Consider the following 137,201-nt stretch of genomic DNA (forward strand, 5'->3'; position numbering starts at 1 on the left):
TCGCGTCGTGCCACGTGTACTCCTACTGCGCTGTGTTGAACCACGAGCTACGACGCTGCAACGACGTGCTCAACGAGCTACTTCGTTCATCCACTTATTGTACGCACATAAGCCATCACGTGCCAGCTTCTCTGCATGCAACTAGCCTAAACAAGATGCTAGTAATTGACACACCTTCATGCAAGACTCCCAACTATACATGCAAGCCTGCATATCGACGTGCCGTCATCCCATTCCGTGCTCCTTCCCGGTGGCGAGGCAGTTCGGGTGGTGGTCGATCGTCGCCCACGGCGTACATCTTTCGTCGTCAGCGTGCTACAGCCAGCCCGACTGGCCGTGCATCTCTGTAGCCTGGCCTCCATCTCGGGTCCCGCACTTATTTTTTGCTCTTTGCTGGGGTAGATCTACATGGGGCTGGGGGCCCCCAGCTACCCAAAAGCTCCATTGAAATCAAAGAAAGGAAGATGGGGAGAAGAGAGGAAAAGAAGAAGAAAAGAAGAAAGAAGAGGTAGAGATGAAGGATGAGGAAGAAGCAAACCTCCCTGTGAAACTTGCCTCTTATACGTATCATTTCCGACCTTCTTGTATATATTAAAGTAACAAAGCTAAAACACATCCCAAAAACATTATCAATATGACAAATTTTTAGTCAAAACAAGCTCAACACTCCGAAGAGAGGAAAATAGCTCAAAACGTGACCAAGAGGGCCATATATGCCCGAAGAACTAGCTCGGCACTCTTCTGAAAACATCAGCGTGGCAGCTTGTGCCGTTCTTCCTGCACCCAACAACGCCAATGCTTCTCAGTCAGTTGGCACGAGAGCACCAAACAAAATCTTGATTCTCATTACAAAGTGCAGCCAGCACACCTATTTCCCCTTAGCTGGTAAAGGCTCATCATTCAGTCAGGGCTTTCCTATCATCAGAAGAAGAAGTTGGCAATCTACTAATCAGGCCATGTTTAGTTTCCAAAATCCCAACTTTAGCACTATGCAAAAAGAAGATTTCCCATCACATCAAACTTGCGGTACATGCATGAAGTACTGAATGTAGATAAAATAAAAAACTAATTGCACAGTTTTGTTGTACTTTGCGAGACGAATCTTTTGAGCCTAATTAGTCAATATTTGGATAATAATTCACAAATACAAACGAAACGCTACAGTGTTGCTACAGTAATTTTGGTTGTCCAAAGTTGGGCAACTTGCCCAAGTTTTCGACAAGATGGTCGGCGATCAGATTTTTCTTTTGAGCTGTACAACGCGCCGGCTAGAGCCAATAAGACATCTCTGTGGTCGATGCAACTACAAGATTGACGTCATAATGACCTTATATATGTGGACAAATCTTACGTGCAGAACAGTACTCTCGCTCCCCAAAAACGCATCAAGCCAGCCACACACACATGAAATTTGGTATTTCCGTCCGAATTCTGATCAAAACGTTTGATCAAATTTGTGTTTTTTTCGAATTCCAATGCATGGGCATTTTTTCCCTTGCTGCAGATACGTGATTTTTTTTTCCTCTTCCCCTTTCTTGTTGGGTTGTATATATGCATGAGGGGAGGGAAACTTGTTCGCCAAAAGAAAAGGAGAAAAAACAAAGCCTCTGCTTCCTAACTCTTGTTCTTGACTCCGGTTAGAGTGAAAGGGACGTCCTCTCTTGAGGGGTGCAGCCATTGGTGGCGGTGGCGCGCCGCTGTGGTAGTGGAGGTAATTAAAGCATACAAATATGCAATGCTTGGACTTGGAGTGGAACTGCTCGACGATGGCCTGAACAAAAATGATTGAAAATACTTACCTGATATAATAATGAACTAGTAAATGATGGAGAAAAAAGTCAAACATCGTGAAACTGATGTTCTTCATAGCAAAAAAAAAAAAAATCGAGGGATAACAAAATCATTGGCACTTGTAAAATGAGGGGGAAATGCTTGAACATATTTACCTGATATCGGCAAATTGACAAAGTGATCGAGTTAGCACAAGAACCTAAAATTTGGAGAACCAAAAATCAGTTAACAAGAATTTATGAACTTTCTCAAACATCGAAAATGATTCAAGAACAAATAGTCACATTCAAAAGTTCATCACAGGTGAACATATCTGCCTCATAACAAAGAGCAACAACTCATTTCCAAGAAAAGCAAAAGACAGAAACAATAAAAGGGAATCCTTCAAAGAACTGATGTATACAATCAGACAAGGCGCAATACCCTCAATCAGTTCAAAAAATTCAGAAACGGAAACAAAGCTACAAAAGAATCTAAATTACGTCATATGCAGAAAAAGAATTGATCGAAATTGTTTGTTGTAAGATTGTCAGAACAAATGCTTAGGTAAGCATTTCGACTGGCGGAGAGAAAAGCATAATTTACTCGAGAGGGTTTATGAATTCCGTTTTTTTTATAAAAAAACACGCTTAGGGTTCTGGAGAAGACAACGACGAAGTGGTCCAGAAAAGAAGAGATGGGCCAGAATGAAAACGGAAGGACTCGCGTGGGCTCCAAAAGTCTCCTGTTTTGCTCATGTCACAACCGAAATCTCCCCCCTCGCGTTGGGCCTAGCCACGCGCAGACTCTTTCGGCCCGTACGTCACGCATGGCCCAAGTTTGAAACAAAACTTGGCCTGCGTGGGCAGGCTGTGGCCTGTGTGGTGCCACGTGTCACGGATCGGTGCACTTGTCGTGTCAGCAGCGTATGTTGTGTGTGTGTGCAAAAAATCAAAAACCAAAAGCAGGCCAGGCGGGCCAGCCCACTCGCTCGGCCCAAAACCTTTTCCTGTCCACCCGCTCACCGATAAGGCGATAGGCTAGCAGCGGCGCCGTCGGCCGTCGTCGCGCTCGCGCACTCCCTGCCGCTGATCCGTCTCCCTCCTTCGCCGGCAGCCCGTTCTTCTTCCACTCCGGCGAGCTCTCCCGGGGCCCCTCTGCATCAATTGGACAAGGTAAAGCACACCCCCAATCATACTCCCCTGATTGTAATCCAAAATTGTTTGGGTTATGGTTATGGATTTTCTAGATGTTTTATATGGACGGAAGTAATAGTATCTTCCAAGTCGATGTCAGGTCATATAATCAAGTCATATTGAAATGGGATTTGGTCTTGTAGGTGCACCGCCATCTCGAGTCCCGGATACACCATGAGCAATCTGACAGTGTTTCAAACCTCGAATACTTTTAAAGTGTGCCTGCATATATAGCTAATAATGATATTGTGAACATTTTTCTAAGGAAGAAAGACAAATGTTATGACTAAACATCTTCTTGCATCTGTTCTAAAAAAAGAAAGGAAAATGCAAGTTATCTTGCATTGCTGGGTACTGTAGGTCGGTGATTTTTTTTAACCATTATAACATCAATGGTTCGTGAACAAATTCGTGCAGGTTATGGTACTTTTCTTGTGAGAATATTTCATTGGCCAGTGATGCCGTTCTGATATTGGCCAGCACTCCTAAACGAGGTTAAGGTTGTCACCTTCACCTGCAAGAGTGAGGAGATAGCAATGGCGCACGCGGAAGCCGGAGGATCTCTACCAGTGCCAAACGTGCAGGCACTTGCACAAACTTACAACAGATCAGATGATCAAATCCCTGAAAGATACATCAGGGTGGACGAGGCCACTGAGGAGGTTATCGTTGATCACGGTACCTCTTCTGCAATTCCAATCATCGATGTCAACAAGTTGCTGGATCCACAGTCATCCAAAGAGGAGTGTGCGAAGCTTGGATCTGCCTGTAAGCAGTGGGGCTTCTTTCAGGTAAGGTGAAGCTCTTGCTTTTCATTTACAAAGTAAATTAAACATATGGAAATCCATACTAGAAATCCTGTAGCTGCACACCAAAGATCAGAGCTATGTTCAAGCTGTTGAGTTTGCTACTGCTTCTTGGAGTTGGTTTAATCTCACAAAATATCAATATTGATAACTATAAGTTAGTGGTGAATAGCTAGTTTTCATCTCAACATTTTTGTGCAAACACGCAAAAACTTGCACATGGAAAGAAGGTAAAAAAAAACTTTTGGTCTGCACATGTTGAAACCACAGGTCATTAACCATGGTCTACCAAATGAAGTGATCAGCAACTTCAGGAACGATATGACTGAATTCTTCAAACAACCGCTAGAAGCAAAGAAGGTGTACTCGATGATACCAGGCAATCTTCAAGGATATGGCCAGCACTTTGTTGTTTCCGAGAACCAAAAACTAGACTGGGCAGACTTGTTCTGTCTCGTGCTCCGTCCAGTAGATTCAAGGGACATGAAGTTCTGGCCAAGTCACCCTCCATCTTTTAGGTTTGCATGAACTCACAAAACTACTATTTTACTTCATGAGGCTTTTTTAAATATTACACGTCATTATGTCTTTTTAACTGCATCCTTGCATGATAATTCATGGCAGGAACTCCATAGATAGGTACTCTTCCGAGGCAGCAAAGCTAGTATCTTGCTTGTTGAAGTTCCTGGCCATGGACATGGGTGTTGAGCCAGAGTCTTTCCTGGAGATATTCAGAGGCCAGCCTCAAAGAATGCGGATGACCTACTACCCTCCATGCAGGCAGGCTGACAAGGTGGTAGGCCTGTCACCGCACACTGATAGAATGGGACTGACGCTACTACTCCAAGCAAATGATGTTCAAGGGCTGCAGATCCGAAAGGATGGCAAGTGGGTCGCAGTAAACGCCCTTGATGGAGCGTTCATCATCAACGTCGGAGACACACTTGAGGTAAGCATATATGCCTAGTATCTGCATCCTGGTTGTGTGAGCATTGAAGTTGTTTAGTGTGTGTTCCATCGATGCTAGTAAACTGTTTAATGATGCTGAATGTTAAGTGTTTGTTTACTCATGAAGTCATGATTGTCTGTTGATCACTTGCAGATTCTAAGCAATGGTAGATACAAAAGCATTGAGCACAGGGCCATGGTGCACCCAACCAGGGACCGCATCTCAGCAGCAGTGTTCCACGCAGTATGCCGAGATGCGACGGTGGGCCCTCTGCCGGAGCTAGTGAAAAACGACGGTGAGGCGCGGTATAAATCAATGAGCTACATGGAGTTTGTGAAGGGCTTCTTCGCGGCAAAACTCGGTGGGAGGGGTCACGTCGAGAGCTTGAAGAATTCATAATTGGCTATGAAGCAGCGGAGATGGATAATGCTTGATCAGTATATATATGTCTAGCCTGCATGAGGTCTTTTCTGGTGTTTTATGTTGCTCTGTGCTGTCTGCTTTCAGCCTGATCTTCTTGGGTACTTGTATCCCCCGAACTTCTTTTGTTATTAGAGTTTGGGTTTTTATCTTGCACATAATGTATATATGGTGTCTGTTCTAATTTCCCTTTTCAGAAAGGAAAAAAGGGGTCAAAATATAGCCGGTGTCATAGTCATACTTTGTTGAAAGAGTTATAAATATTGTCGCCTGTTGTAAATTGATTCCTGCTGCAATCATGGAGCATAGTGTGAAGATGCTGCCATTCAACCCTCACAAGTCACAATGACTGCCTGTGGATTTCTCTGCTGTCCTCCTCGCGGTGAAGGTAGAAGAGCACCTAGACGTCCCGCTCGAGGAGTATTTCAAGAACCACAACGGCCTCGGCACCTTCGCGCGCATCGACATTGTCCATGTGCACACCTGGGCGGCACTGACTTGAACTCGGACTCGGATGGTTCTGGGCCTCCTTCGCCAGGCCCAGACAACCCCGTGGGTGGTGACCACGCTCCGGGCCACGACGTCGCGGGTGGCCAGGCCGCCTTTGGCGACCCGCTTGCTCCTGCTCCCGGCCCGGTCCTACTTGAAATGACCCGAACTCCTGTTTCAGAGAATTCAAGTCTACGCATCTCCGTGATAGTCTAAAAAGGTTACCACGTGCGAATCCCTATCTCAAATAGTATAAATCCATACTAATATATAAATCCAGAGTAGTAATAGAGTAACAATATCATAAATATCGAGTACAACACTTCAGCTCATGCCGGTACAAGTCCGTTAGGACTGAATCATGAAAGGTAAAACATCTACGCAGCGGAAACATGTAGCGTGGCGAACAACATCTCCAGAGGCGACTTGAGCGAGGGACCATTCCTAGTCTTCCCATCCGTCATTGTTGAAGTCGTAGTCGGGCTCCAACCCTGAAAAGCCACCATCTACCCAAGAAGCGGGTAAACCATGTCAACTCCCAAAAGTAGCAATCCAAGGAAACGGGGGAATAATATTGTATGCATGGATCAACCTATATATGGCTGTGGAGGTGTATGCAGCAGCAGCAATCAAGGATGCATCAAAGTAATACCACTCTCCGAGGTCAACACCTTATATCAAGGAAGTCGTCACAAACCACCAGATCCTTCACCCAAGAATCCAGCAACACTAGGCGATGTGAGAGCTCCCTTCCCTCACATTTCAACAGCAAACGCCGGCCTATCTCAAAAAGGGAAGGTAGAAGTATAATAAAGTCTAGTCAGAGTAACAGATCAGAGGACTGTCCATACCAGCGGACACAAACTATAGCTATAGGTTATACACTCTGCAGAGGTTCTACATCTGTACCCGCCCGAATGGAGCCTGAACGGTAGCTAGTCGTCCAGACCCCACCTAACGGCCGGAGCCCCAGTAGGTGGCTAGCACTCTCTTGTTTCCTCGAATCTGGTAGTGTCTTTGACTGCAGGGAACACTGCCACCAGTCGAAGACCTCGAAGCTGTGAAACCTACCCATGCTGGGGTGCAGTTTGGTTGGAGTAGGTCAACGTCTCGAACTCCTTACAATGATCCTCCAATCCGCCTATAGGCTGAGCACTATCCACCACTAGTCTCGGACCGAACCCCGCTCATAACAAAGCGAACGGTAAGTACGTATATAGTCCAAAGAAACATGGTTAAACTGACTCGGTCCTTAGGGGCCGAGAGTGAGCACTTAACTCCACAAAGTATGTGCCGAAACACCTGCAACGTACAAGTATGCCAGCTACTCCTCAGTGTCAAACAAGGTACCCACCACAGGTACAGGGGGTGGAGAGAGACCAAAATGCTCTCTCCTAGCAAGGCATTCCTCGGTACTAACCGCGGCTCAGTCCCGCCAAAATACGTCAAGGGATCACACTCACCCAAGAGACACGCGAGAGTGTACAAGGAATCCCATCCCCAAATCCATGGCATATGCCCATCCATAACTCAAAAGCATGTATATGGATATAAATAGGTGGACTAGCTAGGGTCTGTAGCTAGTCCACAAGTAGGTAACAAGGAAAACAGGATAGACAATTATCAAGGCATGGCCGGAATCATAGGCTATGCAATCAATCATCATCCAAGCATCATAAATAAAGCGCTAGCAACTAAGCATGCATAGGATCTATATGATTGGGAGTGACATATGACATGACACCTTGTACGTTGTTGTTGAGGTCCTCCTCAGAGTAGTCAGGGTCTTGAGAGTCCTCCGGGTCGTAGCTCGGGTCTAAACAAAACAAGATTCGACACAATATAAATTTATCGGCAATACATTTAAGAAAAAACTCCAAGAAAGCTAAATTTATAAGATCCAAATAACACTAAACTAGCTACAAATAGCACAGGCTCGATTTTACGAATTTAATGCAACTAGTTTCATATTTTTCTGAGTTCAAATGAATTATTTATGAATTTTTAAAGATTAAAGGATTTATTTAATTATTAATTAATTTCGAAAATTCATTAATTAGGATGACACGTGTCAGCTTCTGGTTGCGCCACGTGGTAGCATGGGAGGGTGCCATGTGTCACTGACGTCAGCGTTGATCCGGTCAACGATCAACATTGACTTGGTTATCGTTGACCCGGTCAACGACCAACATTGACCGACCAGCGGTCAACTGGGCCCACCATTCAGCCGGTGGGCTCCACTGGTCAGTGGGCCCCATTGTCTATTAGGGGGCCTTTAGAGTGGGTCTGGCCTTGGACACGTCAGCGCCACGTGGCTCCATGTGGCAACCACGTGGTCATCCTAGTCTACATGGCACTGCCACGTGGCCGCACAGGGTTATCTGGGATTCGGTGTGCCGGTCGAATCCCGTGTGCCACGCTCGTGTGGCCGAGCATGTGGCGCGCACGCGATCGGCTAAGGCTCGGAGCGGTGGCGGCGCGATGTCGCGGCGAAGGGCGGCGGTGACCGCGCCCACGATGTCGTGACACGGCGCGACGTCGTGGCGTGGCGCGGATTAGCGCGCGATGAGGCTACGAGCGGCAAAACAGGCACGGTGGCAGGATGCAGCGTGAGCAGGCACAGGCGTAGCGGGGCGGCGGCCCAGCCAAAGGCAAGACCTTTGGCCGCGGCAAGGCAGGCGCGAGGCAGCTGTGCGTGCACGACGCAGGGGAACTCCCTACCCGCGACACGCCCATGGCTGCGCGCAGGGTTCCAGCACCCCGAACCCGCGGCGGCCACATCGACGGCGAGCGAGGGTTGCAACTCGAAGGCCGGTCAGGCAGAGCAACGGGGTGACGGTACGATGGCCGGATAGAGGCGCTAAGGGGAAAGAAGGGGAAAAGAGGGCGGCAGTTCTCACGGTGGGGTAGTGATGTAGAACGTGGCTAGCTTGACGAAGGCTTGCGGACGGTGATGGCGACAGCTCCGGCTCCTCCGCGGCGCTCCGGCGACTGGCGGCTCCACGGCGGCCTCCTCCTCCTCCTCCTTCTTCTCCCTTCTCCTCCTCTCCTCTTCTTCCTTTCCTGCTCTCCTCCTTCTCCTCCTCTTTTCCCCTCTCCTCTCTCGGGTGGCTGGCGATGGCAAGGGGAAAACCCCGGGCGGATTGGGATGGTGAAGAGAGGCTGCTAGGCGGAGCTAGGGCAATGGGACGCAGGGTCACGGGCTGCACGCCATCGATCCTCGACTGGTGAGCTAGAGGATGGTGTGGTGGCCATCCATCGGTGCGGTGCTAGGGTTTGCGGCGCGGGGCGAGGGCAAGGCGGGCATTTCCCCGTGGCGGAAGGCTCGAGAAAGGTGTCATAGGGGCGGTTGTGGTAGCGCGCGCTAGCACGGTGAGCTTGTCCCGTCATCCCCGCAGGCACCGCGCGTGGCGCGAGGAAGAAGAAAGGGGAATAGGGCCGACCAGACCCGCTTGGCGGTGAGGGAGAGATGGGAGTGGGTGCGGTGGTCTAGCGGGCCGACTGGGCTGGTTCGGGAGAGTTAGGTTAGTGGACCAAGCCGGTTGGTTGCGGGCCGGCTTGTTTTGTTTAGATGTTAGGTTAGTTTTAGGTTTGGTTTTTATATTTAGTTTGAATTTTGAATTAGATTCAAAATTCAAGCACCCACATATTTGAGAGTCAAATAAAATCCAAAAAGAGCCAAATCAACTAGCACACAAGTTTTAAATTGATTTGAGATTTATTTATTAGGGAATTTCTAGAAGAGAGTAGAATTTGTCTTTCATTTTCAAATGATCACACAAGGTTTTAAATTTTTGAAATTTCACTCAATTTAATATTTCTAATTTTAGGAATATTGCACTCAATTTAATATATCACAAGGCTCGGCTCTAGAACTCCATGGATTCGCCGCGCAAGGACGACCATGGCAGCTAGGGTCTAGCCTAAGGCATCTCCTAGACAACCTCGAAGACTTGCAGCGGCCCTCAGTTCCCTCTGGTGTGTGTCCTTGGTTTCGTCGAGTTTTGATGGATGGATCCTCGTGCCAACAGAATTTTGGGCATATTTATAGTCCGGAGGACCCGTGGCAGAAATTGGAAGTAAGGGGAGCAAGAAAAGCCCTAGGCCGATCAGCCTGGGGGGCGGGAGGGTTAGGCTGATCGGCCTGGCCTTTCCTTTTATCCTCTCGTGCCCAACTTCGTCGCCAAGTCTCCTCTGATGTTCTGAAAGCTTATTTTTGTATGCGTGTGGGTCTGGCACGTCGATAGTTTCAGGATGAGATTGATATTTGATAACTTTCCAAATCTCCGCTTGATCTTCTTTGATTTCTCTTTGATCCCGAAGTGATACTTGCCATATCTTCACAATCTTAGCCCTTAAGTAATCTTGGAGGAGTGGTGGCTAAAAATGAGCGTCGGAGGAGGTCCGGCTTGGGCTCTTTCTGAGCCTGCTGGCCTTCGTCTTTGACAGGTTCGTTGCTCGTTCGGGGCTTTATCCAAAAATATATGTTTAGGTTCAATTTCCTGAAAAATAGAATGTCCTCTAAAATACAATGCATATGCGAAAACGGGATTATTTCAGGTGCCAAGTGGCAGGTTAGTATAAGAATATGTATGAAAACACCACTTAAATAACACTAAAAGTGTGTCAATAACGAGCGTCAACACTTATACTTACCTCTGTCACTTCACAAGGCACGCATCTCTGATTTTCAGCCTCTGGTGCGCGCGGTGGAACACTACATCCTCGGGTGGTGTGGCCCGGTTCTAAGGCGTACCACCTTGGCTAATGTGCGCCCGTTCTGTTTATGCTATGTGCTCCATCCTACTGCCAAAGGGAACCATTGAAGCCATTGACGTGCCTCGTCGTGCCTTCATCTGGACTGGTGAAGTACACTGTCATGGGTCACAATGCAAAGCTGCTTGGAAACGGTGTGTTGGGACAAGCCTCATGGTGGCCTCGGTGTCAAGAACCTTACCACCCAAAATCATGGCCTCCTGATCAAGTTCTAGGCAAAGCTCCTCCTCCCACCATCCACCAACTGGCAGCGTTGGTTCTTAACCTTGTATGGCACTGTGGCTGGACGTGATCATGGTGACCAGCACCACCTTGACACCGCTGTTTGGACTTCTCTCCGAAGCCTCCTTCCTGAACTCCGCAGCGGCACCAAGGTTCACCTGGGCAACGGCGCCTCCTGCAGTTTTTGGCAAGATCATTGGATTGGGCCCCAACCTCTAGCGGAAATGTTCCCGGTGCTGTTCTCCTACTGCTCGCGCCCTAATATTTCAGTGCAACATGCTAATGCTTCTGGCTCCTGGAACCTCGGCCTCCACACCAGGCTCTCCTCGATGGCAACCATTGAGCACAACCTGCTGCAGACTGCTCTGCTGGGCGTGCAATTGACCTCATCCGTTCCGGATCAGCGCGGCATTGGTCTGGCACTTGCCCTGTTCTCCTCGGCCTCCTTCTATGATTGGGAGATGAACAGCTGCCGGCGGACGCACTCGCCGCTTCCATCTGGCATAACGCAGCCATTCCTCGATGTAAGCAATTTCTGTGGCTCCTACACCGCGATCGCCTTCCGTCTGCGGCTCTCCTCCATCACCGGCACATTGTTGAGTCCTCGCTGTGCGCCTACTGAGGCGAACATGAAGATCAGCACCACATCCTGCTGCAGTGTCCTCCGGCCAAGCTTATATGGTGAGCTATCGGCTGGCCGGCCGCGCCTCACCTCCTCGACTTCCGGGAAATCTGGGCGCTGCCTGCCCTACCAGATGAAACACCGCCGGCGGTGCGGTCCGCCATCATCACCGCCATACTTTGGAACATATGGAAAGCGAGGAACTCTTGGATCTTCGACAGCTCCCTCCACGCCGCCGCCACAACCGTGTGCAACATCGCTGGTGACCTGCGCCTCTGGACATACCGTGTCAAGTCCACCCTGGCCTCTGATTTCCTCCGAATGTGTGGGCTCAACAGCTTCATGTAGCCTAGTCTTTGATCTGCTACTCTCTTGTAATCCTCTTTTCACAAATCCTGTATACAATAACTTCGTATATGAATGAAATTGTTCAGGCCGGCTCCTTGCCTGCTGCACCCCCCTTCAAAATAAATTTTTTGGCGTGCCCTCTGTTCAATCTTCAATGTGACTGGAATTTTCTGTATCAGCACCTGATCATCCTCGTGAGCAATTGTGGACGCCATCCTGTTTATGCTGCAGTACTTGAATGACTAACAGCATCCCTTGAATGGAGTTCTTCTTGATGGAGTTGAAAATTTTGGTGAATACGCCCTGCCCTCTTTCTGGTGAAAATCACTGTGTTTTCCTCCCAAAAATACTCAAAGCGTTGTTTTTAGAACAAAAGGAAAATACTCAAGGCGTTTTATTCCTTTTTCTTGAACTCAAAATCCGGTGATAAGGGGGTTGACCTGCACTGCTGAACCTGGACTTTTGGTGATCTAGTCTGAATCACTGCCAATGTTGCCATGAGAGGCTGCCGGAAACCCAACACACTTGGAAATGATCAGGGAACCATGCATGCTGCCAATCATTGCCCAAGACCAGCTAGTCCGCTGATCTCTCACTCATGGTCATGGCCCAGCACGTGGTCCCATCGCCAAACACGGCAGGTGGCAGGTTTCCATGGAGAGAGATGACATCGGAAACCATCTTCTGCGCATGTGGATGTGGCGCGCTTTGCCTTTCTGCTGTTTCTGTTCACCTTCTTCCCGGACTCGGATCGGCTCTCGAAAGCAAGCGCGGGACGCCACGCCGACGGAAGAATGTTCATGGGCGATGCAATGCCTGCGATCTGCCCCCTGCTTTTTGGGAGATTCTGGTCAGAGCTTCAAGGGTGGCTGCTGCTAGGAACGCAGCGCATGCATGGACTGATCGTGATCAGAATCAGAAGGGATTCTGAGCTGAGGTTGTTGGGTGGGGCTGCCTGAAAAAGGGAAACTGAACTGAGGTAGTGAGGTTACAGTTTCTTCTCTCCATAACTAAAGTTACCACGGTAACAATTTGACTGTTCAATGAGAACAGTGCCCATGGGTAAATTTCTCGCCTCTGTTCCTTTTGAGTCTTGCAGGGGTGCTAAATAGCAAGCTCATGGTCATGGAGCAGCTTGCTTCTTAAAAAAAAAAGATCAATGAGCGCAATTCAAGGGGGTTTCCAACACACAAACACTCACTCACCCCCCAAAAAAAAACTAGCTTGTCAGAAAAAACAGATGAAAGAAAATAGCAGTACAATTTTTTCATGCAGGCACATGGATGGGTTGAGTACAAAATTTTTTTAGAAAAATGAAACTGCAGAATGGTAGCAGTATTAGGCTGTCAGGAACTGGTACGCATGGAAAATGAACCCCCAATTTATCATTGCAATTGTTGACTAATTCCGTCAGCAACTCATGCATGTGTTACCGGTCGCATACTACCAGCTTCCAATCTTTTAAGCTACTACTGCGTGACTAATTTCCTGCCTGGCCCAGACCCTTTCCCTCCTCCAACAATTCTCTGATATTTAAAGCACGCCACACGCATGCTTGCCTGGCTTTCTCAAGTCTCAACCTTGCCATCTACTCAAGATGATAGCATGTTGCATGCTCCCATGCTTGAAAACACGGTCAATTCTTAACCAGCTTTCGTGCCGCTTGACCGGTCGCGTTCACCTTTTCAGTCACCGGGGGTATGCGAAGCTAATGATGCTTGCAGCATGGACACTCCTGAACCCAGGTTAAAAGAAGAACAAAAACTAGGGCAAAGAATTGTAATGGTGAGCTTTACTGTAGCTGTGTGGCCCCCTGGCCCGGCCCTGACAAAGTTTGACTCACCAGCCTGGTAGTTGTGTGCCACAACCCCACAATGCAAAGTTTCCTGTGTGTAGTTTCCTCTTTACTATTATCAGGGACAGAGTTAGATACACTAAGAAAACTCTTTACTAAGATTTTGCTAATGCTGCTTCCTCCAGAAGAACAGCTCATGAATGAAACAAAGCAACATGGGAAGAACAGGATTTGAAATGCTCATGCAGCTTCCACTCACCTTCTCATCACATGCATATCACACAGCGTTCAGCTCGACAGCACCTGAGGCTGGCAGTTGCAAGTCAACTGTGCCAACATCACTTAATGCTAATGGTGCCAGTGTGATTCATGGCCCGGTAGGCCACTAATCTCACTTTCTTATTAGGGTTAGGCGCATGACGTGCCATTTATCTTATGAGACAGGCCTGCACTTTGTTTGTCTGCATTCACCGGTTTCTGAAAGAGTTGGGACTAATTGGGAGTTCAGCTGAAACAGAACAAGATGATCAGACAAATTCTCAACTTATAATGTGTCCTAAATGATGAGTAAGACAAACTTTCTTGATTTGATTATTTCCATCAACAGACAGGAACCAAATGAGGTTTGCAATTTTTGTTTTCAAGTCCACCACTATCTACCTGACAAATCAAAACAACCAATGCTTCTTTTCCTCATGAGTGGCTTCCAAGTTCCTCCAACTCTGCTAAACTCCTAAAGCAAAACACCAAGAACTTCTAAAGCAAAACACCAAGAATTCTGCTGAACTTCTAAAGCAAGCCCATCTTTATCTAGCTGGAAAAATCAACCAAATGCTATTCCTGCAACACATCTTCCTCTTTACAATTTCTTGCTGCTCCGCTTTGCAATCACTACAATAATCAATCTAAGTAACAACGAAAGGAGAGAAGAAATCAAACAAGAAGGGGGAAAAAAATCCAATGCTGTGCATGTTCAACCAACGTGCGAGCCAAATGCAGATCACGAATGGTTTCCCTGACTCCCGTCGGCGACCCAGAGCATCGCCGCCCTCGCCAACGACGGCCGCTCCTCCGCGGGAGCCGGCGCGGCATCGTCGCGGCAGCCTCCTGCCGCCTCCACGTCCCAGCTCGCCTCGGCCCCGCCGCCACGGTGCTTCTTGCAGACGGCGGACATCGCCGGCCACCGGAACGACACCGCGCGCCTCTCCCCGGCCGAATCAGCTGCCCGGCGACCGTCCTCCTCTCTCCTGGCGGCGGGCACCATCCAGATCTTGGACGTGGAGAAGCTGTCCCTGTTCAGGCTCGCGACGGCGCCGCCGCCGCAGCGCCCGGCGGCGGCCTCCGTCACCGCCGTCTCCCACGCGCCCTTCTTGGAGCCACCGAAGTCGCACTCCGACAGCGCGTGGCGGCGGCGCGACCTTGAGCTCGCGGCTCTTCTCTTGGGCGTCGCCTTGATGGCGACGCGGAGCGCGGCGTGCTCGTCCATGACGTACTCGTAGGACCCCATGGACAGGCACCTCCTCTGCCCGAGACTTCCCCTGCCATTGCCATTGCTGCCACTAGTGCCGTCGACTGCCAGGTCCCTGGCACTGGCATTGCCGTCGACGCACCTGAGTTTGCCAAGCTTCACCTCGACGATCTCCTCCGCATCCTTCGGCGCCTCCTCGCGGCCTCGATCATCCGGATCACCGCCGTCTCTGGCGACGGTCTCGGGATGGCTCTCGGAGTCGAGCACGAGCAAGGCCGAGGGGCTGGACCCCGGCGAGCACTCAGCGTCCGCGACGGCGAGGATGCTGCCGCGGCATAGCGGGCAGGTGGAGTGCGAGAGCAGCCAGGTGTCGATGCAGGGGACGTGGAACGCGTGGCCGCACGTCGGCAGCAGGCGGAGCTTGTCGTCGTCGGCGAACTCGCAGAGGCAGACCGCGCAGTCGAACGGGTCGTCCCCGCGGCGGCCGGCGGCGGCGACGGCGCGGTATGGGAAGACGGGGAGCGCGTCGATGAAGGCCTGGTCGACCCCCGCGTCGTGGAGGTGGAACAGCTGCCCGAGCTGGCCCTGGAACGCCGTGGGGCTGCTGCCGTCCCCGACGCCCCCCGCCGCGGCGGCGTCGCCGACCCGGCGCCGGCGCCGGCGCGCCCGCCGCAGCCGCAGGAGGTTCTGCACCAGCAGGTTGAGCAGGCCGATGATGAAGAAGACCATCGCGAGGATCGCGATGAGGAGCACCACCCCCGGGCTCAGCTTCCGCTCGATGCCGCTCGCCACGGACGGTGGCGGCGGGGGCGCAGGAGTAGCAGCGTCCATTCTTTCGCGGCGCGCGCGCCAATTGCTGACACCGTCGCCGCGGCACCGACGACGGCGACTGGGGAGAAGAACGTGGCGTGCTTTGTTATATGGGAGGGAGACGAGGCGACGGTGTGGAGTGTATGTGGGTGCTGGGTGGCCTTTGTTTGGGAGAGCCGGACGGAGAGGGTTGGTGAGGGACAGCGTCACACCGACGGGCGACGGCGATGCAACAAGGGAGAACAGAGTGGCAGAGCGGTGGTGGTGGACCTGATGGTCAAAGCCTGAAAGGGTTTGGGATCCAAGGGAAGCCTGCAGCCGGAATTCCTCAGAAAGGCGCTGCAGGCTGCATGCAGAAGAACTTGCTGCTTGTCGTGATGATGATCGTGCGTGGCTGCAGTCAGTCAGGCTGCCGATTAGTCAGATATAGTCAGGCTGTAAAGCTCTTCTGAACGGGGCACTATATTTGGTAGTGAGCGATCGGCCAGCAGAGACACCCGTCGTGCTCGTACCAGGAGACGAACTGTTTGGTGTGCTATCGCCGTGGCCCTCCAGATCGCCGGCTAATAACATGGGAACAGTGAACGTTAAAGGCTAAGCTGCTTTGAGTGCTGGTGGTAGCCAAGGTTATCAGGATCCGATTTGTATCCAGAAGGTTATCACTTATCAGTAGCGTCATCATCGTTTCATGTGTCACAGCCTATGAAACAATGTGGTTGTTCTACACTCGTGCTGGTGTTTAGTAGTGTCATTTAGCTAGACTAGAACAGTATCGGCAGCAGCAACTGGACAGATTTTGTTGGTCTGACCATTACTTGAGTTCAGTACAGTTACTGGTAGCAGCAGCGAGCGCTACGGACAAACGGTAAAGCCAAATATTTCTCTTCAAATAAAGGGATTCAAACTACGGTAGAAGAGCACCGGAGAGCAGACGTGTTGCCGTACACAACAAACTTCATGAGAACGGAGGAGACTTAGGCCATGTTTGTTTGATTATAATCCACCTAGATTATATAAGCTAGATTATGATCATGGGTATTATATTAAAAGATCATTTTAGGACCACAAATAATCTGAAATAAGTCAGCTTATTTTCATAATCTTTTACCCTACTACCCTTTACCATAATCCAGCTTATATAATTTAGGGGGGAAACAAACAGACCCTTAGGCAACATCACATTTTGGGACCTTACAATGAAAAATAGAGGTATCCAAAGGTAAGAGCGTGCTACGGGTAATTTTCATCTTCATCTGGCAAAGTGACAGTTCAAATTGTACAGTGGTCAATTCAACCATGCCGGACGATTGACATCTCAGAATCCAGATCGAAGGTCGGCGCTGCCTACAATTAGTCCGAGGGAGAGGCCTTTCGTGTTCCTTTAGTCTTTTGACCCTTCGTTAAAGAGTTGAAGTCCTTATAATGTACAAAAGTGGGTGTGTACAATACAACATGATACGCAAAATGTGAACTACATCTACAAACTCCAGGATGACGAGCCGTTTGCGATCAAGAGCACCAGAAAGAAAATTGCAGCTTAGGGACCAAGTTAACTCGGCACAAGTAGTCTTAGCTTTCTGTCGTGCTTTATCATTGAACCTACACTCTCTACAACCAACACAGTCTGCAAAATTGGCAAACAGCAATTTAGGATCTAGATATAGAAAGGAACAGATATGTGGTTTTGGTAAGTCTGAAAAACTGCTATCCTACAACCAATCAGCACTCAACACTAGAATTCCAAAAACTGCCGGAAATCAGCAGGTTACCATACAAGAAGCTGAAAGAAAAGCACAAGCCTCTAATTAACAGACGCACAAGCATCTCAAATCACTTCTATATAAATGTGAGCTTTAGAGGGTAAGACATAAGTTTCCCACATTAGATTTTAAAAGATACTCAAATTTAAAATTGGTTTTGAAGCCAGACCAATTTCGGGCTGAAAACTAAAACATGACCGGCTAGGCTCAGGTTTCAAGCTCCAAAACAGTTTCTACAATCATGCTCAGAAGTCCAGATATTTTAAAGGGGAAGGGGACTACATTTTAGCTTAAGGGCGATGGAATGGCCAGCATGGTCACAAAGGAGGAAATATATAGAGGGGTATTAGGTACCTGCAGGCAAGTATAAGCCAAACCGGTGGCAAAATAGAAATTTGCATTACCAGTGCCCTGAAAAATAACATCGTGTTAGTGATGATATGCTAAGCACAACTTTGCATTACCAGTGCCCAAAAGAATTGACATGTTAAACAAGGGAGATAGGCTGTTATCCAAAAAAAAGTAAGAGAGATAGAGACAAACCCTCCAGATCCACAGATTGTGCATGACAGGGCTAAGGAGGGATACTCCGATATATCCAAAACATAAGAAGAAGGTGAACTGCATCTCTGCAAGATGTGAGGGAACGCATTAACTCAATAGTAATCATTAAAAAACTGTAATGAAATTTTTGCTACCTGCTAATTCGTTGGCAAATAGGCCCAGAAGACCTAGATACAGAGCTGAATCTCCAGCCTTTACAAATCACAGGAAGATACATATTAATGGATTTTAGAAGAACCAGAATGCAAAAATATAAGGACCCCAAGGCACTAAATTTATTACAAATATAATACAAAATAGCAAAAAGTATACTCACCGAGGGATAGGATTTCAACATAGCGACAATTGCTGTGTAAACAAACGCGAGGAAGCACGGCCGGTGCTTCAAACGGATGGCCAATGGCAAGACCATGAAAATAATGTTCATATTGAAGACTGTAAGAAAGAAACTTCTGAAGAAGTCAAAGACTTCAGCAAAGAAGTACCTGCATTAATTCCCAAATGCATGAGACACATGGAAATATGCTTTACTGCTAATCACACATAATCTTGTCATTAACACTCACCATAAAACACCAATATTAGGCGATAGGTCCTTCACAGTAAGAATAAAACCATAGGTCCTGCAGAACCACAGCACAGTAGGTAATTTAGTGACAAATGAAAACCGGCCAATAGGCAACAAAAAGAAACTATTTGCAAGATGAAGCTCATAACCGAAGTTGACATAATATCTTGATAATTCCTAATAGCGCAAAGTAACATTACTAGGATGCAACAGTACACGAATATCTAAAATAGAACCACAGAGCAAAAGTCCTGATCACTTCATTCTTAGACAAACTAGTGAATGAGCTTTCAGATGAATTATATGACTAGTGAAGAAACACATATCACCAAAGAAAAAGAACTAAGCATCTTACTTTTCAAACATCTCATTAAGGCCGTCAACTTTCTTCAGAATTATGCTGCTCAATAACAACACGTAGCCAGACCAGATGAATAGCCAAAATATGAAGTGAAGTACTGTCATCCATGAGAATCGTTGAATTTTCAGGCTAGTTCGCATGTCACTTTTACTGGAACTTGAGCTTTTTAGAAGAAATACTTTTGTTGTTGGAGCATCTGGACCATACCCTAACAAAAGAATGACCTGCCAAGGAGGTAAGAAGCAAACAATGCAGTTTAATGGCAGATATGGTAAAAGTAATTGAACTGAAAAAGAAAAGAATAAAAGGAAATTGTGGTTGTGGCACAAACCGGTACAATTAGAATTGCGGGATAAAGGGAGAGATGTGTGGCCATAACATATCCAAAGGCAGCAAAAGGAGCCAGACCTACAAAGTTAGAAAGATGTCTCAGTATCAAACATGGGATTTTCAGGTTAATCCAACAGTAATATCCTAACTTCCATGCGAATGATGCTAATTGATGCCAAAATAGAAGACCTTGTCAGCGTACCATGTTCAATTTTTAAATGGAAATCAAAACAAAATGCATGGTTAAAATTTGGATTACAGTTTCCAGATTATAAAAATGAAGGGAAACACAAAAATGAATTTCTCTTACGTGAACAGGCTCCATAGATCATTATAACAACCATTAAATTCTCAATTGGTGATGTACATGAACCCACACAAGTGACTATTGCCCAAGGGTTCCACAAATATATGAGAGAAGCAATATCTCCTGCACTTACATTAGCTGCAAGAAACGTATAAATAAGAACAGTAAGTAGCAGTATAGCAGATAGTAAGCAATCACAAGCTGAAAAAATTAGACAATTAAGTATTAAAAGCATGGATTTGTACTTTCCCTTTTGATGCCCATTTCTAGCTTACAACAGTAATTAGCATTCCAGCAAGCAAAGGTCTATTCCCCTTTGATTCAACGGGACAAGCTAACAAATCCATGAATTCTGTAATTTTTTCGCACAAAAAAGGAGCAAGACGAATTCTCTATCTTCCAGAAAACATCAAAATTTGGAAACTAGTCTTTTGGAAAAATAATCTTACATTTTTTCACTTTTGCAGTTTGTAAATTGCAAGTATCAAAATCATATTGATATTGTAAGGAATATTGAGTGGAAAATAAATACAGCAGTGGTGCAACCGTGCAAGCAGAGGACAATATTTGATAAAGCATATTCCAAGAGGAGAGACAGAATTAAAGAAAACAGCATAACTTTAACTAATATGAGTATATGACACACCTGAATTATTTACTGCTTTTGTGAGGTCAAGTGACTTCAAGCTTCTGTTCCGCGACATTTGAAGTATACGCCCAGTTGCTTGAATAAGCATGGCAGCTAGAAAATCTACAGCCACAAAAATCAAACTGTGTCGTGGATTGATGAGTGATATAAACGACATGATTGCTAACTAAACTAAAAAAAATCCAGGGAAGATTTTGGAGGTTTTATTTGTTCTGAACAATTACATGCTAAGACTATAAGGACATAAGGAACAGTACCTACAAGAAAAGGATTATTAAAAAAATGTTAATGTTTGAGAAACAGACATTACTTATTTACCTGCAATAAACATGAGCATTCTTGCCACCAGATCTGTAATGCCATGGAACATAAGGATGTTAACATTTCAAGTGTCAATTAATAAGTTAACAAATGCTGTGAAGGTATAGCAATTGTAGTGGAGACGGTAAAATAACAAGGGGTCAAGTACCTGTTACTAGTTAATGGGCCAAGAACAGACAGCAGCAAAGGGGAACCGTGATACATAGAACCTGAAAGAAAAATAAATCCACATAATAATTATTCCAGTTCATACTACGTTAATAAACACTAAAAATCACAGTTGAAAAATAACGAGTGTAATTGATAAAACCATGTAATGACATCAAGCACATCTGGTGTTAAGCATTATAGGGCAACACTGCTATTTCATTTTATTGGTGGCAGATGCTATGCTACTTCACCATTTATTATCGAATACACCATGCACTAATTCATTCACTACGATAACAAACTCAGTTCAGAATCTAATGCCTAATTCATCCACTAGCGTGTATCCAGTAACACCATTCCTCATCGCTACTTCGTCACTTAAAGAGCAGGGGGCGGAACGTACCAGAGTAGGGCGACATTGACGCTTGCTTCAGCCAATAGCCTTCTGCCACTGCAGTACACAGGAGGTATATGAAAAGTCCAATTACGGCGATGTCACCCAAGGACGCAGGAAGGCTAGGAGGAGGTTGGTGATTGAGGAGGCGCTTACGGCGGCGTAGGGAGGTGAGCGGGGTAGAGACCTCAGGGCGGGAGGCGAGGTGGAGGTCTCCGCTGAAAAGGACCAGGACAAAGCGGAACCCAATGGCCGCAGCAACCATCGGCCAGTAGTACCGGATCGCCATCTCCGCCGCCGGCACCGCAGCTCCGATCTGAGCAAGCAGCCGCCTAGTCTCGTCTCGCTTGTGACCGGAGGAGCCGGAGCAGTTTGTGACAGTGACCCTGTTTTGCTTACGGTTTGGGCTTACCAAGAATTTCCTGGACTGGTCATACCCAGCAGCCTGCAGTAATCAGCCCATTTCATGATTATTTTAGGCCTGGCCCGATTGGTCTGATTTAGCTCACATAGCTTGTAGAAATTTTTCAAACATTTCGTATTGAAAAAATTCTTCGAACATTATACATGCGGACGCCATCTGCACTACAACAAGGGCCCAATTACCTGTTACTAGCTAATGGGCCAAGAACAGACAGCAGCAAAGGGGAGCCGTGATACATAGAACCTGAAAGAAAGAAAAAATCCACATGATAATTATCCCTCCAGTTCACAATACAATAATAAACACTAAAACACCTTGTTAAAAAATAATGAGTGTAATTGATAAAACCATGTAATGACATCAAGCGCATCTGGTGATAAGTAAGCATTATAGGGCAACACTGAGCTATTTCATTTTCTCTGTAACAAATGCAATGCTACTTCATGTCATGGACATACTTTAGATTGACATTTATTATCAAAACACCATGTTCTAATTCATTCACTACAGATAAGAAACTCAGTTCAGAATTTAAAGCTTAATTCATCCACTAGCTTGTTTATCCAGTAGCACCACTCCTTATCGCTACTTCATCACTTGACGAGTTAAGATACAAACGCCAAGTGAAAAATCAGGTCAAGTGAAAAATCAGCAACAGGAGCAAGCAGTGGCGCCGGCATGCACAGTACAGGTTCAATGGACCGGACTGCCCATGCCACCGCCGGCCGCGCCACCCACGAGCCGCCCTCAACCCCGCCATTCGCTAACTGAGGAAGCCGCTCGCCCCCGCCGCCTCACCTCGCCACCCACGATCCGACACCGCCGCCGTGCCTACTGCTGCCGCCAGGCGCTCCTCTAGTCCTCTAAGCCCGCCGGCCATGGCGCCCTCCGCCCGATGACCCCGAACCGGAAACCCTAACCCAGCCACCACCGTGCCTCGATCCGAGAGAGGAATGAGGAGCAGGAGGAGGACCCACCTCGTCGCCGGCCACCCACCAGAGTTGGAGACGAGCACGAATCGTCGTGGGAGAGGAGAGAGAGCTGTTGAGCACGGACGGAGACGGCGCGGCTCTGGCTGTGGAGATCAGTCCGGTAGGGGAGGGAATTTGCGGTGGCGCGACGAGCCGAGCCTGAGCACCTAGAAGCTGAGCCAGCCGAGCCCGAGCCAGACCTGGAGCCCCTGGATTAACCAAGCTGTCCAAGCAGAGCGAGTTGCAGGCTCTGCCGCCGGATGTTCTAAGTGGACAGGTGGCAAAAATCTGGACCAGGGTTGCAAAGGAGAGGGTTCGCATCCCTGCTGCACCCCCGTTCATCCGAAATATCGCACTGCTCACCGAAAAATCTACCTTGTAAACTCAAATTTCATCTGAAATTTTACGAATTTTGCTCATTCGATGGAGGCTGATAAGATGCCGTAAACGAAATTTGAAACCATGCTCTCGACTGGCCATCCAAACCAGCAGGATCTTCACAAAACCCGTGAAGCGTTCCCATGCTGAGACTGTGCAGATTTCACCCTAATTGGCAATTTGCCGGTGTCAGTTAGTTGGCCACCAGAGCCCAGAAGGCTAACATGGATACAGGGAGTTAGGACGCTGGTCCACCGGATGAACTACCAGCACATTTTCCTCATTCCAGTGTCACAAAACTACCAACAGAAAGCACATGAGAAGATCCCAATTGGATAAACCAGATCCACATTAGCTGAGCGAAAGCACAGGTTGAGCAGCATGGCCAAGGTGTCTGCTCATCAACAAAAGGGGCACCTAGTGGACTGTTTTTTTTTAAGAATCAACGGGCGGCTAAGAAAGCCCACCTGAACAATTTCATTTCTTCAATGCCGACTTACAAGATCAGGCATATATCCTCGTTGCCAAGGATGGTGATCAGGATACATAATTGGATAGAAAAAAGGAAGGGAACCACAAAAGATTACAAATCGCAGCACAAACACACCACACCTGATAAAAAACAAAGGGGGCACAAAGGGCCAAGCCAATTCAAGCTCCACAGACGAGCAAGCCCAAGAAGTACCGGGAAGAGCTACCACGCGGTAACCTTGCATACCAGCATGGGGATTGGGCACGAAGACACCTTTGCATACAACCACCAAACACTTTAGGTAGCCCAATTCACAACAAGGGAGGCTGGCAACGGGCGAGGATTAACCTTGACCTAAATCACTCCTCACCACAAGCTGGAAAACCAACTAGTGCTTGCTCCGGAGGTTGGTCATAGTCGCACGCATCAAGCTAAAGCTACACAGGGTGCCAACAAATTCGGCGCACTACAACACGCACCGGGGGGAGGAATCCCTAGAGGGGAGTGCAGCTGAAAATTAGCGGCCAGAGCTAACCAAGCAAATAAGGTGAACACGAGGCAAGAGCTAGCGGTGGTAGAGACATAGTCGAGCTAGGATGGAGATTGTCGGAGGAGAGTGAAGGGCAAACCGTGCGGAGGCAAAACACCTCACCACGCATCGAGCGTGACACTTTCGTTGCATGACAGATGGCACCAATGTCTAGGGCCGTGCAAAGATGAAGCATCTCCCCGCGCACCGAGCACGACGCTTTCACTGCACGACCACTGGGGCCCAAGGACCAAGGCACTACCGACCCTTACCGATGACCGAAGCGCGGCCACGTCCCAACGGACGCAGGGTTGGTCAGAATGGGAGGGCAGCAAGCAGAGGCGTGGCCGAGGTCGCTAAGGGACCACCACCAGCGAGACGTGGTGGTAGGGCAGGGCCGCATCCAGATATGGGACCCGCAATGGAAGTGGCCGTGGGGGCACAAGAGCCCACACACCCCCCATGGCGGGGCACACGCCTACCCTAGCAGCAACTCGGCACCATAGCTGTTGAGGTAAAGCCGGAGCAGCCACCCCGCCGCGCGCAGTCATGGGCGAGGCCAGACAGCAGGGGGAAGGCATGACATCGTGCGCTTGGAGCATGAGAACTCAGGGGAGAGGAAGGCCATGGCGCTATAGAGCCAAGCGCCCAAGCAGCAGCGCCGGCAGTAGCACATGGCGGCGGAATCGTGGGCAGCACCGCCGGGAGAAACAAAAGGAGGAAGGAGAAGGATATTTGGGTGTGGGGGAGAGCTGTTGTGGCTGCAGGAGGCCCGTCGCTGCCGCCACCCATAGCTGCAGCGACGGTGACGAGCGGAGGAGCGCTGGATGAGGAGCCGCTCGGTGTACGGAGGGTTCACCTCCCGTCCGCCTCTGTTGAGATGGGAGGGAGGCCGCTTGCTCTTTCGTAGCAGCTGTCAAAGTTGCATGCAGGGGGTTCTGGTAGGGGGGGTCATTTTGTTTGGTTTGGTCTTTGCATGCTGTTGCAACATGTCATGCGTGCCCAATGGTGCATTGGCGCATGAAAAGTTGTTCAAGGCTAGCTAGATGATTGTGACGATCATCACTTGACATCCGGCCCAAATTTGGATGGGCCATTAGTGCAGGTGCGCATGTTTAGTACCACCTTGCTAGTTTAGCAAGGGTGGAGCCAACTTATAAGCCTTTGTCAACCATCCATAGCACCTTCGGGTTAACCCTTTTACACGAAGCGAGGACGAAAGTGTAAGCAGGGTGCTATGTGTACACGTGCCCGCCCCTCAGAAGGGCTGAGCGGTGCGGCTTTGGAGGACGGGGTGTTACAAATAGTATCAGAGCCAACCCTCGCGGTTGCGCATACGGGTCAGTTTGTGGGCATATGACTCATGGCGCGTGTGGGATATGAATGGGACACACGACATGGCATATGGCACTGGCACTGGATGTATGGTCGTGCGCTAAGAGGGAACGTTCCTAGACATTTGCCCATGTGTGGGTGAGTTGGACCGATGAGGACGTCGGGTTCTTTGAGGGGGTGTGTGTGTGACATCCGACCCAAATTTGGATGGCCCGGTAGTGGCCCATGAGCGTAGGTACGCATGTTTAGTACCACCTTGCTAGTTTAGCAAGGATGGAGCCAACTTATAAGTCTTTGTCAACCATCCATAGCACCTTCGGGTTAACCCTTTTACACGAAGCGAGGACGAAAGTGTAAGCATGGTGCTATGTGTACGCGTGCCCGCCCCTCGAAAGGGCTAGGCGGTGCGGCTTTGGAGGACGGGGTGTTACAATCACGCAGCGTCAGCACACGAAGGCTATGGAATGGCGCCAGTGCAGTGAGCCGATGATGTTCCAAGGTGCACGGATCATGCGCGCTTTTGTTTCTGTTGCGTTGCTGCTGACCTTTGCAGGTAAAACTGGCGTCATGGTCATGACCTGTGTTTGCAACACACACTACTGGAAAACTGAGCATTGGTCCTAAACCTTAGTGCCGGTTGGTTTTTGACCCGGTACTAATGTGAGCATTAGTACTATGTCTAACAGCTAGTTCCCCAGGAACCTCCCGTGACCCCTTTAGTACCGGTTGTAAGCTCCAACCGGTACTAAAGGTCACCCATGAGTACCGGGTGGAATCTCCACCTGGTTCTAAAGGCCCTCGAGCCTTTAGTACCTTTGATACCGGTTAGAGCCCCCAACCGGTACTAACTTCCCTCGTAAAAATCAGACATCTTCTTCCTCCTGCCCAAGCCATTTTCTCCAGCTCAGGCTTCATCCATTCATGGCGAAATAGGGGAGGTGCTGCTGGATTTTTGACCATTTCGTAGGGATTTCACTCATTCAAGTGTTCTAAAGGTTAGAAACTTCATCCTCCCTTGATACATGGTTAGTATACTAAGTTTTATACTTTAGAGCTAGAATAATTTGTGATTTTTAGAATAAGGTACAATGGAGAAATTTTTCATTTAAATGCATGTGTTACTTAGAGCTCATATTTGTGATTTTTAGAATAAGCTACAATTTTTTGGATGCTATGTTTCGTATTAGTCAAAGAAATTGATACGAGGTTAGAGGAATAATTTCATAGTTTAGTCCTTTAAAAATATGAGCTAAATAAATTATGGGAAAAATATAATTTGTTTATATTTTAGTCATTTGCAAATATGAGCGAGATAAATTATGGTACATAGAGGTAATGAGATGAAATAGAGGTACGTAATTAGTCATTTTTAGAATAAGTTACAATGGAAAAATTTTCATTTATATGTTATGTTTGAGCTAAATACATTGTGGGGAAAAAATATAATTTGTTCATAGTTTAGTCATTTGCAAATATGAGCTAAATAAATTTTGGTACACAGAGATGGCTACTACTGCTGGAGGTAGTGGCGATGGTGGGGACGATCGTCGTTTCTCTCGCGGCAAGGGGAAAACCATAGTTAGCCCTCAAGTGTTGATACAATGTAATATTATTCATAAATATGAATGCAGAAGATGTATAATTATATCAAATGTAATATTATAAATAAATAAAACTTATATATATTAGCATATTAGAACTAATACACGTAAAGGAAACAAATATGAAATATTAATATAGAATAAAGAAATAGAAAAGAAACAGAAAAGAAAAAAGACCTTTAGTACCGGTTGTTTATACCAAACGATACTAAGGGGGCGTTTTCTTCCCGTGTCTTATTTTTAGCACGTGTCACATCGAATGTTTAGATACTAATTAGGAGTAGTAAACGTAGACTATTTACAAAACCAATTACATAAGTGGAATCTAAACGGCGAGACGAATCTATTAAGCCTAATTAATCCATCATTAGCAAATATTTACGGTAGCAACACATTGTCAAATCATGAACTAATTAGGCTTAATAGATTCGTCTCGCCGTTTAGATTCGTCTTATGTAATGGGTTTTGTAAATAGTCTACGTTTAATACTCCTAATTAGTATCTAAACATTCGATGTGACGGGTGCTAAAAATAAGTCAGTGGAAGAAAACGGGGCCTAAATTAGCATCGGCCACACGTCGATGTAGCAGTCAATTTAGTACTGGTTGATATAAACAACTAACCCCTTTAGTACCGAAGTAGCAATACCGGTTGCACAACCGGTACTAAAGAGGGGTTAGGAATCGGTACTGAAGGTGCTTTCCCAGCAGGGAGTATGAGCTAGTATGTTACTTCTTTTCTTTCAAAAAAAAAAGTATGTCGCTTCTGCAAATAAGGATTGTGTTTTTGTTCGCTCCGATCCTTTTTAATGGGATTGTTAACTCCCTAATTGTTTAGTTTGCATATGTGTGCATATAGTTCTTCTGTCACTTTTTTGCGAATATACAGGTATTTTACAAAGATGTATGTAAATGTATCAAGTTTTGACAACTAGCAATATGGCCCGTGCTAATAGCGCGGGTAGCTAGCTTTTTATTTGTATTTTTTATTTCAAATAAATGTATGTAAATATTTTTATTTTGTCATGTAGTTGTTTTGTCCTAATGGCATTATCCAAAGTTTTGTGAATGTTTCTTTGATATCATATTCTGCTAAATATTTTTCTTATCATGAACTCTAGAAAAAAAGAAATACCTTATATAGAAATATATTTTTGTTTTGCTTGAAAGCAAAAATATATATAATAGGTATATTATTTTTAACTTTGATTGGCGATGTGCATTTTTGTTTAAGAGTTTTAGTTAGTTATACATCATCCTTAGATTTTTGAAATTAAGCTCTACGTAAACGGTTCAGTGTACACCATGAGTTTGAGTTTGAACTAAAACCTCGATGGGCATTGGCACTGATGGATGCATCCTCTTTAGTTTTAATCATATCTAAATCTCCATTCTTTTCTTTGTTATGCAATCTCCATTTGCTACAGCCATGCATGCATGATCTCCTTGTCTTATGGATGTTGCACATTTCCCTCGAAACGAACCGGAGTCAACATATTCATTATTGCGAACATAAGATACAACCCGGAAACTCCTTTTGTATTCACCCCTTCTCTCCTGCTTCTACTCCCAAGAAGTTGTGCCCGCTACAATGCAGTCATCGAGGACACGTCCGAGATGGTGCTTGTGGTTCCATCTCTTCGAACATTACATGAAGGTTGATATTGACGGGCGAGCATGTCAAACATCATCTTCGAGTTGCTTTGTTTAGATCACATCGTCACTCCTTGACCACATGCATCGTCGTTCTTCTCTCCTAAATTTTTAGCTCCCATGCGTCCACTAATCAAAATGTTAAACAGCAAGACATCACCATCTCGCTGCTTATCATCATCATCGGTGGTGATCGCCATGCCTCGACGTCAGCTATGATGTTAGGTCATGACCTGGCGACGAAGACAGGATCGCGTTGCGGCATTGGCATGGTTGTATAACCAAGTTGTCATTATTATCATGCCTCAAACCCCCATACGGTGGTTATCGTTGCACTCTCCAAGTTGACCGCTCTGCATCGCTTTTCAAATTAAAATCCCTTCTTAGCACTACTGGCTACTACTCTTCTCTATTGCCTTCTAATTGTGTTTGTTATTCTCCGTATTCTGCTATCGAGCTATGATTTTTTATGACCAGCCCACGGTTATTTACCATGGTCATCAACTCGTCATCACCCTCTTGGAATCTAACCCTCTTTCGTTGTCTTCTAGAATATAATGCCGTCATAGCTCTCCCATGGCCATGCTAAGGACGTTTTTCTCTCATTCCTCTTGCTGTAGTTGTTCCTGTTTTCTTATATTAAGTTTGTGCCTCTCCACGGCTGCCTCAAGCATTTTTCTTTGTGGTTGTTATTACGCACTTGAAATTATGCACTACTTCACTGTCTTTTAGATTTGAATCACAATCACATCCTCATAGCTCCATGATATCGACACCTGCTATTATTCTCTCCTATCTTCTGATCATATTTTTGACCTTATTCTTTGTAGAGGAAATCGACACTTCTGGCCCGTGTCAGCAAAACCATCTATGCTTGTATACGCTTCCTTGCAACCGTGCATGTCACCCTCTAAGGTGATCCGTGTAAATAGTGTGGCTAGGCTTCTTACAATATTAAATTTTGTATTTAAGTTTGGCTAATGTGGTTGATGAAACAATTACATAGGCATGTGATAGTTGATCGAAAAAAACAAATCTTGCCCCTACACACCTCAGCGGGCTAAACTTTCCAAGAGTTGGCCCCTCCTATCCTGCTACTATGCGAATTTGTTGGCATCACTTGTTTTTTCTGCATGTCGGTGTCTTTCCAGTGGATTGATTAAAATATACTCCCTCCATCTTAAATTACTATTTATTTTGACTTTCTAGGTACATGACTTTTGATATGCACCTAGATATATACTATGCCAAAACGAATATTATTTTAGGATGGAGGCTAGAGGGAGTATTATATATTATTGGATTGTGCTTCTTGCTTTGAAATGGCCTACTGGTGACCAGAAGGCCTAAGTTTGCCATTGCATTCTTCCCGGCAAAAGAAAATATTGGTTATTTATCGGAATTTCGTCTCGTTGGGTGATCTCACTGCTTTGAGCTTGTGTCGCCAGTCTTCCGTGTGCAGGACAGGACATGCATTGCATGATTTAATGATTGAATTTATTTATTTATTAATTAATTAATTTAAAGATGCACAATTCTTTTGTGTATTCGATAAAAAAAAATCTAGCTGACTTCGGACAAATCTTCCTCGAGGAACATGCAAGCTTGCGGTCTTAATTAATTAGCGTGTTATATCCTCGCTCGCCGAGTGAGGAAACCAGGCGAGGGGCAAGGCTTGATGTCCCTGGCCACCTGTGTGTTCTTGACGATGCTCCTCGTGGGGTGGCGACATGCAAGCCATCCGGCCAACAAGTTTACAGTAGCTTCTACCCAATGTTTATTCTTGGCTCCGTGACAATAATGCACATGAACTCAATCAATCACCACCGTTTGCATGTCTTTGGCTAAATGTTCATATGTGCCGAGGCAATACTTTTCTTATGGAGCTCTTACCGCACTCTATGCGGATGGCTGTTTCGATTGCCCACAACCGCACAGATACTCATCATCCTATTCCTCTCCCATCTCTTTCCTTTAGTTTTCGAGTTCGGTTTCCATCTTGGCACCATTTAATTGAAGACTCATCCAGCTCGTCCGCATCTCTATGCTTCTTGAACAACAATTCCCATATACCATGTGCTCCATGAACTCTTTTTTTAAGTCAACGGAGGGGGAGAGAATCCCCCACCTGATTCATTGATTACTGGCCCCCACCGGCCCGGGTGATAACATAGAAGTTTTTCTGTCTTACGTTCAGCGTTTACCTTGCCGAATTACAGCTCTTTGTAATCGAGATTCATGGTCAATGGATCAGCCTGTTTATAGGGCTCCATCACTAATTCGTTAGGCCCGTATTTTTTAGAGCTGAGCGTGGCCTTACCCTTAGCATGCTGATTGCTGAATTCCCCATCAAGAACCTGGCCGATGGACGATGGTGAGGCCCCTGTCATGGTACATGATCTGAAGGAGGTCTTTGACGTGGAGCACCTTGAAGATACCACCGATGGTCATGGCAGGCTTGTCGTCTAAATAAGGCAACAATTGGTCATGTCTGTTGCTTGTAATACTACTTAAACTTTTGATCTTTCAGAGTTGTTAGAGTTTTATAAGCACTGCTAGATTGTTTATAGAGGTCAAAGACTAATTTTCTTGTTTTAATTATCTATTTATTAATGCATTTGTTAAGGTACTCCGAAGTTACCGAGGACCGTCCATTTAGATAGATCTAGATGGACCTAGGGCGTAATAGATGAATACAATTATTATTAGTTTTATTTTGGATAATAGAATAAATAAGAAAAAAATCAACCAATTAGAAGCTAACGTGATCTGAGTTAACGTGATCTAAGGCTGAACTACCTAACGTGATGTCCATGTGTGGAACTTTTTGTTAAAAAAAAAAGGTATGTACTTCCGTAACGTGATAGGTGCATGTGTTTATATGATATGTTTTAATTAACGATAGCAGCTTAACGTGAAATATTTTTAAAAATAGATATAATGATAGTTACATTATACATATGTAACATATTTTGTTGATACATGTTTAATTGTTTATAGGGCAGTAATAGTTGAATTATATGTGTACATGAAGGGTTTATAAGGCGCAGGGAAATGATGTTGTAAAGATGTAACATCGAATGATCACGATGCACGATTTAAGAGACGGGGAAAGCTGTATCATGAACTTGATATGGCTTGGACATGACATCAAACTTTTAGAAACATTAGAAACCGCATATACAAATAACGAAATCCATTCACCTGCTTGACTCGTAGGCTGTGCGCATTTTCGCACACCATAATATCAACGATTTTACCAAAATTTAATATCAACGACTTTTATATATACTAATGTATGGAGGGCCCCTCAAATGCACGCATGCAGTTTGTTTAGAAACTAACGCCACCATTTTAGGAAGGCTTGCCGCACGGTTTTTTTCTTTATTTTCTAATTGATTTTGTTCTATTTTCTATATGTAATCAATGGTCCAAATTTGATTCATATCTTACCTTCTTAGAGATAAAGCTTATTACTCATGGACTCTTTGAGCTAGTTTAAACCGTTAGATCATCATAAAATCCAACGGTTCATATTCTTCTCTTTTTTTATTAACAGGGGAATTCTCGGTGAACATGATGACTTATTTTAACACTATTATATTAAGATACTCCCTCCGTTTCAAATTATAAGTCATTCCAACTTTATTGGAGAGTCAAAACATCTCAAGTTTGACCAAATTTATACGATGAAGTACTAACATTCATAATACAAAATAAATACCATTAGTTTCTTCATTAAATATATTTTCATACTATATCTATTAGGTGCCATAGACCTTTGTTATACTCTCTATAATTTTGATCAAACATAAATTGGTTTGACTCTTCAAGAAAGTTGGAATGACTTTTAATTTGAAAAATCGGAGGGAGTAATATATTTTTGAAGTGCTAATCGACAATGGGTGGGGAGGAGTCATTTCTTCGCGAGACAAGGGCGAAGCTCTGGCTGCACATGGTCGGTCGCGCCACTTTCAACACTGCCCGTCTACCGCCACTACCGGCGACCGATCATAGAAGAGGAGGCGAACACTCGTGTCTTCAACCTCCAGCGGCTAAAAATAAACGACGGGCCGGGGCTAAATTACAGGGACCTCCACCAACATCGCCGAGCCCTGGAAGCACAACACACGACGACTCCAATGGCTATTTATAACACCTCCCCTTCTCTCTCGTCCCCTCCTTAGCACAGGCGCCGGCACCGCCATTCCCGAGCAAGCTTATTTCGCAAGAGGCCGGAGCGCCATCGGCAACGAACGTGATTACATATCCGAGGAGTCGTACGTAGAAACAGAGGTTTGATCTGATCTTAGCGAGGAAGAAGGAAGCTAAGAGATCGAGGAGCTCCGCTCGGCGGCGGCAGCGGCGGCCGGTGGAGGATCATACCGATCGAGCTGCTCTGCTCGGTCGCATGCGGGGAGGATAGATGCGCGTGGTGGAGGAGGACCTGTTACCGTCGACGCCGGGGAAGGTGAAGGTGGAGCGGCCGGGGACGATGAGCCGGCACCTCCACCGCTGCTTCGCGTCCACGGGCACCATGTTCCTGTGGGCGCTCTTCCTCGTCGCCATGACGGCCACCTACCTCAGCGTCCACTCCTTCGTCGACACCTCGTCCCGCTACTTCACCGCGTCCTGGGGCGGCCTGCACTGGGAGCGCCAGATCCGGTCGTCGGCGTCGCCGCGGCGGCCGCCGGGGTCCGCCGAGGGCGCCGGCCTGTCCGTGCTGGTGACCGGCGCCGCCGGGTTCGTGGGCACGCACTGCGCGCTGGCGCTCCGCCGCCGCGGCGACGGCGTCGTCGGCATCGACAACTTCAACTCCTACTACGACCCGTCGCTCAAGAAGGCCCGCCGCGCGCTGCTGGGCTCCCACGGCGTGTTCGTCGTGGAGGGCGACGTCAACGACGGCCGCCTCCTGGCGAAGCTCTTCGACGTCGTGCCATTCACCCACGTGCTCCACCTCGCCGCGCAGGCGGGCGTGCGCTACGCCATGGAGAACCCGGCGTCGTACGTGCACTCCAACGTCGCGGGGCTCGTCTCCCTCCTCGAGGCATGCAAGGACGCCGACCCGCAGCCGGCCGTCGTCTGGGCGTCGTCGTCCTCCGTCTACGGCCTCAACGACCGCGTCCCCTTCTCGGAGGCGCACCGCACCGACCGGCCGGCGTCGCTCTACGCCGCCACCAAGAAGGCCGGCGAGGAGATCACCCACACGTACAACCACATCTACGGGCTCTCCGTCACGGGGCTCCGCTTCTTCACCGTGTACGGTCCGTGGGGACGACCCGACATGGCCTACTTCTCCTTCACCCGGAACATCCTCCAGGGGAAGCCCATCACGGTGTACCGGGGCAGGGACCACGTCGACCTCGCCAGGGACTTCACCTACATCGACGACATCGTGCGGGGGTGCCTGGCGTCTCTGGACACGGCGGGGAGGAGCACCGGCACCGGCGGCAAGAAGCGGGGGCCGGCGCCGTACAGGATTTTCAACCTCGGGAACACGTCGCCGGTGACGGTGCCCACGCTGGTGGCCATCCTGGAGAGATACCTGCGGGTGAAGGCGAAGAAGAACGTCATCGAGATGCCCGGCAATGGCGACGTGCCGTACACGCACGCCAACATCAGCCTGGCCAGGGAGCAGCTCGGGTACAAGCCGACGACGAGCCTGGAGATGGGGCTGAAGAAGTTCGTCAGGTGGTATCTCTCCTACTACGGCTACAACCGGGGAACGCATACCTTCAGGAACTCATGACTGGTAAATTGTATGACTGTGGGTCTTCCACTCTCTGATCGAAGACTGACATTTTTTTGGTTTTGGGGAAGAATTCTGTAGTTGGTCAGCAAGAGAGCAGGGAATGGCGATAGAGCAATGAAATGGAGGGGCGATTCTCTTCATTCTGTATTTTCTTCTGTAAATTGTACCACTTATAGATCACTTATAGATTTATCTCTTCTCAAAACTGAAGGTGGATGTTGATGTTTAGTGCGATCTCACATGTGAGGCAGGGTTCAGATTCAGATCAACGTATGGGATAAGGTGTTTTACCATAAATTTTGCTAAAATCCTCACTGCATATTTCGATTACAGAAGGAATCAGGAAAACACCCAGTTCTAAGTATGACCTAAAAGTCTGCATAGCCCCTTTTTTTTCTTTTGCGCAAAGAGGTTCTAGAGAACTAATCAGCAGGTTGTTCGTCATCCCAATCTTGTCAATGGTCACTTGGAGGTCTTGCAGTTCTTCCGAAGTAGGCAGTGATTCCTTTCAGTCTGTGGTGTACGTAGCTCTCTTCAATCTGCAATGATCATAGTTCAGACTTAAACTACACGGGTCCTCTCAACATGCTGAAATTTATAGAAGAGCAGTAAACATATCATACCTCGAAATCTAATGGAGGGCAAGACAACCAGGAAAGTTCCTCCACTTGGCTCATGTCGACCGTCCGTGGCAGGAACATGATGACATTCGGAGCTATTTTCTGAGCAGCTTGGAATGTTGCATACCTACGCGCAAAGATGTAATGTTAAGACGTAGGTGTCAATGAGCTTTGAGGGCTTGTTTGGATCGAGACCTGGCAGGCAGCTTGCCAGCCAGGCAGCAATCTCAGCCCAGGCGACCAAAATCAGACGCCTGGGAGTGCTACCTGAGCCAGGCAGCTCCGGCCAGGCACAAAGCAAACATGCTTTCATTGCGAATATGTCAGCAATTACACAGTACCATCATGAAATTTCAGTTTCACACTTCCGCTAGGAATTATCAGGGATACTTTGATAGTCATATCTTAGTATTTGGAAACCTACAATTGCAATTAAGCTGTTTATAACTTATCAGGATGTCACCGGATGCTACGGACTGTTTGAACTTTAAAAGCTAAAACATGGATTCTTAATTTCATCTTTCAGTAAGGACAAACAAAGTCAAGGAACAACATACCCGTCTTTTGGCTTCAGCATATCAAGGGTGTAAACTGGAGCTTGGATGTATGATGGTCCTCCCCAGGGTGGTGAAAGGAACACCAAATCAGCCTGGTGCCGTAGAAGCAATCAATCAGGAAACAATTTAAAAGCTGAAATTACTGTGCATTCTTCCTTGCGGTGACAGTGTGGTCAGGCTGCAGATATGATATGAGCTTTAGGAATCAGAGCTCAGAATTTGATGGTCGTACTAAGCTTTGACAAACTCTGACGATTTTTCAAATTCAAGCCTCCCAGCGTAACTGCGTTACTGAACGTCTGAATGACTAGACATACCTTGAGGGAAGGCGCGAGGCGGAAGAAGTCGCCGACGACGAACTCGATCCTGTCCTCGACCCCGTACACCCTGGCGTTGTGCGCCGCGAGCTCCACCTTGCGGGGGTCGATCTCCACGGCGACCACGTAGCAACCCCTGCAGCAGCCAGCAGGAGACCCCGGCGGGCGGCAGTGACCAAGTTAGTGTTAGTTACTGCAGCACGAAGAGAAAAGAAAATGGAGGCCGGCGCGCGGGAGATGAGGTGGGGCGGCGCGTGCCTGGCGGCGAACTGGATGGAGTTGCCGCCGCAGCCGGCGAAGGCGTCGACGACGAGGTCGCCGGGCGCGGCGCGGGCGGCCTGCAACGCCGCGACGGACTCCGGGGTGGCGGAGTACCAGCCCTCGGGGTCCATGCGCACGCCGCGGTCGTACAGGGAGAAGAGGCTGTGGCGGTGCGCCCAGTACTTCCCCGCCACCACGGTCGTGTCGGCGTCGGCGGCATCGGGGTCCCGCGCCGGCCCGACGGCCTGCTCCGGCGGTTGCTCCGCCTCCTCCGGGCGATTCGGCTCCCCCGGTCTCGCTACCCTGCGGTTGCGGGTGGACCTCGCCGTGAGGCGGCGGCGGCGGCGGAAGGTTTTCGTGGCGGTGGCGCCGACGAGGCGGAAGAAGCGGTGGACGAACGGGAACGCGCGAGAGCGGCGGCGGGGGCCTGGTGGCGCGGCGTTTGCTTTCGCCATGTTTGGTTGTGGTTGGTCTGTCCTCCGTTCAGCAAACGCCAATCGGAGTCTCGCCGTGTCGCAGTCGGCGATACCGGCGGAAGCCGACGAGTCCAAAAACGAATTTGGAAAGTCACCACAAGCTTTCAGAGGCGGGGGGGGGGGGGGAGTAGTAACTGCAACTGAGCAATGAAAATTACACTTCAACAGGCAGGGTAAATATTTGATGTCTCAAATGTTCTTATCTTTAAAAGAATCAATCACAGAACGTTCTTACAAGCAAAGAATTCCATAGTTATAAATAGTGGAGCTACAAATCAGTTGGATCAGCTCACACTGTCACACATGGGGGCGATTCAATGTGCCATACAAACAACATCATACTACGAATGGGGCGAAATTCCAGACGTACAGGTTGCTTCGCGTATTAACAGGTTATACATTCTCGGTGCGCAACGGAGGAAAAATGTATGTGATGCTTTCAGCGCAGCGCAGCACATAACCATTAACAGGTTACATTACATTGCAGATCAGAGGATTCTCCATGGATCTGTATAGCTTCAAGGTTCTGCAGAAAATGTGGCGTAGCTTAGCAAGGCTGAGCCTGAAAAAAGGCTATGGGATGACAAAACAAAGCCACCCATCAAACATTGGCTGCGCAAAGAACAGTGTTACGTGAACTTACTGCAGATTATGTGGCAAGTGCCGTTAACTCTCCTAGGGAACAGAACACAATGCTAGGAATACGACCACTGCAGTATGAGCTTCACAAGTACTTGGACAACCAAGGAAGATCGGGAGATTCCTTGAGGGCAAAGGTTATGTCGTCACTTCCGACCAAGAAAACAAAGTATTAGACGATGACAGATAAGGTCTAAAGCTACGATATTCGCTTTAGCTTTTGAATTGGAAGGTCTAAATGCAGTTGTGGGAGCTGACCTTGGGTAGTTAAGTTGCAGCTTCTGCAACTTGTGCTTACTACCTTCTTCACAGAGGATGACCTTGCTTTCACCAAGCTTGCAGCTGCGAGTGGAATATGTAAAAATTTACTGATATAGATCACCAGATCAAACAAAAGGAAGCACAAATAAAAGTCAGAAGAATCCAGAAGTGAATAGAAGCATCAGTGTTTATATCTCACTAAAACAGCAATGGTCTTTTATCTAAAAAATCTCACTAGAACAGGAGAAAAAATGCAACGAATGAATATAATGTTGAAGAATAATACAGAATGTGCACAAACATCACTAAATACATTATACATTATGGTATGTGTACATGAACTCATGGAGTCAATTGTATGTATAAAAAGCGATTTTAGCACAGTTTCATGTACAGCAAACTACATTGGATTAGCATACCAGATTTTCATGAGGGTGTCATATCCAGGCAAGAGTTCTCTATTGACTTGGCACCAGGAGAGAACTGTTGTCGCTAACTACAGTAATAAAAGAAAAAAAACATTAGATTTTCTTCTTCAGATTTCAGAAGAACGCAAACCAAAACTATGTCAACATGTGCATGGCTCCAGACAGGAATGACATTAAAAGAGTAGCATTGTTAACATCCTACCACTATGAAACTTCCAAAGTAAGCATGAAACAGTTCATCTCATGCTTCAGTTCACATGGAAACTTAATAGGATAAAAAACTGTTGGGAAAAAAGTATCATTCAGTGTATGAGAAAAGTATAGTTAAGAGTTTAAGACTGGATGACTAACCCCTCGCATGATTTTCCCATGCAGGATACTATACACTGATCCAAGGAAATAAGTCATACACGTTAGATTAGTTGTGATTTATGAACTCTAGAGTAATGATCCTTAATCATTAGGGTAAACAATGCCAGGATGATAGTCGAGCAGCAGCAGATCTTGGGATGAAAGAAGCATGGATGACGGAGAAGACTTTGCAATGCCCCGGCCCAAAATACGGGCTAAGACCCACTCTACATGTTGAGTGAACCATGCCTACGTATTAACCCACTTGCGCTTTCGTCCTCGCTTCGCTCAAAAGGATTGACCTGGAATGTATACGCTTTTCGGCACCGACATCTAAGCTGGTCTAGCTCACTCCCGATTTCCGGTTTAAGAATGTCGAATCAAAGGTATTGAGGGGTAATAGATACCGATACTGCATGTTGCTGAGTATCAGAGTAACATAGTTGTGCACTCAAAACAGTTCCATCCAGCTTAAAGGTTGTAGCAGGCTAGCAGGGGGATGTAAGGGGGAGAAACAAGAAAGAGCCAGAGATTGCCTAAACAATTCAACAAGGGATTCTGTAGCCTAAAGATTCTCAAAGTCCCATAATAGAATGGCTGGAAAAGTTTAGTCATCAGAAAAATATGACAGCAAAGCAAAGAAAATACCATATGAACAGTTCGTTGTAGATGACACTTCTATGGGCAATATACCCTACTGACAGCATGGGGCTGAAACAGCCACGGAAGGGCTCGTGCCAGTCACAGCTGACCTGACAAATTAATGTACAAGCCTACAAGGTAAGAGACTTCATGCTAAGTATTGGATTCGAGACAAGACCATGGCACATAGGCACCAAGGGCTAAAGAAACAGCCATCCATACAGCCTTGACACCTGGGCTTGAGCAGCTAATTTTTTGTTAACACCAATAATATTAAAAACTAACATAGCAGCTAAAAGAATACCAAAAGAAAATGCGCTCACCTTATCAAAAGTTACTTCACCTAGTCCACTTTTGTACAATTCATGAACCATAGCAACCAAAATAACTTTTCCAAACTTAGGGCAGTTCTTCATCACCTGTAAAGAGACAAAAATGTTGCAAAGTTACAAATAATGTCAGTTTGACTGTAGTAATTGATATGGCTCATGTATGAGGCAGCCATTGTCCACTTACTTGAATATGTGGTGCCTGAAATACTTCCTGAATAGCAGCTTCTATATCACCCATGCAAACAACACCATCTCCTACAAGTATGGGGATCCATGTTTAATGGATTATATACAAACTCAGAATTGAGTCTAAACGATAATGATGAAGTCACAAAACTGTAGCAAAGGGTGGATTTGTACTGGTGGCCAAGGTTTATGTAAGCATAAAGAAATAAAAATCCCATGAAAACGCTTTTGGTGACAAGCTAATTCCCGTACATATTTACACTGTACCTTTATTTGCAGAAGTCTTTCCAGACTGTTGAGACTGTTTGACGCGGTAGTCTGCGAACTCTGCTGCCCGTCTACAAATTTCTAAAGCTCGCCTAGCATCACCTGACATAGCAGCTACCTGCATGCAAAGGAAATATAATCACATGAATGAAAGTCTGCCAACATTACATTAGAAAATGGCTTAATATTCAAAGAATAGAAGTTAATTAGTGGGTTATATGAGTTGCTAGCCATTTTAAATTATTTGTTTGCACCACACTTCAACTTTTTTTCTAGACTTCGCAACACCACCTCTTTTTTTTACTACACTACTACTATTTGACTTTTATGCCTCATACACCTACCATAGCAAGAACTTATCAGTTATCACTTCATATGTTGCTAGCACATTTGCTGGCTCTTAGCCTCAGATTTGGTGGAATGATGGGCAGAGTAATGGTGATCGAAGAAAAGGCATGACAACAAATATATAAACATGGTATTACAGAGCAAACCTTTCTAGAAGCAAATTCAATAGCCTGTTCCTCAAAGGCATCAATACCCTTTAGACGACTTGTTATAATTTCCTGCAATTGGCGAAAATTGTATGGGCCAAAACACAGTCGTTGGATACCCATCCGACTTGATATACGAGGCAATAACTTTTCCGGGAGATCCATTGTGTTTGCTATGCCTGCATTCATTAACAAAATAACCAAGGGGTAAAAATCAAAGGTAAGGCAAAAATCACAGATCAAATAAAGAATGGTTACCTATAACAACTAGGTTGGAATTTGGTTTGGTGGGCCAATCAAGAATGTTATACAGCACCTGACAAAAGATAGTCAAGGGTCAAAAAATAAGAAAGAAATGAAAATACCACTAATAAAATCTAAAAAAAGAAATTAAGCTATTAGGTTCGGGTTGAATTATTACCGACTGGTTTCTTGTCAAAAGAAGATCAAGCTCATCAATGAGCAAAATAATTGGCTGGTTTGCTTGCTTTCCAATTTTAGAAACACCTGAAAAATGCTCCGTTAAATAGTGAAGAGCCTTTTTCCACCCAACCCTATGCCCACTCAACTGTTCGTATATAACCTGCATATTTTAAACAATATACCCATTACAATTATTTCCTGAGGGTTTGTGCCAGCTACAGTTGAGTAGGGCAGATTTATGATTAGGTAATCAGCAGAAGCACCTTGTAGATATTCTCGGGAGAAGCTAATTTAAGACCATTAATTTCTATAAAACAATACGGCTTCAGAGTTCCGGAATCAAATTCAGATCTCAGCTTCCTCATAACAGCAAGTACACTCATAGTCTGTAGGTCGACAAAACAGAAGATATGGTTTAGTGTTTAGCACTTTAGGCACAGCAGATGAGATGAAACCATACAAGCAGTAAGAAAAAGAATGGATTCTTACCTTGCCAGTACCAGGTACACCATGGATATAAAGGCAGCGTCCTAGACACTGGTCCTTGCAAATTGCATCCTTCACAAATGTAGATATCTCCTCCATTTCTCTGAAACGAGACTTCAGCTGAGTAGCAGTTTCATAAGCATAAGAAATATCCAACAAGATGAACAAACATACTTATCCCTGCAAGGCAATGACTTAGGAAGAGTAGCCAGTAACAGGGTTGCTTTCGCCTTCTCCAGCTCAGTCTTTTGGTGGCACCGTACATGCTCAGGAATTTTTCGTATCCCAATTTTTTGTAGGCCATATATCCTTCCTTTCCTTGAATTCTAAGAGTAAATATTCCATTTCAGTAAAACAATATAAAACAGCAGATGAAGGGAGAAAGGAAGGACTATTACCGCCGCCAATTCATGTGATTGATTCCTTCTGGCAGAGAAACATGATTTAGGTTCTTCCTCCTCGTCATATTCTGAATCTTCATCAGTGCCACTGTTATAATCATTACCGGCATTGTAAGGCTCATCATTGGGATCTTCCTTTGTCTACAAGAAATAAATAGGAAGAACGGTCACTGGGTAAACTGCAATGGTGTCCAAGCCTCTAAGCAGAGAGATTTGCTCTCAAAAGTTTATGCGCGTCTACCTCAGGCTCATCATCAATATCCGCCAAACGCTTAAAATTATGCCAGTGTATATCATATTCATATTCACAATAAAATACATCATCCCCTCCATCGTTGGCATCCCTAAAGTCTTTGGGGCACATTACAGAACAATGTCTAAGAATTGTTTCCATCTGCACAAGCAATAAGAACAAGGAACATAAAAACACAAATGAAACAAATAAAAATTGTGAAAAAGCTAACTATACACACAGAAGAGAATGATCACCTCAATGTCACCAAGATCATTGGTACGGTACAGCTCTCTCCGCAAATTATGCGGCTGCCTTCCTGCTGCAGTCTCTTCAGGGATAATGTACCACCTTACCTTTGCCCAGAAGGTACCATCTGGCTCCCTCCATAAACTGTTGCAGACAAAAGCATCGTTATGTAAACCCACAGACAATGCAGAGAACAAGAACTGTCATTACAGCAAGAGGCATATCTGGAGATATATTCAGGTACTTCTATCACAACAAATCGTTTTTGTAACCCTTTTTTACTTTAGGAAAAAGCGGTGGACCAAGCATTCAGCAGTATAGAACAACGCCTCTAAAAACAACTATATTATCACTAGAAACATTAAAAAAACCTAAAAAGTAACTGATTACAGACCATTCAGTGTAAAAAACATAAATCATGAATAGGGAAAACTGTTGCACGGTCTATCCAAACACAGCACTAATTGACCACCTCATTCCAATTCACAGTGTAACCAACTATAGCCAATGCAAATATCTCAAGGAAAACAAAATACTAGACCAAATTACAGAGCTGTATAGCACACCACATGAACTTGAAAACCAATGCAATGCCAAAACCTCACTAACCTCTCGATGCGCGCGGCCCACAAATCACTGGAGAGGAGTTTCTCCTTGGCGGTTCTCACGATGCGCTTTCCCTCAGGAGGCCTGGGCCGCTCGACTGCCTTGCCAGCGCGCTCAGCCTCGCAGTACGGGCACGCCCAATCCCCTTCGGGCACCCGGCGCAGTGGCGGGCGCACGCACCGCAGGTGGAACCCGCCGAGGCAAGCGTCGCATTCCACCATCACCCCGCCGCCGGCGCGGAAGCACACGCGGCACTCCTCCTCCTCGGGGTCCTCCGCGTCCGACTCCGACTCCTCCCGACGCTTGACGTAAACGTCGTCCCCGACCTCGAACTCACCACCATCGTACACCACCTTCCGGTAGTACGCCCTCTTTCTCCGCTGCCGCCTCTGCCGCTTCGGTTCGCGCTGGGCAGGGGTTTTGGGCGACGGCGCGGCGCGCTTGCCCCTGGCGGCGGGGGTCGGCGTAGCCTTCACGGGCACCTCCGGGGCGGCCTTCGTGGGAGTATCGAGGAGGCGGCGGGAGCGTCGAACAGTGGATGGGGTCACCGGAGACATCGGCGCCGGCGAGGTCGCCGATTTGGACTTCCGCCTGGGCGTGGGCTTGGACGGAGTGCAGGGGTCCATCTGAGGCTCGGCGGAGGCGGCGATGGGCTTCGCAGGAGAGGATCTGGGCTTGGATTTGGATCTGGAAGGGGTGGCGGAGAGATCCATCTCCGGGTTTCGCCGGAGACGGCGAGGGAAGGGAGGCGGAGGAAGGGGGGAATGTGGATTTGAAATGGAGGATATCCGAAGTGGAGGGGACTGACGGGAGCAGACGGAGTTAGGGTTTGGGCAATTGGGCGGTTTGGCGCCCATTCGCACTGCAGCTTTGGTACTTTTGCAGTTTGGTCCTCTGATTATGGAAATTTCGTCTTCTTGTCCAGAAAGATTTCCATACGTCACTTCATTTTGGCATTCCATTTTGTTTCAAAAAGAAAAAAGAAAAAACGCCACATACGCCAAGCCGATTCCATCAAATTTTTCCAAACACGAAGCCATTGATGCACATGCACTCTTTATCTAAGTTATAAATACTATTAACGGTACAAAACCGAGCTTCCATAAAAACAAAGTAAAATAAAAATGGGCATTCCATGAAACTCTTTTATTGTGTTAATTAGATCCACGAAAACTCTTAAAATGCATTTTAGCATCCTAATATTGTTAAAATTACATGTACATACCCCCTTCATTCGTACCTCCTCACCAATGTGGGATCGCTAGCGTGCAATGATTGTGTTTGGGCAAGAATTTGGGTGCTGATATAGTGATATTCATAGTTTAAGAGAAATAGCGAGTGTTTTAGTGCACTGCACAGTCCGTGCAGCACCAATGTCCTACTTGGTTCCCAGCCGCAACTCATCACGCGCGCGCTGAAGATGCGGCACCAAAATTCAACGCCACACTTATGGCAAAGAAATGAACTGGCCAACAGTTAAAATCATGTGGCACGCCGCAGTCCAGTAATCATCCAAGCACCTGCCAAGCTCCTGTGGTGACGTCGAACTCTAGGCATGGCGAGTCAGGGTGGGGAACCAAGCACACCCTAAAAAAACTCGCACCTAAATGGCTAAACACAATCATCGCCACTCTATTAATGCCATGTCGCGCGAAGAGGCACTAGCGAAAAAAAGGGTCTAGGCCTAGAAGGCATCACTAAGCAAGCAGGGTGCTAGATACATATTTTGAGAGTTCATAAATCTATGTGTCACAATGGTACAAGTTTTAAGGGCCGCCTATGTATTGTACTATGAAAACCATCAATAAACACACATAAATGTGGTCCATCGTTTTGTATATGCAAATTTCTTCGCAACAACTTATAGAATAAAGCACAATCCAAGCTTCAAAATTAGTTGGCTTTGCTAGCAGGGTTTGTATTTCCTCTTTGGCTAAAATGGGGCAGAATTGGCTGAGCAAATGCGTGCGCGGAGTGGTTTTTTTGCAAAATAGTCATTATGGGGTGAAATCTCAAAAACTCAGGTGACATGTTGTTTTCTTTTTGCAATTTTCTCGTGCATATGTAACAATTGGACGCGATATGGATGTACGAGATGGACTTGTTTGAAGACTTCTAGTCTCTTTAACATGTTTTGGGTCTCCAAATTTTCCATTTTGGACCAGGTTAAAAGGCTCGCCAAATATATTTCATGATCCGAACTAAAAGCTTTTGATTTTGAATAATGTTTGGTGGTTTCTTCTTTCGAATATCTTTCACTGGAGTTTTTATGACCTAAGTCCTAAAAAATTGGAAAATTCCTTTGGAGCCGTAGGATTAAAATTTTGTACTTGAGATCTGGGTGGGGATGCAGGTTTTGTTGGGTTGACCCAACTACCCAATACCCAAAAAAAAATGAAAAACGGTGTTATTACCCTACAGAGTCGACCCGATAGTTTTTTGGTTCACTTTGGGTTCCATCGGTGGGTAACCAGAACAATCTATATTGTTGCTGCTCTGTAGAGACTCGCTTAGCAACACGTTGTCAATCCAATCCACTTGTGGGCCCTGCCGATCATCCGAACGGAGCAGAGTAGAGTAGCCGGCTATGGTGGCCCCTGTTTGATCGCCGACGGCGAGCGTAGGTCAGCCGGATGAGTGACAGGGGAGCTACAGGGGTTCATTCTACGAGTTCTACGGGATCGCGCACGAGAGATGAATGGCTCAAGGTGCCGCATGACAACTTCAGTGACAAGATGCCGGTGATCTCGCTCGAGGGCATCGATGACACGCGGCGGCGTGTCATCGTGAGGATTGGACCATCTTCCAGGGAGGTGGTGGACCACGACGTCACTCGTGGTCGAGATGACGCGTCTGGCGATTGAGTTCTTTTTCTCGAACGAACGGGCACAAGATTGGGCCTATTTCATTAATAAAGATATTGAGTTCTTCGTGCTGCTGCATAGTTAAACAATGTTTTTATGGGTAACCTATTGGTTTTGGGTAATCTCGTGCTTAGTTTTGGGTTAACCTATTACTTAGGACTTTTCATATTGGGTTGAGTAGGTTGGACACTGGTTGACCCAATACTGACCCACTTGCATGCCTAGATCTGGGGCACGATCTTTGTACAGTTTTTATCTTTTACAATTTTTATGAAGCAACGTTACAATATTTAGATACTACCACTATGTCTATTCATCTAAACGTAATTAATTGTAACCCACCCTTTGACATTGTATCTAATAAATTATTCATTCATCAAAGACAATCAATTAAATCACGTACCATGATGGGACTTGGTACTTAACATTGACATTATGACACCCAGAGCCAAACTTCATCTGTCTTCTTGTTGACCATGCCAATGATATTGCAATGCTAATAAGGGTTCCATGTATAAAAGTACACTATATCATGACCATAACTAAATTATGCCATGCAAGATGACAACTAAGTTGAGGAGCAAGCTAAAGCTAAAGAGAAATGGGAACAAAGCCATAACTCAAATCACGTTCTCTACTTCGGCGTACTAAATCATGTGGGTGAACTCATCTCTAAAATCCATGAGATCATCTCATTCTCTTCTCAAGTGCCAAGTAGATGCAAACTCGTGGTTGAGCACTTATGGCACTCGAAACTTTCTACGCGGAGCCCTAATCAATATTGTAATCTTACTACGGTACATGTAAATTTATCCATGCCAGTAATAATTTACGAGTTTACTATATTGGTTAGATAGTCCTAACCCATAACCACACTAACCAACCTTACGCGAACGGATACCTTGCACTCTCGGTACAAACTTAACTCTAATTTGATCGTTCCAATGCAATGATCAAAGCACAGATCCTTCATCTCTTCTCCTTGACTCTGGGCTATGGCTTGAACTTTGCTTAAACTTTGAATCAACAAAAACACACTGAATGCAGCCGTTGACGAGTGTAGGGCAATCCTACCATCAGAGACTCAGGACAGTGTCCCGCCATTTCTCTTCATCGTGTGCAGCTAGCGCGTGCCCGGAGCGCTTTTCCCGCGTCCCTGGAGAACGGAGAAGGAACCTTACCGGAGTACCGGACCCACTCGAAGCGTCGACCATTTTGTCCACTGCCCTGTGGGCCCAGCGGAAGCAGCACTGCCCTTCCAATGACGAGGGCTAGCTGCCTAGCAGGTGATGAGTCTACAGAGCTATAGTATATCTTATCTAATCGATTAGCTTAACCACTCCTCCCATCCCACCCTCACGTCACGCCGTAGCCTACCTCGCCTGAACAAGGCACCGCGCGCGGTGGGCCCGGCATAGGAAGCCCCATATGACAGCGACTGTTTGTCCATGCTGGTGTCAGGTACCGAGCCAGCTCATGATTTTTAAAACAAATTAAAAAGGTCAAACGGCTAATCCTCCAAGGGAATCTCCCAATTTCTTAGGACTTCGATCTCCTGCAACCTTTTTTTTTTACCTCACGCTGTTCTTGTTTATAGCCCACTTGTACGTGATGTCTGCAGCTATCCTCCATTCATATCTTGATGCCGGGCGGTGTTTTTTTGGAAGCAATTGGGCACCACTCGTCTGCCATTTTTTTTCCCCGACATTTTTTTGTCCAATTTTTGTTGCCAAATTTTTTCCATTCAGATTGTACCAAAAGCTTCGAGCAATCCTTTGATCTGAAAAGCTTTGCAAATAGCCTGTCACTCTCTTGATTTTTTAAGACTCTTTTTGGATCGATGCAGACGAGCCTACCACTCAGCTCCGATCTTGTTGTTGCTTCCCACAGTGCTTAGGATCCAAGGAACCCCGAATCTGTGCTTGGAGCACCCACCAGTCCACCACACAGATTCAGCATGGATAGATTGGGCAAAACCCGGTGAGTAATCCAATCTTTACCGCGCAATCTCCCTACCGGCCATTGGAGATCTCGCTCGGCAGCGACCAAGGAAATGTCGCCGCAGCCGGCCCCGGACCTCGCCGAGGACAAGGAGAGGGAGACCAATGTCCTCATCGAGGCGGCCCCGGGGTCGCCGGCGAAGGCGGCGGAGGGCGACGGCCCCGGCAGGTCGCTGTCGCCGGCGGCGTGGCTCCGGATGCTGACCCGGGAGCTGCACTGGAGCTTCGTGCTCGGCGTGGTGGCCACGTACGGCGTCAGCCAGGGGCTCGGCGGCGGCATCAACCGCGTCGCGTCCGACTACTACTGGAAGGACGTGCAGCGGGTGCAGCCGTCGGTGGCGCAGGTGTACCAGGGCGTCACGTCCATCCCATGGATGGTCAAGCCGCTCTGGGGCCTGTTCACCGACGTGCTCCCTGTCGCCGGATACCGGCGCCGGCCGTATTTCATTCTTGCAGGTGAGGAGCTTGGTGCTGGGCTTTGTTGGTTTTTTGTTAAGAGTTGTCAGTTGTGCCTGATTTCTGGAACAACCAGTGAGTGGTCTTGCTTTAGGAACTTCAAAATTGAAAGATATCTTGCTGAAATGTAGGGGTACAAGTAAAAAGTTCTATGACTTGGTGCTGAAAAGGTAGTGGCAAATTGTGTCATTGGTGATCAGCACCAATCATGCATGCCTACAAGTACTAGCTAATGGCTCACATAGGACTACTAATTCTTTGCGTCTATGCACTGGTTGACTTTCACGCAGTAGGTGTAGTCTAAGATCCAAACTAGATGAGTAGACAAACTTATTTAGAATATGGCGATGCATCTCACCATATTGTAAGTTGTAACCGTGTGATGCTAAACTGCATATAGAGGAGCTCAAATTTTTACCAAAAGCTACTCTGAAGGTATCAATGTGATTATGTAGGTGCATTTATTTTAAGGCACCGTTGCAGCATAAGGCAGACATATGTGGCCTATTCCTGAAACAATGTCATTTGCACTACAGTTCCCTTGATAGGAGATAAAACGCCATTTTGCAAAAAGTATAGACCAAAATTGAGTATTTTGTTTTTTTTGTCCTCTCCCTGTTTCTGAGGAGTATGCAGGCTTCATCGGAGTTATTGCAATGCTTATAGTCTCTCTCCACAGCAAGCTTCATGCACTGTTCGCCTTGTTGGCATTGATGGCCGGAAGTGCTAGTGTGGCGATAGCTGATGTTACTATAGATGCTTGTGTGGCGGAAAACAGTATATTGTACCCTCATCTTGCTGCTGACATGATAAGCTTAAATGGATTCTGTTCATCTGTTGGAGGTCTTATTGGATTCTCAATAAGTGGTTTTCTTGTTCATGCGATAGGGGCTCAAGTGAGTATCACTAGTTCATTTCATATAATAATTTGTTCGATCTTCATATTTTCCAATTCTCATTGGTCTGCATTGATCTTGCCATGTGCTTTGAACCCATATATTCATTATGTTCATAAGCAATCAGTTCGTTGGACTTGTGTTGCTTCTCTCTTCTGTGATGTGTTGGCTATAAATTAGACAAGTCAATTGTCAATTTTTTGATGTTGGTGGTAGATTTTGAAAACTAGATGGTTCTGGTATCTGTCTATCTGATAATGCATAATCTTGTGTTTCTCAAGGGTGCCCTTGGCCTGTTAACTTTACCATCTGCCTTAGTCATTTTATCTGGAATGCTGCTAAAGGAGGTCCATATCCCCAACTTTCCATACGGGCAGGTTAGGAAAAAAATGTTGTTTTTTCCCCGTTTTACACCACATTTAAGTACTCTATTTTTACACTAGATTTTCCTTTTCATGTTAAAAAACCAGGCTCACAAGAAGTTTGTAGAAGCGAGTGGAAAAATGCTAACAACCTTAAAATGTCCTGAAGTATGGCGGCCATGTGTTTACATGTACATGTCACTTGCTTTGAGTGTCGACATCCAAGAAGGAATGTTCTACTGGTACACAGACCGAAAGTCAGGGCTATCTTTTCATGAGGTACATTCAGAAATCATTTAGCAATGATGCATACTTGACAGCTTGTTATGAATGTGGGCCTTCCATTTTCACATGGGATCTCTCTATCTGTCTCGTGATTAAAATTCTTCTTCACTTACCATGTTTGGAATAGCACTCACCTTGTGAACATTTCGCATTAGTACTTCTGAAAATTGTTCCTTCATAGCACATAATCAAAGTATCAAACTAACTTTCTGTTACTTTACCAGGGATTCATTGGCTTTATGTTCGCAGTTGGGTCAGTTGGTTCTCTTGTTGGGGTTATACTTTATCAAAATATTCTCAAGGACCGCCTGTTTCGCAGCCTGCTTTTTTCAAGCCAGTTGTTGTTAAGCTTGTCAGGAATGCTAGATCTGATCTTGGTGCTTCGTCTAAATCTGAAAATGGGGATACCTGATTACTACTTTGCTGTGATCGATGAGGGGGTTTCCAAAATGATAAACCGTGTCAAATGGATGCCTCTTCTGGTGCTTTGCTCAAAGCTCTGCCCCCCTGGCATTGAGGGCACATTCTACGCGTTGCTCATGTCCATTGACAATATTGGCGGATTAACTGGATCATGGATTGGTGGACTGCTCCTTCATTTGTTGAGAATCACAAGAACAGAATTCAAGAACCTCTGGGCTGCTATAATGATTCGAAATGTGATGAGGCTGCTACCTCTGGCGCTGTTGTTCTTGGTGCCAAGTAGCGATCCAAACTCCGCTCTTCTTCCATCTGATTTGTTGAATGAGGATGACGATGGCGAAGGTCACCAAATGGAGAATATTGAGTTAACCTCGCTTGCTGTAGACAAGGGCTCATTCCCTGACAAATCTCCCCAAGAACGCGGGAACCGGGAGGGCATTGATGTAGAGCAGGATGACGACGAAGTTTCGCTGCTTGCCAACAGGGGTTGATAATACTGGATGCATAATACGGAGATTTTTGTTTTGCACACGAGCAAATAGTTGAAGTTTAGAAGAAGAAAAAACTTGACATTACATCAAAGACATTCATTAGATGTCCATGTTGTTAAATTCATTCATTTCACAGTAGGTTAGCGTAGTCTTTAAAAGACACATACCGTTACCAGTTTACCACAGACACTTTGGAGTTTGTTCTCCTATTCTCTGAACTTCCACATGTTACAACATTTGAATCAAGTTTTACGAAGTGTAAAAGTTTTGCCTTTCTAGCAAGTTTATGTTTGCTGTGACAGTTGAGCTGCTGGCGTCTTTGACTAATCTGTTGATTGGGCTTCATCGAGGCCTCGTTTAGCAGGGGTGTGGTTGTGGCTGAAACGGTTCCGGCTGTAGCTCCTCCGATGAAGCGGCTTCTCTGATGAAGCTGAAGCCGTTCTGGAAAGTGTTTGGCAAAATGACTTTTTCTGTATTTTTATAAATGGATGTAATAGGTCAAATGTCATATATGCCCTCGGCTACGTGATTTGGATGTATACATTAGTTTATATTTGCCCTCAATTATAACGTGAGTTGTCATATAAAATGAAAAAAATAATGAATAGAAATTAGATTAATATTGAATTAGCATTTTCCTTTTTTTAACGCACTTATTTTTTTATCTTTCCTATCCCGTGTCTTTTTACTTCCTTATTGTCTTCTTTTCTATCCGGCTCCTCCTGCTTCCTTCTTATCCTCTAGCTACTAGAACAAGCACCACCGTGCGCTTCCCTGCGAGCATGTCTCCGAGGTCCACCCACCCGCGCTGCTCTCTTTGCTGCTCCATCCGGCTCGGCCGCGCGACGCCCCCATCTCCATACTGCATCCATGCGACCCCGTCCCCTGTCGCTTCCGCCCCTCGCCGCTATGGGCATGCCATCGCCGGTCCTCGCCAGTGTGGGATGCCGCTGCTCTTCCCCGGCATGAGCCATCGACAAGCATCGCCACGGTAAGGCATTTTCGCCAAGAACTACGGGAGGTGAGGGAGAAGCCGCGGGGAGCCACTTTTTTCGAACCCTTCTCCTAGTTCATTTTGATGGCCAGGTTCAGTGCCTCACCTCCAAAGCCGTTTTTGCTTGGTCCGTTTTCAGATGAAGCCGGTGGAGAAGTACCTCCCAAAGCCCTGCCAAAAGGGTCTGATTCTGATCATGATCAGTGAGAAAATTTTCAACCTATTGCAGCACATTAATTTTATTTCATATTGCATGACAATTTGCATATATGATATATCAACGTTATTTAAACGAGAAAATATCTCGATGATCTGACAAATCCCTTGAATCCATAAAAAAAAACCTTGAAGCTCCATAGACTTTGACTTTTCAACACCACTTCTTGATCTTGACCCTGCTACAGTGCTACAGTACAGTCTAATCGTACAAGTAGGACCAGCCGTCTCGCCGTCGGCTAGCGAGAGGAGAGAAGCGTTTTCCACGTGAGGGCGGGGCGGCAAAACGAGTCACGCTGCGCGCTCGTGCGAGCACACCGAACCGAGCATACATCCGGCCCCACCGCGTGGGCCCGCCTGTCACCGCCGCGCGCCGCTGACAGCCGCGCGCGCCTGGCGCCCAACGACCCCGCCACTTTATCCACTCGGGGGAACACCACCTGCCACCGACGCGTGGGACCAGAATCAGTGGACCCAGAGGTCATAGACCGGGCGCCGTCACGCCGCACGGGCGCGGCTATTTCTGGACCCTTCTCCTCGCCAAAGGCCAAGCAGGCAAGCAGGACCCCTCCTCCTCCCCCTCTCCCCATTTCGCCTTCGCGCTCCCTTCCTCCCTTCCTCGAATCATTCGATTCGCCCCGTCTCGCCGCCCCCACCCCCACCGATTCGATTCGGCCGCCGCGGTGATCGGCGGCGGCGCTAGGGTTAGGGTTCCGGCGATCCCCCACCCACCCACATGGTGCAGCTCCCGAGCTCGGGGAAGCGGCACGCGGAGCCGGCCGAGGCGGCCATGGCTCCGGCGCGGCGCGCCGCGGCGGCGGCGGCGGCGGCGGCCGTGAAGCTGGAGGTGGAGGAGTTGGGGGCCGATGAGCGCGGCCCGCTTAGCAAGCGCGCCAAGGCCGCTCAGTCTGCTCCCCCGACGCCTCCGCAGCAGCAGCAGGTAGATCCGGAGTTGTCGTATTTTTGTCGCGAATTCCGTGTGCTCGATTGGGACTGGGATTGAGTTGAAAGCGTTCTGTTTCGTCATGTTTGATACCAACTGGGGAGTTCCGATAGGATTTTGCGGGGCTAGTTTGGTGTGATATATTTTTTTTGGGGGGGTGGGGGTGGGGAGTAGAGCTGAGCTGTGAAATTCAGGCGTTCGATCCAAAAAATTACCCTCACGCTTTGAGGACTAGGGGTGGAGGCTGCAACGGAGGATAATTCTCGCGGACTGGTCTAACTGTGTGGATAGGAGTACAGCTTATGTTGCTCAGATAAATTTTGTACATGTTGCTTCTATGCAACTTCTGCAACAATGTCCTCTGTCCTGCTGTAAGTGCCTCAGTGAAACCGGTTGGCAGCAACCTACCTTGGAGCTGCAGTTCGTTGCAAACACCTGTTCATTTATTTCACCCGATTTCTAACAGGGATTCTCTTTTGACCCATATAACTCGATGTGATATTTACTTGCCCTGTGTGCATCCTAACGCTCTGAAGCAACCAGGGAAGAAAAAACAATAGTCGAGCCATGCTCACGGAGTCATATCCTACCATGTTCAGTTAGTAAGTCCTGTCATAGTACCAATCTATGGCTGGAATTTGGTACTACCATCTTGACACATTAATGTGGATACAATTAATGTTCTGTGGGTTTGGCGCCTTGATAGACAGTAGTAGTATAGTGTACTAGTGTACATGTACTCCGTGCACTAAGCTTGTGGTATGCTCAAAGCCGACTATGGCATTAGGAACAAAAAGAAAAATATAAATAACCTTGTGAACAAAAAAACCTAACAACTGTTTGTTCCTAGGTATTTATATGGGATGCATGCTTTTTTGCTAAAATACAATTTAAGGTGTTTGTAGTGTTTTCCTTCTGTTAATGGCTGATGAACCCTTAATAAACAATAAGATATGATTATGCAGATACAATTGTAGAATGATTAGCTTTGAGGTTTATTGTTCTGATGTTGATCTGAACACTTTCAGGATATGTACCACAATGTACTTGATGAACCTAGCCCGTTGGGCCTGCGGCTGAAAAAAAGCCCATCTCTGTTGGATTTGATTCAGATGAGGCTTTCTCAAGCATCCAATGCTGGAGAGTCTTCAATTGACAACAGTGGTTCAGAACCTTCCAAGAAGAAAGACAATAAATCTGGCGTGTCTGCAGCTGGCGAACGGCTAAAGGCTTCAAATTTTCCTGCAAATATATTGAAAATTGGTACATGGGAGGTGAGGAAATTTATTTTTGCTGTTTCTTATGAGCTCTGCCAGAACCTTAATATGCATTGGGTCTATGTAGCCCTTCTTTTTCTGCTGAGAAGTAGTGCGCTCACACAAAAGATATCATGTGAGTGAATAATGGCGCTTTGTTGAGACATGGCCAATATGTTAAATACTCTCCCCCTAAGTCACTACGAGCGCCCCCGATCAGTGCAATGGGATGTGGCTATTTATCCCAATTTTTCGTAATCGATTAGTTAACATGGTGGTTAACCGTATTATGAAAGACGGAAAAAAATCATTGTACTAACCGTATCATATTTGTTTTGTCTGTAGTCTGTACAACTTGAAGTTAACATTCATGCAATTATAATGCTGGTGCTGTGTTATAGTATGAAGTGTTAGTGCGACATCACTGCATCTTACTTGTTATCTGAGCTTCTTGCAGCTGTAGTTATGAGCCAAACTCAGCATTTTAGCGCAAGCATTTTAGCACATCCAGTAGTTTATATAATAGTTCAGCTGAACAAACCTTGTCCTTAAATGTAACTGAAGTTACCTCTATTTTTGAGCAGTACGTATCACGGTATGAAGGTGATTTGGTGGCCAAGTGTTACTTTGCAAAGCATAAGCTTGTGTGGGAAGTTCTGGAAGGTGGTCTTAAGAGTAAGATAGAAATTCAGTGGTCAGATATTACTGCTTTGAAGGCAACTTGCCCCGAAAATGGACAAGGAACCTTGGATGTGGTGGTACGTTTATCTGAAATAACTTTGTTTCTTTTTTCCTCTCAGTTCACTACCTGTGTTTGTGTTCTGAGAGGTTTTCCTTTTTCTGAAGTTGGCCAGACCACCTCTATTCTTTAAAGAGACAGATCCTCAGCCGAGAAAGCACACATTGTGGCAGGCTACCTCAGATTTCACTGGTGGCCAAGCAAGTATGCACAGGTGAAGTTCTTTTCTCATTCCATGTTCACAGTTATAATGGATTCCATATGAGAAGAGCGTTCCATTATGGGCAATGGAACCTCTATATATTGTGGCGGTATGACAATAGTATGCTACTCCCTCCGTTCCAAATTGCTGGTCGTTTTGACTTTTCTAGGTTCATAGATATATTTATGCACCTAGACATACACTATATCTAGATGCATAATAATACTTATGAACTTAAAAAAACTAAAACGACCTACAATTTGGAACGGAGGGAGTACTTACTGTTTGCATATTAACTGATTTTTTCTCTGTGTTTTTAAAGGCTTCAATTGCATTTCAAAGACAACAGTGTTTACCTGGGGTTTTGTAGTACTATGTGCATAATGATTTTTAAGTTTCCTTTATGGTTTTATTTCTATTATTAGAAGAGCACAGAAAACTGCTTTGCGCAGTCTCAGCAGTTAGGTATCGTAGCATGCACCTTTAAATAGTTTGCTTTAGTTGTGTTGCTAAGGAATAAATTGTTTAGTTGGAGATCACTTTGAGTTGAACTATTTCATATCTAGATTCAATCGGTTTAGGACCCGCTTATAAATAGCAACATAAGGAGACATTGACACCCTTTTCAGTCAATCAAGAAAAATGAATTGGTCTTTCTACCCCAGCCTATGGTCTCGTACTTTTTGTTGTTAGTCTGGATGTAAATTTGCGCATCACAGGGGTTCCAAGAAACCCAAAAGATTCATAGAAATGGTTCCACACTGCATAACAGAAAAAATGGAAAGCTTGCATGTGTTGTAAAGATAGCTTTTCAGAGCCAGCTAGGTATTTAGCAAGGTATGGTCCACGGTATTATTTGTGACAACTTTTATTTATTACAGGGTTGTACCATCTATAACACAGAATTTTGATTTATGATAGTGCTATTTATACTATTACTTGCTGAGCTCCTACTCTACTCTGTTCAGTATTCTGATTGGTCAAAAATATGCAGGCGGCATTTCCTGCAGTGCCCTTCAACCTTGTTGAGCAAGAATTTTGAGAAGCTTGTTCAGTGTGATCAACGGTTATATCAATTGAGCCAACAACCAGAGATCATATTAGAGACTCCAGTGTTTGAACCTAGGTGTTCAATATTTGAGGATCCGGTTGAATCAAAATGTGCTGGTTTTACTAATTTGAAAGATGAACATGAAGCTCTACCTGGGTATTCAGGTTCCTTGTCACCATGTGCTGGCTCATCCATGTCTGCTAAAAATGAAGCCAACGATTCCATTGGAATGCCAGCAGAATATCTTCCTCAAACAGTAGGCTCAGGTAATTCAAAGCCTATTACAGCATCTGTCACCCCTTCTATTGCAGTCCATAGCATTGCCTTACTACAGTGCTATCAGTAGCTCAAAGTACAAATACCTTGTAACTGTGATGGTGATGTGCTTTTATCATTATGCTCCAAAGCACTATAGAACTAAAACAACATTAATCTTTCAACTACAGATGTGCTTTAGTTCTTTTGGTAGACACATAACTACTTTGTTTGAATATAATGGGAATGTTATAATGGCATAATGCTGATGTACTAGCCAAGGCTGTATGTGCTCCAATGAATTGAAATTACAAGGTCTTCCACATGAGACATTGTCATATATTTGGATTAATCTTTCTAATCCCAGAAGCACTTTTACAGGAGCTGGTGCTGTAGGTCTGCAAGCTATCAGCAGAAATGTGAACGGTGCAGCTCCAGAATTCAATATTCCCCACTGGTGGAGTCAATTGAAGGTGCCTGGGCTTAGGCCATCGATGTCAGTGGATGATTTGGTAAACCACCTAGGTAACTGCATCTCAGAGCATATCACTTCAGGCAATACAGCACTGGCCAAAAACGAGGTGCCAACCAAAGAAACACTGGAGGAGATTGCTCAGTATCTTCTTGGTGACGCACAAGGCCCACCTGTCTCTGCCTCTGAAGAGAGATCACTGATGGCTAGGGTGGACTCCCTCTGCTGTTTGATTCAGAAAGACACAGTGCCAGTTGCCAAGCCAAAGCCTGAGCCAAATGACAGTGGCGGCATTGGCGTGGATGCCTCAGATGGTTCTGATGAAGAATTCAGTTCAGCACCAACAGGGAAAACTACAGATGCTGCCGAGCTGCCAGCCATGTCGAGAAAGGACTCTTTTGGGGAGCTCCTGACGAACCTCCCCCGCATCGCTTCACTACCGCAGTTCCTTTTCAAGATACCAGAGGATACTGAGAACTGAAACCTGGAAGTCAAGACCTGGCTCCGCATTCCCTGAAGTAGGGAGGTCACTGTAAAGATTGTACCCCAGCAATAAGAAAAGCCCCCTTAGCCAGGTCTTGACTGAGAACTGAAACCTGGAAGTCAAGACCTGACTCCGCATTCCCTGAAGTAGGGAGGTCACTGTAAAGATTGTACCCAAGCAATAAGAAAAGCCACCGTAGCTCTCCTCCTTCAGAGGTGAGTTCCCCGCCCTGTAAATGTGACACCCGGTAGGTTGCTCCAATTGTCTGTATGTTTCGTGACTCAAATGGGTAGTGGAAAAATTAAAATGTTCATTGGTTCTTTTTAACTCAATCATGTCCTCGTGCAAAATGAAGTGCCAAACTGTTGATACTAGTACTCAGGAAGCGTATCCACTGGTACCGTGTATCCCTTCCAGATTGACGTGAATAAAACTAAAAAAGTTTGTTTCGGTCTGTCATGCTCAGTTTCGGTGTGAATTTCTATCGTACTCTCGGAGCACGATATTTAATCTTGTACGTAGTTACTTCATCTTCTTTTCTTTTGTATAATCCTGGAAGTGAAGCAGCAGCGGAATGGGACGACTCAGAGGCAGCTTGTTGGCACGACATGCATCTATTCTGCAACTCCTGACCTCTGCAGATGCTCGAACACAACAACCACGGCACGGGACGGGATGCTGCTGCAGCAGCATTGCCATCTCAAAATTTGCCCTTGTTTGGATAACACCTCCCTTTGAACAAATGTGGATTGAAGTGAAAAAAGAGCCCAACTTTCCTGTCAATTTCACCCAATGGTTGGGAGGGGATTATCACTTCATCGCACCCCCCTGCGAGTGAAGGACGATTCCATTTACCCAAACTACAGCATCGATTGTTCTTTGCACACCACAAATGTACTACCACCTCAACCTACTCAAGTGCAATCATACACGAAAGAAGGAGCTCGTGGTTTCTGACATATTTTACAACATACAGATCACTAATAAATAATATCACAACAGCGCCATCCTTGCCGGGCGGCACAAGGACCTTAGAACCTGAATCACTAAACTACCTGATGGTCTATATTGTTCCATACCGTCCCTGCACAGCAGCCCCAACTTCATGTTGGACTTGGAGCAAAGCCAAACTTTACACAAAACATATCGCGGCACATGAGACCTGGCACACACAAGGCACTCGTCAGTGGCTTGAATCACACGCTTTAAAATGTCTTGATGCGATAGTTAAATAAGTGAAAGGAAAGAAGGGTAGGGGAATTACACGTCCTGTACTTTCCAGCCTGCAAAAAAAAAAGTCTAGTCCTGGAGAGCTTTCACGCGGGAGGTCAGCTCTCGGACTTGATTCTTGAGGCGCTCGGGGTTGCAGAAGAAATCAACGAATATTTGCCTCTCCCTCCCCACCTCATGAGCACGATTCTCGAAGATCTGGAAATCATTTGCAGCTATTAGTCTTTTGAATACATGGAAAGTTGGGAACAAAAAGATGGCTATTCTTCAAATATTTCTTGTTAAGTTCTTTGCTTAACGATGACGACTGACAATCAAAGTCAAGAAGCTAGTTGTTCTGTGCAGTATGTGTTGCGTTATGGACTGGACCTACGGTCGACTTAAAAAGTTTATGAACCTAGAAATGCACTTTCAGAGTTCGTGGACCCAAGTGACACATCCTTACAAGATGATGGAGCTCTGGTGCATTTTACTCAAACTAATTCCTCAGTGTGTTGTCTAGTCTGTGGAAATTACCAGATAAATGCAAAAATAACAGAAGAAGCTTTCATTGCAGTGTTCCATCAGGCAACAGCCCTAAAGGATGACAGCATATCAACAAATGAAATACCTTTATCTTCTGGGTGCGAGCCTTTGTTACTTCTTCCACAGAAACTTCAACTTGAGCGTTTGCATTTTCCATATCATCAAGCGCCCGCATCAGTGGCTATAAGACGAACATAGGTTTAGTTCAAGGTTCATGCATGTGCTGAAATAAGGATCCAAGAAACATCACAATCTGAGGGCTCCAAGACTGTACCCAAGGTGTCAATATCGGTTCTGCAGTTGTTGATGATGCAAACAAAAGCTGTTCCACAGTTTGAATCAGAGTGCATCTGTAGGAGGGAAGAGAGTGAAATGACTGGACTTGGGGCCTACTGGACATATATTGGCAGACTAAAGACTTTTGAAGGTTAAAACATAATATTGATTATTGAATAACCTACTCAAGAAGGCTTTTAGTAAAGAGCTTGCATGGAAGACCAGAAATTCAGCATGCCATGATGTTTCCTTATTGAAATATTATTTAATTTTACGAACAGTAGATGAGGCAGCAATTTCGCACATATAGAAAAATCAAGTTGAAACACGCAAAGATTTGATTTTTATACATGGGTAGGTTGGTAGAATAAGTTGGTACATAGCAGAAAAGGCACTAAATGAACCTCTGAAATGTCGATATATATTTTGACAGGAAATAAGGTGAAGGAAACCAATTATAAGAGGGTGCTTCGTTAACTTACAGCTCATTGATAAATCTTTTCCGGTCAGCTGGAAGGGTATTCTCCAGCTCAGACTGAAGAGAAAGCAAGTCAGATTGAAGAGCTGATATCTGCTGAACCAATGCATGTGCTGACATGTATGTTGGCACTGTTGCTTGGACATCTACAGAAAGGATATGGAACATTAGGAATATGAGAATAAAATGTTCATAAAGCTAAGTAGAGTTACTTGCTTACTTGAGTGAATACATAGGAGATCTCGCACTGCATGGAGGAAAGTGTCACGATCATCAATTGCTCCTTGTTCTCTTACATCAGATGCAGCTTGAATTAATGAATTATAATGGCCCTGAAGATCACATTACACAAAGAAAACTAAGAATACCTGGAGACAACAAAAAATAACAGGAGACAGAAATAGATGCCGCTAAAAACTCCATGTAAAATGAAAATACACCAAAGAAACAAGGACAAGAAGCAAGTTAATAACAATGGAGATTGCTTACCAAACGGGTATTGACTGCTGAGAGATAGCTCTGGAGCTCAGATTCTATTACTCGAAGCAATGAGTAAGCACTAGCTATATTCTTCCTTTCAAGTTGGCAAGCAATCTTCAGAAACTGGTGTCTGGCGAGCTGATTAACCAAGTGATTGATGAACTGTAAAATGTATGAGATAACAGTAAGATTAGAGGAAAAGCAAAAGGACATAATAACAAAATCAAAAGCGCAGCCTTAATCTTATGAGAAAAAACAGTTTCCTGTTGAAACAAGCTCGTAACACTAGTAGCAACACACTGGGGTTTCATTTAACAGTAAATCTAACCACCTGCTGCAAGTATGAACCCATTGAGGCAACCACTTTTGTCATGCATACTATGAATTAAATCCAGATAACAGCAAAGGAATACTGGTCAATTGCTGTTCCAGTTACTTTGCTGTAAAGTGCAGTTGTCCTAGAAATCCTCCAATGCTTTGAAGACGAAGCCAAAATAAGGAACATAATGTTTAGGGCAGTCCCAACCCTCCATGTCAGCTAGTGTCCATAGAATTTATTGAAGTGCCACCTAAGCAAAAGTCTGATGTGGCAGGGAAATTAAAGAAGAGAGAAGAAAAAAAACAAGAAACAATGTCGCATGCAGGAAACTACGTTGTCGCTCGCACCAAGACGCAGGAAACGATCCGTTCTGGCGTTGGGCGATCCTTCGTTTCCTCCTCACGCGCTTTCCCCTTCCTCCCGATCTGTTGTGCCTGTGCTCCAATAATCAACCGACCGGATCTAGCCGGCGGTGCTCCAGGTTGCGGCAGCAGCGGCGGCAGACGGCGGGTGCACTTCGAGCGGTGCCGCGGTGATGGCCTTCCCTGCCATTGGTGCTGCTGCATGGCCCGGTGGTGCTGTAGGGAAGGGCTGTGACAGAAATCGATTTGTAGTTGCGGAATCCTCGAATGCTGCCAAAACTCAAGGGCTCGGCGGCGCGTATTGATCCTTCATGGTGGAATCGACATTCCGTGGTGCTAATCAAAACTCCTCCATGCAAAATCGATGCAAATCAAAGCTGCCACTGCTCCCTGCAGGCCTCATGGATTTGCGAATCGAGTGCCTGCAGGCCTCATGGATTTCAGAATCGGGTGCCGTGGTGAGCGATGTTGGCATGCTTGGTGGCGGGGAATAGCCTCGTCGAGCTCCGCACCTTGCAGTTCGTACGCACGGTATGCATGAGGTGCTTGGCCTTGCTCACATTGACCCTGATTGCATACTTGTTTGGACTTTCATGGCTGCTTGTCTGTGTTTGGGGAAAAGCAGCATAGGGAAGGGAAAGGAAGAAAAGGCATCATTTCAGTTTTGTGCAATGACATATGAGAAATATAAATTCAGGTTGATGTACGGCACCAATCTTCTATTTTGAAGCACGCAGTTCATACTCACAGCATCCATGAGGTTGCTTGGCTGCTTGCTTAGCTTGTGTGTGGGGAAGAGCAGAACAAGGGAGGGAACTGCTATTGCTATGCTGTTGCACGGCTTGTACTGTGTTCAGCTAACTGCTATGTTACACACACAAACAAAGCTTGCCACAACTAATCCTACTATATTTGTTGAACATGCAAGGACTAATTAAATTTTCTTCTCCATGGAAACCACTATAGACATTGTGCATTGGGGAGGTAGTGTCTACATGTACATTTATTATGCTCTCTCTCCTCTAGACACTACCCATAGACATCATGGGTTCGGACTGCCCTTACACAACTTCATAACACCTCACTAAGGCCCTGTTTGTATCCACTTATAAGCAGCTTATGGGTGGAAATAAGCGAAAATCCCACCCAAACGCCTCGCTTATTTCCCGCTTAGCACACAAGCGGCTTAGCCCAAAATCCACGAAACAACGGGAGGTCCAATTTTCTGGTAAGCGGTTCGGGAGACGCTTATCGCGTAAGCGAACCCCCTTTTCCCCAATACCCTTTCCACCGACACCTCCTGGCCTCCTGCGCCTCCCTCGACGCCTGCCGCCTCCTTGCCCTCCGCCTCACTCCATGGCCACCGCCTCCTGCCCTCCGCCGGCGGCGCCGCCTCCCACGCCTCCCTCGACGCCCTCCACCTCCCTCCACGGTCGCCGCCTCCCTCGACGCCCTCCGCCTCCCTCCACGGCCGCCCTGCTGTCTGCGGCCACTGCAGCGCTCCTCCGGTCCAGCCTCCAATCGAGCTCCGCCAAGCCGGAAAGCCACGCCCATCCCAAGCCGGCGCCCTCCCCTGCGGTTCACGACCGGTCAAGGCGGCGCCGGTCTAGCCTTCTGCTCGCCAGAAGGTCTAGTGCTTTAGGAGATGACATGGATATGAGTGCATTGCGTGATGCTATTGCTGTCATTATGGTTTCGTGATTCGTTGTTGTACCCATCATGAATGTTTCCACACTGCACCGATCTATCATATGAATTTCATATTATTGTAATGCAATTTCTATTTAACAAAATCTAGAGACATTACAATTATTATCTTCTCATCGTATTCACAACAAAAATGAGCTATTATCAGCATCAAGGGCATTCAGGTCTAGTCAGGACAAACAATCGACACAAAATAATCAGGATTGCCAAACACCTAGCTTATTCAGACAACAGATTCTCCAGACAGCAGGCTTACCATATAAGCTGCTTGCCATATAAGCGAGTTCCAGAAAAGCGTATACAAACAGGGCCTAAGTATCTAAAGGACATCTTATTTTCATAATATTAGAGAAAAAACATAAAGATGCCGACGGACATGTATAGTGTGAGAATGAGCTCACCGTCTTTTGCCTGTTAATGTAGTACTCCTGGCGCATGACCTTTAAATCATAATCCCCTAATATTTAAGTGATCAGAAGAATGTTAAGAAAACAATGCAACAAAATTTGCAGAACACCCAAAAATGAAATGCTTTGAACAAACCTTGCAAAATATATGTGCCTTGAAGTTGAGCAAGTTCTGAACAGAGGCATGGTATCGTCTGGAGGGGAGAACAAGTGAATAGATGAAGTAAGATGTAAGATTGTACCATGAAACAAAGAATCAAATAAGAACAACCGGTGCACTTCAGTAAGAACTATTATTTTTACCATATCCTCTAAAATCTAAAAATTCTTGCAAACGGTGAGATGGTCTTTCTGAAAGAGTTAGTTACAGTATCCAGCTAACCCCAGCATACAACTTTCCATGTCCAAAAAGCACATAAATGACTCCAAGGTTTATTATAACCTAAGGGACAAAATATAAGGATAAGATTGTGTTTCTACATACCTCAGATACAAAAGCTTGCACCTTTTGAGAAAGTGTTGAGAGCTCTCCAGCAAGCTCAGAACCTTTTCTCCTGAAGACAAATAACACAGATATGAGAGGGGACTTATATAAGATAAATCTTTGTTTCTGCTGTAGCCTGTAGGCATATATTGCAGTTCTGTCTATAGTTTATGTATATGCCTATAAGGTGCAAAGTTGGAAAACTGATAGAGCCATGATCATTAATCATAGCATAAAATGTACCTGAGAGAATGGATGTCCCTATGTATATGAGCCTCGTCGGATGACACTTGAGCTTTCAATATAGAGAGTATGGCTTGCTGTTTAGCATTCTCAACTTGTGCTTCAATCCACTGCCTTTCACTTGTAGCAAATCTGTTACCAAAATAGAGTAACCCAGAGTACACCCAAGAACGGTAAAAAAGTTAGAAAGCTGGAAAACAATACTATTAACCTAGCCACCTAAGAGGTTAACACAATGAACAGAATATGATCCCAAATTTAACATAACAAATAACTCAAATAATCAATAACAAATGTAAGATCACAACATAAAAGTTGAATATTAGAAACAGGTAGCTGTATAAACATGGTATAATTGAAAGAATGAATAGGGTGCAAACCTATTTTAAGTCGCAAATATGCAAACTTCTATAGTTCTATGTGGACCATTGGATGATGTATAGATGATTCAGTGGATCATGAATCATGAAGAGGTGTGAGCCCTCATAATCTATTCTTAAATAATAGAAGGTTACAGAAATTGTCCAAGCTCATGACCCTAAAGTTTAACTGATGTTATCTGTCCATCTTTTATGCAAGGGATTCACATGACGAGTTAGCAATTTAGCACATCTTGACCTTTACATGAGTTTTAGTTTTACTCAATGATTAAAAGAATCATGCAACAAGACTGCATGAATTGATAGCAATTATGGATCTGATGAATGACTACAACTAGAGAGGCTAAGATAGGGTATGAAGACAAAGTTAATTACATGGAACGAAGCCGTTGCAACTCAGCTACACGCTGGTGATGATGAGATTTTTCAGAATCTCCTGCATAACAAAAACATAACAGCCGCTATTAGTTCATCTGCTATGCTATCCTGATATTAGAACCATGCTTTTTATGGGTTTAACTGTGCCTCCATTAGATGCAGAAAGTCATTTTACCTCTTATCAAGCAATTAGTGATGTCATCAAGACTAACCCAGGAACATTTGGATTTCCCCTCCTCTGCAACAAGTCGAAATGGCCCCTGAGCAGATAACAAATATAAGGGCTAAATAAATAAGTGGACAAATTGTGGAGACTCGTCCTGTGCTACTCAACGGGTAAAAAGTAAAATTGTGCAGGAGATATATAACTGTACACAACAGTGTTTTGGAAATGTAGTGAAGGCGATAAAGTCCCTAAATGGCTAAATCTGCCAATTTACATGGTATTGACTTGACATAGCTCGTCAAATTAGCTAGTCAGTTAACTGAGAACATTGTGACAGTCACATGATTTACCTTCTCAAATTGCTTTGAGAACCACTTATTTAGCTGTTTCGTACAAGCCAAGTCGCCAACAACATAGGGGTGGAAGTCCGAATATGCCAAGTATATACTTTCCTCTGCATACCATCAATAAAGAAATGACTTTATAGGATAAAGTATGATATCTATATTCTGTACAATTGTTAGTATTATTCAGTGATGAGAAGTGAAAAGAAGATATGCCCAATTGTCTCTAGGTAAAGAGCATACCATCGCCTGAATGATAATGGGCCAGTTCCTGGGTAGTAGCCGCAATTCTTCCAAGAACTGCATTCATCTGAAAGTTAGAAAAGACATCAAATCAAACTTCACCAAATATTTACTTTATGAAACATGTTAGTATCTTGATGTGAAACCTACGAACATTAACTATGCATAGACATGTAATTATTTGATTTGTTGTGCTGTTGCAACACACGGCCATTTTAGCTAGTACATAATCCACAAAGACTAAGGAGCTTCCATATCTCATTATTTGCATACACCAAATAAGGCACATCTGCTCATAGGGAAAATTCGTGATGCAAAAGAAGCAGCCTGAGATTATTTCGTTTAGGAGTATATCAATATAAAATAAAGGAGCCATATTGTACTATGAGATAAATTGCAGAGCAAAGCAAAAGATATGCTGTTATTATTAGCTAAAATCTCAACACGGAAAGTACAACATAACAAGAAACACAGCCTTTTTTTGTCTCTGCTATTTGTAAGACACAAATGCAATCAGTAATTGCATGAAATAAGATCTTTTCTTCAAACTGCAACAGATTGAGTTTTACCTCCAAGTTTCTGGAAGAAAGTATCTCATCTAACGATACTAGTTCCCCACTAACTGCAGACATAGCAGACACACGTGCCCTTCTACCTTGAATAAGAGTAGAAGCTTGGCCTGCAAGCAAATCAAACTGTGCTTGCTGCCGTGCAAGCTGCTTCTGTAACTCAAAAACTTCGGCTCTATATGCTAGTTTTGCTTCGCTGCAAGTAGAAAACAAAAGGACTGTCAAGAAAAGCACTTATAAGATGCTAAGAAGGAACACTTCAATCATGCAGTCTGCAGCTTGGTCTAATCGGCATTTGACTTCACTTGTTTACGGAGGAATGTTAATTCAAGAGTGAGACTTCAAGCAGATACCAGCAGTTTTAATTCTTTTTTACAATATTTTCTGTCAAAACCATTCTCAGTAAATGGTTAAAGTAGCATACAAGCACCACTTGTGATTGCTTCATAAACATTGTACTAGCATCGATTCTCAGGAACCAGTTCCCACTAAAATCCAAGACCATGCTATAAGTACATCAATGTGAATGTAGCAATCTTTCAAGTACAATATGAACATCCTATATAGTTCATAATAATGGAAGTTCCAAGAATACCGGATATCAAGAATGGTTTCTTCTGATCCAAACACTGCCTCTTGGTTGTCTTTCTTGCTCGAAAAGGCTGAAATACTATCGAAAGCAGAATCCAAATCTTCACCCTGGGAAAATGATACAGGTGTACCATATAAGTTTTGAGGTCCGACAGAAATAGATGTCTACAACAAAAGTACAGTTGCCTAGGGGGTTTTAGATCTTGTTCGGCAATGGATCTGTTCTCTGACAAAAACCATCCGCCAAGAACTAACAAAAATTCAGTCCTTCCCCCAGAGAATTTAGTGTGATTATTTAATATGCTATTTGACTATAAAGAAAAATTTGAAGATGATTCCCTATATTGGGAAGCCCACTTGCCACATCAGTTAAAAGAAGCACTTAAGATATGTTATATCCTAAAAGTGTGTGAAGAGTTACATGGTTTTGTGAGTATACCTCTAACAGTCTTCCCTCTTCCACAAGTTGTTCATACCTGACAGACACATGTACAAAATTGATTAAAGTTAAAAAACAGCAGAAGCTATTAAGTCACCAATTCAAATTAGTTTGAAAATTAATATAACAACAAAACTTTTGAATAATAGATCAAAATGCCTATCAAATGCACGACTACTCACTAATCACAACACTACAGGTAACATTGCACATTCAGAAGCACTAGCTGAGCCAAACAGGACATAACGTTTGTTAACAAAAACCTAGAAGATATTTGGCATCTTCTCCCTATACAACAGGGAACAGGCACCCCTATTATCTTTCATCTCCCCAATTGTATAAAATACAAGTGAATACCACTAAAATTCACAGCAGCTACAAGTTAAGCACACCCAGAATCCATAACTTCACGCAAAAATTCAAGCTTTATCAAATTGGGGCCAGAAGTCTTAACCAAGTCAACACACCACAGGCATTTGCCACTATTTTTCCAACATTTCGCCCCACAGAGACACAGACACTATCCTAGAACACTAGTGCACCTAGCCTCCACAAGAATTCGTGGTGACTCCACTACAGATTTGCCCTCAGCTCCCTGAATCTCCCAACAACTAGGCTCCCCATTAACCCTCAAAGCCTCAAATTCGACACTATTTCGCGCAAGCATGACCAAATCAAGCTTATGCCACAGACGCCGACGCCGCGAAACCAGCCTCAGCAGCAATCACCACGTCCACCACCACAACACCAAAAAAGAGGAAGCATTGGAAAGCGAGAGACAACAGCGTGGCAAGGGGGGACCGAATTGATTCGCTTACTGCGCGAGGTGGGATGGGGAGAGGACGTTGGAGGGGCGGAGGCAGGAGCAGATCCAGGCGAGCAGCGGGCGCGCCTCCTCGTACTGGAACGGCCACTCCAGCGCGTCCGCGTCCAGCGGGTCCTCCCCATCGAACCCCAGCTCCGTCAGCGCCGCGCACAGCGCCGCCCCGCTCATCCTCGCCGTCGTCAGCGGCTGCGGCGGTGGGAGGCTGCAGTGGCCTAGTGGGTGGGCGGGGGGGCGGCCGTGCGCGGCCGGCAGCGGCAGGTGTGGAGCGTTGCGTGAGTTCGAAACAACGCGAGCAAAGGAAAATGGATCTGTTCTGCTGGGGAATTTGGGGGTTTCCGAAAACTGGAATTCGGACCGCTTGCTGTGCCGTGTGCGTGGTGTGGCAATTCGATTTCAATTTTCTACACGGGCTGAAAGTAATAGAATGTGTGGAGGGCCGGAGGCCCATTACGACAAACAGCCTCTCGATGTGGAGATCGAGATTTAATGGGACTTATATGGGCCAAAGCGAAACGATTTCCTGCAACTCAGACAAGGCCCAGCAAAAGGCTGAGATCCTTTTACAGTTTTCTCAAAAAAAGAAAAAGAAATGAATGATAATCGATAAGATCCAATATGAGCATCTGTCAAACGAGATGCCAACTTTGCTGCCCTTTGGACATCGATGAGTGGAGTTGTCGGAGCCTCCGAGGGACACTCCAATGATCCAATCACTACGTTGTAGTTTTTCTTCTAAACATATCAGACGCCAACACTTATCCTTATAAATACATACCACGTATAATATGCTGTCGATTTTTAAGCATACTTTTTCCTTTGAAGGGGGTTTTAAGCGTATTTCATTTGGTTAGCCCAAAACTTTAACCGATAATTTTTATATTAATATTTTGTTTATGTGATTCAAACCTACTATAACCATATTTATAAACATTAAGGTCAAGTTGGATTATGGGTCATGAGTACTATGGTAAAATATCATTTTGGGACCACATATAATCTGAAATAAACTACTTAAGGCTAGCTTATTTCAGATTATTTGTGATCCCCTAGTGGTCCCATGATGATCTTTTACCCTCCTATCCTTGGACCACAATCCAGCTTATATAATCTAGGAGGGAAACAAACATGCCTTAAGGACGTTGTCCTGATAAAATGGGATAAACAAAAGGGAAAAGGAAAAATAGACGCCTAGCCTCACGTCGCCCTAAGGGCGACTCGGGCGGCGCCGCCTCCCTCACCTAGCGCTGCTCGCCCCTCCCCTCCAACTCGCCGCTGGTGGAAGCCCGTCCGGCCGCGATGAGGGTGGCAGCGGGCATCTCCTCCCCCACAAAGCCCACCTCCTCCTCCTCCACATCCTCACCCACCTTATCCTTCTCCAGCTGATGTCCTGCTGATGCTGTGCAAGCTGCCCCTAGTGGCTATCGCCCTTGGGCCGGTGGTGCGCAGATCCGGGACCGGCATGCCCGGATCTAGCGCCTCCTAGGCTGATGGGGCCTCCCCTGCCGGATCCATGGGAGGGTGTTCGTGGGGTTGGTGCTCGTCTCGTCGGGCTCAATCTTCACCAGGCTGTTGTTGCTGCTTCACTGGCGAGGCCCTGCTGTTGTCTTGCGTTGTCCTGCTGTTGTCCTGCGTTGTCCTACGGCGATCCATGGGGTGAGTAGCCCGTGGTCACTAGGAGGCACTGGGAGTGAGGGCCCTGTGGACTCCGACGCCGTTTTCAGCAGTGCTGTGTGCGCGCGACATTTGCGGAGTGCCATGGATCCTCGTCAGGATTCCCGGCTCCATTGCCGACCATCATTGGGGACGACCACGGTGGCAGCATGGGTACTTCCACTTTCTGGAGGACTTTGTCTTCCCTATTGGTAGCCAATGGCTGGAGCTTCACCATTCTTGTTGTGCAATGAAAGTGCCATGCTCGGTGCGTGTGAGGTGCCCCACCTCCGCTTGGGAAGGTGCCCTACCTTTGCTTGCAGGTTTGCTGAATCTCTAATTGTCCATGGTTCCGTTCGCTGCCTTACAACATTTGTCTTGTCGGTGGTCCTGTAATTAAAGCATTGCGCCCGATGCATGGGGAGGTCGCTGACCTCCGCACGGTTCACTGACAAGGAAGCCTGTGAGTTCGCCCTAAGCTACAACGTCTTCTTCTTCCCTTGGTCATGACCTTGACTTGCGTGGCTGTTGGCTTCATCCATGATTCGATACATGTTCGCTTCTGGCGCCTCTGCTTCGTCATTGCCCTCCTTATTAGTGGTGTTATCAAATCAAATGCTAGGTGTGCTCATTGTAGCCAACCTTCACTCCTTCAAGGCTTCCTCCCCTTGTTGGGTGTTGGATGGTTGGTAGGTGGGGGCCCGGATGTGCGGCGAAAGGTGTTGCCATTAACTACAAGGGAGGTCGGTGTTTCTGGCAAAGCTTTGGTTGATGTTCTCTTTTCACTTTTAGTTCCCTTTCTATTGTGGCGGTCCCTCGTTCCTTCAAGCTTCCTCCCCTTGTTGGACATTGGAGGGCGGCAACGATAAGACGTAGCTACGAGGGGTGGTGGGTAGCACAATGGTTATGTAAAGCTAAAGCAAGTATGTTGCTCGGTCTCGGTACTGTATGGAGAATGGTGGATCGTTTTTCGACCTATACAAATCGTGGTCTTTGCTTCTTTTGAAAGTTGTGCTTCCTCTTTCTTTCTATTATCTTCTTCTCTGTTCTTTTGCGTTGTGCTTGCAACTTAGGATGTAATCTTTATGTTCTCTTTCCTGTTTAAGTTGCGCTAGTGCGCTAGAGTTGCTGATGTAATTCGTGGTTTGTCACATCCTTTAACGACAGTCCTACCCGCGGTAGTTCCCGTCCATGAAAAATGGGATAAACCTAGCAGTAATTTTAAATGAAGAGAGTGTTGCCACATCCACGTGTGCGTGTCTCCCGGATTGAACCCGAAGTGGATGTGTAATCTTTGTGTGCGCAGAGGAGGCTGGGAGACAGGAAGAGTGTATGCATGATCAGGAATCATGTGCGGATGTGCAGCCTACCAGAGGAGGCGGCACAGCCACTACTCACTATCACTGGCGCACGTGCCGCGCGTGGATTGACAAAAGAAAACGGATCCCTTGGCTTGGTGGGCACGGGACGCCGCGCTCCCACGCAACGCAAGTACGCAACCACTGTATGCAACTGTTGCAACAACAAGGCAGTGGAGTACGCCACTGCTGCACGCAACAACAAGGCAACAACGCAGCCAAACATCTCACCTGCTGAAAATCTTGTGACCCGCTGCTACCCGCTAGCCCCCGCCCGCCGGAGTCGCCGCCGCGATGCCCGCCCGATCCGCCGGGGCCATCGGGCTCCTCCTCGTCCTCCTGTCCGCCGTCGCGGTCGCCGCCGCCGCCGGGGAGGGGAATTGGCGGGAGGAGCAGGCGCGGGACCGGGTGCCGCGGGTGCCGGGGCAGGCCTTCGACACCAGCTACGCGCACTACGCCGGGTACGTCACCGTCAGCGAGCCGCGGGGCGCCGCGCTCTTCTATTGGTTCTTCGAGGCCGAGAAGGACCCGGGGTCCAAGCCCCTCGTGCTCTGGCTCAACGGAGGTACGGACGGCACCTACCCCCACCCCGCCCAACCGCCGCGCAACGTGTGATCCGGTTCCGTTTGGTAGTACTGTCGACTGTTTGGATTTGAGGGGTGAATTTGAGGGCGGCGTAGAATGCATCGTTGTGAACTGTGAACGGCGCGCGTGATCCGTGCTTGGGGCTAGCGATTCGGACTTGGGAGTATGGGTGGCTCCGTTATTTTGGGGAACGGGGCGGGTGATCTGACATCTTCAGATGGGAACGGGGGATTCGAGAGTGATGCCTTGCGTTCCCAGTGGCAACTGCACAAGTACCATGATGCTGCGTTTGGGAAGGGAGTTAAGAATACCCTGTTTCCTGAAAGGGTATCTACAAGATAATACTCCGTAATCTTGTAAATTTACCAGTCGAAAGATCTTTTAACTATAAATAGCAGTATAGCACCCGTGTACCTTTCTCCACCCACCCTTTTCATCGCAGTAGTCATGATATTTCTGTATCAACTGTCTCTGTCTTGATACAAGTGGCTGGCAGTGAATTTGTGAAAAATGTTACCCTTGCGCTATTGATAAACTCATCCAGGCTATGTTCCTCTTTACTCAAGTTTATCTGTTGAAGTCAGTTAAATTACTGTATGTAATCTTCCAGGGCCTGGATGCTCGTCCATTGCCTATGGACTTGGAGAAGAAGTGGGACCTTTCCATGTTAATGCTGATGGAAAGGGGGTACACGTGAATCCTTATTCTTGGAACAAAGGTACCAGTCAATTAAACAAAGTTTGTTCACGAACGATAGCACCATTTTCTGTTTTCAATTTCTCTATATGTTGTCATGTATCTTTTCTTGAGCCTTTTGTTTCTGGTCTGCACGGATTGTTTGATTGCAGATACTATCAGTAAACTGCAACTTTTTCCTTTTAAACAATAAACCTCACTTGAGGCAGCAATTTACTACATCTTCAGAATTCAACTTCAACAATAGCATAGATTCTTTGTTTTCGCAGTGGGCACACCATTTCTGATAGGCATACTGGTGGGCTGGTATATACACTATGGGAAGAGTCACAACTGTGAATAGGTATACTTGAAAACCCTTTTTTTCCTTGCAATAAGGAAGAAGAAGAGGTTTTCAAGTATGCCTGCCAATTTCTGCATTTTGGATTTGGCTCAGTAACTTTCGTGTCATTTGCCTTTTTTATATGCCGAGCTCATATTTATTCATGTTTCACTTGTAAATTGATAGGTTGTCCATCCTTAAATTGTAAGCTCAACATTCTTGGCACAAATTATTTCCTTTAGTCAAGAAATTGATTCCATCTCTGTTAGATGCAAAGTGCAACTTCACCATTGAATTCATAAACCATTTTTAATTGCTCATAATCATATTGAATGAAGCTTTAGTTTCAGTCTTATAATACTTTTTCTGTTTTAACAAAACTGCAAGTATTACTTTTCTATAGCTAAACTTATCATTCTTCTATTTCTTCCCTTGAGAAACAGAGAATAGCTGTATATCATTTCATTAGTAAAAGAAAGCTTAGCAGTTCTTATACACTCATGGAGTCCAGCTTTATCCCTCAATGACAGATTTGTTAATAATTCTTTTATTTTGCAGTTGCAAATTTATTGTTTGTTGATTCACCTGTTGGTGTTGGTTACTCATACTCAAACACCTCTGATGATATTTTAAGAAATGGGGATGCGAGGACTGGTACTGTAATCCCTGCACTATATATTATCTCGTTTACATGAGATTTCTGGTCCTGAATGTTGCGTCATTAGATTTTGCTCACTGATTCTCTCAATGTTCTATAGCCAAGGATTCTTTGGCGTTCTTACTGAAGTGGCTTGAACGCTTTCCTCAGTACAAGGGGCGTGAATTTTATTTGACTGGAGAGAGCTATGCTGGTCAGTAGCTTTTCTTCTATGAACTTCTGTTTCATGTGTATTAGCAACTTCTTTTACTAAAAAAATAAAAAAACTGATGGAACTCCAATTTGGTTAGGTCACTATGTTCCTCAACTGGCTCAAGCCATAAAAAGGTACCATGAGGCGACGGGCGACAAATTGATTAATTTAAAGGGCTACATGGTATGGTTTTGTCGTTTTGGTGATTCTACTTTTACTTCTCCAATGCCATCATGTATTTTGATAATTCAGGAATATCCCTTTTTGTTGGCCAAATTAGATATTTCTAGTCATATTTGTAATTTCCTCTGCAGTTTTTGTTGTCCCTTATGTCCTGTGTCTTTTTTTTTATAAAAGAACCTTAAACTTTTGATTCCCAAATTGGGTACATATCTGCTGCGGTCAAGGAAAATTGGATGCTGGCCTTATTCAATGGTGGACTGACCTTTAGCTGTTTCCCATTTAGATGATGTTGTGCTAATTACTATATTTCCTCTTTGTCTTTGCTTTCTTGGCACATCAAAGGAGATCATTTGATAGCTTGCCTTCAACTTCTTTTTTCCATTTAAGACTATATTTTCATCAGTGGGGCTATAAAGTAATACGAGTGTAATTAATCAAGTGGCCACAAGTATATTGTCTGTATAGAGATGCATTTTGAACTGTACCATGAATCCATGATGCGTTAAACTAGGAGCCAGAATTCTAGTCTCGTTTCATTATATCTAAGTCATTTTGTGCAGGTTGGAAATGCTCTCACTGATGACTTCCATGACCACTATGGAATATTTCAATTCATGTGGACTACTGGCTTGATCTCCGATCAAACATACAAGCTGCTGAACATTTTCTGTGACTTCGAGTCCTTTGTGCATACGTCTAAACAGTGTGACAAGATTCTTGATATTGCTAGCAAGGAAGCTGGAAACATTGATTCATATAGCATCTTCACACCTACATGCCATGCAACTTTTGCCTCCTCAAAGAACAAAGTGATGAAAAGGCTACGTGTAAGTTTTTGATATCCAAAACTCAAGCAATATCACATAATTTCAATTTATACCTTATACTAGCAAGGAGCACTTGCGTTGCGATGAATCTCAAATAAAGTTACTATAAGTCCTAAATGCTCGTGTTGACCTAATCATCATACACAGGCAGACATATTTGATTTTAGAAATTTAAGCAGTAATTATTAGTACCATAGATTATGTGAATTCTCTATTGAGGATCCTAATGCCACATCAATATGTATACATGAATGGACACAGAAAATTTCCCAAGGTGAAGGTGGTAAAACCTCCAATCATGAGCATCTCTATTTCTTATAGCAATAAAGATATATCACTGCATTTTGATTCAGCTGCATATTCATGTGTAAGTTGCATGATTGCTGCTTTCTCCAGAACATGAAAAGGAATACTGCAGACTGTTTTCACTTAGCCTTTTTTTCAATTTTTTTTTAAAGGAGTTCCCCATATCGGTACAACTTTGACTACACAAACTAGAGCGAAAAGGAATGTCTCCACCTGCAGGTCACAATTGAATCTGCATTCCAGTATTCGCAGATCTTACTGGTGAGGGGTGGAGGTTCGCCACATCAGGAGATTCGGGGTACATGTATATTGTTTTTAAGTGGATTGCATGGAACACTATTAATGTTACATGAGGCAGGAGGCTTTTTAAAGCAAGATTGAAAATTTAAAAGGAAAAATTGGAAGTCCACTGCAATGTGGTGAGAACTATTGGATTAGGTCTCGCATCTAGTTCTGGCTGGGATCTGCAGTTTTGATTTCAATTTGTGAACCCCGATCTACATAGTCCATTCTGTGTGTAGTGCAAATGGGCACTTATGATATTTAAACTGTTCTCATTCATGAACCGACAGTTCCACATATCTTCTATATATCTGATTCATAAGCATGATTTCTTTTTATAGTCTGTTGGAAAAATGGGAGAGCAGTACGACCCATGCACTGAAAAGCATTCAACTGTGTACTTCAATCTAGCTGAGGTCCAAAAGGCACTTCATGTTAATCCAGTGATTGGAAAATCAAAATGGGAGACATGCAGGTAACTGTTATGATTGCATTTTAGACATCTGTTGCTGTCATTATCCTGACATGTTGGAACCTGAATTCTTCTTGATGAATTAACAAGAGATTCAGCTTATAAATTTCCATTCTCATTGGAATGGTTCTTATATTTTTTTATTTGTAGTAATACTGTTTATTTTTGGCAAGAATAAAAAATTATCGATTTTATTTCCCACTGCATGATGTATGGTTAATTGGTTATTGATCTTATTACTGCCACAAGATTTTTTTTATTTGGGTCCTTGTACTGCCAATTCTACTGTTATATGTTTATGCTTTTCAATATGAATATGCATTACTTGGACTGGACTTTTCATTTCTCAAGGTTATTTCATATTTTGCACTAACTGAACTGGGAAACATGAATACCAATGGCACAAATACCTAATAAGCATATTAGGAAACATGTTTATTTTGTCATCCATCTTTTAATACTATATTTTGGGACTGATATTCTCTACAGTGGAGTCGTTAATAATCATTGGGGGGACTGCGAAAGATCTGTGCTGCATATCTATCATGAACTTATACAGTATGGCCTTCGTATATGGGTGTTCAGGTGATTCCTAACTCTATGGACTTTTAAAAGAAGGTTGCTATACCATCCAAGTGGCTCTTATATGTTCTTTAGCAGAGTTTTAAGAATAATTTTGGTTTGCTCTAAAAAAGGAAGAATGGGTTCGGTTTCTTGGCTCATCTAGAAAAATGGCATAGCTTAGTTCTACTACCTTCAGTACTTTTGGTCCAATAACATGGTTGCATGCTGTAACAATGATGTAACACTTCTTTCAAGGAACTAATTTATTTATTCATATGAAGGTTGTGAAAGAAAGTAACACAGATTAAAGATAAAGATGTTTTGTCTTTTTTTTTCTAATTTTTTTGTTTCAAATTTTGTGCAGTGGAGATACAGATGCAGTGATTCCTGTGACATCAACTAGATATAGCATTGATGCTCTGAAGCTTCCAACAGTAACTCCATGGCATGCTTGGTACGACGATAACGGAGAGGTAGGGCTTTTATCACCTCAACCTATCATTGAGTCCGTTAAGCATAAGCACATGGTCTTGAACCTGTAGAAGTCTGTACCTACTTGGCCACCTAAGTCAGATAGGAAATTCCCAAATCTTGGTCACATGCTATACTTGTAATGTTGTCCTTTTCAAATGGGACCCACTATATTTTACGGGCCCTTGCAATGTAAAATTCTTTATGTCATTTGTGATTTCTCGCTACAAAAATATGTTCTTCTTTGGAGTATCCATCAACCATTCCTAATTTCTGATTCTTGTATGTTTGAATAGGTTGGTGGCTGGAGTCAAGGGTACGAGGGACTCACCTTTGTGACTGTTAGGGGTGCAGGCCATGAAGTTCCTCTTCATCGGCCCAAACAGGCTCTCACACTCATCAAATCATTCTTGGCTGGGACTCCAATGCCTGTGCAATCCAGTGCCCACAGCGACATGTAACCTGTACTGCTACAACTGATTCAAGACATGGCCATCATCAAAGTTCCATCTCAGCCAAGTCAGTCACTTGTTTGAACCCCACTTGTTCTGCAACTTGCTATAGCTGTTTATGTATCCAAGCTACTGGTGCCACTGTGCGAGTTACCATAGCCGTTTATTTGTCGGGCTGTGCTGGTGCTTGGTACCAATTATCCCCTAAGAAAACTGGGGGAAAAACTGTGGAATAGTTTTTGTTGCCACGGAACTGAAACAGCTTGTTGAACTGTTGATGTTACTGCGAGCCTAAGAATAAATTTGCATCAGTTTCACAGTACTGTATTAGAAAACATTGCATCAGTCTTTTTTTATGCACAAGGGGTGATTTCTGATGTTTGCAATAATGATCCAGACTTGGATGACTGCAATACCATTGTGTTGCACCTGTTTGAACTGTATTATTTCCACTCTAGAGGTCTTCATGGTTCAGAGACACAGGCTTCTCTCTGATGAACTGTGGTGAATGATTCTATACTGTCGGAGACTGCAAAGCTATTTCAGCAGCCTCCTCAAGACCATGGTGTTAAACCATCACCACCCCACTAGATTAAGTTGTTCTTGAGGTGGCTGCACAATGGACATGTACTAGCAGGTGATAAACCTGAAATAGAGATGTTCTATCCTGATACTGTTCTGAAGCTGTTTAATGCTTATCATCTGATGAGCCGGAATGGTAACTATTATCATCGACATTGATCTTTGATCACAACAGGATACCTAGCATTGGCCATCAGCATTCTGATCATCGGAATGGAAGGCAGATATTGTCATGCCAATATCAAGACTGGTTTGATACTCTCGGTATGAGGTAGTGGCACATGATGGTTTGGTACAAATATCTCGGTAAGAATCTTTGCCTGTGTATCATGCCTTTTTTTTTGGCACATGTATGTCTTGTCATTGAATCGCTTTTCTTCAGATGATTCCACTTATGGTTCAGCCCTAATTGATCCGACTTTTTGAATTTAGCTTCAAAAGCATATAAATGGTAACCTATTGTTAAGATCAAATCTTCAGCTCTTGCAACTTCACTGTTCTTCAGGATTTACTGGTTGTGTCCCTGCAGACAATGAGACAAATAACTACTGTTGCTCATTCCTGTTTTGTGCAAAGTGTTTCCAGATTTGCAGAGCACAGTAGTTGTCACCATCAGCTGTAAAAATGAATCCGCACTACATTGCTAAGCCTTTTGCAGATGAACACCTCATAAGTGTCAGCAGTCCTTTTCAGAAAGCAGCAACTGTAGCTCTTGATATATACAAAGGTATGCAGACCTTATTCTGCTCTACATGCTTGTACATATCATTTTTCAGGTTTTAGTGTTACCACTTATCGAAAGTTTGAAACACCACCCTCCACTGAGGAGAAAGCCAAGGCACATTCTTGCCCTTTTATCTTTAGGCACCCTCTTTTTTGTTCCTTTTCAATCTTTTCCTATTGGTCGTGCATTTTGAAATGATGTGTGATTTGATTGTCAATTTCTCTCCGACCAAGATTAGCACTAAGACGTATGGAAAATCATTGTGCAGAGGGAGCACTAAACACTGATGGCGTGCACTTAACTTTTAATAAATTCATTACTTCTATGATACATTTTAACTGGTTTCATTACATATCGGTTGAATTCCAGTTAGGAAGTGGCAACAAAACTCACAAGTCCTTGATCCTGTTGTTTTCATTAAAAAGTTGTGTTGGATAGACGTTCTGATCAAGTTCGGACAAGCTTTCGTACAACACCTTGCTACCTTGGTCTGTCATTTTTCCTTTTCTCCCGGAAAATAGGCAGCAAGAGCTTTGGCAATTCAAACTGACTCAGTAGTAAGAACGACACGTTACTTTTAGCAAGGATTCCTTAATAGAAAATGCACATTGAGAATTTGTGCTTTTCAGCATAGTGACGACTATCAGGGTAGTTGCAATTTCTGCTTTTGGATGTTGGCTGTCTATTTTCTGGCTGCATTTCGCTACTAGCCAAGATATTTCCATATGCTTGTTACTGTCATTCTTGCAAGTTTGACTCCCCACATCTTCATGACCATTTTTCACCTTCCACCCAAGTAACTTTTCCTCGGTCGTTTTCTGGTCTCTGTAGCTGTAAATATCGTTCAGCCTGTCGACTCAACACCATTGCTTCCGATAAACTTAACATCGAATGTGGCACTGTGGGCACACCTAGTCTAAGAGCATGATGTGTTGACTTGCAAATGTTACTTCAATTGTCAAGCTACAAGTTACGACTCAAGCGCCGATGCATTTTTCGAGCATAAAGTTGCTTGTTGTAGTAGTAGCGATCCTCCTTGTTATGCTTTCTCACCAAATATGGTAGCTTTTCTGGAGTAAAAATCTTGCCCTCCATGTCCATCTTTGACAGAAATACAATGTCTGTCTCTTTTATAGGACGCATTGGAATAAGAAGAAATCAAACCTTGTAAATTTTATATGGCAATTAGTTAAATTATATGCATGCTTAGTATAGAAAAGTTGTAACGATATATTCATATTTATAATGTTTTGATACAATATGATTTTGTAGTATACAAAAATTCATGATAGGTTTTAAAATCGTAATAGGTTATCTAAAAGAGGAATGAGCACTACATTTACCAAAGCACCTAGTATTTCCAGAGATTCATCTCGAAAACTGAAAGTTCCAACTAAACACTTGGGAATTCAGCTTCCTTTTGTTTTATACTTTCACCTGGGCATTGTAGATCTTCTGCTCCAACAAACGTATCATGAAGATCGAGCGGTCTGGACGGCGTTAGATGCCCGTAATCAGTCGATTTGTGGTGTGATTGTACTTCCACCTGCACCACTTACCACACCAGGCCCCTTTTCACCACCCTTGGCATTTGTTGGCCGTTTCCTCGACAGCCCGACACGTGCCGAGCCCTTCCCCACACGTGACAGCCTCCCCTTTCCACTTTCGCTGTGGCTGCTGCTTCACGGTATCACGCCATGCAGCATGCGACCTTTTTTAAGCTGCTGAGTGCCAGAGTTGAAGTGACTCGCAGCTTTCGGTGTCCGGTTCTGAGATGGTCAGGTAGCAGTAGCTTCGTTGCATGTCCCATCCAGGGTCACCATCGGAGCAGACAGGCCTCCCCAACCGCACCAGCTCCTCCTATCAACGGGACGCCGCGTCACACCGCATCGATCACTTGGCCACATGACGTAAGCGAAGCACGATAGGAGATGGGAACGTACCGTATGCTACTCCTAGCAGAGCGTGACTGGCTTTCTCCTGTCCTGGATGCATGCAAATCTTAGTTTAGACGCCTCTAATTGCACGCGTGTTAGGGCTTAATCCCACCCAAATCGATCCGACTCGTCATCCACAGACGATGATGATCATTCGTGCGCTTTAAAACTCTCGTGCAGGACTCCTTGTAGCCGTCAGGATCGGGCCAACTTCTTAGTTTATGTAAGATTGCGTGTGCCGTTGAATGGGTTGGTTTGGTTTTACATCCGAAAAAGGACGTCAACTTGATGAAAGAAATGTTTGCCATGAGACAATTCAAGTAATGTATAGTTTTGTTTTGGCTTTTTGGGTAAACATATCTTTCGTCTTTCGATTTTTATATCCTCAGCGTGGTCGGTCGCTCGCTCCTAGAAATGTAAATATCAACTTGTTTTGACGTTACCATTCGTTCATCAATACGTGATGATGGTGGCGTGAACAAGATCCTTAGTTTGGATGTTTATTTCTGTATAAGGGGATGTCTAGAAAATACTTGAGTGTTTCAACCCAGCTGAACATCTTGGACATAGCGCCTCCATTTTCTCAGCTTGAGCTTCCTCGCTCCCACCACCACCCTGTGTACCCCCACCCTGCTGCGGTGGTGTAAGGTCTCACCGGCGGCTGCCGGTGCGTCCCTCTGGTGGGACCCTACACCACCTGCGGCAGCCTCCTCACAATCCCTCCCCCCGTCGCATCCTACCACCGCCATGGCCATTGTCATCGCCCCCGCCCCGACACTGCCCACCGGATATCCTCCACCGCCTCATCGGCGGCGTCATTGCTGCCTTGCCTCGCCGCCTTCGCACCCACAACCACCGCTGGGTCGGCCTGCCGCCAGTGGCCCTCCCTTCTAAGCCCGCCTACAAAAAATGAAACCTCCAACCCAACCCGGCAACCCCTAATCCCAACTCTAATCAAGCTCGCCGGAGCTCCGTCGGAGAGATGCCGATCTGGATGAGAGAGCTAGGCAGCCCGCACGGTGTGTGAAGGAAAAAATCAAGTGCTCGCCGTCTCCAAAACACTTGAGTGCTGTATAGATTAACCGTTTTGTAATGATATGTACCGAGACGTGAAAAAACTAAACTCACATCAGTTTGACACGTGGCTTTAATGATAAGCAAAACTAATCTATACTTGACATTCACAGGGACAACTATGAATTCTCTCCAGGTGAGCTATCAAATAATCAATCACCAAACCGTGCGCATGCACACCCCCCTTATCCCAAGTCAACCATTTGGCGCCAAAGCTGCAGCCCCCTTTCAAGTTTCAACTGCAGTTAGGCAGCCACCTTCCCGCCTTTTCCTTCCTCGTATCTTCTCCAGCTACTACTCCTTCTGTCCTTCCTCTCATCCTCCTCCCTCCTCCTCCTGTTCACCATAAAACCACGGCATTGTAGCAGACGTTGCTATCAATGGTCACCACCGCATCCACCTCGTCGCCACCGCCCTTTCGGCCACCATGGCCAAATTGCTCATCCCAATCATCATCTTCCATGTCGGCCTCGTGCTGATCGCTGTCGCGGCTGCCGCTGCCGCCGCACCACCAGCAGTGGCCGACGACGACCGGTCCGCGCTCCTCGCCTTCCTCTCGAACGTCTCGGCTGACCCCGGCGGCGCCCTCGCGGACTGGGGCCGCTCGCCGGAGTTCTGCAACTGGACGGGCGTCATCTGCGGCGGCCCAGGCCGGCGGCGTGTCACGCAACTGGTGCTTAGTGGGAAGGGGCTCTCCGGCGTGATCTCGCCGGCGCTGGGGCGGCTGTCTCTCGTCACGGTCCTTGATCTGTCGAGCAATGCTTTCGCCGGCACGATCCCGCCGGAGCTCGGCGCGCTGTCAATGCTGGCGCAGCTGAGCTTGACCAACAACCTCCTCGAAGGGGCGATCCCCGCCGGCCTCGGCTTCCTCCAGAGGCTATACTACCTCGACCTCAGCGACAACCGGCTCTCTGGTGGCATACCGGCGGCGCTCTTCTGCAACTGCTCGTCCTTGCAGTACCTGGACCTCGCCAACAACTCCCTCGCCGGCGACATCCCCTACGCCGACGAGTGCCGCGTCCCCAGCCTCCGGTTCCTCCTCCTCTGGTCGAACGACCTGTCCGGCGAGATCCCGCCGGCTCTGGCCAACTCCCCCATCCTCGAGTGGGTCGACTTCGAGTCCAACTACCTCTCCGGCGAGCTGCCGTCGCGGGTGTTCGACAAGCTGCCGCGGCTGCAGTTCCTCTACCTCTCCTACAACAACTTCTCCAGCCACGGTGGCAACACCGACCTCGGCCCCTTCTTCCGCTCCCTGAGCAACTGCACCCGCCTGCAGGAGCTCGAGCTCGCCGGGAACGACCTCGGCGGCCGGCTCGTCGGCGAACTCCCGGGCGGGCTCCGGCAACTCCACCTCGAGGACAACGCCATCTGGGGCCCCATCCCGCCCAACATCTCTGGCCTCGTCAACCTCACCTACCTCAACCTCTCCAACAACCTGCTCAACGGCTCCATCCCGCCGGACATGTCGCGGATGCGGCGGCTCGAGCGGCTGTACCTGTCGCACAACCTTCTCTCCGGCGAGATCCCCGAGTCCATCGGCGAGATTCCGCACCTCGGCCTCGTCGACCTCTCCGGCAACCGCCTCGCCGGAGCGATCCCGGACACGTTCTCCAACCTGACGCAGCTCCGGCGGCTAATGCTCCACCACAACCGGCTCTCCGGCGCCATTCCCCCCAGCCTCGGCGACTGCCTGAACCTTGAAATCTTGGATCTCTCCTACAATGGCCTGCAAGGCCCGATCCCGGCGCACGTCGCCGCGCTCAGCAGCCTCAAGCTCTACCTGAACCTGTCGAACAACCACCTCGAGGGCCCTCTCCCCCTCGAGCTCAGCAAGATGGACATGATCCTGGCGCTCGACCTGTCGGCGAACGAGCTCACCGGCGCGATCCCGGCGCAGCTCGGCAGCTGCGTCGCGCTCGAGTTCCTCAACCTCTCCGGCAACGCGCTGCGCGGCGCGCTCCCGGCGCCCGTCGTGGCGCTGCCGTTCCTGCGGACGCTCGACGTGTCACGCAACGCGCTCTCCGGGCCCCTGCCGGAGTCCCTACAGGTGTCCACGTCGCTCCGGGAGGCGGACTTCTCGTACAACAACTTCTCCGGCGAGGTGCCGCGCGCCGGCGTGCTGGCGAGCCTCTCGCCGGAGGCATTCCGCGGCAACCCCGGGCTCTGCGGCTACGTCCCCGGCATTGCCGCGTGCGAGCCCAAGCGCGCGCCCCGACGCCGCCGCCCGCTGCTCCCTGCCGTCGTTGGCATCGTCGCCGCAGTGTCCCTCATGCTCAGCGCGGTCGGGTGCCGGTCCATGGCGACGGCGAGGGCGAAGCGGTTGGGGCGCCGGTCGGTGCGCCTCGTCGACGGCGAGGAGGAAGTGGAGAGGGAGCACCCGAGGATATCGTACCGGGAGCTCGCCGAGGCGACCGGCGGCTTCGTCCAGGAGGGCCTGATCGGCGCGGGGCGTTTCGGTCGCGTGTACGAGGGGACGCTCCGAGGCGGCGCGCGCGTCGCTGTGAAGGTGCTCGACCCGAAGGGCGGCGGCGAGGTCTCCGGCAGCTTCAAGAGGGAGTGCGAGGTGCTGAGACGGACGCGGCACAAGAACCTCGTCAGGGTGATCACCACCTGCAGCACGGCCGGGTTCAACGCGCTTGTGCTCCCCCTGATGCCCAATGGCAGCCTCGACGGCTTCCTCTACCCGCACGGCGGCGGCGACAATGGCGACGGCGTCGGCCTCGACTTCGGCCAGATCATGGGGATCGCGAGCGACGTCGCCGAGGGGATGGCCTACCTACACCACTACGCGCCGGTCAGGGTCGTGCACTGCGACCTCAAGCCGAGCAACGTCCTCCTCGACGAGGGGATGCGCGCCGTCATCTCGGACTTCGGCATCGCCCGGCTCCTCGCCGGCGCCGGCGCCGGCGAAGCCAGCTCAACCAGCGAGGTGTCCGCCCCGTGCAACTCCATCACCGGTCTGTTGCAAGGCTCCGTTGGGTACATCGCACCTGGTACGTGTTCGCCCATGCACATGTGTACGCATGCACACGATGATAATGACACCAGTAGCATACTTGATACTACACGTACATGCATAACTATTCCACGTAATTAATCATGTACTAATGCTGTGATTAGTAACTGCTGTAATTTGTGTTTGTTCTTTCATTAGAGTATGGATTGGGAGGGCATCCATCGACGCAGGGCGACGTGTATAGCTTCGGCGTGATGCTCCTGGAGCTCATCACCGGGAAGCGGCCGACGGACGTGATCTTCCACGAGGGGCTCACGCTGCACGACTGGGTGAGGCGGCACTACCCGCACGACGTCGCGGCCGTCCTCGCGCACGCGCCGTGGCGAGGGCGGCCGCTGCAGTCGCCGCCGGCGGCGGCGGCCGAGGTCGCCGTCGTCGAGCTGATCGAGCTCGGGCTCGTGTGCACGCAGCACTCACCGGCGCTGCGCCCCACCATGGCCGACGTCTGCCACGAGATCACGCTGCTCAGGGAGGACCTCGCCCGCCACGGCGCCGCCGACGGCCGCCGCTCGTTCTCGACCAAGGACTCGCTGTTCTCCAACTAAATCCACAACGAATTCTTTAGGATAAATAATCCATCAGTGCACGCAAACCACACGCCAGGAAACATCGATCGATGCGTGCTGCAGCTGCCGCTGCTGTTTTCGTGGTGGTGGATTCGACGACGGGTCGTCTCCCTCACCTCCGGCCGGCACCACCATTGATGATTTGTTTATTCCATGGTTGGGAGTCGCCTACTAAACTAGTGCTGATTCTTTGAGTTGTTAATTCTGCAATGGAGGCGGCACTCGATTAAACCCGTGCTGCGTGTTGCGAACATGTCGGACTCCATTAGTAGCCGTTTAGGAAGCGAAAAGGCTCTTGAGTTAGGTCATTATTCAGGTGCTCACGATCAAGCATAAACAAAACCCTAGCTACTACTTAATTGTACCCGAAAGATCATGGTCGGCGCTGTCATTCGATGCATCTGATGAATGATCATGTATGATTGTCTGAAGAGAATGTAATGCCCTCTTCACCACCAACGTATCGTATAATGTTGTTGGAGATTTGACAGGAACTTCCGTGTTCTTATCCTGGAGATCAATTAGGCTTTTTAATTAGCACGCCTGCTAGCTTTAATGCAGTCAACTTGGCTGATGTGTTAGAGTTCTGAAAGTGATAGACACATTGGTTACGCAGTTATACATGATCAAGGAAGATCGTTGGGTTGCATTTTGTTATTGTTGTGGGGTTTTGACCTGCTGGGTATATATAAACCCTAACTGCGACTAGCGAAGATACGATCTGTGTGTGCATTAGCCCCTGGATTACTATGTTCTAGTCAGAAAGCAAAAATACGTTTCAAAAAAAAAAAGTCAGAAAGCAAAAAGGCTTTGAGGTGTATCAATCTGTCAGGTGTGGATGGTATGATACAATGTGTATACTTTCACACTTAGTTTGTGACATTGCATGCATCAACAGCCTGATGTTGGACTGACGTATGCTGCTAAAGTGTCTATAAACTAGGGCTGTTTGCTGGCATAATCACAGCAACACGCAAAGATTGATGTGACTGTAACTAGCTAAGTGATTTCTAATTCATTCTGCACTTGGTTTGTCTTTTTGTTCTTTTTCGTACAAAAGATGGTACTACCCCTTTTACAAAAGAGTAAATATAATATATAATGCAGATGAACACAGAAACTTACAAGACCGTACCATGTATTTTCCCAGTGCGATCCATCTAATGCTATGATCATCCCATCTTTTTCAAAATCGATGGCATAACCATGTGGCATTATACCCCTTCTTCAATCACATATATCCATGTCTTGCCCTCCCTCCCACAAAATTTAAATTGCATATATAGTCTCCAACATGGTCATCCCCAATTTAGTATTCTTGACAAAGTGTGGGTTTACACTTTAGACATGTAGCTATATGTACACATGTACTCCCTGCGTCCCAAATTATTGTTCAATTTAACTACATCCTAAGTCAAACAAGTCAAATTTTAACTAAGTTTATAGGGTACAAAATTAAGCCCCAGTTTTTTTAGGCGAATAAATTGAGCTCCAGTTGGTTGTTCAGGGATGAAATTGAGCCCCTTTGCTTCAACTACTTTCTCCATAGAGTGCTCTCTACCAAACGGCAGGATTCGTTATCAACTTAATTACATCGAAGCTTAAGCTATATATCTTCCACTTTCTCTCCTTTCTGCACAAACAACATTTGTACCACAACTGTGTGCTATAATTTTAGTTGCCCTGATTGGCATCAAGAACACGTATGAATGCACTATAGCCTATGCAAGCTTAATCCTTTAGAGGAGGTTTGACCTATACCTCCATATAAATTGTATTTTCTAGATTGGAACCATCTAGAGGTGAGCCATACAAATTGATCTCTTTGTGTGGAAGAATCTGGGCCACCCTTTGAACATTGTTTCCTATTCGAAAACAATGCTATAAAGATCCCTATATAACCTCAAAAATGGCCTATAGACCCAGCTTTCGGAGCAATGGCGGTCCACACCACAAACACGCTTCTTAACCACCACCTAATTACCACAAGCTTACACGGGTCTACAAGGCAACAAGACAAATACAGAACAGTTTCACCACGGTGCAAATCCTCGGTGGGCCCATGCGGCCGCACGCACGGTACTTTTTGTACGCAAGCACACGGCACAGAGACACACACATGATTGCCCCCACTAATCACCTTTGTCTAATCCACCGCCTCGCTCACTAATCCACACCTTAATTACCTCGTTTGCGTGCTAATCCACTTCGGTTAGATTCCACACCTTAATTACCACGTTTGCATCCATACGGCAGGGCCCCACGTTTCAGTGAACCACTTTAGGTGCCGAGCCAGTCGTGTTACGACACGTGTTCCTGGATGCAAAGTCAAATACTTGGCGCCAATGGGTAACGGCTGCAGCCAAACGGCAGTTAGGCAGGGATGCCTCCTTTTCCCTCCTTTAAAATCCCCAGCGGTGTAGCAAACGTTGCTATCACCAAGCATTTGCTCTCCAATGTCTTGAGCTCTCTCCAGCGCCTCATGCTTCCATGGAGGCTGCTCCGATCTCCGCCGCCATCTTCACCTTCATTCTCATCTTCCTCTCCCATGGTCTGAGCCCAACTCTTTCAGCAGGTGGGTCAGATGATCGCTCTGCGCTTCTATCCTTTAAGTCTGGCGTGTCTAGCGATCCCCATGGAGCGCTAGCTAGCTGGGGTTCATCCAATGTGTGCAACTGGACTGGTGTTGCTTGCGACATGGCCGAGAGGCGTGTCGTTAAGCTGACCCTAAGAGATCAAAAGCTCACCGGTGAGGTCTCTCCAGCACTTGGCAACCTCTCCCACCTCAACATACTCAACCTCTCGGGAAACCTCTTCACCGGGAGGGTTCCGTCGGAGTTGGGGAACCTTTTTCACCTCACTTTACTAGACATATCGATGAATTCATTTGCCGGGAAAATCCCTCCAGAGCTCGGCAACCTCTCTAGCCTCAATTACTTTGACCTCTCTGGAAACTCGTTTATTGGAGGAGTGCCGCCGGAGCTCGGAAACCTCTCCAAGCTGAAGCAATTGAGCATTGGCGGCAACGGTTTGGAGGGACCGATTCCGGTTGAGCTCACACGCATTCGGAACCTCATTTACCTCAACCTTGGCGAAAACAACTTGTCCGGGCACATCCCGGAGGCCATCTTTTGCAACTTCTCCAACTTGCAGTACATTGACCTCTCCTCCAATTTCCTTGCCGGCAAGATCCCCATCCGAGGAGATTGCCCACTCCCTGACCTGATGTTCTTGGTCTTGTGGTCGAACAACCTCGTCGGCGGCATCCCGCCCTCGATATCCAACTCGACTAAGCTCAAATGGCTGCTGCTGGAGAATAACTTCCTCACCGGCGAGCTGCCGTCCGACATGTTCAGCAACATGAGGGACTTGGAGCTCCTCTACCTCTCATACAACTACCTAGAGAGTCCAGAGAACAACACCAACCTTGACCCGTTCTTTGCCTCCCTGACAAACTGCACCAGCCTGAAAGAGCTCGGCGTCTCCTGGAACGAGATCGCCGGCATGATGCCGCCGCTCATCGGCCGCCTCTCCCCGGGCCTCAAGCAGCTCCACCTGGAGTACAACAAGATCTTCGGCCCGATCCCGGCCAACCTCACCAACCTCGCCAACCTCACCACGCTGAACCTTTCCCACAACCACCTCAACGGCTCGATCCCGTCGGGCATCGCCGCCATGCAGCGGTTCGAGCGGCTGTACCTGTCCAACAACCTGCTCTCCGGCGAGATCCCGCCGCCGCTCGGCACGATCCCACGGCTGGGGCTCGTCGACCTTTCCCACAACCGGCTCACCGGCGCCATCCCGGCCACTCTCTCCAACCTCACGCAGCTGCGCGTCCTCGTGCTGGGCCACAACCGTCTCTCCGGCGCCATTCCTCCGAGCCTCGCCCAATGCGTGAACCTGCAGAATTTCGATCTCTCCCACAACGCGTTGCGGGGGAAGATCCCGGCGGACCTCTCCGCGCTCAGTGGCTTGCTCTACCTGAACCTCTCCGGCAACCAGCTGGAAGGCCCGATCTCGGCGACCATTAGCAAGATGGTGATGCTGCAGGTGCTCAACCTGTCGTCGAACAGGCTCTCCGGCACGATCCCGCCGCAGCTCGGCAGCTGCGTCGCGCTCGAGTACCTCAACGTCTCCGGCAACGCGCTGGATGGCGGCCTCCCGGAGACCGTCGCCGCCCTGCCGTTCCTGCAGGTCCTCGACGTGTCGCGCAACGCCCTGACGGGCGCGCTGCCGCTGGCGCTAGAGACGGCGGCGGCGCTGCGGCGCGTCAACTTCTCCTACAACGGATTCTCCGGCGAGGTGCCGGGCACCGGGGCCTTCGCGAGCTTCCCGCCGGACGCGTTCCTCGGCGACGCCGGCCTGTGCGGGCCCGTCGCTGGGTTGGTTCCGTGCGGCGGTGGCGGCGCGAGGCGCCGCGTGTTCCGTGACCGGCGCGTGGTGCTGCCCGTGGTGATCACGGTCGTTGGGTTCGCGCTGGCCATCGTCGGCGCCGTAGTGTGCCGCGCGGCGGCGACAGCGGAGGTGCGGCGAGACTCGCGGCGCTCGATGTCGACGCTGCTGACCGACGCCGGCGACGAGCCGGCGGAGAGGGACCACCCGAGGGTGTCGCACCGGGAGCTCGCCGAGGCGACGCGCGGCTTCGAGCCGTCGAGCCTCATCGGCGCGGGGCGGTTCGGGCGTGTCTACGAGGGCACGCTACGCGACGGAACGCGCGTCGCCGTCAAGGTTCTCGACCCCAAGGGCGGCGGCGAGGTCTCCCGGAGCTTCAAGCGGGAGTGCCAGGTGCTGCGGCGGACACGCCACCGGAACCTGGTGCGCGTGGTCACCGCGTGCAGCCAGCCGGACTTCCACGCGCTCGTGCTCCCGCTGATGCCCAACGGCAGCCTCGAGAGCCGCCTCTACCCGCCCGACGGCGGGCCGGGGCGCGGCCTCGGCCTCGCGCAGGTGGTCGCCATCGCCGGCGACGTCGCCGAGGGGCTCGCCTACCTGCACCACTACGCGCCGGTCCGCGTCGTGCACTGCGACCTGAAGCCGAGCAACGTCCTCCTCGACGACGACATGACCGCCGTCGTGGCCGACTTCGGCATCGCGCAGCTGGTCAAGGACGTCGGCGACGACAGCGGCTTCGGCGGTGACACCGGCTCAGGTGATCCGTGCAACTCCATCACCGGATTGTTGCAAGGTTCAGTCGGCTACATCGCACCCGGTACTGCCCGTGCACATCCATTTATCTTACACTAAACAAAGTTGATGATTAACCTAAACCTTGCGACATTTGCTGAACATTTTCTCGTGCTCTGTTCTTGCATGGTTCAGAGTACGGATTGGGAGGTCACCCATCAACGCAGGGCGACGTGTACAGCTTCGGCGTGATGCTTCTCGAGCTGATCACGGGGAAGAGGCCGACGGACGTGATCTTCCAGGAGGGGCTCACGCTGCACGATTGGGTCAAGAGGCACTACCCGCACGACGTCGGCGAGGTCGTCGCGCGGTCGTGGCTGACGGACGCGGCGTCGGCGGTGGCGGATGAGAGGCTCATGGAAGATGTCATGGGGGAGCTGATCGACCTCGGGCTCGAGTGCACGCAGCACTCGCCGTCGGCGCGGCCAACCATGGTGGAGGTGTGCCACGAGATCACCCTGCTCAAGGAAGACCTCGCCAAGCACCGGGGCGCGGCGGTCACGACGGCGAGGGGGCCGGCGTCGATGACGATGACGGCCAGCGAGCGGTCGTACTCCACCACGGATTCGTCTTTCTGAATGTTTAATTGCGCTGGAAAAATGTTTAGGAACAAGCTGCATGCATTGGGCACTTTAATTTGGTCAGGCATCTAGCTCCCTTATGATAATTGTGATGTTTTAGCGAGCGGTCGTTCTACACCACGGATTCGACGATTGGTCTTTCTGACATGTAGTGAAAAAAAGTTCAGGATACAAGCTGCATGCAGCCATGCACTGCGTACTACTTTTGATTCTCATTTCTAAAATTGACATTTTGTAATTTTTAGAAGATATGTGCAAAATATATTTTGTAGGTTTGATAATATACAAAACGGAAATAGTGATAACATTGCGTTTAAATCCATGAAGTTAAAGTAGGAGTATCGTTTGGTATATGTTGGAGGAACTACATCCGTATTTTTAGTTTCCCTTTCACGCACTGCCTTTGACAATTTGCCACCGTATCATAATGACATGTGAGACTGTTTATGACATTTCATCTGTTAGAATACAAATATTGAATTGCCAATATGTCATAGCGACATTTGTTAGATTTTGAATCTTTCATCTGAATTAAAAGTCTCAAATAATTACCAAATATATGAAATAAATCTAAACAAACATTGGAAAGTAAATCTCTTATATCTTTTGAATAGCAAAATTACACATATATTTTCCTTTTATTTTTAATGATATATTACTTTAATTATTACAACTCACTTAGGATCTTGCCACAAGGCAGTGTTAAAATGCGTTTTTGTAAAGCTATGGTATAGTTAAGGTGCATTCTAAAATTATGCAATTATACTTTAAGATAAAAAGGAAGTGGACATAGCCTCTTATTTTGTGTATACAAGCTGTGACAATATATGATTTATGCAATGACCAATGAACATCATTTGTAGTATGATACTGAACATGAATATCACTATAGTTCTGAATACTAAAAACATATGCCATCCATCGATTTAACGATAAGGTTGCTAAGATCATTTCTCCCTTCAATTAGGTGTACTAATAGACTTAGAAAATTTTATAAATTTAAGAAAGTCATCACTCTACCATTCATTATGACCTAGTAAATTGAAAAAAAGATAAATAGTGGAATGATTTAGGTTATCAAAAATATAAGTTAGTTTTATGTTGATTATGAATCAAAATATTGAGCCTTTGGGAAGTTTTTAACAAAATGTTGTAATGACCTATATTTGTATTAATAAAAATGGGACAAACTAACGAGGATAGAGCTAGGGGTGGGGTTGGTCTGAGGGGTCGCTAAGGAGCTGTTTCAAGGTAGGTTTTAAAGAAATAACAAGAATCTCGAATTTTCTCTTCTTTGCATTGAAATAAACTTTACATTAGAGGATTATTTGTAAAATTGTTCGAAGTCTATGCGTGCAAGTTGCTACCACATAGTCGTCAAGGAAATAGTTGATGCACACTCTTTTATCTCACCCGCACGATGGACTTATTCTATTGGGTTGGTTTCTAAAGTGGCTTCTATTGGTTTTTTTACTAATTCTTTAATAGTTTGCTCAGATTATTTTTTATCTAACTTCCAATGTTCGGTTACTTTATATAAAAATAAAAATTGGATTGAACTTCATATGAATATATGGACTGCTAACAATAACATTGCTAATAAGAAAATATACATCAAAATAAGTTGGAAATTCAAAGTTTCTAAATTTTGACCCTAAATATGTTTTGACACTACCAACACTATGACATGGAATAATTAGAATATCGTGAAATATTTATTCTTTAAAAAACATTTAAATAACGAATATAATATGTTAACGAAATCTTACATGACCTAGAAGAAAAATCTATCAATTCAGACTTTTTCTTTGTTGCATTTGCTTGTAGAAAGTTGGAAAAATAGCCTGGCTCTAAGATCAATGACATAAATTTGTGTACAAATGAGTTTGAACAAATATTAGTGAAAGTGAAAAAATTTATACGCACGCGGAATAATTATACATGTAACGAAGAACAAGTATGTGTAAACATGGAATGAATAATCACGAATGCACAATGGAACAAATATTAATAGTGAGACAATAATCATAAAGGTGGAATGTTGCAGGAACAAATCTCAATGAAAGAGGAACAATTTATACGCACAATAAGAACAACCATAATAAATATTCAAGGAACAAAGAATAGTTATGTTTGAACATGGAACAAATAATCGTGAACGTGGAGCAATTGATACGCACAATTGTTACAAATATGAGTGAATGTGGAAAAATTTATATGTATAGAAGGAAGAATTATTCATGGAACAAAAAAAAGAACAAGCCGGTGTAAACATGGAACAAATAATTATAAACATGGAACAATTCTTACACTTAATGAATAAATATTAATGAAAATGGAATATTTTTTTGTGAAACATGGTACTATCACAAACGCTTGCATACATGCACGCACACTCACCCCTATGGATACACGTACGCAACATACCCCTATGAGTAACTCTGTGAGCCTGAGCCGACAGATATTCAGATTGGCGAAGTCACCATAGGCGTTTCACTATCATGTCACAATCACGTACCAATGAAAGAATAACATCGTTAACTCCTAAAATAAATCTAAAAAAAGATAGAAACACCTTATACTATAACTTAATGTCATATGTGGGCGTGACTTGAATCATATACTAACTTAATGTACTTTTCCATAGACTTTCATGATCAGATATGAGTTGCTCACATTCCAACTTTTTTTTATGATTACTTAACTTTTTATTAAGCACTCAAGTTTCAATAGATTATTTCTCCTTAAAAAATATATACTCCTTCATGAACCTCATACAACCTAGCTTAAGCCGAAGCCTAAGAAGGAATAAGCCGAGTTCTTTATTTGAACAACCTCTCCTTTACTTTTCATGTAATTAGATATTTTATGCCCTAGTAAATTGGTTAAAAAAATTTAGGTTTTCGATCCACACTTGCATGATTTCTTAAACATACTTTTGTATTGTAACAATACACTACCACAAAATAAAAATTATCCTACTAATAAATTAATAGGACTTGTTGAGTAATTAAGGCAACATTTTGTCTTCTATAGTGGTGCACTAGCATTTGGGAGCCAATAACTAAAACACTAACCGATGTGAACGTTGCAGCACATGAATCTTGTGACATCTATCATGTTCGTAGTTACCATATGGGTTTGTGGACAATTTTGACATTTTTTCTTTTTATTGAGATTTTGAATGTGAGATTCAAGGATTCCGACCTAATAGAAGAGAAGTCATTTCTAAATTTCTAATCAGGTTGGGTCAACAAGAAGTTTTCAATATATACTAAAGAAATTTTGCCTTTTAACATATTGTTTTCTCAAAATAAAAAGATAACTGAGTTTTATGGATCACAAAATGCTCAAGTCTATAACATTGTATGCATGTTTCTAAAGAGAACAAAGTCAAAATAAAGAACTTCTTCATTATGTACCGATGCTAGTTTATTTATGTTTGCGTTTTTGTAAAGTCGTGAACGCTGCATAGTAATAGATTCGCCTAACTTTTGTTGTTAGTCGAACAAGTGCCTAGTACTCCATTAAAGTGCAGAGTCGGCACAAATCGCACATACTATATGTTAACATTTAAACCTAAGCATCGCTCTATATTGAGTGATTTTGCATTTCAATATATATACATAAAGCGTCACCGAATAAAATATATACCGCAATCCGGCGAAGAAAATTTTAAGAAAGAAGCTATGCGGACGAAATAATTTGCATACAAACATCATATTGGCCACCAACCACAAGTCAGCAATACAAGGATGAGTGTATACCATGTCTGGTATTATGCACACATTCTAATCAGTAATCACACCTTATAGTATTTTGATCAACCATTTTGCGTAGAAACTGAAGTAGTGAATCACACCAGTCTACTAATATTTCTTGGACTTAGTCTGGTCAATGGCCTTCAGACCTGTTGCCCTGTACTTTCTCCACGTACCATCCCTAAGGCAAGCGATCTCGTGCGCCATGTCATCCATGGTTGGCCTCATGGACGGCACGAGCTGCGAGCACGCAACGCCGAGCTCAAGCAGCTCCATGACCATGACGACGATGACCTCCATCTCGCACCTGGGCGGGCCAAATGGCAGCACAGACGGCGGATCACGAGGCAGCCAACGCTCAGCGACGGCGTCCACGTCGTGCTGCAGGCAGCGTTTCTTGGCCCAGTCGTGCAGGCCGTGCCCCTCCTCGGAGATCACGTCCGTCGGCCTCTTCCCGGAGATCATCTCCAGGAGCATCACCCCGAAGCTGTACACGTCGCCTTGCGTAGAAGGGCGGCCTCCCAATCCATACTCTGCATCGAAATTTCAAAGCCAGATGCTCAGAGAGATGAGCTAGCGAGTGAGTGAGCAAGTGACGCATGTGTCATGTGTGTTGCTCATGTACCGGGCGCAATGTAGCCAACAGAGCCTTGTAACAGCCGAGTGATGGAGTTGCATACGGACGTCGACGCCTCGCCCACCTCTGGATCTCTGGCGCCCGTGATCACCAGTTTCGAGATGCCGAAATCGGAGACGATGGCGGTCATGTCGCCGTCGAGGAGGACGTTGCTCGGCTTGAGGTCGCAGTGCACGACCTTGACGGGGGCGTGGTGGTGCAGGTACGCCATGCCCTCGGCGACGTTACTGGCGATGCCGAGCAGCAGGTCCAGGTCCAGCTGGCGTGGCCCCTCCGGCTTGCCGCCACAGGGAGGCCCGTGGATGAGGCTATCGAGGCTGCCGTTCGGCATGAACGGGAGCACCACGGCCTTGAAGTCTGGCGTACTGCACGCGGTGATCACCCGGATGAGGTTCCGGTGCCGGATGCTCCTGAGCACCCGGCATTCCCTCTCGAAGCTGCCGGCGATCACCTCGCCAGCGTGGTCCTGGTGCAGGACTTTGATGGCGATCACTGTCCCGCCATGGAGGACACCCCTGTAGACATGCCCGTATCCTCCTTTCCCAATCAAATTCACTTCTGAAAAGCCATCGGTCGCGTCGACAAGCTGACGATATGAGATCCTTGGATGTTCATCACTCCTCCTTTTGCCCGTGGCATTGCCCTGTCCTGTCGGGAAATGTGATAGTTGAATGGATGGGGCTGTCAACCTCAAACGAGTCTTCAATAGGTCGTGATCAACAACGCACACCATGGCCAATAAACCGGCAGCAATGGCGACGACGACAATGATGGCTATGTACAGGAAGTGCCCATGTTTTCCACTGCATGGCGCCAAGCCGAGAATAGACCCACATAGGTCAGGATTGCCGAGAAATGAGTCATCAGTGAGGTTTGCAAATGCTCCTTCACTGGACACCTCACCGGTGAAGTTATTGTATGAGAAGTTGGCAAACTGGAGCACTGGTGATGCTTGCAAAGACTGAGGAATCATACCAGTAAGCCTATTGAAAGAAACGTCAAGGACATGGAGGCTTGTTGGCAGAGCGCCAATGGAAGAAGGAAGGGCGCCTTGCAGAAAGTTTCTGGAGAGATTGACATACTCAACCTCAGCACAGCCCTTGATCTGCGCTGGTATTGCCGCCGAGAGCTTGTTCGCCGACAAGTCAAGAGCCTGGATCTTGTCCATATTGCCAAATTCCAATGGTATGGGGCCCTCTAAGAGATTGTTAGAGAGATTAAGATAGATTTGGAGGCTACTAAGCCCAGCTACACCATCAGGAATTTGACCAGTAAGTTTGTTGTAAGAAAGGTCCAAGATCATGCTGCAGCTGAGGCCAGGTGGTATGGTACCCGAGAGCTGGTTATGGTCAAGAACAAGGTACCCCAACTTAGTGAGGTTGGACAAAGTCTCTGGTATTGTGCCTTGAAGACCATTATAAGATATGTCCATGATACTTAAGTGCTGAGCTAAGCTGATGGATTTGGGTATTTCACCGTTGATCTGGTTATTTGCCAGGACTAACTGTGTGAGCCAACCTGGCTGGAATATCTCTAAGGGGATTGGGCCTTCCAACATGTTGTTGTCCAGGCATAAATCTGTCAGTGAAGGAAGGTTTCCGATGGCATGAGGAATTGTGCCGGTGATTTCGTTGTCATTCAAATAAAGCTTGGAGAGATTGGTTGATGACAAATTGCCAATGATCGGCGGGATCTTGCCTCCAATGCCGTTTGAGTCCACTCCAAGCTCTTGTAAGCTGGTGCAGTTCACTAGAGAAGCAAGAAAAGGCTCAAGGTTAGTGTTCCCGTCATCACTTGAGAAATTGTTGTTAGACAGGTAGAGGTACTTGAGGGATGGCATCATGTTGAACATTTGGGATGGCAGTTGACCACCAAGGAAATTGTTCTGCAAAAGCACCCAGTCAAGTCGAGTAAAATTCGAAATTGATGAGGGGATGACGCCGACGAGCTTATTTTCGAAGAGGATGATCTTCTTTAGGTACGGCAGCCGACATCGTGTAGAGAAAGGGATCTCACCAGTGAGGGAGTTGGTTCTCAGGTCAATGTAGGTTAAGGAAGAGCAGTTGCAGATAGCTTCGGGGATGCTACCAGTGAGGTTGCTGCCATACAGGGAGAGGTAGGTTAAGCTTCTCAGAAGACCTAGCGCTTCTGGGATTACCCCGTCGAGTAAGTTGATGTTAAGGTTCAGTTCCGCGAGCTGGGACAACATGCCGAGCTCTGGTGGGATGCTACCAGAGAGTTGGTTGCTCTGGAGGTCAAGCCTCACAAGCGCGGAGAGGTTGCCGATTGCTGGGGAGATGATGCCAGTGAGGTTGGAGTTAGAGAGAAGAAGGTAAATCACGCGCCCTCTTGAGTCACATGTAACACCAGTCCAATTGCACGTTTTGGGGAAGCCCCAATCAGAGAGGTTGCCCCAGACGCAGGACTTGAAGGAGAGCAACGCAGTGCGATCACTGGCTTGCGAATCCACCACGGAGGCATGGCTGGAGCTGACAACGGCAACGGCAATGGTAATTAGGGCGAGGAATCTAGGCATTGTGGGGATTATGAGGAGGTTTGGAGAGCTAATACCAGTAAGGGGCCATCTTTGCTATGAATTGTAGGAACACACCTCTAGATGTGGAGATCCCTACCTTAGCTTGTGGGATTGATGACTGATGAAAGGCTAAGCTATGGGTAGATGGTGGTTTAAATAGGGGATGAAAGGATAAGCAGGGGGAGTGGGTCATGGAAGGCATTGACTGAAGGGTCTATGCTTTTTTTTGGCCGCCAAATTTTGACTCTGGCTGTGGTAGGAATTGTAATGTAATGCTGAACTGTCATGGTGATTAGTGAACACTGCAAAAGCCTGATATCATGGCCTACTACTGGTGATACTGGTGAGATCCCGTTGACATCACACCCAGACTTGTTTTCTATCCTGACCACTAACTGGAGACAGGCACATTACACGTGTTAGGGCCTCCTCCCACGGGACCTAGAACAATTTCACATTTTCAAACAATACCCGTAGATATCTCCACCGAGTATTACCCCTAGGGAAGTGTTTGGATACAAACTGGTATTTTACATATATTTCTTAGTTAAGATACAAAAACTTTCCGATGAAATACACTCAAATCTAAACAAAACTTTGCAGTTACTTGATCACTACGATCATGACGTATCACCTTCATGCTAACGCCATCAAGTAACTCAGTGAAAGCGTCAGCCAGTGTGGGGTAGATCATGATGGAGGGCCCTGTCGGATCCCCTCGGAGATTATGTCATGGATTAGGCCAGATAATGGTCAAACATCCATTAATTAACTGAGGGAGATCCACATTGGGTTTTGCTCACTGGCTAAACCCAGCATGCAGCATAGCGACATAAACAAGCAATGCCGCTCGCACGCGCGCAGACAGCACCAGACGACTCCATCAGGGCAAGGTACAGCACACCATAAGGCAACTTCATGGAGCTACAGGTGAATCGAAGGATTCAGGGTGCTACTGCTCCTTTATGCATGGATGAACTACAGGTTTGACAGTCTGAAGACTAATATAGTCTCATGTTACATCTATTGCACGTGTAGATAATAATAAGTGAGTTATTTTACAAGAAAGAATTACATTGCGAAAAAATATAATCACATGAAACTCTAGCTTTAAGACAAGGCCTATGTACAGATACTCAACTGGAAGACTTGGAAGTACTTATGCCGCAATGAGTTTCTGGATGTCCTTCTGCAAGAAAATTCATAGCAACGATGCTGTGAGCAACATGGAATGGCAGAATAATGCAAGCAGAAAACTGCAGGGAGGTCGGCAGAAAAGGTTTGGGTTCTTTCTTAAGCAAGTGGGCTAAGAAAGCATAACTACAAGGGGACTAGCGAACGTGCAACCCGATGAAATACAAAGTGGGCATTTTTAAATTGAACTGATGGAAAGATTTCAAAGGCAATGAGTGTGTATAGCAAAGCTGTCTTAATGCACTGCAATGTGATAAAAAGAACAGGTTGAAAGCAAAACAGCGACTCAAATCAATGGTAAGATAAATGGAACTAGAACTGATGGGATCTGGCTTTCCACTTTAAATGAGAGCACAAAACACGATTAGAGTCAAAAACTGATCCATTACTGCAACTTGAGAATATTTTATACCAAAGCCAGTACTGTAAGGTTCTTTTGACAAAGCGAGCACCAGACCGTCAGTTAAGCGCCTCCACTCCAGTGAACCTAAAGTTCTTAACCAAACAATCCTAAGGCCAGCAGTGGAGGAAAAATATCACTGTTGGCAAGCTCAGGACTGCTTGCGCATGACTGACTCATGTGTTGTCATGAGCAACTGCCATTGACGAAGTCTTTTCCTGGGCCCATGCACTCTGTCAGCACTGCCAGGTGCTATTATGTGACATACTAGAGCCAACTGGAAGCTCCATATAGAGCCCTCTGTTGTAGGACCAAGGAGTTAACAATTGAAGCCCGATATGACAAGGTTAGTTTCAGGTGGGTGCCCCAAGCACTATAGTTGCCTATCAATCGATTACTTTATGTGCTAAAGGTGTAACTTCCACCGGAAGATTTGCATAAGAGGAAAAAAGAAAGCAGAGGTCAAAACGTTTTAGTAAGAATATTGAAAAATGTCACTCCACAAGATGGTCATTAAGATATCTTTACAAACAAAACATGTTAAATGACACTCTGCAAAATGGTTGCCTAGGTCACCGTCCCTAAACAAGATACACATGAACTATTATTGGGGTCCACAAGTTGTTAGTTTCTTTGTATCTTTCATTTCAAATTTTGTATGTAAAAATCAGCTAAATATATTAATCAAGGAAAAATTGATTTAATTCTTAGTTTTATTGATTCTTACAAATGTTTATTAGATCTTGATACTATGATACATCCTCTTGCTCCCATGTCTTTTAGTATGTTCTAAATGCAACTATCTGCCTTTTTTGGTGCATTCATGTTCATCATGTGGTGATCAGATGGCAAGGGGAAAAGCCTCAACAATATGGTGCTCTCTTGTGACTGAAAGTATGCAGTACAAGCTTGCACTTTCTAAAGTGTTGACACATGACATGTTCACAAATTCACTACTTAATAGCGAAAGAAATGATTGATAGCACTGCATAGGCATATTTAATGAAGTGCACATCAGCCCTTATAGCCATATGGAAAAAGAAAAAAGTTGACTTTGAGTAACACAAGTCTTAAAATCAGCTGAATATAAATAGAGCATTTTGGAGTAAATTACAGATGTAATTCACACACCTCAATCTGGAACGGTGAAGTTGTAGGTGGATATCTCTCCACAACTTTGCCATTCTTGTCCACTAAGAACTTCTCAAAATTCCACTTGACTAGATCGCCCAAAAATCCTCCAGCACTGGACTTCAGAAATTTATAGATGGGGGCTGTATTAGGTCCATTGACATCAACCTGACATTATAGAGAGAAGAGCAAAAGATACATTATCCATTGATCTTTTGTTGTAAAGTCGGCCGGTATTAAGCGAGATTTTTTTCTCGAACTATGCAGGAGAGCTGCGTGTCATTTCATTAAGGTAGAAAAAGAGTACACGAGTCCGGATAGACCCTTCTCGAGTACAAGAGCACCACACACACACACACACACACACACACACACACACACACACACCGGTATTAAGCGAGATAAACTATGAAACATATTACTGAGTAGCCTGCAATCACCATACCTTGTCAAAAATAGGAAATTCAGCTTTAAATCTTGTACATGCAAACTGCTTTATCTGAGAATTCGATCCAGGTTCTTGTGCGCCAAATTGATTGCATGGAAATGCAAGAATCTCAAACCCTACATGTCAAATAAAGTATTAAAAAACAATGTAGGATGTCAAGTCTACTATTGACCCAAGAAGTCAAGGTTCAGTGTTAACATCAACAGTTCCTTTTCATGCATTTATGAGGAGAATGCACATCATAAGTTGACTTTATGAACTAAATGTTGAGTAGGATAGGATCTCTTCACAGTGACAACATTTGGAATGGCTGTGGGCAGATATATTAAGCAAGAACTACTCACTTATGGTAACTCGAGAATTATTGGGAATAGTTATAGAAACCGTAACCTCCTAGACATATGCCCATTCCACAAGAAATCAGGGCAATCAGCAAATCATTGAGATGATCTACTAGAACAAGAGTACTAGACATATGCGATAAATGTAAAGGTCACTAATATAATAACAATTGAAAGGTCACATAAATTGTCAAAAATAAAGAAACATCAAAATATGTTTGAGTTAAACTGCTGTCCTTGATTTTGTGGTTATATAATATAATTAGGATAAAAATACTATTGAAAGGGTACGATGACTTAACGTAATCTGCAGTGGCTCTTTCAATTGGAAAAAAAAGTAGATTTCCTGAACTAATAAATATTCAAGGCAATGTAAAATATAGTACCTTGAGTCTTGTACTTCTCATAGATGTGAGATAGTTCAGTGTAGTTTGCTGTTGTTAACCCACTGAGATTCACAGATAAATGCCAAGTTAATAAATGCAAAAGGGTACTAAATATATTACCATACTATGTGGTTGGAAAGACTTTTAAATGAAATTACCATTGAGAAGCAACGTTAACAATCAGCAAGACCTTATTCTTGAACTTTTTAAGAGGAACATCTTTTCCATCAATGTCCTGAACAAATAACAATGAAGAATTCTTTCAGGTACGAGAGCTCAAAACACGCATGCATATTTGATCTTCTTATGGCACAGTTATTCCTTCATATATCCATATGTAAGACGGCAACAAATTAAAACTTGTGGAAGGAAAGCCCCGGGAAACATAAAATTCACAGATTTCAGGTTTCACCACTAAACAAATGGTACCCCAAACAATTTCTCATAATACACTCTTTATTTTACTTGCTTCCTCTGTTATCCTGCCTGAACATGTACTGCATGTGCAATTTTGATTTTTCTGCAACTAAAAACCCTGCTATTTTCTGCCATCAAAAGCGCATAGCTGGTTAGATGATCCAACAAGTGGAGGACTACAAAAATTTATTGCATCCTAAAAATAATGTTTAAAGCTTAGTTTCTGACGCTGTAACCCTGATACAGTGATACTGATAGCTAACATAGTCATAGTACCCATTTGATTTCGAAAACAAATCTTCAATAGCATTCACATGACGGCTGATTCAGTCAATTTCAAATGTAACCGACAGCACCACAAAACACTTAATACACCAATGAATCTATGGTTGCAACTCCCCCCACCTACCCCAACGCAAACCACCACAATACCAACGAGAAACGAGACAAAAACCGTCCGAAATTCTGATGGATTCCACGTGTGACGCGCCCTTCCATTACCACCGCTCAAACAATTATTACAGGCATGCCGCAAGTCACACGTAACGCATCCACTACAGCATAAGCTATCGCCGTAATTGCGGGGGCCACGGCGAGCGAAAATCTCAACAGAAGAAACCGGGTCTCACCTTGACGGTGTAGTCGTAGATGCTCTTCTCGGTTGCGGCGGTGGCGTAGGCGACGCCGGGCGCCCGCCTGCGCGCCGTCCGCGGCGCCGCAGCGACGGAGGGCCCAGCCCAGCCCGTCGGGTGGTGCGGGAGCCGCACGAAGGAGGCTGCCGCTCCGGCGGCAGAGGGGAGCCGCGACGCCGCGGCGGAGGCGGAGGCGGCGGCGGGGAGGAGGCTAGTGAACGCGGCGGGAGCCATGTGGCGCGCGCGGCGTTGGTGCGGCGCGTGGCGAGCGCTGAGGGAGGGAGATGGGGAGTGGGAACGCTGGAAAGCCTGGAAGTCTGGAACAGGGCCACAGCCCAGAGGGGTGGTGTGGTGGCGAATAAGACTGCGGGGGGTGGAGGGGGTTGGTGCTGCTGGCGGAGGCGGATTGGCTCACGGCGATTCTGGTTAAGGACGGGCTACGCGGCAAACTTTTGCGCATATGCCCTTCACTTATTCCGAATCCCTTCTGGTTGAAAATACATGGGATTTCTGTCCATCAAATTTTAAAACTTTAGCTATCAATATTTGAAAATTTATGTAAATTATCAATATAAGATAAATGTTGTTTTAGTTCAATTATAAAATTATTTCCAAATACTATTCACCTACTTTTCTTGAGATATCATATTTTGTTGGTCGAAACTAATAGAAGAGAAGTCATTATGTGCCAAATACGGCATGAAAGCTATTACCTAGAAATAGGACATTATGTTTGTTATAAGGTAAATGAAAAAAATTGAATCGTGTGACCATAACCAAATCTTCTAAGTGCAACAAGCATCAAGTCGATTTAACAACCTATATTAGGGATCTCTTTGGTGTTAGCAAGTTGCCAAGACACATGGAGGTAGCATTGCCCATACCGACATAATGAAATTTACTTGCTCACAATTGAAGTGGATTTTCTAAAATATGAATCAGTAGGAGCATCTGTATTGAAGATGCTGATCCTAATAATAGATTTGGTTCAAACACATGTAGTCCTCAGTTACATCTCTAAATATGTGGTCCACTCAATTCTATGGAAGATCAAGGATTGAACAGTGAAATCCAACTCTAATGCAATTCTCTTATCTCCAGCACGAGAGGGTTGCAACTATGGCTAGGTTTTTCAACTAATCAATGTACATGTACATTTATAGTTTTGATCAACAAGCTTAGGCAGGGATCCTCCCCTAATTTTTTTTGGCTTAATAAAATAAACATAATACTTATTTTTTTATACAAGTTGTTGGTTTCTAAGACCTTAGGTATTGGCACGCCACTTTCCTTGTGCTGGGGCAGTGGAGGTAGGCATTGGCTAGCTAGCAACTCAGTCACATCTGATAAGTGGTTCCAGTGTGACACAAAACCTCTAGCTCCCAATGCTGCGACTTCTATAACGCCCCAGTCCCAAATGTGCCTCAATCATACTCGCACACCGAGTAAAACACGCACTCGCACCAACCCTGGTTACGCTTTCGTCCTCGCTTCACATAAAAGGGTTAATCCGAGGGTGGAATGCATTTGGCAATTGGATTTATATGTTGGTGAAGTGCACCCTCAACTAGTGGGCGACACTATCCTTATCCTTCCCACACATGACATGCCCCTCGTATGGGTTACTCGTGAGCTCAATTTCATCCTTTAGGCCAAGCCCAACGCTCCAGTTGGCCGGTGGCCTCGCAGAGCCATGTAGGCTCGGATGCCACATGGATGAGAGAGGAAGAGAAATGGTAGCTTCACAGTCTGTCAGAATTACATGCAAAAGTAACAATGGCTTGGACGCAGATAAGACCAAAAAAGTAACTGGGAGAAAGATAGTGGTGGTAGGATATAATGGGAGCGTTGGCTTGCGTTGAGCGTCCGGTAACCCGAGTTCATCTAGATCTATGTGGGATACTGCTTTTTGTTGAGACTACCATGAAGTAGTACCTGCATTGGGCTTGCTCTAATTGGGCTAGGATTTTCACAAGTTGGTACCACAAATGAGATCGTGCTTGCTAACAACTGCACCCTTTTATGTGATGGGTCTCATCTTAGGGAGGAAAGTAAGATAAGGACATAAAGTATAAAAAGAAAGAGTCTAACAACCCATCCAGGTAGGCCCATTGGGGACACATGCTCCTGTTCACACTTTTTTTATTTTTTGCTTTAAAAGGGCTTTGAGTTTGTTCTTTTCAAAAGCTTCAAATTGCTCTATAGTCCTATAATCATAGGGCTCAACTTGATTTTTAGACCAAGTCTATCCCTATTTCTAGCTATGCAAAACCCCCATAAAAAAGGTTGGGGGCATTGGGTTTGGGTTGATAAAAAAATCATTGGGTTATTCGAGATAGCGAACTAATAATGGTTAGACAAAATAATCTAACACACTTTGACACATTGATCTTGATATACTAATTTGAAGTAATTTATTTCCATACTAAGTCATCTCTAATAAACTTAATTTCCCAAAATAGATCTAATTATACCAATCTGCGAGAAGTAGTTTATTGTCGTACTCTGTGATTTTCAACAAATTATAATCAATTTTGACAAACCTTTAAAGTTCGGACGCGAGGTTATAGTTCGAAAGTTCGGCTTTTGACATGGAGCTCAAACGTAGATCTTGTCATATTAATTTGCATGAAGTAATTGAGTGTGGCACCCAGTCATTCCCACCATGAAGGGGGTGGACGGAAATAACCACCTCCGGCCGGTGAAGTGGTGATAGCCTCGTGGACACGTGAAATGTTTGTACGCCGAACGTGGGGTGTTGGTCTTTTTCAACGCGGGACTGGCAAGCTGGAAGCTGGACCAGGCAATTGTCAGAATCTTTATCCGCTTCGTTGCAGCGTACGGCGTCGCTCGTTCACGGCCGTGGACGGCCACGGAGGCAGGTGGTGGTGCCAGTCGGTTCGCGGCGTTTCTGGCTGGTCCATGGGAACGGGATTTTCTCAGTCGCCATCGGATTATCTCCTTTTCCCTCCCCATTTTCTCAGGTCCAGAGAAAATGGCCTGTGGTGTACAGAGGCTGGGCTAGTGGGCTGCATCAATAAGATCCACCGTAAATCTGGACAAATGGGCCAGGCCTAAAAACTTAGGCGAACCCCTCTAAAATGTAAGCCCACATTTCGGGCCTGTTTGAAGGAGCTACGGGCCATCCCGTCCGCGCCTCGCCGCCGCACGACGGCACGGCATGCCTCCTCCCCGCCTCGTCCTGCCCACGCCCGCCGGCGACCCCGGCGGCGCCCTCCGGCGCTCGTACCTCCGTCTCATCTCGCTCTCCTCCACGCCCCGCCACCTCGACCAGCTCCTCGCCGTCTCGCTCGCGTCCGGCCACTACGCGCACGACCCGGCCCCGGCCACCGCGCTGCTCCTCCGCTACGCCTCGCTCCGCGCGCCCCCCGCCCACCTGCTCCGCCTCTTCCGCGCCTTCCCCCGCCCCGACCGGTTCCTCCGCAACGCGCTCCTCCGCTCCCTCCCGTCCCTCCGCCCGCACCTCCTCTTCCCGTGCCCGGACTCCTTCTCCTTCGCCTTCGCCGCCACGTCGCTCTCCTCCTCCTGCTCCTCCCGTGGCAGCGACGCCGCCGCCGCCGCCGCACGCGCGCTTCACGCGCTCTCCGTGGCCGCGGGGTACGCGGCGGACACGTTCGTGGCGTCTGCTTTAGCCAAGCTCTACTTCAAGCTGTCGAGAGGGGTCGACGCCCGCAAGGTGTTTGACGAGGTGCCGGCGCCGGACACGATCTTGTGGAACACGCTACTAGCTGGGCTGTCTGGTTCGGAGGCTCTGGAGGCGTTCGTGCGGATGGTGGAGGCAGGGAGGGTGCGGCCTGACTCGACCACCCTTGCATCTGTCCTAAGGGCGGCCGCGGAGGTGGCAGATATGGCAATGGGGAGGTGTGTCCATGGATATGGGGTGAAGTGTGGGTTGGCAGAGCATGAGCATGTTGTGACCGGGCTGATGTCGCTGTATGCCAAGTGTGGGGATATGGTCTGCGCACGGTTTCTCTTTGATAGGATGGAACACCCGGATTTGGTTGCCTACAATGCTTTGATTTCTGGCTACTCGGTCAACGGCATGGTTGAATCATCGACAGAGCTGTTCAAAGAGTTGGCAGCCTCAGGCTGGAGACCAAATTCAAGCACCTTGGTGGCGGTGATTCCAGTGTACAGTCCATTTGGGCATGAGCTGCTTGCTCGGTGCTTGCATGGGTTTGTTGTCAAGGCCAGGTTGGATGCAGATGCCCTGGTGTCGACAGCACTGACCACTTCGTACTGTAGGTTAAACGATATGGAATCTGCTAGGAGCATGTTTGATGCAATGCCAGAGAAGACCATGGAGTCATGGAATGCAATGATATCTGGGTATGCCCAGAATGGCTTGACGGAGATGGCAGTTGCACTTTTCCAGCAAATGCAGGCACTTAATGTGCAGCCTAATCCCATCACCATTTCGAGCACTTTATCTGCCTGTGCACAGCTTGGAGCTTTGTCTCTGGGAAAGTGGGTTCACAAGATCATTGCCAAGGAGAACCTTGAGCTCAATGTCTATGTCATGACAGCGCTTATTGACATGTATGCAAAATGTGGAAGTATTGCTGAAGCTCGGAGCATCTTTGATAGAATGGATAACAAGAACGTGGTCTCCTGGAATGCAATGATATCTGGATATGGCCTCCATGGCCAAGGTGCTGAAGCTTTGAAGCTCTACAAGACCATGCTCAGTGCACACATTCTTCCGACAAGCTCCACCTTCCTGTCAGTCCTCTATGCGTGCAGCCATGGAGGACTGGTTGACGAAGGGCGGACAGTCTTCCGTGTAATGACTAATGAGTACAGGATCACTCCAGGTATCGAGCATTGCACATGTATGGTGGATCTCCTTGGCCGGGCAGGAAAGTTGAAGGAAGCTTTTGAACTCATTTCTGAATTCCCCAAGAGCGCCATTGGACCTGGCGTGTGGGGAGCGCTGCTTGGTGCTTGTATGGTACATAAGGATAGCGACCTCGCAAAATTGGCATCCCAGAAGTTGTTCGAACTAGATCCAGAGAATGCAGGCTACTATGTGCTCCTCTCTAACCTGTACACGTCCAAGAAGCGTTACTCTGAAGCAGCTCTAGTGAGGCAAGAGGCTAAGAGCAGGAAGCTGGTGAAAACACCAGGGTGTACTCTCATTGAGATAGGCGACAAACCACATGTCTTCATGGCTGGTGATCGTGTGCATCCACAGTCAGAGGTAATCTACTCATACTTGGAGATACTAACTGCCAAGATGATCGAAGCTGGGTATCAACCTGTGACAGAGGCAGCATTGTATGACGTCGAGGAGGAAGAGAAGGAGCACATGGTGAAGGTGCATAGTGAGAAATTGGCCATCGCCTTTGGGCTCCTCAGTACAGAGCCAGGGACAGAGATCAGGATCATTAAGAACCTTAGGGTGTGCCTAGATTGCCATAATGCTACCAAGTTCATATCCAAGGTGACACAGAGGCTGATTGTGGTTAGGGACGCCTCAAGGTTTCACCATTTCAGAGATGGTGTTTGCTCCTGTGGTGATTACTGGTGATTTGTTTGGAGTGAAGGGGTCTCTATCAAATAATTGAGATTTTTTTAAATTCTTTTAAGAACAGGGCGTCAATGTTTTAGCTGGTGGAAGCTGCTGTTCTGATCAATAACTAGCGCAATTGATTTCAGCCTTTCCCAGCAAGGCTGATATTTGCTAACCCAAGGAACAATCTCAATAATTCATACAAAGTTATACTGAATTATTATCAAACATCAGTGCTGCCATGTTGTTAAAAAAAATTAGTGCTGAAACAAGAACGTGTAGTATATTGTAAATTGAATGAATTGCCAACAGGTAAAAGGAGTGCATAGAGTATCCAGAACTGTCAGCAGCCAAAGGCAAACTATAACACTTGTTTTTCTGGTAACAAAATATTATTGCTTCACCATTTTTCTAATGTAAAGTTAATGGGGGTTGGTTTTTATTCCTAAAGTGTTGAAAGGTGTACAATATCTCAGCATTGGTTATGTACTTTATGCTCAATTGCACTCTGGTTCTTCTACTTCTTGACTTCAGCTGATGGATGCCTCTTCTGGGCCAAAATATGCATACTCCGTACTGCCATCAGCCAGAGAATTACATAACTTGGTCAGACAAACGTCAGGTCATGCTGCACAGAGTAGTCTTGAAGCAATATCACCCAATAGCAATATGAAAGTACTATCACCTCATAACAATATGAACAAAAGAAACATTTAAGTACCTTGTCGAGTTGACAAGAGAAATTACTTTCAACAACATTCGTAGCTCATTTGTTCCTACCTAATTACAGTGTGCCTAGCTGCTTGCTTCTAGAACCTAGATGCCATACAATATATAACTAGGGCATTTTTGTTCTCTGCGGGGTCACTAGAGGTTCTTCATGAGCTCAAATGTGCACAGCTTCCTTGCACATAGAACACCAATCTTTTTAGTGTCAATGGCTGTTGCCTTGTGAATTGTGTTTGTCCAGCACCAGATAAACAGAGTCCAGCAGAGTCTAATTCACCACGCCTTCAATATATAAACAATCTTGCCAAGTGAAGACTGAAATGTTATGGCAACTGGAAGCCCTTAAAAAACTGTTACATGTATTGTCTCAGCCTCTCAGGAGTCATGCTAAAAGAATGAACCTCTTATCCCTGAAACTTGAAAAAACATGCCAGTCAGGTTTCCCAGTTATCCGATTAATAAAGTTTCACAAACTGGAGGCCTTGCTTTCGCGCGGGGAGAGAGATAGCGATGGGCGGCTGCTGTCTTGTCACCGTGTTCCTGTATACCGATAAGATGATGAATGGTGATGCAGGACAGTCGAGCTTATCCTTTATTCGTGTGGTGGGCGGGATGAGATGTGAATGCTTGAAGGTGTTATACAGCACGCTCCTTGGTACGGATTGCGAGATCAAGGATTTGGCAGAAATATGTAAAATTGTCCCTCCTAAAAAAATGATTCCAGAATAAATGGGCAATAGTTAGGAGAGGTGCGCCAGCGGCGAGCAGAAGCAAGGTTATTAGATACCGAAGGAAAGCCCGGCCAGAACCACACGTGCAAGTTTCCCTGCATGTGGCTCGTCCGTGATAACTTCTTCGGATTTGCGTGAACTAGCGGACCGATCACTAAGTGGCTTTTTAAGATTCTGATTAATGCGATGATGCTTATTCTGAATTCACGCTGCTTTGCCATGATTTTTCTGTCTATCAATAACTGCATGCATTGCCCGGTAGATGTGAAGAAGTAGGCCATTGTCGCGGCAATAATGAGCCAAACTAGTATTTCCCGTTCGGATCCTAAATGAATTTATGTGTACTTTACAAGATTATCTCTGCCATGAGAAAAAAAAATGTATATGTACAAGTATACGATAAAGTCAAAAAGAAGATGGATAAGAAAAAAAATCACAATGGAATGTTGTGAACTCTCAGTTAAGAATCATGAAATTGCATAAAAGATGGTTGTTTCATCAGAATCAGAAATTGTCTCATCTCACATCAGAATCATTTCTTTTATTATGGTATAACATAATATCTCTTATTTCTAACTATAATAGGTTTTCGCCATTCAAGTTGTTTGGATGCACATACTTTTTGCAATCGGATACCACTAATCCGCCATTATTTATTAATCGATTGTTGGCTCATTCCATCACCTAAAATAGCTATGTTGGCGCATATCTTTCCAGAGATAGTGTCAGTGTGTCACAATTTAGTGTCTTGATCTTTCTCTGCTTCATAGATTGCTTTCACTTTTAACTGACACAACCTAACATATCAGCACATTAGATTATTCTGAACTTTCTGCTGCCACTGCCACATGATGTTAATTATAGGTGTCAACAAGCATAGAAAGATAACAACTAGTGGCATTTCCTGTTCTTAGTTCTGAAAGCATCTTTCAGTCATCCATTTTCAGGACCTACAGAGCTGCACCCAGGTAATTTGACTAGTCCTTTTTCCTGCATCCATCTTCGGATAGCTAGAGATTTTTCCCACATCCCATATGAGGTATACAAGTTTGATATCAGCACATACAAATCTGGTCTTTCAGGATGAAGCACCATCATTCTCTTGATAGCTTCTTCTCCAAACTGTAACCTTGAATGGAGCCCACATCCATGGAGAAAAGCTCCCCAAACACTAACATCTGCTTGCATTGGCATCTTATCTATGAATTCCAGTGCTTGCTCAAGATTTCCTGCACGGGCTAGCACATCAACCATGCAAGCATAATGTTTCATGGAAGGTGTGATTTTGAAATGTTGTGCCATACTATCAAAATACTTCTTCCCTGCAGTAACCATCCCAGTATGGCTGCAAGTAGATAGGATGCTTGTGAATGCTACATCATTTGGATGCACACCATCTTTCAGCATTTCATTGAATAGATCAATAGAACCAGCAGAATCTCCTTGCATTCCATAACCGCCGATCATAGCACACCAAGTAACAGAATTACGGTCATTCATCTCATCGAACACCCTACGAGCTGATGGGAGATCAGCACATTTGCTGTACAGGTTCAATAGGGCAGTGTTGACATAAACATTGGAGAGAAACGCATGTTTAACAGCATAACTATGGAATGATTTACCCATAAGTAGGTCACCCAGACAAACAGAAGCTGACAGAGCATTCACCACAGAGGTGGCATCAGGTGAAGCGCCCTGCAGCCTCATCTGTTTAAATAGCATTAGAGCATCATCGCCCATATTATTCTCAGCATAGCCAGCAATCATCGAATTCCACGTGACAACATCCTTGTTCAAAATTCTTCCAAATATCCTGTTGGCCTCTGACACTGCTTGACACTTTGCATACATGTCAACTAATGCATTCACCACCACATCATAATCAACCACACCTAACCTGACAGCTATCCCATGAATCGACCTTCCCAGAGACAAGTCACGTAACTGAGCAGAAGCTGAAAGAACAGTTGCCATGGTAACTGAATTTGGAACAATGCTTGCAAATTTCTTGTCAAGAAACAACTGTAATGCATCAAGAGGGTTCCCATTCTGTGTGTACCCCACAATCATCGTGGTCCAAAGAACAATGTCAAGATAGCTGAGCTCATCAAACATGCGCCGAGCATCCTCTACCTCCCCGCACTTAACATACATATCCAACAAGGCTGCACTGATGAAAGAGTTATAAATTAAACCATGTTTGATCACTGATCCATGGATCCACCTCCCTTGGTGCAAACTCCTGAGTGCAGCGCAAGCAGCAAGAGCGCTAGCCATCGTGTACTCACTCGGCTGCATACTTTCGCGCCTCATCTCATTGAACAGAAACAGTCCATCTGCAGCAAAACCATTCTGGACGCACCCGCTTAGCATCGAGGTCCAGGACACCACATTCCAGTCAGGAATTCTCTCGAACATTTTGCGGGCGCACTCCAAGTCCCCGGCTTTCGCGTACATGTCAACCAAGCTGTTCATCACGAAGCCGTCCGCGCCGCCGGCCTTGACGGCGTCGCAGTGCAGCCGCCTGCCGTACCCGTACTCAGCGGACCTGACGCAGGCCTTGAGCGCGAGCGACAGCACGAAGTCGTCCTGCGCCTCGGGGCAGGGGCACCGCCGCCGCATATCCTGGTGCAGCGCGACAGCGTCCGCGTGGCGCCCCGCGTCGACGAGGCATCGCAGCATGACCCCGTAGGAGTAAGCGTCCGGGCGGGGGGTCCCGTCGAACACCATCCGCGCGGAGGCGAGGTCGCCCAGCGCTGCGTAGCAGCTGAGCAGCTTGGTGCTTGCGCGGAGGCTGCCAAGGAGGAGGCCCTGGGTGTGGGTGAGGAGGCGGGCGTGGAGGGCGCGCAGGGAGGGGAGGGTGCCGCATGAGGGAAGGAGACGGAGGAGGTCGCCGGGGGAGACCGCGCGCGCCAGGTTGTCGGCGGAGTGCGCGCGCCGGCGGGTGGCGGCGGCGGAGACGAAACGGCGCGTGGGTTGGGTTGCCTTTCTGCGTTTTGGCCCACCTGTTTAGCAGATCATTCAGACGCTAATCTGTTTGGCCCATCTGCGGGGTTCTCTCAGGCCCAGACGCTCAGACGCCCACAGGGAGATTTTTTTATTTTTTTTATTAATATTACAAATAGGCTCCTCTTTGCAAATTTGACAATAACATACCTCTGTTGCCCCCTCCATTGGGCGATTTGTGTAAAAAAATGTTCATCATTGGGCCAAATTTACACAGTCATGAAGATATTGCACATCTTTCCTCTCAACCATCAAGACATCATATATAAAAAATTTTGTGGACAATACATCATACAAATAGTCATTAAAATTCAGATTTTTATCTAGTGTAGGCAATTCTATCTTCAGTCACGCTAAACATTTTCAGTACAAATGATGGGCGTACAATGAGAAATAGAAAACAAATTTCAAGTCCCAAGGAAAATGTTTTTTTTCTCATTACACAATTAGTTTTTAAGATGAAATATGTAGAGTAGTTGAATTTAGAACCACCTGCAGTTAAAAGTTTTGAGAATTTTAAAGGCAGTTCAAGTAGTTTATTAAAGGTCAAAGACAAACACTTGTTTTGTTAGAAGAAGAAAATGTTGGCCTAGTTTTCAAGTGGGAAAACCGGACTCAAAACACTTGGGAAATTTTAGAGTGCTTGAAAAAAAAATGAGAACCATCCATCCGGCGAAATTGAATAAAATAAATTGAATAAAATAAAGGAAGTACCATGAAGTACTTCAAGAGAAGTACCAATTTGGTGGAATCAAGTACTAAAATAGTGAGAAATTATTATGATGTCCTTTTAATTAAGTGTAAATCTATTTAATTCTTTTTAAGAAGGATAAGAAAGGAAAATCCTGCAAACTAAGCTAGGATAGCTCTACACTCCTCTTAAAACGACTCGTACAATTAACTAGAACAAACAGAACACCACTACTCGCTCAAACCAGAGCACTGAACCCACCTTTGACGAAGTGGCTATTCAACTAATATAAGCACCTACATTGTTTAGGTAGTTAATCATTTCTATTTGCAACTTGGGTATGGGTTAGTTTGATAGTTTCACAGTTTCAAAGGCCAAGTGAGATGAAATGATTAGGTAGCACCGGTAGAAAAACGAGTATTAGTTCCGGTTAGGAAAGCTCATATATCTCGATTTTTCCAACCGAACTAATTAATTGGGACTAAAGGGTCCCCATCTTTAGTCCTGGGTGAAAAACTCAGGACTAAAGACACCAAGCGAGACTAAAAGGTTTTTTCACGCGAAATATGCGCGTGCGCGGTGCGTGGGATTGAAACCCACGACCTCAAGCCTCACGTGTAGTTTCCTTACCATCTCACCTACACAGTACATCTGATCGAGTAGGGGATGCAATCCTTTTGTAGTAACTCGTGGAGGACCCTTTTGTTACCAACCGGGACTAAAACCCTCGGAGGATTTAGTCCGGATTTGTAACACCAACGGAGACTAAAGGATCACCTTTAGTCCTAGTTGGTGTTACCAACAGGGGCTAAAGGTGTCTCCACAGATTATGAAATTTAAACCCGGGACTAAAACCTCTTTAGTGCAACCGAGATTTTTGTTGAGGAAGGAAGGTAGTTTTTCTACTTAGCGTACGTTGAGCATTGTGGCTTAATGTGGATCCTACCACAGCTTTTAGGGCTTTAGCCCCGGTCGTGACCTATGTGGCTAACTGGCTACGTTGAGCTTCAATTCACCGTATACCTGTGCCCATCATCTATGGATCACTCCACTTAAATAGAAGTAGGTCTTTAGATGTGTGGTAGGATAACGAGCATATTTGCTTTCGGTGCAACTATGTTTAGTTTGCACATTTTGCGGCAATAATCATATCCTCACCTTCTGTACGGCTAACCATCCACCCTTGCCAGATGTCAATCCACCAAGTGCTTGCCTGTGGCCTGTGGGGGGGCTTCAGGCCATGATTCTCTTATTTTCTTGGACCGAAAGCTATCTTAATTGCGAAAACTCCATCAAATCGGAAATAGAATAAAATTAGCTGAATACGCACTAACGCACGCATAACTAACTGTGCCAAGCATGCCAAAGGAGCACTTGCTCGTTATTTGGCTTTATGAATTGTTCTTGTTAGATGCCCGTTCGATGGTTCTGGAAAATAAAAAGATATGGTGTGTAACATAATCTTTGGAATTTTTTTAAATAAAATAAACATTAGATTTGCCGATTGTATTAAAAAAAGAGAAGTATAATCTTTGGATTGTTTATCTAGTGGCTTTCCTGCACGATTTTGTATCCTTTGATTATTCCATAATTCCATTGGAATATAACCCGAGTAGCAGGGAGACATCGATCATGCATGAGCAGAGTGGAAAGTGCGAGGACGACCAAGGTCGTACAACGTGCATCATGCCGAGCACTGAAGCGGCCGGTCGTGGGTGCAGAGCGTGCTCGTACTGGCACCGTCAACTTTCTCCGGCCAGCCGGAACGACGACAGCGGAAGACGTAGTGATGGCGCCCAGTTGCCTGAGTTCAGTAGCAAAAACTTTTGTAGCGCATGAGCTCGTGCAAGTTCTTATAAAGTGTACCACGCTTGCTGCGGTGTCGACAGCGAAGGCTTTGTGAGCGTTTCATTTCAGTGGGTGATAATCCTTATATCTTCAGCAAATCGAATTGACACCAAAGCACCGTACCCTTTCAATCCCAGAGCTATAGTAGCATTGTTTCATTGCAAGTTGTTGAAAACTTAAAATTCGAATTCAAAGTTGTCTGGAATGAGATCAAAAGGTTGCTAGAGTACTGAAGTCAAGTTTGGCCATTGCATTTTAGCACGCAAGAGCCAGCACAGCAGTGTGGTGTGGGGTCGAGGAAGGGTCGCCTTGCCTGTGAATTAACAGGCACCCCTTTTAGCCATGCCCCTAATCGTGGCCAACCAATGCCTTTGATTAGTTTTACAATCCTTATAGAAGCATGCAGATGTTTCCATTAAAATGGTAGGTTCTATGCCCAGATGTGCACGAGTTATAGAGCTAGAAAAATACGATCGTGCAGGCAGAGCCCAAGTGGTATTGTTTAGTTAGAATTCCACGAGAGACCAGAGCACTAGGCGGCCCTAGCTTCCAGTTCCAGGGCAATTAGCCTTTCTTTGTCAGACAAGTACCCTCACCAACTGCTCCATCCGCACCTTTTAAAAAAGCATGCAGAGATCAAGTTCCTTTCCATCCTGGGAGTGTTTGATACGAGGTGCTAAACTTTAGCAAGGTCATATCGGATATTCGGATGCTAATTAGAAGGACTAAATATAAACTAATTATAAAACTAATTGCACAGATGAAGTTTAATTCGCGAGACGAATCTATTAAGACTAATTAATTTATCATTAGCAAATGGTTACTGTAGTACCGCATTATTAAATCATGGACTAATTAGGCTTAATAGATTCGTCTCGCGAATTAGACTCCATCTGTACAATTAGTTTTCTAATTAGACTATGTTTAATACTCCTAATTAGTATCAAATATCCGATGTGATAGGTGCTGTAAAGTTTAACAGGGTATCCAAACGCCCTTGAATCTTTCCTCTTCTTCTCGAATAAAAGCACATCCTGCTTTCCTTGTGGCGCCGATCATTTGCAGGCTTTAGAATTTTTGTCCCTGCATTTGAGAAGGGAATGTGAGCAGATGGGAATTGAATATTGCCGGTAGCTCAGTGAAGGCGAGAAATTTTGTCCCTGCTTTTTGACTGCAAATTCCGGCGGCTTGGCGCCCGTCTCGTGGGCACCGAACACGGGGGCACGGGGCAGTCAACAGATGGACGCGAGCAGATTTAGCAACTCCACCAAACTATCGATTGGTACATGCAAGTTACCGATTTCCTTGCGTTTTCTAGGTAAGGTTTCTCCGTTTCAGTCGGACTTTGGAGAGCAAACTTGATCGATGAAATATATGCCCAGGCACGTCCTCTAAAAAGAGCAGATTTGATAAACAAATTATACGAAGAAATAAGGAAGAGCATCGTACACAGGATACGTTTACGTTTAGAACGCATGAATTTCGCGGAAAATTGTTCGGTTCCTAGTTACTCCCTCCATTTAAAATTGCATGTCGTTTTGATTTTTCTAGATTTATAGATATGTGTATACAAACATCTATGAACTTAAAAAAGCCAAAACGTGAACTTAGAAAAACCGTCGTTTTGACTTTTCTAGATTCATAGATGTGTGCATACAAACATCTATAAACCTAGAAAAGCTAACATGACCTGCAATTTTGCAAGAATAATATTCGTGACCTTTTGAGAGACCTTGGTACTTTTGTGTTTTATGGAAAGGTGAATTTGTGTCGTCCAATGGCTGGAAAGGAGTCTTAACACTTCAGTATCATAAGTAGTCATGAGTGTGCATATATATAGTAGTCGTTACTAAGCATAATCATCCAGCACACTTGGTCTGATCCCACCAAACACAAGACATTATTGGGTCACGCTCATCTACGCAAGAAAGCTGCATGCAAGCGAGTATGCGCTTCTTTTTTTTTTCCAACGGAACCTGGTGCGATGTCCTTTACCACGAAGCGATCCATTACTATTTTATATATATAAAAACAGTGGATTTCCAAGTGAATCTGATACACTCTGATCGTAAGCTATGACATCCTACCATGAAAGAGGACTATGTTTTTACTGTAAAATAGAAAGTTTGGCAATGATTTTGACTGCTCATCTGATTTTCAAGACAACAGAACTGGCAGTGTCGGTTCGGTGTTTTAGCATCCATCCAGCAGAGTCTAAACTTTACAGCAGGTCGCGATTGTTCTACCTTAAAGGAAAAAAATGGTCGTGCCCTGTGGTGATAGTTTACATTGCACAAAAAGAACGGTAGGTAACTTTGCTTGACGAGTATGTAATTTTCAAAAAAGAAAGACTCCTTTCTTTTTAGAGGGAAAGAAACACTCATTTGACAGGCAGCGTTATGTTCACCACCTCCTGCAACCGGCAGCACCGCGCCTTGCCGCCCCGCCACCAACTGGTCCTCAGTCCCGCCGTGCTGGCCATTTCAGCAGGCCATCTCTGCGAGGACCGTTGAATTGAAATCTAATAGCCTTGTGGCTTGTGTCGAATCACCATCCACACTGCAAGCTTCTGCATTTGCAGTCGTCTCGAATTTAGGAGACGTGTGTAAGAATTTAGGAGTCGTCATTTGCTAGATAGTATGTTCCTCTTAACTTTTTTTTGCATGAGGAACCAAACCATCATGAATAAGAGAAACCAGAGATTTGACGCCTATGAGTCTCATTAATATGCTATTTTTAGTGGTAGATAATATTCCTACTAATAATGAGAAACTTATTGTAGTGGCCAATCTTAAAATCTATCGATGCATTCTTCTGTCAGCGTCTAGTAGGGTGAATGTGCATGCGTGTAATAAGTGCATGCGTATGTAATATGTTTTAAGAAAAAATTTCTTTGCCTAAACTCGCCAAAAAAAGCAAATTCTTTGCATGGATGGACATGTCCTACCATAAACCTTGACAAGGCAGAGTAACTTAACACACCACATCCTTTTTACTCAGCCTCAAGTGAAGCTGTGAAGATACATTCATACACATCTCTACATGTGCTGCATTTTGCACGTTTTTTGTTTAAAGCGGAAAACCACTCTTCACTATGAGATTTTATTAGTGTTTTCTATGAATGCAGGAGAATTTTTTACTCTAAATATCTAGCCAAGTTTATTTTAAAGTCTAATTAAGGCAATTTCTGAGACTTATTATTTTAAGTGGCCGATGATCTTTTTTTTTCTCCTATTGCTAATTTATTTTACTCTTAGGGAATGTCTAAATTAGACTATACAACTCTTGACCACTTCGGAAAAATTGTGAAGAATAACACAACCCTCACTCATTTAAATGAAAACCCTCAGAAAATGTTAAATAAGTTACATCGTCTACGGTCTCGCTAATCAAAGATTCAAAGAATAGTGAGAGGAAAATGAGAAAACACAACGTTTGAGCCGTGCTAACAGTGTCAAATTCGCCAATCCGGATAACAACCTGTGTACGTGGTCCGAATACGTTCCTCCAGACCTTGGCAACTTATTCCCCGCAGCCTTTACTCGTAGTCGTACATATGATTAGTAGGGCGTTGGGTGATGACGGGATGTGCAAATGGCTGGTGCTTGGTCAAGTTCAGGTAAATTTTGTCAAAATAACGAGCCAAATTTCCCCCAAGACTTTTTGTTTCCTCAATCGAAAAACTGACAAGAACCAACCTGCGCTGTTCCCGTTGTCTAAATACGTCGTGCGTGCATAGAATGCTGTACTGAAATAGACTCAGCTCGGCCAATGCAACACTGAATCATCCAATCATTTCGTCAGTCTTTCAGATGCCTTAACTGCAGTTACTGCTGTCTAAACCAGTCAGCCATCCAACAGGCCCCTTCTCGACTCATCAGTCATCACCAACCGCGCGCGCTCTCAGTCCTCTCACAGTCTCACTGGCTCACTGTCACACTAGCACCTCTATTTAAACCGACGAGGTGCTCGCCAGAAACCATCGCCGCTGCTGCTCAGCACCACGAGTCCACGAGTGCTCCCCCAGCTAGCTTGTGCGGGTCGGATCGGAGGCAATGGCGGTGGTGGAGGTGCTGACGTCGGAGGTGGCCGTGCCCGCCGAGGAGACGCCGGCAGGCGCCATCTGGCTGTCCAACCTGGACCTCGCCGCGCGCCGCGGGTACACGCCCACGGTCTACTTCTTCCGGTCCAACGGTGAGCCGGGGTTCTTCGCCGCCGAGGTCGTCAAGGAGAGCCTCGCCAGGGCGCTGGTCGCGTTCTACCCTCTCGCCGGCCGCCTCGGCGTCGACGCCACCACCGGGCGCGTCCAGATCGACTGCAACGGCGAGGGCGCCGTGTTCGTGACGGCGCGGTCGGGCCGCTACGCGCTCGACGACCTGATGAGCGAGTTCGCGCCGTGCCGCGAGATGCGGGACCTGTTCGTGCCCCCGACGCCGCCGCCGAACCCGCCGTGCCCGCTGCTGTTCGTGCAGGTCACCCGCCTGCGCTGCGGCAGCGTCGTGCTCGGGCAGGCCATGCACCACTCGGCCTGCGACGCCCGGGGCGCCGCGCATTTCTTCGAGACGTGGGCGAGCATCGCGCGCGGGGACGCCGCCGCCGCGCCCGTGCCGCCTTGCTTCGACCACGGCCTGCTCGCGGCGCGCCCCGAGCGCGCGGTGACGTACGACCACCCGGAGTACATGCCGGAACCGGAGCCGGTGGACGCCGCTGCCGCGTCGGAGTACGCTAGCGCCATCATCACCATGACCAAGGCGCAGGTGGCGGCGCTCAGGGCGCGGTGCCCGGGGGCGTCCACGTTCCGCGCGGTGGTGGCGCTGGTGTGGCGGTGCGCGTGCCGGGCGCGGTCGCTGCCCCACGACGCCGAGACGCGGCTCTACTCCATGATCGACATGCGCGCGCGCCTGGACCCGCCGCTGCCCCCCGGGTACTTCGGCAACGCTGTGGTCCGGACGTCGGTCTCCGCCACGGCGGCGGAGGTGGTGTCGAGCCCCGTCGGCCACGTTGCGCGCCGCGCGCTCGCGGCGACGAGCCAGGGCGGCGACTACGCGCGGTCGCTGGTGGACTACCTGGAGGGGGTGGACGCCATGAACCTGCCCCGGAGCGGCATCTCGAGGGCGCACCTCCGCGCCATCAGCTGGGTGGGGATGTCTCTGTACAAGGCGGACTTCGGGTGGGGCGCGCCGGCGTTCATGGGGCCTGCGCTCATGTACTACAGCGGCTTCGTGTACGTGATGAACGCGGCGGGGAAGGACGGCGACCTCGCGCTCGTGCTGTCGCTGGAGCCCGAGAGCATGCCGGAGTTCAGGAAGGTGTTCGCCGAGGAGCTCGCGCGCCTGGACGTGGTGTAGACTACACCGTGTAGTACATACATACATGATGCATGTAGCTCCTCCGAGTAGCAGCTGGCCGCTAGTGCACAGTTGCGACTTGCGAGCGTGCAACGTCGTCAGTGTCTCATAGACGTGTGTGCAGAAGTGCGTACTGCTATTAACGCATTGCAGGTTAATACGTATGTTCCATGGCACGTACTACACACACGCAACATGTGAATGAGACTGTCTTTGGATGCTTAGTCATGCATGGCTATTTGAATGTCTATATTGGTTTCATATATAACCAATAAATCGAACACATTTAGATATTTCAGTCTCTGATTTTTCTATTGTTTATCTCCATTCCGATTTTTTATTATTCATCTTCATTCAAGTGTCAAATAAACAGGCCTGCCGATGAATGATAGAAATCCGGGACTGAAATATCTAAATATTTGGGACACTAGGAGTTCAGGGCTTCATCAATTGGAGTTGCTATGTGCCGGGATTTGATTTGCACATGCCACTCTTAGAACTAGAAAAGGATTATGAGCTCTAGCGCAGCTTATCCAAGTTACATTAATATGAAAATAAATTAATCATATAGATAGAACATAGGACATTACTTACATGTGTTTTCTTCTACACTATCATAGATGCAGCGAGCGATTATCAATAAAAAACAATAGAAATATGTGTAACACATAAAATATGAAAAGAGCCATCTTCCGTTGACATTTCTAAGCATGTTGTTCTAATCCCCCACTTGATGGCCCCATTGTTCAATTGTTTATGTGTTGTGGCTTCGTGAGTTTGTGTCAATTTTTGTTGCAACAAGTAATCTGGCTGTTTTAATTGGTTTTTATGCTAAATTTTGTAGAATGTAGCAACTATCAACAAGATTGTTTTCTTCTGCTCCTTCACCAATTATACAGGCAAGTCAAATATTGTGTTTTTATATTGCTGTCAGTGGTAGAAGAACCAGAAATATGAAACTGGCCAATATTTTGATGCCGACTTCTGCTGGTATGATCTTTTATGGCTTAGAGATTAAATTGTATAACCAATATTATACCAGTCAAGGCATAACCTTAAATTATATAATTTTATTTAGTTCCACCTTAAAATTAATACTAGGATTGCTTTGCAAACAAATTCGTGAAAATTGTGTATCTTAAAGAATGTATCATAAATAACTTCAGTTGTTACATAGCCCGATAAAGCTAGCACCTTGTATTGGATAATTAAATGAGGAATATAGATTTTAATATTTGAATATGCAGAAAAAAATAATAGATGTAATAAGTATTGTTAAAAATATTGTTTATGTTTTTCAGTATGATTGGTAATTGAGATAGGTTTCATTTCAACCATAATTTTTTTTACATACTTAGAACTTAAATTCTGCAAATTTCTTAACTTTTTAATTATATCATTACATATCATCATAGGTGATGGATCAAAGTTGGATAAGTAAACCAAGACATGACCCTGCTTACAAAGATGGAGTCGGCCAATTCCTATCTTTTGCTTTCAATGACCTTCCATATAATAGAAAAATACCATGCCCTTGCAATAATTGTGAAAACAGAGTGATCGGAACTTGTGATGAAGTTTAGACACACCTGAATTGTGACGGTATTCTTCAGGGTTATACAATCTGGAACCACCATGGAGAGGAGTATGACCCACCATCATTTGCATTTGCTCATATGCCAAATAATGACGCTGTGTATGCCTACTTTGTGTGTCTCAAGGATTGCTACAGTAGAAAATAGACCGGGAAGATTAGATGACATGCAAGGACTGCTACAAGCTGTATTTCTTACTCCACCAAGATACGAATCACTGTCAAGTATGTCTAAAGCCAAACTAGATGATATTTAGTCTAGTTTTACAAATATAGAACATAATGTGGTAGAGGATACAGATATGGAACATAATGTGATAGAGGATGTGAGTCCTACAAAAGATAATACTACAAGGACAGAACACAATATGTATGCAAGCTTCTTTGAGGATGCACACATAAGGTTGTACCCTGGTTGTGAGACATTTTACTAAATTGTCATTTTTAGTCCACTAGGTTATACCCTGGATGCACCCACAAGGTTGTACCCAAGCCAATCTTGTTTGCCCTTAGGAAATTGATTGCTATGTGACATTAGCCCTAATTCACTCAAGCCATTTGGCTTTGACGATGAAGTTGAACAATGTCTTCTCATATTCATGCATCATGAAGGTCAACATCGTTGCCTTCAACCATTAATTCTACTTCTCCATCTTCATGGCTTTCACATAATTGGCCTGGGATGATGGTATGACTATGGCTAAAGCCATATGGTCACTTTCTTGTACTTGTGGATCTTCGGTGGCATGTTGTAGTTTGATCGTTTTCCTCACGAACATCACCAAATTCTTGGGTTTTATGTCCCTTTGCTACAGCGTGGCTCTGAGCGAGAAGTCTACAATTAGCGACCTTCGGCTTTGAAAATGTAAAACCAAAAGAACAGTATGGAAACAAAGTAAAGAATGGACCTTCACTGGAATTAGAAAGCTCAAGCAAATGTCTTTTCAAGCCCTTGAAGTTATACCGATGCACTCTTAAGACGAGGTCAAGAATCTTCGCTTGCATAGTGCTCCATAGCTCACTTGCTCGATATCAACAGTGACTTTGTAGAGCTTTGCTTGTGCACGCTACTGGCTATAGCTAACTTCACTGGTTTTCCTACTTTGCCAGCTTGAGGTTGTTGAAATTTACAAGCACTTGCTCCCTTCTTGGCTTGTTAACTTGTTTTCCTTCGACCTTGCTCGCATTCCCTAGCTCACACAAAATAACTAAGTCTTAGAGGCGAAGCTAGCCACCTTCACCACAGTGACCTTGAAGCTGGACATGCGCAAAATATAGAAAGATAAACATATGCATCTTCGCATGACCATGTCAGACACGAAGATCATTTGGCAAACAAAATAACATGGTATACACCTCAATTGAAACATAGATAACAAGAGCTCTAGTCCACAAAACCACACCACAAAGGCATAAACCATTCCAAAGTCAATAGCTAAAATTTGTCAAGTGAGATAGCCAACTGAAAAAAAATTTATAAGGCCTATAGATAACTTCACAAAAGCTCATGTCAACCTGCTAACATGCTCATTGCTTTGTTCGGCATGTTATTTTATTTGTGTAGAGACCAACTGGAAGGCACTGTATTCAGTCTGTGGCGGAGGTCACTTCTAGGTCCACCCGACTGATGCTCAGTCCGCGCAGCTCAAGCTATTGCTGTCGTTGCTTTGATACTTTTCCTTCATGTAGGTAGAGAGAGCATGGCATCTCTCTTTTTTTTATCGGCAGAGACAACTGCACAGGCACATGACAAAAAAATATTGGGAAAATCCTCCTCATGATGTGGGCAAGTGAGGAGAGTAATTACTCCTAACTAGTGAACAACCCCACATGTAACGGAAATATAGCCTAAGATGTGGACCAACCTTGGGTGATCTTAGCATCAAGTCTGCTGCCTTACAACCTTAGGGGAGCCTACTGAAACAAAGAGAAGGAGAGCCATGGAATTTAGAACACAACCTCCACAAGGAGAAGAACAAAGAGATGAAGAAGAAGGAAGATTGGAGAGGAGAACTTGCAAGAGAGCAAGAGGGATTTGTCCTCAAGGTTGAGAAGCAGCAGATCCTCCAATCTATTGTTCCACCACTCTTTGGTGAGGTCCTTCCATACCCTAGCTTGTTGCTCCAAATCTTGTTGTTGTTGCTATTTAAGATGGTGAAGTCTTGATGTATGTGAGCCTTAGTGCTATCTAGAAAAGAATTTGTTGTATTCCCACAAGCATATAGTGGAAGAAGATTTGGCTAGCTTGGTCCCATGGTTTTTCCTGATTTGGGATTTCCATGTTAAATCTGGTATCTCTCTGGTTGATGTGTTTCGGTTGCAATTGATGATGAGATCTACTTGCAATTGTTGATGCGTTCATGTTGCAATTGCTGATGGCATCCAGATGCAATTTGCTGATATGTTCCTGCTGTAATTTCCTCCAAGTATGTGTGATGCATATGTTGCCCTTCATGAATAGATTGGCATCCTGTTCTTGCTGAAATTATTTGCTTCCGCTGTCACGCTAACCTGTTATGTTAGTGCGGTTATAAAAAAATGCATGGCGGTGTGCTTAATTTTTATGGTGCCAAAACTTGGTTTTGGCTTTTTTGGCTGGGGATTCCATGTAAAATTATTTTTTTCGACCGTGTCTTAGCACGTATTTCATTAAGAGAGAAGAAGCAATTTTACATTAGGGTAGGGCTTTGTCATCTAGATGGGATGACGTGCCCTAAGCAGAGAGTTCACTAGATAGATACTACATGTCATTGTGCGACCAATTTACAAACACATTAACATGAGGAGTATCTAAGACAAAAGGCAACAGGCTTATGAACCTCCTAGCAATCCATGACCATGCCTCCTCTGTGATTTTGTGCACTAGCTGAGCTGTTGTTTTCCCTTCTCTGCTGAAGGTCCTTGCATTTCGTTCTATCCAAATGGACCATGAGATCAGGATGACCGCTGAATCAAAAGACTTTCTGTGTACCTTGTTGATCCCTTTTCACAATGCCATCCACCAATTTGCAAGCGTTAGATTTGGCACCGAAGGAACTCTGGACTTCCAATTGACCCTGGATAAAAAGGAATACCACACTTGTTTAGAGTAGGAGTAGTTAACAAATAGGTGATTTATAGTCTCCGGTTCTTGCCCGCAAAGAACACAGGTGTCATCATTCTGGAGATTATGTTTCTTTCACCTCGAAGCTGTCCAACAACGACCATGGAGCGCAAGCCATACAAAAAAATTGCATTTGGCAGGGGCTCTAGATTTCCAAAAGATTTTTGCTCCGGGAATGGTATACTGTCCAATAAAAAGGCTCTATATGCTGAAGCCGTGGAGAAGTTGTTATCTCCTGTCCATTTCCAAAGTATCCTATCGTGGACATTCTCAAGTAATGTGATCGATCTCAATCTTTCCTAGATGTTTAGGTAGTCGAGCAGAACTTGGACTGTGAGAGCTTCAGTAATGTCTTTGACCCATCTTCTATCCTGTAGACCTTCATAAATAGTTCTGTTCTTGCGTGTCCTGAGTCTTACTGTTTGATACAGACAGGGGGCAATTTCAGCAATAGAGCGACCATCAAGCCACCTATCAGTGCAGAATAATGTTGGTTTTCTATCACCAACTTGCATGGATGTGGAGTAAAAGAACATGGCTGCGACAATGGGTTCAGTAGTGTCTGGTAAAGCAGCCCATGGTCTGGCATTGTCTATCTTCTTTAACCATACCACGCATTCGGAGGGCATAACCCATGATCTGTAAGTTTGTGATCCCAAGACCCCCAAGTTCAGTGGGTCGACGTACCTTGGGTCAGGCCAGGAGGCATTTGCCTCCCGCAACCATTTCAGTTCCACTCCACAAAAAGACTCCTTCTTTTATCAATGCATTTGATGACCCAGGGAGATATAGAAATTACTACAGCTGTGTGGATAGGAATACCAGACATCTTGACCTTTACCATTACCGCGCGACCGGCCTTGCTCATCATCTTAGCTTTCCACATTGGTAGGCTTTCGCTTATCTTGTCAATTAGAGGTACAAGGTCATTCTTATGCATTTTTTGTGGAGATATCAGAATTCCCAAATACCAGCATGGAAAAGCTTGAAGGCGACCTGGGAAGAACTGTAGCAGCCTAACGGTGTCCTAGAGGTCACATTGAATAGGAGAGATTAGGCATTTCTACAGGTTCGTGTGCAGCCCAGAGGTGCCCCCAAAAACCTCCAGGATAATTTCAGTGGCCACCAAGTCTTGCTACAAAGGAGACAAAAACAATACAGCATCATCGGCATAAAGATATGTTCTCTGTTGTATGCTGTTGTTGCCCAAGGAGGACAGAACACCTTCAATATCTGCTAGATTGATCAAAGCATTCAGGACTTCCATCAAAAGAACAAAGAGCATAGGGGATAATGGTTATCCCTGTCTTAAGCCCCTATTATTGAGCCAGCGTCTTGTGAAGCCCATGTGTTTTAAAAGTCGAAGCATGAACGTCCAGTCCACAGAATCAAATGCCTTGGAGATGTCCAGTTTGATCAGCACACATGGCACCCTGCGACAGTGAAGTAACTTAGCTGAGAGTTGTACTGCTTAGAAATTATCATGCAATAGACGACCTTGTATAAATGCACTTTGGTTTGGTCGAACCAGATTCTATAGTTTGGGCACCAATCTGTTAGCTAGGACTTTAGTGAATAGTTTGGAGAAGCTGTGGATCAAGTTAATGGGGCAATAGTTTCCAACTTGTAGAGCATCCAACTTCTTTCGGATGAGGACCATGTAAGCCTGATTTAACAGGTAGAGGCTGCGACTGTCCAGGGTCCATAGAGCATGAAAAGCACGCATTATGTCGTGTTTGATTATTGGCCAAGCTATTTTATAGAATAAACTTGTAAATCCATCAGGACCCGGTGCCTTGTCAAGAGGCAACTCTTGGATTGTGTGCAAAATTTCCTCTTTTGAGAAGCAGTAGTCTAAATGGCTCACGTCAACAGAAGGAATACCCAAACGCTGAAAATCCAAGGAAATCGTTGGCGTGTAGGAAGTTCCAAGAATGTTCTCGAAGTGCTAGAAGACCGTTTCAGCTTTATCAACCTCATTTACAATGTCTAAGTCCCCTAGTTTGAATGACTGGATGTAATTTTTCTGCTGCGATGGCATGCTTGCATGTGAAATAATTTTGTATTTGCATCTCCTACGGCTAGAAAAGTTATACGTGATCTTTGCTGAATGATGGACCTGAGTAGTGAGGCAAGGCCAAGGCACTTGAGCTTCATCTTGTTGCGGAGGGTTCTTTCATGGGGTTCTAGCGTCCTAGATTCCTGAGCAATATCAAATCTAAGCACCAACTCTTTGGCAATAGCCATATGCAACCAGACGCTGCCAACATGTTTAGCGCTCCATTTTTTCAGCGCGACCGTCGTGTTGCGAAGCTTATAATCAAGTATCCGAAATGCATCTGCTTCGGGCCAGGGGGGTGGGCACGACCATGCCTGCTCAACCGTCTCCAGGTTGCCTTCGTACTTGGGCCAAATTGACTCAAAGCGGAATTGCTTGAATGCTTTAGGGATGCAATTAGTTTGAAGAAGCAGGGGTGCATGATCCGAGCACTGAGATGAAAGTGCTTGTAGACTGTGGTTTGTGTAGAGGACGCCCAATCTTTGGACACAAAAACTCTATCAATTCTTTCCATCGTTGGGTCAGCCCTTTCATTACTCTAGGTAAACAAGTGACCATTTAAATGCAACTCCTGGAGTTCTAGATCATCAAGAAAACGTCTAAAGCGACCCATCATCCTTCTATCAAGGCGAGAGTTATTTTTATCTTCCGCCTTGTAAATAAGATTGAAGTCACCACATAGCATCCACCTGCTTGTGCAACCATTCCTGACGTCCTGAAGCTCAGAGAGGAAGCGGATTTTATTCTGGTCGGTTTGGGGACCATATACACATGTAAGCCGCCATTCAACATTTGTTGGCAAATGCTTGATCATGAGGGTCAGGGAGTGATTACGGAAAATTGAGGTAGAGGCTTCCCAGGTGTCCCATTCTCCAAGCTAGGAATATACCCCCATAGGTATTTGTCGCAGGTAACGCATAAAAATCAAAGTCTGATCCCAGAAGGTTGAGAACTAGTGCATCATTACATACATCAAGCTTAGATTCTTGTAGAGTTAGAAGAGACACATGTTCTTGAGTGACCAGGTCACGTACCACATTCCGTCTAGTTCTAGAGTTGAGCCCACGGACATTCCAAATTAACAAGTTTTCACTAGTCATGTTAAACACTGTTAGCGACCAATACAACCTTGAGGGAGGGATAATCTCATGGCTCAACCTCCACTACCGCCGCACTAAAAAGCGACCGACTATCAGGAATTAATTCATCAAGAGCTTCACACCGAGAGACTGGCAAGGTGCTGGTGAAGACATGGATGAATTCTTGGAAGGCCACGGCATCCAGTGGCCCTGAAGCAGATGAAATGCCCAATTTCTTCACTAGCACATTCTAGGCTTGCAAAGTTGGATTTGTTATTCGATGCCGAGATTTCTTGGCCAACCTCTCGCTCCTCCTGATCATCGCGTGGGAGGTTGGGATGGTGTGTGTGCCTTGCACCAAAGGGGTTGCTGCGCCAATGCGACCGGCGATCTTGTCCTGCAAATGGAGTTTGCGAAGTCAGCGACAATGTTTTTAACCGGCGTAGAAGCTTCCGGAGGAAAGTGAAAAGGCAGCGTCTGAGAGGAGCCTCTGGTGACAGTGACATAATTATCATGTGCTGAAGTGGGCAACACAAGAGGTGGGGCGTCATCGAAGCGTACGACTTCGAGGATGGCTTCTTCATGTTCTGTGCTGCAGTCAATGATTGGCGTTACCCGCGACCCACCCGGCAAGGTTGTCACATTATTGCCCACTCCAGGCTGCAGCTTCTTCTGCCTAGTTGTGTCCTCTGTACAGCCATGTGAGGCATCAGCTTCAGGCAAAATGCTCCCCTGTTGGCCCTCTGAACAGACAGGTGTGTTGCAGTTCCCGTCCTGAAACCCCCCTCGATCCATTGTGACATTAACCTGTGCATATTCAACAGGTGGAGCAGGAACATGCCCAGGTGTGGGGAGCCTACAAACTGAGGACCACGCTGCTTGCTGCATCATTATTGCGTCGTGTATGATTTGTGATTCCTCGAGTTGGAAATTTGTTTGTGGCCGGTTTAATGATAGGAGCAGCACAGCAGTATCGCAGTTTAATTTTTCAGTGCACGTTTTGGAACCACAATTAGCTTCCAGAACCATCGGATCAAACCGCGGCACCTGCATGTCATCATGTTGTTGCAAGGTAGCGAGATTGGGGATTAAATCTTGCCCCTGTGTATCCTCGGAGTCTGATATGAAGTTGTTGCAGTGCCTAGGCGAAGCCAAAGGGTGTTCTAGTGGTATAACCGGCTCTGTAGGCTTCGTCAACTTGGTTGTCTTGTGCCCAGTAGCATTTTCCAAACGCCCAAAATGTAAGTGCGTGAGTAGCAACCAAGCCTAGAGGGGTGAAGTTGCTGTTGGTTTCCAGACCATTGCTTTGAGTTGTGCTGTTGCTGCCCCAGAAGAGAATGGTAGGCCCTAGCCAGGACCAAGAGCTAGTCCTCCACTCGAGCCATCGGCCGCATCTGTGAATCTTGTTTTCCTAGGCCACGGGTGTTTCCTGCTACGTTGACGAAACCCAAGGTAGTCCTCATCCTTGGAGTTGTCATAGTTGTTCGGGGGTGTGCCATCGTCAGAGGAATCACTATAGACGGTCCAGTCCTGCACCTCAATTATGTTGATACTGATATTATACCATAATCCATCATGTTTGGAGTGGTTTAGCTCATGGGGCTTGAGAAACAGGCCACATTCAACACAAGGTGCCGGTGGTTCAGGAATGAAAATGAGCTTCTCTTTTGGGATGATGTCTAGATGTAGGCACCAGCAGGCAACAAATAAAGCAGCCATGTTGTTTCCAGCTAGATGAACAGGGGCTTCCATCAGGTCCGAGCAGGCTGAGGCAAGAATCACCTGAGCTGTGTCCACACTCCGAGCATGTGTTGGTATTCCACGCAGCTCAACAAGAACCCTGAATCGCAAGGAGGTCAGACTTGCAGTCGCTGGCGGCACCATCTTCTCCAAATCAACTGAAAAGGTGCTTCTGGGAGGCAGGTGGGAGTGAAGAATTCTCTTTGCTATCTCCGGCGTGCTAAATTCGACCAGGAAGTCATCCGGCTCTGACCGGTGTACCATGTATTCCTCTGGGATGACATTGAGGAATTCTTCCAGCACGCGTCCCAGCTGCATCACCAATCATTGCGACCAAGGCACATTGCGACAGACGGGCTTCGCGACAGTCGATCTTTTGCGACCTTGGGACGACACACATTTCTGTAGCAGGCCGACGGGCAGGGTCACCATAGGGCCTTGGTGAGGGTGGCGGAGGGGAGATTGACATGTCTTCAGGACCTGAAGACAAGGGTGCACAGATTGCTGGAGGAGGAGAATCTTGATGCCAAGTGGATTGAGAATGTGCAGATCTTGAGGCATCGAAAGAATACGAGCGGCCATGGCCACGGCCAGAACGCATTTGGCGGCAACCTGAAACAGCAGTATGTCCCTGAGGGGGTGGCCGAGCACATCGAGGGGCATACGGCGAAAGCGACCCCACTTGCAATGTCGCGACCGGTGACCTTCTTGTCTACAGCGGATGCATCAGGAGGGATTCTTGCAGGCGGTGGCTACATGGTCCGTGGCAAAGCAGTTGAAGCATTTGCCCGCCAAGTTGGCCGGCACCGGTCTTGAAGCAGGCCGCAGATCACGCTCTTCTCTGCGTTGGTTCTGGCGGTGACACACCTCTACCTAGCCGTCATCTGGCAGTCCCTCCCAGTTGGATGAAGAGGTCCCAGGTGCACAGGTGGAGCGGTGGGTGGCGACCAAGGTGTGGCGCTCTGGCGAAGTACGCGACCTAGAGCGGCTGGGGCCAAAGCTATGGGGGAGGCCTCCTCTCCGCACATCCGCGATGAATCCACCAGAAAGGGGGGGCGGAGGGAGAAGCGGTAGGCGATGGGTCCAGTGCCACCGTCTTTCCTTTCCGGCGAGCAGCAACAAGCGACCTTGACCGAAAGTTCGGTCCCTCTGGGAAGAGGATGATGAGGCACTGTAGCGCAGCCAGTCGGGGGTCTCCCCCGACGGCCTCTCCATTCGCCGCTCGTAGGGGGGGCAAGGGATTCAAAGGGTTGGAGGCAGGTGGATGCGGCGTCGGGATTGGAGCAATCGCCGGTCCGAGGGTGCTTGCGCCAATGGGGTCGCCCTGCTCGTCGTCCCCAGATCCGGCACCATTGTCACCCGTCTGTTGCGGGGCTCCGGGTGGAGGTGGGCGTTGAGGCATGGCGGTCCCCGGCAGGTTGGAGGGTGGGTGGATGCCGGGGCCAGGATGGCCGCCGGCGGGGTGCGCTGTGGAGTGCGCTAGCCTAGAGTGAGAAAAGGTATTCTATTCCATGTCAAATTACACGTACCTTTCTGTGGTATCAGAGTTTAGTTTGGAATCTGGAAAAAGATGTACTTTCATTTCCAAGATACTGTCAGTGCTTCAATTATTCCATGATAAATTACACAGTTAAGTCCATGAAGGAAGCGTGGTAAGGGACATGTAGGGCAGGCAGATATGGGGTCCATTGGAAGAAACAGGGGTTGGTGGTCGGCAGTCGATAACATTTGATCGAACCATTCTGGGCGAGTGTATGGGTGCATATGCATGGCGAGCCGGCTGCGACCTCTCAAATTTGGAGACGGACGACGACTCAGCTCACATAATTCTAGCTCGGTTGGCCTTGCCTACTAGCTGCTCATCAGTGAATAATAGAGGCGTCGTGCTTGTTAGTTACCCCATCTGATTTGATTTACTTGTCGTATGGGACATGGTCACATGGAGATCGCTCTTTTAACATAGATGTATTTGATCATTTTCATTTTTCCCCATAAGTACGTGTCAAAAAAGTTAAATATACTAGAATATGTATGAGAAATATTTGACTTTGACCATTTTGCCAAGTTTTGTAGGGACAAAAGGCAACTTTAAGTACATGTCAAAAAGTTAATAATGATATATTTATCCACATTGTTGTCCAAAACTCTAATCAACTATTTAAGCATCTAATGACTTCAGATAAAAAATATTTCACCTGCGAAAAAAATTGTAACTAGGTAACTATGCTATTGATTTTGAAGAAACCTATAATTTCATATGATATTTGTCTCTGTCCAACTCCATATGAATTTACGGAATGTATCCGTGCCAGTTCATAATACAAGCTAGCACATTTATAATCATGGAGGTATACCATGCCGATACGTGTTATTATGCGGCATGAGTTAACCATTTCTACGTACTTTTTCTGCCATGGATGGGCTTATATGGACGAGACTTTTTCACGTGGCCATCATGTTTAAAAGTTACTTGAAGCATCATAGTTGCTTGAGTAGCAAGATTCTTGAATCAGTATGCAAAGACTGTTCTTCTCCGGCGCGCCTGCTGCGTGTGGGATCTTCCGAAGAATCACAGATTCTCTGTTGTCGACTTTTCATATTAAGATCTTGTTTAGTTGCCAAAGTTTGGAGGTGACAAATTACTATTACAGCACTGTAGCACACTGTAGCGTTTCGTTTGTATTTGTGAATTATTGTCCAAACATTGACTAATTAGGCTCAAAAGATTCGTCTCGCAAAGTACAACAAAACTGTGCAATTAGTTTTTAATTTCATCTACATTTAGTACTCCATGCATGTACCGCAAGTTTGATGTGATGGAGAATCTTCTTTTTGCATAGTACCAAAGTTGGGAGTTGAGGGTGAACTAAACAAGCGCTAACAACATGAGGTCTAAGCTTGAGATTCTTGAACGGAAGGCAGTTAGCTAGCCTGCTTTTATGATATACTAGTCCATGCTACACAAAGTAAAACACAAGAACGTACAGTTCATTCTCGGCGACCTCTTTCTGCCCAATGCGAACGAGGAGTCTGACCATAACACCATGAGTCTCGGTTGCACCGTACCAGCCTTACAGCTGGCTTGCGATCATTTCGGAGAACCTGTGCACGACCTGTCCATGACACTGACATTGCATCTGCCATCCTTTGAAGTTTGAACCGTACGTAGCTCCCTCGTCCACAAGTGTCGTGAAGGACGTCGAAGCGAGATTAGAGGGGTGTTTGGATTAACAAGTTTCGTTAATATTTAGTTCGTGTCATATTGAATTTTTAGAGGTTAATTAGAAGAATTAAATATAAGTTAATTATAAAACTAATTACACAGATGGAGGTTGATTCGCGAGACGAATCCATTAAGCTTAATTAATTCATCATTAGCAAATGGTTACTGTAGCAGCACATTGTCAAATCATGAACTAATTAGGCTTAATAGATTCGTCTCGCGAATTAGCCTCCATCTATGCAATGGGTTTTGTAATTAGTCTATATTTAATACTCCTAATTAGTATCTAAACATTCGATGTGACAGGGATTAAAAATAAACAAAAGGAACAAACACCCTCTAGCTATGGCCAATTGGCCATGCCCATCATATCCGTACTGAAACTTGAGGCAGCACCTGCACGTCAGAGCCAAGTAACTGACGATGATGGATTGGGCGGAATCGAAATGTCATCGGAAGCGTGGTTGGTCTGAAACCATGAGCCAAGGCCATGCCCATCCATAAGCTGGAACTTCAGGCAGAATCACCTGCACACGTCAGAGGCAGACAAGTAATTAACTAGCCATGACTGATCACGATCGAAGTGTCAACAACATAGCAGGAAATAAACGTGGTTGGAAAGTGTTTAGGCAATTCTTAGACGGTTCAAATTCTCGTTGAAGGTTGCAAAACGCTCCAACGCCATGGTTGCATCTACCGATCGTCACCGTGACTCCATGAGCGCAAGCAGGCCAAGCCAAACTGCACGGTAGGTCGTCGTCGTCGTCGTCGTCTTGAGTCAAATGTCAACTAGTTAATTTGGGGTTGGTAAATTCCAATGATCACCATGGAAGGAAAAAGGATCCCTTGGATGGATTGCTTTACGGGAGCGATGTGCCACTAACGGAACCCCTCTTCGCAGTGGGGACTGGTCAGATTTGCATCCAGCAACCTTTTCGACGTTTGGTACGCTGTGGAAAATATTCTATGTTTCCGGCATTGACGATGACAAGTTGCAGTCTAATCTTCCCATGTTTGGTTGATGCCGAGAGGAGTAGTTTTCACGGGGTTAAACAATCAAGGTCCAGCTTGCTGCAAATAGTTCACGTGTACAGTACATTGTTTGGTCCATGCCAAATTTAATAAGAACATGACATGAGCTTGATCATCCAATTCGAAGATGACTCGAACCCGGATGGACGGATTCTCCGTGTACCTTACATTCATTAGCACGACGCGTCAAGCACGGAGAGACGGACGCGCCATCCATCTACATCGCGAGGCGTGCCAGCTCGTCGGCGAACACCTTCCTGAACTCCGGCATGCTCTCGGGCTCCAGTGACAGCGCGAGCGCGACGGCGCCGTCCTTCCCCGGCGCCTGCATCACGTACACGAAGCCGCTGTAGTACATGAGCGCCGGCCCCATGAACACGGGCGCGCCCCACCCGAAGTCGGAGTCGTGCAGCGACATGCCCATCCAGCTGATGGCGCGGAGGTGCGCCCGCGAGATGCCGCTCCGGGGCAGGTTCATGGCGTCCACCCCCTCCAGGTAGTCCACCAGCGACCGCGCGTAGTCGTCGCCCTGGCTCGTCGCCGCGAGCGCGCGCCGCGCCGCGTAGCCCACGGGGTTCGACACCACCTCCCCGGCGGTGGCGGAGACCGACGTCCGGACCACCGCGTTGCCGAAGTAGCCCGGGGGCAGCGGCGGCGCCAGGCGCGCGCGCATGTCGATCATGGAGTAGAGCCGCGTCTCGGCGTCGTCCGGCAGCGACCGCGCCCGGCACGCGCACTGCCACACCAGCGCCACCACCGCGCGGAACGTGGACGCCCCCGCGCACCGCGCCTTGAGCGCCGTCACCTGCGCCTTGGTCAGCGTGATGATGGCGCTCGCGTAGGTGGAGGACGGTGCCGTGACCGCGTGCGCCGGCGCCGGCTCGGGCTTGTACTCCGGGTGGTCGTACAGCACCGTGGGCGCCGGCCGCGCGCTGAGGAGCCGGTGGTCGAAGCATGGCGGCAGGGGCGCGGCGTCCCCGCCGCCGCGGGCGATGCTCGCCCACGTCTCGACGAAGTGCGCGGCGCTCCTGGCGTCGACGACGGAGTGGTGCAGGGCGAGGCCAAGCACGACGCCGCCGCAGCGCAGGCGGGTGAGCTGCGCGAACAGCAGCGGGCACGGCGGGTTCGGAGCGGGGGTGGGCGGCACGAACAGCGCCCGCATCTCGTCGCACGGCACGAACTCGCTGAGCAGGTCGTCCAGCGCGGTGTCCGCCGACCGCGCCGACACGAACACCGCGCCCTCGCCCGTGCAGTCGATCTGGACGCGCCCGGTGGCGGCGTCGGCGCCGAGGCGGCCGGCGAGAGGGTAGAACGCGACGAGCGCCCTCGCGAGGCTGTCCCGGACGGCGCCGGCCTCGAAGAACTCCGGCCTGCCGTTGGCCCGGTAGAAGTAGACCGTGGGCGTGTACCCGCGCCGCGCGGCGAGGTCGAGGTTGGACAGCCACACGGCGCCCGCCGGCGTCTCCTCCGCCGGGACGACCAGCTCCGTCGTCAGCCGCTCCACCGTGGCCATCGTTGCGACGGCGGGGTTCGCGGTTCGCCCTAGCTAGCTGTGTCGTGCCGGTGAGTTTACAGTGCACACGTGGCAATGTCTCTGTTGCCTGCTGCTGGGCTTGTGGGATGCTGTGGTGGTTTTGGCTAGCGTTTGGTGGTTTATATAGGAGGAGGGAAGCGTGCATGAGGGCGGTTGGTGGTGGTGGCATGGTAGTGGACAGTATAGTTTGGATGCTGCAATTGCAAGTGCGCTGCGGACCAACGCCGGCGCGTGTGAAATTCCTCCCTCGGTTGACTGCGGCATAGCAGATAAAGCGAGTGGGGATTGGAACGAAGACCTCATTTTCTTGACTTGGGATGCTGTGAATTGTGATGCAGCGCCGGACAAGACATATGGACAGGGCAGGTAGCACAAACGTGATCCTTTCCTTGGATCGTCGTCTACACTACCGGAAACAGAAAGTTCGCCGAGTGCCTGGGGCACTCGGCGAAGCCTCAAAAACACACACTCGGCAAACGGCACATGGTAAATTTTGAGTCGGCAAAGTTAAGTTTGCCGAGTGTTTTCTGTCGTGCACTCGGCGAAGCTTTCGCTGAGTGACAAAAAAACACTCGGTAGACATATTTTTCGAAAAAAATAAAAAAAAATACAAAAACGCCAGCCGGCCACCACCACCGCCACAACTGCCACCCGCCACCACGCCGCCTCGCCACGGCCGCCGCCCACCACGCCGCCACATCCGCCGGGGAGGGGCGGGCCACCCGGAGCTTCCGGCGGCCGACCTTGTCGACGAGGACGATGGAGACGACGGTGGCGGGCCGCGCGTCACCAGGGAGGGGATCCGGCCGGGGGAGGGAGGGCCGCCTCCCATCCTCACCCGGATCCGGCCGCGAGGGGAGGGGATCTGGCCGGGGGAGGGAGGGCCGCCTCCCGTCCTCACCCGGATCTAGCCCCCGCCGCCCGGATCTGGCCTGTCCGCCGGAGATTTGTGCAGCTACCAGTGGAGATTTGTGCAGGAATGAGATAGAGAGGGCCACTTTTTTTTTCCTTGAGAAACAGAGATGAGTGGACCTTGTATGCTGTATGATGCTGTATTCATATACGTATGGAGTATGGTTATACACGGTATTAGTGTTTGGATTGAACTAGATGTTGGAGATGGAGATTTTTGGGAAGGTCGTGCCGTGCATGCTTGTAGACATTTAGACGTTTTCTGGGATGTTAATAATGTTACAGGAGCTCAAATCTTGATGTCTATGAATAACACAGCTCACTAAAGACAACCGTGAACGAGAGCAGAAGCTCAGAGGCTTACGCTCCTTGATAATCTCCATTTTCTAAAATGGTGATATCATTGTTTCTTATCAGATAGGGTTAGGACGTACTTAAATTCACCGCCTATGCGCTACGAGTACATATTGTTCCTAGCTGCATGTAGCTCTACACAACTTCACTGAGCATTTTCTTTCAAAGAAACGTCGTCTATCAGGTGATCACTTTCTCTATTCAAAAAATAGTCCCCCAAGTAAGCATTCAAAAAGAAAAGGAAAGAAAAGAATCATCGTGCAACAGGTGGTGATGATCACCGGTCAATATTGGTCCAACAAGATGCGTGTTGGAGACGAGTCGCGAGTGGCATGTGATGATGGGAAGCAGGCCAAAAGATGACCAGTCCTAGCTACTCCAGCGGTCCAGCCCCCAACTTAAATTTGCAGTCTCTCTTTTTTATCTCCAACTTTGCAAGTTCAAGTATGCATGCATCAAACGATTCAAGCACTAAATGGACAATAAGATACCACACGCAATGCGTATTGTATTTGTCAAGGTATGTAAGATGCCATTCAGAACCCTGCTGGATTATGTACGTACAGTATAATAACGTTCATGGAACATTTGGTACTGTTGAGGCGCCTGACATTTATGACTAGTGGTCAGACAGAACCGTGTACCTAACCTAAAGCACACGCACAGGGTTCTTAGCATGTTACTCACTTTTTTTTTTGAAAAGTAGTAGTATGTTACTCACTTGATTGTTGCTAAAAGTTTTATAAATTTTAGGTAGCAGAGAAGGTAGAAGAACAAAGCCCTAGCTATATAATACCCCACTCTAAGTAACACGGTCGATCAAAAAAAAAAATACTTTTGCGCCACTTGCTGCTAACAACTGT

General features: G+C 46.3%; 18 protein-coding genes and 1 non-coding gene across 28 annotated transcripts; 9 read left to right on the forward strand and 10 right to left on the reverse strand.

Moving 5' to 3' along the window:
• The first annotated feature begins 2,758 nt into the window (after positions 1–2,758).
• On the forward strand, positions 2,759–5,425 carry LOC117854272 (2-oxoglutarate-dependent dioxygenase 11). 2 transcript variants are annotated; one of them, XM_034736580.2, is made up of 5 exons: positions 2,759–2,945; positions 3,110–3,757; positions 4,043–4,290; positions 4,397–4,721; positions 4,875–5,425. In XM_034736580.2, the coding sequence occupies exons 2-5, from the start codon at positions 3,503–3,505 to the stop codon at positions 5,118–5,120; spliced, it is 1,074 nt and encodes a 357-aa protein (XP_034592471.1). In that variant the 5' UTR covers positions 2,759–2,945; positions 3,110–3,502; the 3' UTR covers positions 5,121–5,425. The 2 variants fall into 2 exon arrangements, with proteins under 2 accessions (XP_034592471.1, XP_034592470.1); XM_034736579.2 differs by having other exon boundaries at positions 2,760–2,945; positions 3,384–3,757.
• Positions 5,426–13,957: 8,532 nt separating this feature from the next.
• Positions 13,958–16,232, reverse strand: LOC117854017 (RING-H2 finger protein ATL13). Its single transcript, XM_034736297.2, has one exon. The coding sequence runs from the start codon at positions 15,690–15,692 to the stop codon at positions 14,394–14,396; it is 1,299 nt and encodes a 432-aa protein (XP_034592188.1). The 5' UTR covers positions 15,693–16,232; the 3' UTR covers positions 13,958–14,393.
• A 659-nt stretch (positions 16,233–16,891) lies between these two features.
• On the reverse strand, positions 16,892–22,634 carry LOC117854016 (uncharacterized). The gene is made up of 16 exons (XM_034736296.2): positions 22,477–22,634; positions 21,682–21,742; positions 21,232–21,520; positions 21,085–21,132; positions 20,680–20,740; positions 20,529–20,561; positions 20,208–20,332; positions 19,565–19,699; positions 19,256–19,332; positions 18,919–19,148; positions 18,562–18,618; positions 18,312–18,480; positions 18,130–18,187; positions 17,975–18,060; positions 17,786–17,842; positions 16,892–17,295 (listed from the first exon to the last, which is right to left on the reverse strand). The coding sequence occupies exons 3-16, from the start codon at positions 21,362–21,364 to the stop codon at positions 17,221–17,223; spliced, it is 1,344 nt and encodes a 447-aa protein (XP_034592187.1). The 5' UTR covers positions 21,365–21,520; positions 21,682–21,742; positions 22,477–22,634; the 3' UTR covers positions 16,892–17,220.
• Positions 22,635–32,404: 9,770 nt separating this feature from the next.
• LOC117853059 (UDP-glucuronate 4-epimerase 1) lies at positions 32,405–34,388 on the forward strand. Its single transcript, XM_034735419.2, has one exon. The coding sequence runs from the start codon at positions 32,864–32,866 to the stop codon at positions 34,184–34,186; it is 1,323 nt and encodes a 440-aa protein (XP_034591310.1). The 5' UTR covers positions 32,405–32,863; the 3' UTR covers positions 34,187–34,388.
• A 60-nt stretch (positions 34,389–34,448) lies between these two features.
• Positions 34,449–36,484, reverse strand: LOC117853060 (uncharacterized). Of its 2 annotated transcripts, XM_034735421.2 has the most exons (5): positions 35,942–36,481; positions 35,684–35,819; positions 35,367–35,458; positions 34,813–34,936; positions 34,449–34,728 (listed from the first exon to the last, which is right to left on the reverse strand). In XM_034735421.2, the coding sequence occupies exons 1-5, from the start codon at positions 36,397–36,399 to the stop codon at positions 34,645–34,647; spliced, it is 894 nt and encodes a 297-aa protein (XP_034591312.1). In that variant the 5' UTR covers positions 36,400–36,481; the 3' UTR covers positions 34,449–34,644. The 2 variants fall into 2 exon arrangements, 1 of the variants encoding a protein (XP_034591312.1); XR_011898106.1 differs by lacking the exon at positions 34,449–34,728 and having other exon boundaries at positions 34,879–34,936; positions 35,367–35,544; positions 35,684–36,484.
• A 116-nt stretch (positions 36,485–36,600) lies between these two features.
• LOC117853058 (origin of replication complex subunit 1) lies at positions 36,601–43,234 on the reverse strand. 3 transcript variants are annotated; one of them, XM_034735416.2, is made up of 17 exons: positions 42,421–43,232; positions 41,820–41,955; positions 41,572–41,724; positions 41,328–41,471; positions 41,104–41,255; positions 40,933–41,032; positions 40,707–40,829; positions 40,442–40,603; positions 40,279–40,336; positions 40,021–40,199; positions 39,527–39,644; positions 39,258–39,328; positions 39,065–39,160; positions 37,740–37,816; positions 37,318–37,401; positions 37,064–37,208; positions 36,601–36,946 (listed from the first exon to the last, which is right to left on the reverse strand). In XM_034735416.2, the coding sequence occupies exons 1-16, from the start codon at positions 43,128–43,130 to the stop codon at positions 37,145–37,147; spliced, it is 2,427 nt and encodes an 808-aa protein (XP_034591307.1). In that variant the 5' UTR covers positions 43,131–43,232; the 3' UTR covers positions 36,601–36,946; positions 37,064–37,144. The 3 variants fall into 3 exon arrangements, with proteins under 3 accessions (XP_034591307.1, XP_034591308.1, XP_034591309.1); XM_034735417.2 differs by lacking the exons at positions 36,601–36,946; positions 37,064–37,208 and adding an exon at positions 38,748–38,872 and having other exon boundaries at positions 37,338–37,401; positions 42,421–43,234; XM_034735418.2 differs by lacking the exons at positions 36,601–36,946; positions 37,064–37,208 and adding an exon at positions 38,748–38,851 and having other exon boundaries at positions 37,338–37,401; positions 42,421–43,233.
• LOC117854300 (small nucleolar RNA snoR28) lies at positions 41,587–41,664 on the reverse strand. The gene has a single exon (XR_004640231.1). It is a non-coding gene; the product is annotated as a small nucleolar RNA snoR28 (small nucleolar RNA).
• Positions 43,235–46,602: 3,368 nt separating the features above from the next.
• LOC117853200 (probable folate-biopterin transporter 2) lies at positions 46,603–50,476 on the forward strand. Of its 2 annotated transcripts, XM_034735577.2 has the most exons (6): positions 46,603–46,742; positions 47,172–47,737; positions 48,374–48,633; positions 48,915–49,010; positions 49,104–49,274; positions 49,505–50,476. In XM_034735577.2, exons 2-6 carry the CDS (start codon positions 47,335–47,337, stop codon positions 50,192–50,194), a joined length of 1,620 nt encoding a protein of 539 aa, XP_034591468.1. In that variant the 5' UTR covers positions 46,603–46,742; positions 47,172–47,334; the 3' UTR covers positions 50,195–50,476. The 2 variants fall into 2 exon arrangements, with proteins under 2 accessions (XP_034591468.1, XP_034591467.1); XM_034735576.2 differs by lacking the exon at positions 46,603–46,742 and having other exon boundaries at positions 46,782–47,737.
• Positions 50,477–51,967: 1,491 nt separating this feature from the next.
• On the forward strand, positions 51,968–57,138 carry LOC117852183 (uncharacterized). The gene is made up of 6 exons (XM_034734167.2): positions 51,968–52,344; positions 53,376–53,621; positions 54,188–54,361; positions 54,450–54,556; positions 55,539–55,861; positions 56,232–57,138. The coding sequence occupies exons 1-6, from the start codon at positions 52,141–52,143 to the stop codon at positions 56,801–56,803; spliced, it is 1,626 nt and encodes a 541-aa protein (XP_034590058.1). The 5' UTR covers positions 51,968–52,140; the 3' UTR covers positions 56,804–57,138.
• A 417-nt stretch (positions 57,139–57,555) lies between these two features.
• Positions 57,556–67,505, reverse strand: LOC117852182 (AUGMIN subunit 3). Its single transcript, XM_034734166.2, has 19 exons — positions 67,246–67,505; positions 66,428–66,464; positions 65,993–66,096; positions 65,398–65,593; positions 64,829–64,895; positions 64,592–64,695; positions 64,251–64,335; positions 64,073–64,133; positions 63,318–63,449; positions 63,075–63,144; positions 62,727–62,784; positions 62,585–62,640; positions 59,805–59,957; positions 59,536–59,647; positions 59,320–59,461; positions 58,836–58,911; positions 58,647–58,742; positions 58,071–58,234; positions 57,556–57,968 (listed from the first exon to the last, which is right to left on the reverse strand). The coding sequence occupies exons 1-18, from the start codon at positions 67,419–67,421 to the stop codon at positions 58,106–58,108; spliced, it is 1,854 nt and encodes a 617-aa protein (XP_034590057.1). The 5' UTR covers positions 67,422–67,505; the 3' UTR covers positions 57,556–57,968; positions 58,071–58,105.
• Positions 67,506–70,453: 2,948 nt separating this feature from the next.
• Positions 70,454–76,594, forward strand: LOC117852431 (serine carboxypeptidase II-2). Its single transcript, XM_034734536.2, has 10 exons — positions 70,454–70,826; positions 71,457–71,564; positions 72,423–72,518; positions 72,623–72,715; positions 72,813–72,898; positions 73,459–73,725; positions 74,655–74,788; positions 75,275–75,370; positions 75,714–75,822; positions 76,117–76,594. The coding sequence occupies exons 1-10, from the start codon at positions 70,556–70,558 to the stop codon at positions 76,279–76,281; spliced, it is 1,425 nt and encodes a 474-aa protein (XP_034590427.1). The 5' UTR covers positions 70,454–70,555; the 3' UTR covers positions 76,282–76,594.
• Positions 76,595–76,744: 150 nt separating this feature from the next.
• On the forward strand, positions 76,745–84,630 carry LOC117852430 (putative leucine-rich repeat receptor-like serine/threonine-protein kinase At2g24130). 5 transcript variants are annotated; one of them, XM_034734533.2, is made up of 4 exons: positions 76,745–77,160; positions 77,237–77,581; positions 78,410–83,582; positions 83,744–84,630. In XM_034734533.2, exons 3-4 carry the CDS (start codon positions 81,017–81,019, stop codon positions 84,148–84,150), a joined length of 2,973 nt encoding a protein of 990 aa, XP_034590424.1. In that variant the 5' UTR covers positions 76,745–77,160; positions 77,237–77,581; positions 78,410–81,016; the 3' UTR covers positions 84,151–84,630. The 5 variants fall into 5 exon arrangements, with proteins under 5 accessions (XP_034590424.1, XP_034590425.1, XP_072149136.1 ...); XM_034734534.2 differs by having other exon boundaries at positions 77,360–77,581; XM_072293035.1 differs by having other exon boundaries at positions 77,440–77,581.
• Positions 84,631–86,533: 1,903 nt separating this feature from the next.
• LOC117853101 (uncharacterized) lies at positions 86,534–90,110 on the forward strand. The gene is made up of 2 exons (XM_034735465.2): positions 86,534–89,380; positions 89,491–90,110. Exons 1-2 carry the CDS (start codon positions 86,662–86,664, stop codon positions 89,931–89,933), a joined length of 3,162 nt encoding a protein of 1,053 aa, XP_034591356.1. The 5' UTR covers positions 86,534–86,661; the 3' UTR covers positions 89,934–90,110.
• A 3,477-nt stretch (positions 90,111–93,587) lies between these two features.
• On the reverse strand, positions 93,588–97,658 carry LOC117853170 (uncharacterized). The gene is made up of 2 exons (XM_034735540.2): positions 94,323–97,658; positions 93,588–94,230 (listed from the first exon to the last, which is right to left on the reverse strand). The coding sequence occupies exons 1-2, from the start codon at positions 96,868–96,870 to the stop codon at positions 93,806–93,808; spliced, it is 2,973 nt and encodes a 990-aa protein (XP_034591431.1). The 5' UTR covers positions 96,871–97,658; the 3' UTR covers positions 93,588–93,805.
• Positions 97,659–97,801: 143 nt separating this feature from the next.
• Positions 97,802–102,170, reverse strand: LOC117853171 (probable phospholipid hydroperoxide glutathione peroxidase). The gene is made up of 6 exons (XM_034735543.2): positions 101,817–102,170; positions 100,929–101,005; positions 100,771–100,832; positions 100,041–100,159; positions 99,596–99,763; positions 97,802–98,059 (listed from the first exon to the last, which is right to left on the reverse strand). Exons 1-6 carry the CDS (start codon positions 102,051–102,053, stop codon positions 98,030–98,032), a joined length of 693 nt encoding a protein of 230 aa, XP_034591434.1. The 5' UTR covers positions 102,054–102,170; the 3' UTR covers positions 97,802–98,029.
• Positions 102,171–104,976: 2,806 nt separating this feature from the next.
• Positions 104,977–107,569, forward strand: LOC117852980 (pentatricopeptide repeat-containing protein At4g30700). The gene has a single exon (XM_034735310.2). It carries the CDS (start codon positions 105,001–105,003, stop codon positions 107,368–107,370), a length of 2,370 nt encoding a protein of 789 aa, XP_034591201.1. The 5' UTR covers positions 104,977–105,000; the 3' UTR covers positions 107,371–107,569.
• A 1,703-nt stretch (positions 107,570–109,272) lies between these two features.
• LOC117852467 (pentatricopeptide repeat-containing protein At2g03380, mitochondrial) lies at positions 109,273–111,692 on the reverse strand. Its single transcript, XM_072293036.1, has one exon. It carries the CDS (start codon positions 111,543–111,545, stop codon positions 109,746–109,748), a length of 1,800 nt encoding a protein of 599 aa, XP_072149137.1. The 5' UTR covers positions 111,546–111,692; the 3' UTR covers positions 109,273–109,745.
• A 6,540-nt stretch (positions 111,693–118,232) lies between these two features.
• Positions 118,233–120,001, forward strand: LOC117851992 (hydroxycinnamoyltransferase 4). Its single transcript, XM_034733911.2, has one exon. It carries the CDS (start codon positions 118,416–118,418, stop codon positions 119,706–119,708), a length of 1,293 nt encoding a protein of 430 aa, XP_034589802.1. The 5' UTR covers positions 118,233–118,415; the 3' UTR covers positions 119,709–120,001.
• Positions 120,002–133,554: 13,553 nt separating this feature from the next.
• On the reverse strand, positions 133,555–135,186 carry LOC117851830 (hydroxycinnamoyltransferase 4). Its single transcript, XM_034733732.2, has one exon. It carries the CDS (start codon positions 135,049–135,051, stop codon positions 133,756–133,758), a length of 1,296 nt encoding a protein of 431 aa, XP_034589623.1. The 5' UTR covers positions 135,052–135,186; the 3' UTR covers positions 133,555–133,755.
• Positions 135,187–137,201: the final 2,015 nt, after the last annotated feature.

Source organism: Setaria viridis, chromosome 4, assembly GCF_005286985.2.
Source record: "Setaria viridis chromosome 4, Setaria_viridis_v4.0, whole genome shotgun sequence".
NCBI classification, from domain to species: Eukaryota; Viridiplantae; Streptophyta; class Magnoliopsida; order Poales; family Poaceae; genus Setaria; species Setaria viridis.

Excerpts from the sequence above, each read along its gene's own strand:
- LOC117851992 (XM_034733911.2), top strand. The coding sequence starts at position 118,416 with ATGGCGGTGGTGGAGGTGCTGACGTCGGAGGTGGCCGTGCCCGCCGAG.
- LOC117853059 (XM_034735419.2), top strand. The coding sequence starts at position 32,864 with ATGCGCGTGGTGGAGGAGGACCTGTTACCGTCGACGCCGGGGAAGGTG.
- LOC117853170 (XM_034735540.2), bottom strand. The coding sequence starts at position 96,870 with ATGCCTAGATTCCTCGCCCTAATTACCATTGCCGTTGCCGTTGTCAGC. Across the intron at positions 94,231-94,322 it reads TGTTGGCTACATTGCGCCCG|AGTATGGATTGGGAGGCCGC; the intron begins GTACATGAGCAA and ends ATTTCGATGCAG.
- LOC117853058 (XM_034735416.2), bottom strand. The coding sequence starts at position 43,130 with ATGGATCTCTCCGCCACCCCTTCCAGATCCAAATCCAAGCCCAGATCC. Across the intron at positions 41,472-41,571 it reads ATATTGATGATGAGCCTGAG|ACAAAGGAAGATCCCAATGA; the intron begins GTAGACGCGCAT and ends TATTTCTTGTAG. Across the intron at positions 39,329-39,526 it reads AAAGACTTCTGCAAATAAAG|GAGATGGTGTTGTTTGCATG; the intron begins GTACAGTGTAAA and ends CCATACTTGTAG.
- LOC117853060 (XM_034735421.2), bottom strand. The coding sequence starts at position 36,399 with ATGGCGAAAGCAAACGCCGCGCCACCAGGCCCCCGCCGCCGCTCTCGC. Across the intron at positions 35,820-35,941 it reads TCCATCCAGTTCGCCGCCAG|GGGTTGCTACGTGGTCGCCG; the intron begins GCACGCGCCGCC and ends TGGCTGCTGCAG. Across the intron at positions 34,729-34,812 it reads GCCCTCCATTAGATTTCGAG|ATTGAAGAGAGCTACGTACA; the intron begins GTATGATATGTT and ends TGATCATTGCAG.
- LOC117852430 (XM_034734531.2), top strand. The coding sequence starts at position 81,017 with ATGGCCAAATTGCTCATCCCAATCATCATCTTCCATGTCGGCCTCGTG. Across the intron at positions 83,583-83,743 it reads CGTTGGGTACATCGCACCTG|AGTATGGATTGGGAGGGCAT; the intron begins GTACGTGTTCGC and ends TTCTTTCATTAG.
- LOC117853101 (XM_034735465.2), top strand. The coding sequence starts at position 86,662 with ATGGAGGCTGCTCCGATCTCCGCCGCCATCTTCACCTTCATTCTCATC. Across the intron at positions 89,381-89,490 it reads AGTCGGCTACATCGCACCCG|AGTACGGATTGGGAGGTCAC; the intron begins GTACTGCCCGTG and ends TGCATGGTTCAG.
- LOC117854016 (XM_034736296.2), bottom strand. The coding sequence starts at position 21,364 with ATGGCGATCCGGTACTACTGGCCGATGGTTGCTGCGGCCATTGGGTTC. Across the intron at positions 20,741-21,084 it reads GTCAATGTCGCCCTACTCTG|GTTCTATGTATCACGGTTCC; the intron begins GTACGTTCCGCC and ends TTTTTCTTTCAG. Across the intron at positions 18,061-18,129 it reads ATTTGCCAACGAATTAGCAG|AGATGCAGTTCACCTTCTTC; the intron begins GTAGCAAAAATT and ends CACATCTTGCAG.
- LOC117854017 (XM_034736297.2), bottom strand. The coding sequence starts at position 15,692 with ATGGACGCTGCTACTCCTGCGCCCCCGCCGCCACCGTCCGTGGCGAGC.
- LOC117854272 (XM_034736580.2), top strand. The coding sequence starts at position 3,503 with ATGGCGCACGCGGAAGCCGGAGGATCTCTACCAGTGCCAAACGTGCAG. Across the intron at positions 4,291-4,396 it reads AGTCACCCTCCATCTTTTAG|GAACTCCATAGATAGGTACT; the intron begins GTTTGCATGAAC and ends AATTCATGGCAG. Across the intron at positions 4,722-4,874 it reads ACGTCGGAGACACACTTGAG|ATTCTAAGCAATGGTAGATA; the intron begins GTAAGCATATAT and ends GATCACTTGCAG.
- LOC117853171 (XM_034735543.2), bottom strand. The coding sequence starts at position 102,053 with ATGGCTCCCGCCGCGTTCACTAGCCTCCTCCCCGCCGCCGCCTCCGCC. Across the intron at positions 101,006-101,816 it reads TCTACGACTACACCGTCAAG|GACATTGATGGAAAAGATGT; the intron begins GTGAGACCCGGT and ends TTATTTGTTCAG. Across the intron at positions 100,160-100,770 it reads TGAGAAGTACAAGACTCAAG|GGTTTGAGATTCTTGCATTT; the intron begins GTACTATATTTT and ends TTTGACATGTAG.
- LOC117852431 (XM_034734536.2), top strand. The coding sequence starts at position 70,556 with ATGCCCGCCCGATCCGCCGGGGCCATCGGGCTCCTCCTCGTCCTCCTG. Across the intron at positions 71,565-72,422 it reads TCCTTATTCTTGGAACAAAG|TTGCAAATTTATTGTTTGTT; the intron begins GTACCAGTCAAT and ends TTTATTTTGCAG. Across the intron at positions 72,716-72,812 it reads GACTGGAGAGAGCTATGCTG|GTCACTATGTTCCTCAACTG; the intron begins GTCAGTAGCTTT and ends CAATTTGGTTAG.
- LOC117852467 (XM_072293036.1), bottom strand. The coding sequence starts at position 111,545 with ATGGTGTTCGACGGGACCCCCCGCCCGGACGCTTACTCCTACGGGGTC.
- LOC117852182 (XM_034734166.2), bottom strand. The coding sequence starts at position 67,421 with ATGAGCGGGGCGGCGCTGTGCGCGGCGCTGACGGAGCTGGGGTTCGAT. Across the intron at positions 63,145-63,317 it reads AGGGACATCCATTCTCTCAG|GAGAAAAGGTTCTGAGCTTG; the intron begins GTACATTTTATG and ends ATTTGTCTTCAG. Across the intron at positions 59,958-62,584 it reads ACATTAACAGGCAAAAGACG|TTCATCAATCACTTGGTTAA; the intron begins GTGAGCTCATTC and ends TACATTTTACAG.
- LOC117853200 (XM_034735577.2), top strand. The coding sequence starts at position 47,335 with ATGTCGCCGCAGCCGGCCCCGGACCTCGCCGAGGACAAGGAGAGGGAG. Across the intron at positions 48,634-48,914 it reads TTCATGCGATAGGGGCTCAA|GGTGCCCTTGGCCTGTTAAC; the intron begins GTGAGTATCACT and ends GTGTTTCTCAAG. Across the intron at positions 49,011-49,103 it reads CCAACTTTCCATACGGGCAG|GCTCACAAGAAGTTTGTAGA; the intron begins GTTAGGAAAAAA and ends TTAAAAAACCAG.
- LOC117852980 (XM_034735310.2), top strand. The coding sequence starts at position 105,001 with ATGCCTCCTCCCCGCCTCGTCCTGCCCACGCCCGCCGGCGACCCCGGC.
- LOC117851830 (XM_034733732.2), bottom strand. The coding sequence starts at position 135,051 with ATGGCCACGGTGGAGCGGCTGACGACGGAGCTGGTCGTCCCGGCGGAG.
- LOC117852183 (XM_034734167.2), top strand. The coding sequence starts at position 52,141 with ATGGTGCAGCTCCCGAGCTCGGGGAAGCGGCACGCGGAGCCGGCCGAG. Across the intron at positions 52,345-53,375 it reads CGCCTCCGCAGCAGCAGCAG|GATATGTACCACAATGTACT; the intron begins GTAGATCCGGAG and ends GAACACTTTCAG. Across the intron at positions 54,557-55,538 it reads GGCCAAGCAAGTATGCACAG|GCGGCATTTCCTGCAGTGCC; the intron begins GTGAAGTTCTTT and ends AAAAATATGCAG.